Here is a 108,407-nt window from a genome sequence, read left to right on the forward strand (position 1 = left end):
CTACTGAGATCTATCTTTTTGTGAAGAAATGGTCATTCCTGAGATTTTGGATAAGGTCCACAATTGAAGTCATGGGCTCAACGTTGCACACTGTCGCCTTATTCAATTTTCGATAGTCAACACAGACTCGGTTAGTGCCATCATTCTTCCTCACGACAATGACAGATGACGAATATGGGAATGAGATTCCCGTATTATCTTCAGCTGTAGCATTTTGCTGATGTCTCCCTTGAGTGATTCTCTAATGCTATGTGACACCGCATATGGCTTGGTCCTGATTGGCTCAGTAGTAGTCAAACTTATCCGATACTGGATAACGTCAGTTTCCCCTGGTAGTCGGTAAAGACCTGCTGGAACTCTGTCAATATGTCTCGGACCTGACCCTTTTGTTCTTTGGTTAAGTTCTCCCCAATGATGACATCCTCCCATGATTCATCAGCCTGGCAATCACCGAGATCTAGTAGCTCGCTGTCGTCAATCGCATCGTCGGAACCACATGACTCGTCATCCTCAATGATGGCTGAGAGCAGACCCTCTCCAAAACAGCACCATCTACCATCATTGGGTTTCTGTTGACAGCCTCAACTACCTCTCCGTCCTTGGCTCTCTCCTAATACTTCTTGAGCAAATTAATGTGATAAGTTTTGCTCTTCCCTCTGACGTTGATTCGATAATCGTTGACACGACGCTTCGCCTCGACTTGGTATGGACCCTTCCACTGCATGATCAGCTTGTTACTGTCAGTAAGGCGTAGCAGTAGCACCTTGTCCCCTACCTCAAGACTCCTTTCCTTGGCCTTGCGGTCATATTAATGCTTCTGTCTAACTTGAGCCTTGCCTAACTCTTCTCTTGCAATACGTAACGTCTCCTCAAGCGCCTCCCTCAACTCGAATAAGTATTGGTAGCTCCTGTAGTCCTCACTTTCGGTGCGTCATCCTCCATAGTCCAAAAGTGTCATAGGATTCTCATGGGTCCTCGAACTGTTCTCCCGTAAAGTAGTTCAAACGGAGAAAACCCTGTCGACTCCTGGGGCACCTCCCTGTACGCGAAAAGCAGTGAGTTGACATACCTGTGCCACTGCCTTGGCTGCTCGCTACATAATCTTCTCAGCATCGTCTTGAGCGTCCCATTAAATTTCTCCACCAACCCATTGCACATTGGATGATACGGTGTTGTACTTAGTTGGCGTATACTCAGCAGTCTTGAGACCTCCTGCACGCACTCCAACACAAATTGCGTGTCCATGTCGCTAAGGACTTCGTCAGGTACCCCAAGACGGCTGTACATATTCACCAGAGCCTCGGCAACTGTCTCGCTGCTCACCCTTTTCAGGGGTATAGCCTCAGGGTACCTCGTGGCATAGTCGACTAACGTCAGAATGTAGCGATGCCCCTCTTCACTGGGTGGATGTATCGGACCAATTAAGTCGACTGCGACTCTCTTAAATGGCTGATCAACGAGAGGCATGTCCTGCAGAGGAGCCCTTGAAACCGATCCCTTCCATATTGTTCTCTGACAAATGTCACAAGCCCAACAAAATCTCGACACATCAGCGTGTATGGCTGGCCAATAAAAGTTGTTGAGTATCCTGTCAACTGTCTTCCGGATGCCCAAGTGTCTCCCCATTGTTGAGTCGTGCGCAAGCTCCATCACCTGCTTTCGTAATTGCTCCTGTACCACCACCTGCCGAACTGGCTTGCCATTGTTGGCATAGGGATGTTTGAACACTCGACACAGGACTCGATCTTTGACTTCGAACTTAACTTCTTGTAGACCCTCCTTCGTGATATCGGTCTTCTTGTAATACTTCTGTAACGAGACATCCTCGCCTTGCATTTCCACAATCTTGTCTCGGTTGATCTTGAGCCAATTTTCCACTGGTCGTACGTTGAGAGGGGTCGCAGCACCTACTTTTTTCGCGCTGGATCTTGTCGTCACCACGTTTGCATATGCCACTCAGGATCACCAGCCGTTTCACTATGACACATCGAAGTGGATCTGGTGCCAGACCCTGGTTAAGTTTTTCGAAATGACATTTGACTATGGCATATGCAACTCGCTGATTGCCTAGTAAGAAATCAGGATTATAGTGTCTCAGGTCAACGTTCTGATCAGCTACACCGTGTTCAGATTTATTACGAGCAATAAATGTTATGGCTTCCTGGGTATCAGGAAAATTCACAGCAGATGCTGTCCAATCGGTATTACTATTAGAACCCTGTTCGTTCTTTGGAGGTTCTGAAGAGTCAGCATCTAACTGACATAATACCATTCAGTCTTCTACTGTGTGCCATCTATTATTGCAAGTACCATTTCATTGACATTGCAGGGTGCTAGATTGTCACCATCGATTTCTATTTTGTCGCGATCAGTTGTCCTTTCAACGTCCTGGGCAAACAAATCCAATGAATCAGGTCGTCTGAACAATAGCCCTGCAATTCTTCCCACGAAGCAACTGCACTACCACCAAAATCAGCTGTCAACCATGGTTCTCCTCAGAATCGCTAAGGTTTATATTTTAATTACCAGTTGCCTATATTGAGCAGTAAATTTCATACTTTTCCAAATCATTTGGCAGTGCAGCCTAGAACTTAACGAATGACAGCCTTCTGTTGTGTTTGACAAGACATCAAAGCAGACATTTTCAAATTCGTTATTTTTTGGCCTGGTTACATAGTGGTCCATGGCACTTGAAATTGTGGCCTGTTTATTTTGTGCCACATCTCTTCCCATTGACCATCGACGTTTACACGTAAAACTGTTCTACTGCATACGGCTTTCTTTGGATGATCATTGTCCTTCGATCAAGTCCTCTACTATAACTTTGAAAGTCTCTTTTAGAGGTTCAGACATGCCTTCACTCTTGCTTGAATATTTGGTCATGTATTAATTTAGACACCATTTCTGCATTGACTCACACCTGCATGTCAACGTTAGCCCGCCAGCCTGTCAATTGAGCCCATGGTTATGCCCATTAACGCGAGAATCATTTCGCCGCGCAATAAGCTCTGGCTGCTTGTCTTGTAGTTCAAAATGTGTTCTACTTGATCAGACTTTGGGAAACTTAAACCGGCACTGTAGTTTGTTCGCACTGCCATGATCATTGTCCCCTGCTAGCTATAGGGCAGAGGGCCTCTTACGTTTAGCATGTCGAAGACAGTAAGCCTTTGAGCATTTTGTATGCCTCTACATATTGGCTATTAGTTCAGCATAGTCCTTCTCTTCGTGGTCACATCTCTATGTCGTTTGTGACGCTTAAGGGTGCATTGAGGCAGGTGACCCTTCCCCGTTTCACTCAACGTGGGATTCCGTGTAGTCAGCAAAGCATCAGCAAAGTCATACACTTCCTGTTCAATGTCCTTTGCCCTTCTGTTTTGTTCGCTAGTGGCTTCGGCTTTGCCCGACTCAGATGCTCCCTGCATGCATGCCCACTCTGAACTTATCTTATCGGAATGTGGTGCATCGGCCAGCCGTGCCACACTATGCAAATGAGAACTCCCTCTGTGCTGATACTCACTGCGTGCCCAGCCTCCAAAGGGTTATTGATTGCATGGCCTTGTCAGAGTTATAAGAATTGGACGTACGTGACGGTTTTGCACTTCGAATGTTGCCATCAGAGCTTTCTACAGTTTGTTAATTCTTTCTCGTTTTCACATTTCTCTTTTTAGCTGTTGGTCACGATTGAATGACAGCAACATCTCGAATTCTTGTCTGTAGCTGAGACTATAATTCCTTATGACTTTTCCCAAATGGTTCTCTAAGGTTCAGTAAATATTCATCATGCCATGTTTTTTGGTATCTAAGATTTTGTGATCTTGTTTCCAATCTGCCGAGTCATGTATAGGTCGATCTTTGTAATCTTTATCTGAATTAAAATCAGATTCAAGCATGTAAATATCGAAACATACCAGCCCATGTGTGGATCTTGATACTCTCTCCTTACTATAGGCAAGGTGGCATTTCTGGTAAAGAAAATGATGCTTTTTATGTAGAACTAGATACGTGTACATGACCCATCCTTTGTACGGGCAGAGTACTGTAGTGTTATGATGGAAGAAGACTCAGTTTGAGCATGTACAGACACGTCATCTGCAATGTTTTGGTAGAAATCGACACTCTTGTGTGGATTCAGTTGAAATGAATGGTGTGGGCGTCTGTTCGAATTAACTGGAATGTGCTAATTAGTTAATATCCCATTTAAGACAAATAAAAACTTAACCGAGTGTCATATTTCTAGAAGTTTGCAGCGACTTTCCCGTTCAGGGATACATACATACATACATACATACATATATATATATATATATATATATCGGGGCAACAGAAACTTGAAAGTCACGTGCAGTTTCTTACTCACCCATAGGATACATGCAGTAGCTTGACATGCAGGCATGCATCACTGTAAGTGTTTGCTTTCCGTTTTCGATGTTTTCACACTCCCCGTGTAGCGCTCGGTGCAGGAAACGTGTAGGTTGGATTCAGTGCAAATGCAGTCACACGTATCTTCAAGTGAGTCTTTGTGAAGCAATTTCAACTGTCCCATTGGATGTTATCACTTCGAAGACGTTGCTGCCGTTGCAGGAAACAGGTTTATCGAATGTGGCAGGTATTAGGCGAGCGTACTCGGAAAAACCGAAGGTAGGCATATTTCTAGATACCCAGATATCCTACACAAAAATATCTTGTGGTTTTTGACGACGCCCGTAATAAACGACACGCTCTGTGCATACCGTCCGAGGTCAGCTTATTTGGTGGAGGTCCGATGAGCAAAGACGTAGAGGTCCACCTTAGTAATGGTCAGGGCTTATAGATTGGAAACGTGCTGAGTATATTTTAAAAATATCCCAGGAGGACCCACCTCCATTCGCAAGCGAATTACTCTGCAACGGCTTACATACTCCTGAGATATTTTTAAAATATACTCAGCACGTTTCCAATCTATAAGCACTGACCATTACTAAAGTGGACCTCTACGTCTTTGCTCTGGACGTAGTTTGATGTTATCTGATGCGCGTGAGTAGAGGCGGGTCCTCTTGGGATATTATAGAATATACTCAGCACGTTTCCAACCTACCTACGCACTGAACAATATTTCTTTTCGGAACTCTTATCTCTTTGCTCTAGATGTAGTTTGATGTTTAAAAGAAACAAATCAACTACAGCTTGCTCAGATAATGCATTCTGATGGGACTGCTAGATAGTTATAGCATTGTGACGTAACAATGGCACGTGAACAGAAATGGATATTGAAAGTGAGCATTGCACTCTTAGTTATGAGAAAACAAAGCTACCCTATGAGATTGAGTTCAAGTAACAGAACTTCCTTCTAATTGAGTCTATCAGGGGCAATGATGAACAGCATTATATCGTTCTACGATGCACCCCAAGAGGGAACCCGACTGAAAAAGCAGGAAGACGACGCCACCCTGCCCATGTTCTTACCCATGCCGAGTTACGCCTGTACCAAATTTTAGCCTTGTGGGTGATCTGGTCTAGCTGGCTATCAAACTTACACAGACACACACACAGACACACACACACACACACACACACACACACACACACACACACACACAACACACACACACACACACACACACACACACACACACACACACACACACCACACGACACACCACACGACACACGACACACACACACACACACACACACACACACACACACACACACCACACGACACACACACCACATACAAATACCGTCAATTTTATATAGTAGTATAGATAGATGAATAACTACTCAACGAACTTCAGCTCTTTCCTGTAGAATGTTGTCTGCACGCATGATTTGAGAGAGTGTATATGATCGAGACACTCGATCCTGTGTGAAAAATGTGTTATGTGCATTTAATTTTTAAATAACAAGTTCTGTAAAATGTAGTCTTCTTGGGAGTAGAATAGAAGACTTTGCATTTCACGGTAATGTTAATATAACTACGTCTCTAAAGAGACTAGATTTACTCATGCCTAATCTAAGATAAATGCAAGATATAGACCAGATTTACTCATGCCTAATCTAAGATAAACGCAAGATATGCTCACATTCTGAATGTGATGTAAATCTGAGTCATATCTGATATTCGAATCATTTAAGCAGGGGGTACATGTATGGTAAACGCCATGTATGATATTGCGCAAATATGGCTAAATATGGGTAAATGTGGTATTCAGACAATATTGACCCAATATTTACCACTATGTAAATGTGTTAATCTGTCCAGTGTATGCCAGTCGGGATGGGATTCAGGTGTTTTCTATTTCGTCGGACTTGACCTAATGGAGTTTGTACCATGTAAGATCTGACATAACTAATTGCACTCAGCTGTGGCACTTGACTTAGTAGTATGCAGGAAATTGAAAAGGAGTTAAATTAAGAGGTTTTGCTGTAGTTGTTGATAGTTGCTTTAGAGTAAATTACATGGCACATCTGTTTGCTTTTTCATTAGTTTAATTTAAGTTGATTTAAACATTCATGCTTCTTGAGCACACTCACAGCAGTATCTTTCAGAAGTGTCATCAGGGGTTGCATTTATAAGTTAAAGAGGCCAAAAGGCCAGCAGCACTTTGCTTATTAATTAATGCCATTTGCAAATATTTTCTATTTACATTTTTCATCTTTCCTCCTTTTGTAGAAAATCCATTTTGTCTATGTGCGATCTACCAATTTCCATTCCATGTGTGAGAAATAATATGCATATATTTAAAGTTAAGAGAGGACATGTGAACAGTCAAGCCAATTAAACCACTTTGAAATTAGCACCCATGGTAAATCAGTTATAATGAAATTAGCACCCATGGTAGGTCAGCTATAATGAAATTTGCACCCATGGTAGGTCAGGTATAATTGTGACTGAACTGCATTACTGTAAATAATGTTACAAGTAAATACACACTACGAAAGTCTGTTGATCTGATATCTTTATTAAAAGCTACATCCTAATATACTATAACAAGCTTTGGCTTGGCAGGCAGTCACTTCATTGATTATTACTAATTAATTACAGTTTAGAATACCTTGAAGGTAATAAAAACTGATAACAAAAACTGCGCAATTTGCCTTGAAAAAAATTCTCCTGTCAATCCGTAGATTTGCGTTGAATATGCCATCCAAGCCAGCATTAAATTAGGAAACTTAGTTCGTGCAGTTATAGAGACGGAGCAGCCAGTCGATTGTGCTTGGAACGTGCACTGCAGAGAGCAGAATGCAGTCAATGCCCTCTGCTGGTGACTAGTGCATGACGTGCACGTACACGTCAACTAGGTCGGGTGGTCTAGCCTTCACGCAACTGCTCATTCCTAGTTTTCGTCAGAGAACATGAAGAGGGACTCGCCTACTAGAGCGGTACGTAGTCTAGCAGCTCGCTTGACCGACTACCTGGTGATGCGCGCAGTAGCTACAAGTCTAGAGAAAGTGATACATGTACAAAGAGCTTGCGACGTGTCCAGTAAAGGTAGACAACATCAGTCTTGCATACGTACCCGAGGAAACAGGTTGAGATCCTCATCTTCAAACAGCGTACTGTACATGCGGTTCAGCACCGAATCAGCAACCAGGCCTTCTTGCGCGCCCGAAGACCTCGCAGTTCGGTCCAATAGCATTATGTTAGTGCTGCGTATTAGTGTTGCATATTAGTGCTGCGTATTAGTGCTGTGATAATGCCTCGCGTTTCGGACCATTATGTTAGTGCTGCGTACTAGTGCTGCGTACTAGTGCTGTGTATTAGTGCTGCGTATTCGTGCAGCATTATTCACTAGGCATTTTATATAAAAAGCATTATACAAAAAGCATTATACTCAATGCATTATGCATAATGCATTATACACAATGTTTTTTCTCATTATATTAGTGCTGAGTATTAGTGCTGCAGCAATTGTTTTGGCATTGGTAGCACGCCATAGTTTCACCATAAACAAGAATGTCATCCATGTGGCACACATGTCCTGGTACACCGTTCAGTATACCTGTCATCTCATTCTGGAAATACTCAGGGGCAGAACTGATACCAAATAGTAGGCGGTTAAAGTGATATCGCCCAAAAGGTGTTATAAAGGTTGTTAACACTGCGCTCTCCTTTCTAAGAGGTACCTGCCAAAAGCCAGAATTGGAATCCAGTTTGGTAAAAAATTTGGCTCTGTAATTTAGCTAAAGTCTCCTCCACAGCTGGAAGGATATGACGGCTTCTCTTCACGCTCTCATTCAGCTTCGTGAGATCTACGCATATCCCGACGCGTCCGGTGTGTTTGGGGACTTTCACCATTCCTGCACACCAGGTAGTTTGGGTGTCAATGCGAGAGATCACTTGCATTCTCTCCATGCGGTTGAGGTCTTCCTTTATCCTCGGTAAGAGAGGAATGGCTATTCTTTGAGGAGTTGATAGAGCGTAAGGCTTCGCGTCGTCCTTCAACTCGATGTGATACTCTGTTTACAGTTATCCCAATCCGTTGATATGTCTGGGTATTGGTCCATAATGTGAGATCCAAGGCTTGAAACTGCATCAACCCTGGTCAGAAGGTTTAGTTTCTCAATAGCTGGTCTTCCTCATAAGGGCTGTATGAGATCCTTGATGACGTAAGTTGTTTCTTGTACGCCTTTGTCTCCTCTCTGCAATGTGCAGGAGTACATACCAACGACATCTAGAAATCTGCCATTAGGTCCTTGTAAGCGCTTCTGAGATGGAGACAGATCATGTTTCAATTTGGTGATCAAATTTTCCGGTAAGACTGTCACGTCTGCGCCAGTGTCTACTTTGAAGTTGACTGGGTTACCAATTTACAAGTAGCTTAACCATCCAGGTTTTACTACGCCCTTCACTCGTGAGTGTATCGAGAAACAATAGGTCATCCGTTTCTTGGTCCTCTCCAGAGTAACGGTACTGATCTCCTTGCTCCTACAGACGGTGCCGAAGTGTCCAATCTTTTGGCATTTATAACATTTAGCTTCCTTAGCTGGGAAATTCTGTCTGTTAGGTGATTTTCCACACCGGTGGCACGATCCCTTGACCTGGTTTCTTGATACACTCACTTGTGTCTTGAAGTGTGGTGCTTCCCTTCTCATTTGTGATGCCAAACTACTAAGAGAAAACTTTGCTATGTCATCCTCAGTAGTTGGGCCTTGGATAAAAGTTGGGTCCTTTGCCCGAATCAGGGGCTCAATCTCAGAAACAAGACACAAGGTCACTGCTTCCCAGTTAATGTCTTCCAATGGACAGGAAAGGTAACATAAGAAATGATGCAATTCCTATTTTTTTACAAATTCATTAACTTGGTGTTCTAGGGACGTTAGTTGATACTTCTGTGGGTGCCAGCTGTTGTTGAACAAAGTGCTGGTGAATCGTTCGCCCAGCAATGGCCTGTCGAGCTTGGCTTGATAAAACTACACTCTCCTGCAGCGTCTTTTGTACTGAAGTCATCTGCAGGTTTGAAACCAACATAGTAGTATTCCCTAGATTGACCTTCTTCTTGCGTCTAGTACAGTGGGGAAATGCTGTGAGAACTCTCAGCCCTATTTCTTTGTCACTCAACGTTTCACCAAAGCGGTGGCGTACACCTTGTTGAACTTTCCAGACGAGAACTGAGTCCACATCAGATGGAGTGTATTGCTCACGCAGCCTGACAGTTGAGGACTGATTGAAATGGACGTATATGATTCATGTGGTACTTTCAACTTACCAAGCAGCTCGTTCTGTTACTGGCTCTTTCCACGGTGAACTGGAAACATAGTAGCAAAGACGTCTAGCTGCCTCTCCAGAGCAAGCACTTTCCACACATGCAACCTCCAATCTTCTACAGCAGTGACTGATCTATCTATCTATAGAGTTCTCTTGCTCTAGTTCTTTATTACACCATGCATATAGTGGCTATTGCCAATGACACAACGTGTGTACTACTAAATTTTTTAGTAACATGTGTGAACAAGACAAAGGTCAAAGATATCTAGCTAGACGCCTTTCTACATCTGTTTACATGAAGCCATAGCCATCTCGTTTATTAGATCTAGGCTAGAACAAATTGTAGGCTTGCTACAAGTCTATAGACCTAACTCAGTACATAGTAGGTGCATGTCTTGTGCACGACGTACTATACGCATGCACGACGTGTTGCAAATGCACGGACTCTGCGTGCTGCTTCAACTCTGAGTGCTACGTAATTACAGTAACCGCGTAGGCATAAAGGAGTTCCGTTCCTCAAACTACTGCGCTGCTGATTGATAGGCCTACTTGGCCTAAATGCTGGACCTGCAGTGAAGTCGTGACACAGACACCGTCATTTAGCTCTGTAAGAGCCATAAAAATTAACTTATCTATGTTATGGAACCGGATCCGGGGTCCCACGTCACTATGACGTTCTCAAAAGCGACCAGGCTCTTCTCTCGCTGGACCAATTCCGGTAAAAGCTCCTCCTCCTCGTGTGATTCACGTGCGCTTAGCTCAGCGACTGTGCGAAAGAGCCTGGCTTGCGAAGCTAATTATACGGCATGATTTTATTATATTTATGTTTTACCGCGGGTTGCTACTTTTGTAATTTTTAACACCGGTAGCGTAAATAAAAAGACTTGCTAAGAGAATGAGAGCAATAACCACACATATAGAGACAGGCCACCTTCTTGATATCTTTAATGTAGAAGGCATGCTGGGCCGTTTGTCGTGTCAGGTGCCGTGCTTGCTCGGTCGGCTGGTACACACGAATACCCTACTTGAAATGTTTTTCGATTTTATCGAGATTGTCTAGATTGGTCTTGGGTACATCGAGGCACTGCTCATAGTAGAAGGATGTGGCGAGCTCTCGGGCTTTGGTGGTGCTGCGATCTGCTCGCACCCCTTGGTGTATAGCAAGACAGCGAAACAGACTAGCCTCGTACCAGACCCTCTTGCACCATCGTGCTCGGTTCCCGTATAACATAACAACGCCAGAGAGGGTCTGATATCATCCCGCCTACCGTTTATGTTATTAGATAATCAAATTAGATCGTATGTCACAAAGCCTTGGGCTACTAATACGATTAGTTTAAGTGCTAGTCTCATGTGTGACACAGAAGTCTTTTGGACATGGACGCATTTCTCGTATGGTTGCGATCGCTAATATTTCTTTTACGTGAAAAACCTGCAGGATGTTTTTCAGAAGGCGTAGAAGACACGGTAAGCTGGGAGGTGGAAATCCTTTGAGTAGGCCGTTACGGATGGTAGAATATTTTTATTAGAACCAGTAGTGGTAGGTCTCAGATATTAGCCTCGACACTAGGCCTCCCTTTGCTTTCGGTGGTCCGACCGCGCGAGGATAGCAACTAGACTGTATCACGTGATGTTCTCTCCGAAAAGCAAAGAGAGGCCTAGTAACTCATTGTGTCACGTGACAAGCTAGCTTGTCACCTGATCTATTTTGCAAATGATGATTGGTTGACTCTAAATCACATTGAGTTACTTCCTGATTATTTCCTTTGATATGCAAAGCTCTTTAAGCATTTAGGTAATTAAGAAAACAAATGTCTAGATGTCCAAGGTGTCAATTAGTTCTAACAAAGGTGCTATTATCACACAATCGCCTACTAGTAGCGCTGCAGGTGTCGTTTGGCCTCTCACGCGCTATCATCTCTGTTCCGTCAAGATCGTTCTTGTTTGTTTCTTCGATCGCGATGGAGCCAAAGTATCACAGTGCCGGTATTCTTCTACAGAAAGATCACCGAGAGGAGAGCACAGTGGTAAGACAGGCTCGCGTACAACAGCTTCTTGTGCACTACGTCTAGCGACAAACGAATCGTTTGGATGCGTGTGTTCGTCTACGCAGGTTGCAAACAGTGTTCCAGTATTCTCCCAACATCGCTGCGAGTGAAGGTACCTCTGTCAATCGCATGCAGCGGTTGCTTCTGGGGGAATTCCAAGCAGACATCAGTCACGTAGAAATTTCACGCATTGTGGCAGTGACTTTCCCGACAGCGCGACGAAAGTTTAATTATAAGACTAAAGCGTATGTGTACAGTGGTTTAGTACCTATTGCGTCTTCTTCTTCTACTCAACCACAGCAGACAGAGCAATTGCACTCTGCCTGCGCGTCTTTACACCCTCTTGTTCCACTGCCTTCGATGACAGACGATCAACTCAGCAGGAGTGCGCCAGCGATGCAGTGGAACCCATCAGCAGGAACTGGCCTTCAGTCACTGGACTCAACCATCGACTGGAGTCAGGTAGAAGAGGTATTGGTGGCCGAATTGGAAGCTCTAGGTCATAGCGAATGTCAGTCTCTTTTGCATGGTCCTCTGTCCCAGTCAGACTTGTCGACGTATTCTGTGCGTGAGATTCACAGCACAATTGAGCACTGTAGTCCACGCTTATGGAAGCTTTTAGGGAGATTATCCACACTACATGCGTCCGCTGAAACCAGCATAAGTGCAACTATAGCAACTTCTCTGCTATTGAAATCCAGGCAACCTGGGAGTAGTGGTCTACAGCTGCTGACAACATTCCTACTTATAGCGAAAGGCACCCAAAAACAGGTCATTACCACGCTGGACCACCTTGGCGTGTGCCTTTCCTACCAGCATGATTGGCGGCGGTTGAAGCAGATCGCTGAAGACGAGGGACAAGTGCAGCGATTAGTGCAACAACCCATTCTTGGGGTTTATGATAATTTGAACATTCCTGCAGTGCTTCGTCATGAGAGAAGTGGTGAGTGAAATGCATCCGTGCACGGCTCGTAGAATAGAATTCGAAGAATCTCCTTGTTCAACTTGATAGGGTTGAAAGCCAACATGTGCAACATGACTACCCGTCTACTTGTTAAATTGAGATGCCTCCCTGAAGTATGGGATAACAAGCCACAGGTTAATTAATTCTCTGATTTAATCGTTGATTGATTTATTAATTTTCTATGTACATTTGTGTTGACTGTAGATGAGAAGAGCTGACTTGAACCCTGCTGACATACTGCCCAGTGATGGTGATGGTCAGCAGCTATGGGACAGTGCTACGAAATTCATAGAGAATTTCATGGTTGAAAATTTTCAGTGTCTTCGTCACTTGAAATCATCAGGCATCTCTCACCAAAAGTCAATAACAAAGTCAGAGGTCATTGCCTTGGACATTCTTAACATTGATGAATCATCAACCGACAACAACATTGCGATCTTGGAAACGTTTTGCAGGGATGATCACAAATCTCAACCTTCACTACAGGTATAGCTATACAATGTGGTTAACACATCAATAAACTATTCTGTAAGATTGGATGTATGTAGGCAGTAGTTGGAGACCAGAAAACCTGCAGCAATATCAGAGGAGCCAAGAAACTGAGAACCTATGAAAAGGAATTTATGCATCAACTGCAGTGGACTTGTGAGTCTCTAGGTATGGAACTTCATTTGCTTGATATGATGCCACATTAAATTAATTCTTTCTCACTTTATATACAATATCATTTATTAGTAATTAAACTAATAAATTGAATTAAATTAATTGTTGTTCTAGTAAAGTGTCCTTTTAGCATACTGCTGTTTGTCTTCAGCTTTTACCTGCTTGTATCCCTTGAGTAATCAATGATTAATGTCTCTATTTTCTCCCTTTGTGCACCATGCATATATATATATATATATATAGTTATGTTTCAATTTAATGAATTTGTTACTTTTCTAAGTAAGACATGTTGTTCCATGATTTTTCAGATAATTGTGTTTTTGTGTAGGGGATTTTCATTTTATGTGGGAATATCTTCGAGTGACATTCTGGTCTCTTTGGAGCTCTGAGAGGGATAAGGGCTCTTTAAGTCATTCGAAAGACATTGGCAATAGGAGGCACGCTGACAGGGGAGTGAAGACTTTCAATGTCTGCGATGAACATCTCAGACATGCCTTTCAAGCTCATTTGCTTGCCGCAGTTACCAGCCATTTCAATGTGGCTACTCCCTCTAAACCTATTGCTTGTCATCATGAGCTAACCAACAGTTGGCTTAGAGATGTTGCTGAACGCATTGCAACTTCCACAGTTTTACCAAAAGAACCTGACATTCATTCAAAGAAAGATGATCAAGTGTACTTGATGCATCGTAGAGTACTTCACTTAGGATTTCTATATGAACTCTTAAGAGATTCCGTAAGGAAAGAAAATGGACCACTGGTGATCATTCTATGGAGGTTATGGCTATCTATGTTCTTGGGATCTGGTAGAAAGAACTACTCAGTGGAAGCAGCCAACTTGTTGGCTAACCTGAAAGCTGACTGATCATCTTCCATGGCATTTATTCATACTACAAGAGGTCTGTAAATATATCTGGGAAAGAAAACGGTGGCAAACCTGTGGATCACTTGATAGAGCACTGTGTAAAGTTGACTAGGATTTATGAAATTAATCTGCTTGCTCTACTGTTGTGTTTGTTTTTTGGGCATCGAGAGTCAGTTGGGGAGTTGCATGATGTGCTGTTGGGCTATATATATCCAGAGAGTATTGTATTGTATGTTAGTTGTCTGTACATGTATGGTTATTGTGGTTGGTACATATGTTTGTGCGTGATACAGGATCATCAAAATGCCATGTCTGCTGCATCAAGTTATTCGTTTGACCACGTTAGAGTCATCTCTAGAACTGCTCTCTTTCTTTCACAAGCAGCACACACTGCTGAAGAACAGTTGGGGTCTGTTCATGAACAAACTTCCCACACTACTCGATCTGCTGACACAGACATTAAAGCAATGTGGGAAGCCATCACCAACAATCAACTTCATCTTGAAATGCCTGGGAGGCAAACCCACACTCTTATGATCGATGTAAGAGAAAAGGGGTTAGAAAAAATTGAAGCAGGTTGGCTGGTTAACTTCTTAAAACGAACTGATGCTGTGACCGGGGTACAGAACAGTGAGGAATGTGACTCAACAGACGAGCCTCAGCTACAGTTGGAGGATTTGGACATACAGTGTTGTTGGTAGATTTATTTTTGCAGCACAAAAATTTGGTTGTAAGTGTGTCTGTGTGTGTGTCTGTGTGTCTGTGTGTGTGTGTGTGTGTGTGTGTGTGTGTGTGTGTGTGTGTGTGTGTGTGTGTGTGTGTGTGTCTGTGTGTGTACATATGCAGGTAACTACATGTATAGATAGTAGATTTGTATTTTTCTCTATTGCAACTTTCTAGACTGTCAGAGATGACCAAGAAACCATGGGGTATATGGTATATTATTTTAAGTTGAGCATGCGCATTACATTTAGTTCAATGTCGTAAGCGTTCGCTTCTTTTTTGCCCGAGTCTGAGGAGGGTGCTGTGATGGTTGCTTTCTGTTCATTTGGTTTACCGTGGAAGACAATTCTCTTGCTCGGTAACTGGAGACAGCTCGAACTGAGCCATGCAGGACACTAGGAGGCTGTGGACGTCAGAATGATAACAAGGGTGGAGACCTTGGATGGAGAGTAAGCATTCCGTATCAGCTAGTAGCTCGCTGCACTTGATGACAATTTGTCTGATTGTCCTGTTGGTACAGATGGATTGAGGACCCAGAAATTTACAGCGCTACCCCTCTTGTTGAAATCGTTGTTCTCCAAGTTTCCAGTGTTTGAGACAGTCTCAGCTTCAAATCTTCTGTCACCTACAAGGAGGATCATGCGCTGCATCAGTCATAAAGAAATGACTGAATCCAGTAGTATATATACTAATTACACGTTAGAATTAGCTCACTACTCACAATTATTCGCTTCTGTTTTTTTTGCTCCTTTGTTTTGGCTTGGTTTCTGTGAAGGCCCTTTATTGAAAAAGCCATTAATGTCTTCTGTTCTGCCAGTGCACCAAGTGCAACAGTAGGCTCGATCTGCAGTTGGATTTGTCGAGTCTAGTGTCTCTAGAATACTCCTCCTTAGACAGCTGCCTTGACCAACAATAGCCAGCAACTTTTTGTTTGTGATCTTCTTCCGTTCATGGACATGGTAAATGATGACTGAAGTGGATTTTTCACCATCTCGACCTGCTCTTCCCGTCATCTTTTAGTTTCAAAGTTAACTTGAGGTATATGTAGCAATGGAGATGAAACCATGCTTACTTGAAATAACTCTTCAATGGAGTTTGGGAGGCCAACATTATGACAAGGCGGACATCTCTAATGTCTATCCCCTAGAAAAATAATATGACTAATTTTCTATGACAGGATATAGAGAGCACAGTCTACTGAAGCTGAAAGAAAGTTGACTTGTTCATTGTTCTATAGACCTTACCATACCAAATCCTATGGTTGCTATGACAATGGAAAGTCTTCCCTCTTTAAATTCCATTTTCTACTTGTCGTCTTGTCTCCTCTCGTAGGCTTGAATGATGTACTCCAACTTGATGGTGTTTGTCTACAGGAGACAGGAATCGGTATGGCTTTACTGCCTTTGCCTTTCGCTGAATAAAAATTATTGTCTTTGGTGGACTTGTCGATTGTAAGCCACTACTGATGGATGACAAAAGGCTCTGCAACATAGAATCGATGCAGGGTAATGGTCAGTTTGCAGTGGTAATGTCTCGATTACCTGACAAGATGTATAGGTGCTCATGTAAATGAATATGTTGGGTCTATCTAACGGCAGACATATGTGAACTGTTCTTGACATTCTTAGGGATTTCGATATGTGCTCAACAAATTGTGTCGGTGCAGTGGCAGTCATGGCTATAACAGGACAACTGAAAAAAATCCGAAGGCAGCTCAAGTTAGCAAACTGTTTTCGAAGTCTTCTCCCCTACACAAATGACTTCTGATGATGAAAAAATTCATGAGGATACATTTTCATGACTTTTACCACTGGCAGATACAATGGGCTTTGTCAATAGCCAACAGTCCAATTCTGTCTTGAACGGAGTGTGTGTGTGATCATAAGCCCGCTGATTTCATTGATGCATGATCAGGTAGGTAGAGTTGCTTGAAGCAGCCAGTTTGCTTTAGTTATTCGCCTGCTGATGATTCAAGGTCGCCAAACTGGCAAAAAAGGGAGTGTCTGTCACGAATTGAGTCCTTGTCGTCAGACGAGAAGCTGTTGAAAGACATTTCTTCCGGCAAGTACAAACTAAGTGAGTAGTGTTGGACAATCTTTTGGTCAGGCAATGGTGGGTAACAGTGGTTTGTTTAGTTTATACGTCTCCACAAGAGATCACATCAAGTTTTTGGCGAAACGCATTGTCTAGGCAATTGAAGACAGTAATCTCCTTCATTACTATTGATGATATACATCTGATCGAAGAGTGGCGTCTATATTTAGACCTTCTTACAAGGAACTAAGATTTATTCGTTTTTACCTGCCTAATGTCCCAATTCTGGCTTTCTCAGCAACAGCTCCACTTTTCCTTATTACTTCTGTAACCCAACATCTGAATATGCCTGAATATGTTCTAGTACCTGGATCTCTAAATCGTCCAAACTTATATTTTTCTTTGAATTCTTCGACCTCTATTTCGTCAGTCTTCCACTTGTTAACTTCTATGTTGTCCTCTGTAAAGTATTCTAAAGATATTCCAAAATCCTGTATATTTTGCAGATCAAAGGATGTTTTGTATAAAGTGTATATTCATCTTGTGTACAGTTGCAGTAGTACGTATAACCAGGAGTACAGTCGGACAATACCATGTCACAATGACACTTGAGGGGCGATCTCAACACTATGGAGAATTCAAGTGTGGCAAGCAGCGAGTCATGGTAGCTACTAGTGCGTTTAGCCTTGGTGAGGACATTGATGACATCAGTGAAGTTATTCTATTCGGTTTGCCAGACAGTGGATCTGAGCTTGTGCAACTTGCTGGACGTGGAGGGAGAGATCCACTAAGGTTGTGCCTTGTTCGGTGTGTAGCACACTGTCAGGACCGTAGACAGTCAGTGTGAGTCAACGCAAATTGTGACTCTTGCTTCAATTAAGGTCTGTTTGCGAAGAGTTCTTGTTTACAAGATTTGCAGGCAGATGAGCCACTACCTGATAGTGATTTGTGCTGTTATTTCTGCAATGCATCTGATGAGCGACCTCATATTTTTCAGCCAGAGGTGGATTGCACCTTACCACTTCTTCCTATTCCATGCAGATCTGCAATCTTGAGATCACCTCGTGTTGTTGCTGGTCAGAGAGTTGCTTTGAAGAAAGCACTACTTGAACTTAAAGGACGGCAGGTGGCACAAGATACAGAATGAGAGGACTAGAGAGGTGTTGACCATGTTAGTGATTGATAAACTAGTAAAAATGTAATAAGATTCGATCGGAAAATGATGTTAGGTCAATAGGAGTTGCAAGGGACTTCAGTTTAGCAGTTTTTAAATTTATTGAGTTTCACATTCCTTGCACTGTAGTCAATATTAGTAGTGATAGTACTAAGAGCACTTCAGCTTGTAGACATGTTTTAGGAGAGCTTACAAATCACTAGTAACTCACTTTAGGTTATGTTTTTCAATACAAGTAGTTACGATATTATGTACATGTGTCTATTTCTGTGATAGCTGTATGTTATCAAGAGAATCAATTTCTTCATGGTGTTCAGTGGACTGATTGTCCTCAAGTCTCACGTCTGTCTTACTTCGGAACTTTGCAATCCATTGCTTGGATAAGGCAACTTCATATCCTTTTTCCCTGGTGTTGTGAAATGTCTGTTAGATGGCAACTTTCTTTTGGGAATCCGACAAGTGACGTGACCGTCCAATAGACTGGATATCATCATTTGGATGTCTTTTTCAGCACTTATACTTGTATGCCTTTACCTACATGAGGGGCATGAACTTGCTGATCGCAGAACAGTGCAGCATCATGTAACAACTGAGATGCTACGCTTATTACTCTTAGAAAAATGTTGGAGGGTGATACTGCCACCAGAAGATCGTAAAGCTGTTTTGATGACAAGATTGTGCTGTTCTACTGCCATGACTATTGCTTCCCCATGACCAGGTTTGCCCAGAGAGATAACAGCTCTGTTGTGAGTTACTATGTAAGCAAGCCTTTAGGAAAAGTCAGCCTTCAGATTGTCTAAGAGATTTGCTGCTTCATTGCTATTGCTGCTTCTCTTTGTTGTGAGGAAGTACAGTTACCACGTTCACCAATGTTGGATAACTCTTGGCCCATCTTCGTACTTGATGGCTTCCCTCAAGTCTTCAGAAAGGAGGGCCATAAGCAGAAAGAACGATGGAAATTTTAACGGTTGTCTGCATCATGGTCATCTTCATCTGTTCCTATAACTAGCACTTCATTGGCGAACCTCTCTGCTGTTTCGTTTAGCCATGAGTTCGTTATAATGCTTGCATCTTGTACAATTAAATCTGAGGTAGCAGATATGTTGAGAAAGGTGATGAGGGATGCAGTCAGATGTGCTTCTAATGCATGTTTGAGGAATTCATCGGATTGTTGAAATTTTTTGCAGCAGCAGTGACTCCTATTCGGTTGATCAGTTTGCTGAGATGAGCCAATGAGCCCGGATAATCATGGGACTCCCAAAATATGAGGAAGATGACTTTTAGGCACTCCCATGCGAAGTGGAAATCACCAGGATTCTCTTTCGTCCATGGGAGGAGTGCTGAAGGAATATCCGCTACCCTTCAACGCCGAGCTGCACGAATTGCCCTGCAAGTCGCTTGGTCACCGAGAATCATTGTTGAATAATATCATTTATCGCCAGCATTTTTGAAATTCTTGAAGAATAGTAACATTATTGTGTAACTGTCGTCTATGTCTATCACTATAAATAAGGTGGATAATAGATTGTGTTGTTGGTTGGTCATGGTTGTCATATTGATGTCTTGCTTTAAGGTGATTGCAGCATTTGAACCTGTGTATGAGTACCTTCTGAACTATTGTCTGAGCAGATTCGTGAAATGTTTTGTCGTCATCATCATTCGGTAGGGATGTCTTCTACGCTAAATCTCCTCGAGTGCATTGTGGTAATTCTGTTGTGTTGTAATAAGGTGGGATAAGTCTGGCTACTTGACAGCCAAACGGCTCGTGAAGTTCCATGCCTCTGTATGTCTGGCATGTCTATCATGGGTGACACGTTTCTCAATATTTATGTTGTCATAGGCAACAGTCCAGCCTCCATGTTGAAGCTCACTGTTCTGCTCTATTGCTCTTGCAGCATTTTCCACATTCCTAAAAGTCTGACTATATGACAGGCAGACACCCATATGGTTAAGAGTGGTGATGACTTGTTTACTAGTTGCCTTGGCAACAAACATCAGGCTAACCAGAAGCTGAAAATCTTTGACCTTGTCTCTTGTCTTCTTTGCTAGTAAGCAGACTGCTGCCAAGCTGTAGATATCATTTGGTCCTGTAGTGGTGTCAGCTTGGCCTATCGATAAAAGCAGTAATGTGATTTTAGGAGCGTGTATAAGTAAATGGCTGTGTAGATTATGTAAACTGAAGTCTGTAGTCAGTGAACATGCATCTGCTGCATCAACTGGACCTGTTGACATGATTCTTCCATCTCTCTGTAGCGCACTCAGCTCTGCATTAATTTCTGTACCTACTTGATGCACTGGATAGATTGACTCTGAATAATTGATTGTTGCAGTTCAGCCTCCAAGTTTTGTCCGCGCTTCTTTTCACGTTTGAGCTCAGCTTCTAATTGTGTAATTCGTACTAGATGGTCAGAGGTCGGTGATGTAATATCCTTTGATGACTCTTGTATGCAAGGACGTTTGGGTGGACTTGCCTCATGATCGCTCTTTTTCCGGATACCGCAGTAAACGCATGAGCGGCAGCCTTGAACTCTGGCGCTTTTCCTCTCTACAGTTGATCCAAAGGCAAGGCGCACTAACCTGCTAACATCCACAGAAGACAGCGTTGCCTTTCCGGAGGCCAACAAGTTACAGTTGACGCTGTTCATTACCACTGTCGTTGGAACTTTATCTGATGAGCTTCCCGACTCATATTGTTCTTGTAGCCTAGCACAGTCATAGAGCAGCGCTTGTGCATGCATATACTCCAGGCTACTGGTGATCAAATCACATTGGATCTTACAGCTTCAGATAACGTGAATCGAACTCAGGAGATCGCTCTGTGAATGAATCCGTCCATGCGCATAGACGAACGAAAAACAAATAGTGAATGTATGCAATTATGGGATATCACAGATGGCCTCGTAGCTTGATCTCCAACTACACATTGTTGTTTGTCTCCTGTTGGACCCATGTCTTTAGCAAACTGCAGCATTATGTGAATGTTATTATCAATTAGACTTTCATGTATGTCCGCAAGAGCCAGTTGGCTGGATTTCACTTTTTTGTGTTTGGTAGTTGGTTCTCTTATCTGGGACAAATGATTGTAGATGGTGAAAGCAATTGAAGTCGGTAGTCAAAACTTTCATTACTGCATGGTGGGCATATTTTCTGAACAGTTGCTCATCTGCATCATTCGGAGGTAGGTTTTCTCTTGGGCGTGTTTGTGCTGAGTCTTCACCAGGACAGCTGAGAGTTGACATAATGCCAAGATGGGGTGAAGGCTTTGAAAACTGATCACTGAGCATAAATAGGCTAAATTCAGACAGCATTTTACGTGTGCTGGGACCATCAGTAAGAGCACCTCCACCTTGACACAGTCCATCAATCTCTTGTTTGAGAATTTCACCCACTTGTGCCACTAGAATGAGACTAAAACTAGATTTCTTCAAGTTACTTCTGAGCTTTTTTCTCTGTTGCCAATTGTGCTTCTAGTTCCTTCATTTTATTGAGTTTAGTTGAGGTTTCTGTTCTGAGTTGTTTTAGCTCAATGATTTGGTGTTTTAGCTGTTCATGAGTCATCTCATCTGATTGTGAGTGCTGAAATTTTCTTGGTGGCTCAAGAGTGGCATCACCTATGTCTTTAACGCCAAAGTAAGCATAGAGCCTGGTCTATTAACCTGAACTAGACAGTCTAAACCTGTGTTTCTCTTTAAAGGCATCTCCAAACGTTGATTTTACCAGAATACCCCAATAATATGATGAAATTTGCGTCTCATCATGTCGTCTAAGATGGTCATTGAGACGTGCGAGGATATCTTGAGGCAGAACAAAGTCATCTACGGAAGATGAGGAATAATTGGACTGTAACCTGTGTAAACGGGAACAGAAAGTATTTGATTAGATGATTAGGTGGTACTTCCAGCACTGACTGCTTGTTGATCTTATACGACTGACCATTGTGAAAAGGAAAGATGGAATTCTGTGGATCGGACAACGTGAGTTACAGAAGCCATGCGTACTTCTAGGACCATGTATAGATAGAAGTAAAGAACTCAGGTGGAAAGAGCGTGCACATATGATCCGTATAGTATATATAAGTTTCTGTTGTAGAGGCGGGCGTAGTTAGCGTTCATGCACGTCATGTTCTTTTGTATGGGATAACCATAACGGAAGCGTATTTGTGGGTTACTAGTAGACGGTATTGTACACATAAAGGATCCGTACAGACTGTACACTAGTACTGCATCCCACGTTTTAATTAATATGCCGATATGTCGTGTAGCTTACACGTTAACACATCAATCAACCCGAACCAGCAGTGGAGTACAGTGCGTTGGTACAGGTACAAGGAGGTGCGGAAAGCTAGATGTCGAAGCATAACGCTTGGTAGCTATAGAACAAACGACTTGGCGATTAGGTGTCATTGCTGCCGTACGTCGACAGGCGCAGAATACAAACCACCACGTCTAACTAGGAACGTACGTACGTGTGTTGCGTGAAGAGCGCACTACAATTCGTCGTGTGTGTACAGTGTTCCCTCATACACAGCAGATTACCCCACGCCATCATTCGCCGTCTTTGCTGTTCTTATATTACAGCCGTAATTGAAAGGTATGCAATTATGAAACTTAACACCAATGCTGGTCCTAGGACCAACCGCTATCTATTGAGAAGAGTCGGTACCATCCCAGACCCGTGGAGGACGATTTTGAATCGACGCTACACGGGTCTAGGCCACCTACAAGATTGAGCACAGGGTATCAGACAGCACTGTAACTGCGACGGTTTATCTCGTCTACCGGTACCCGGAAGTCATCACGAGGAGTCAGATGAGGAGACACTACTCTATGAGATATTGTGCAAGGTCAAACACAGATACAGAAGTAAGCCGCTCTTCGCGTCAAGATCCAATACTGTCCACTGTTATAGAAGCACGCAGACAGGCTGGGAGAAGCCCCCACAGTCGTTTGGACTGCAAGCATTGTACGTGCGGAGAAATGAATTGACCATCTACCACGGAATACTACTGTGAGTACTCGATTCGTTATACCTACCAAATTACGGCCACAAGTCCTGGACGGTTTGCATGAGAGACATATTAGAATGACGAAGATGAAGGCGTTGACTCGTACGTACGTTTAGTGGCCTAAGATGGATCAAAGCATTGAGGAAATGGTGGAAAGATGTCAAGGTTGCCAGGAAACCAGTTGTGCCCCGGAGAAGGCTCCCTTACATAGATGGGAGTACCCCGCACTACCCCGGCAGCGCCAACATGTAGACTTCGTTGGCCCCATTGACAGCTGGATGTACATGGGAATTGCTGATGCCCACACAAAATGGCCGGAAATCATAGAAATGGGAAATACTACAGCGAAGGAAACAGTCAAAAGCTGCGGACGGTCATATCTAGAATGGGTATCACGAAGCAACTAGTGACCGACAATGGGCCCCATTACTTCGGAAGTATTTCGATCATTTATGAAAGGCAACGGCATACGGCACATCACAGAAGCTCCGTATCATCCGGCAACCAACGGTCTTGCAGAACGTTCGGTGCGCAGTTTCAAACGGGCACTGAAGGCAAACTAAAGCTTGTATTTGTTTTTAGTTTGTGCTGTCTGTAGCTGGTGTATTTTGTAGTCTGTTAGCTGTCTTATGTCTTAGTTGTTTTTATGTTTGCCCCAAGAGCGAACTGTACCTTTTACTTACTCTTTCAATCGTTCATTCAAAAGGAACGAGCCAGCGGAACACAAATTGGACGAGTTCTTACTATCGTACCGCGTGTCTCCACAGGCCACCACAGACCAAAGCCTCTCGCAGCTTATGTTCAGGCGCAACGTTCGAACAAAATTAGATCTCTTGAAACATGATGTTTGTAGGACGGTAAATCGTAAGCTGTTTAGTTATGAAAACAAAACTTGTCGGTCTTTTGACGAGGGACAGCAAGTGTTGACCCGGAATTATCTGCCAGGACGGAAATGGGTACAGGGAGAGATTGCGGTACAAACGAGGCCTGTGTCATACCGAGTCCGTGCAAACGAGACAGTTTGGAGACGGCATGCCGATCAGCTGCGTTCGGGACCTCGTCCCATCCATGACCCTGGATTTGAAGCCAAAGCCCCATGTGAAGAAACTACCAACGTTACATCTACAAAGAACTCACTTAGACGCCATACAGATGACTCACAGGATGAATTTGCGATAGCTTAGGTCAGGACGAGTAGTAAAGTCGGCCAAGCTACCCGACTGTAATATACGGGACTTGGGTAAATAGTTTGACTGATATATCCCGGGTTGGTAAGAATACCGGCAGCAGGAGAGCAGACGTAGCGTTGTATTTCTAGGTCGTTGTTACGCGTTATTTACATTTTGTGTTGTGTTCTATTGCTTTTCTCACTTATAATACATGATACCAGGAAATGGAGCGCCTGAATCCTCCAGAGCATCATCTATCGTTGACGGGAAATAGAAACTTGGCCATAGTGTGGAAGAAGTGGAAGCAGCGGTTCGAAATTTATCTAGTAGCTTTCGGGATTGAAATCTCAAGCGGGTCCTTTGCAAACGTCGGTGTTTCTACCAAGGGCGTCACATGGGTCCCAAAAGTGGGGGGGCGCAAATTTGAAGCTGAGATATGTGACGTAATTCATGGCGTCATATATATTAAATTCTTCTGTAGTACTACAGTCTATGCTGAATCAGCTAATTTAGCTAAAGACAAGCTACACTTCTGTTTAATTAACGTTGAAAATAGAATTGACTCAAAATATAGCAAGCCACGCCCTAAAAAAGTGGGGGGGCTAGCGCCCTCTCTAGCCCCTAAGACGTGACGCCCTTGTTTCTACACTCAATAGGTCCGGAGGCTGTAGATGTTTACAATACTTTCGTTCTTGGCACTGAGGAAAGTAAAGACAAGCTTGAAGACGTTATGAAAAAGTTTTAAGAACATTTCATTTCAAAACGTAACGTAACGTACGAAAAACATTGTTTCTTTATAAGAAATCAAATGCAAGGTGAGACAATTGACTAGTACTTCACTGAGACGTGTGAATTCGGAGCTATCAGTGAGTCATTGGGCGTATTCGTTTGTGACCTTTCTAGAAACAGATAGACTGGAAAGGCCCGCTAGCGTGTTCGATTGGCCACCTTTCTTTTTCTGGATAGCATGAACAGTTTGCCAAACCTTTCCGTAAAAGGGCAGACTGGAAAGGTATTTACGCTGTTCGATTGGTAACTTTTCTGTTTCCGAAAAAGGATAGAGCGGATAGACTTTCTGACCTATCTTACCATCAGTACAGATAGAAAGGATAGAAAACGCACCTATAGACATGTAAAACTTGCGTCCAATGCTTCAACCTTCCAAATCAACGCAGTCGCTTAGCCTAGCATTTCCAGACCAGTATTTGCGCATATTATGGATTGCCAAAGTTTCAAAGAATGGCAGATGATTTCTCATGCTCGGCAGAACAACTCCTGAATAGCTAGTAGACATTCTAACAGGTGGAAAAGTGGATGCTATGACAAAGAACACACACACACACACACACACACACACACACACACACACACACACACACACACACACACACACAGACACACACACACACACACACACACACACACACACACACACACACACACACACACACACACACACATGGGGTGATTCTGATACAAAGGCACTGATTCTCCTATACGCCGAATTTGCCGAAAAATTCAGAAATCCTTCCTTCAAAAAGAAGAAAATATGGGAGACAGTTGCAACTAGAATGCACGAGATGTCATTTCCTGTTACTGCTCTTCAATGTGAGGGACGGTAGAAATATCTCACAAAAACTTACCGGGAAGTAGAAGACCACAACTACCAAACTGGCATGTCCATACGTTTGTCATTAGTTGATGTTTGTAGCATTGTGGCTTTTATAGGGAGAGATCGAAATGAATGGAGGTATACCAGACAAATAGCTGAAATTTACAGTCATAGGCCAAGTTCCGACCAGTGGCTACTATGAGTAGTTCAGGAGGAGACCACGCTAGATCACCTTCTCCATTAGAAATTTCTGATACAGAAAGCACAGCTCTGACGGAAGATTGCACTGAAGATTGTACACCAACTCCATCAAGGAAGGCAAGGCGATCAAGCGCAAAGTGGTAGAGAGACTACAAAGGAAAGTTTTATGAAGACTATGATGAGCTGTAGAGAGGGACGTGAGAGGCAACACCAAGAGAAAATGAAGATGCTGGCAAAGATGCATGGGCACAAGATGGCTCTAGTTTCCGGCTTGCTTGATACAATAAAGGGTAGTAATACATGTACGTCGTAGTATACAGCTTCAGATATCATAGTTCGTACTATAACTTACAGTATGCGTACTTTAATTGCTTACAGTATCCGTGTAAAGGTATACATATTTAGTACATAAAACGCGTGCATGAGTGTTAATGTACTGCTTGATTTGATCACGTTTGCCTACAGCTCCAAAGTCCCCACCACTTAGATATTTAATTTCTAAGTCATTTACCTCTGTGTCTGCACTATCATCATCACCAAGAAATTCTGCGATATCATTGTCATGAGACAAACAGATATTGTGCAAAACACAAGAGGCAATAATGATCGTCGGAATCTCTTTAACCATTGTGACGTCAACGAATTTCATCCTCCTCCATCTTCCTTTTAGCAACGAAACGCTCTTTCGATTACCATTCTAGTTACGGAGTGACAGTAATTGTAATTTTGTATCTTCCTGTTGCACGTGGCCGAAGTCTTTGTATGGTGTCAAAAGCCACGTGTTGAGAGGGTATGCTGCGTCACCTAGTATGTGGGTTCCTTGCATGGGAAAGATGTCTCCTGGATTGGATTTTATCCCAACAAATAGATCGGAATTTCTCGAAACTCGTGCATCACACAACACACACACACACACACACACACACACACACACACACACACACACACACACACACACACACACACTGTAGTAGATTTATTGTCTAGAAAATTTGACTGAGGATACCCGTACAACTTCTCTATCTGCCAAGGATCTTGATGCAGCAATTGGGGAAATGGTCCAGCTGAAGCCAAGACACCTACCAGCTTGTCAAGCAAAGAACCCAACATTTCTTAGGCAATGTTTACGGAAAGACAAAGCTTATAGGTTCATGAAGAATGTAAGGGGCTCACAACCATACTATCAGCGTATGTTCCATGACATGTTAGCAATGATTCGCCAATTAGGTACTCCCACATGGTTTTTTACACTATCTGCTGCTACTTTAAAATGGCCTGACATTATACAAACAATAGGTAGACAATATGGTGTTACATTTACCGACGAGGAAGTAGTTAATCTTTCTTCTGAGGAAGTGTAGTTGTAAATTTTGTTTAGAATGAGGCTACTTATGATCAAGTTTTTGCTGCTACAAACTTTGGGATTTACACTTTCAAACTCAAAGTCAAAGTTGACAGTTACAATGTATATATATGTATAACTTTGATAACAACGAAATACAAATTCTATTCTTATTATTCTTTGCTCTTTGTAGGAAGAAGAAAAGGTGAAATGTACTTGCATTTCTGTTAGGCATATGTAGAAACTGTGACAGTTATTACTCCAAATAAATCAATTTTTTGCTGATAGATAACATTCTGCCAGCTGTTTTTGCCTTACACACATTTATTAACTTGTTAACATGCATTTAGAAACAACACCTAATCTAGCTGCATTTGTAACGTTCCCACATCTAATTTTGTTTTGGCTCTGGTACCTATGCCTCGCCTAAAACCGCCCATAGTTACGACCTCAAAAGCTGCACAAACGACCTCAAAAGCTGCACAAACGACCTCAAAAGCTGCACAAACAACAATCACCTGCACAAAGAACCGACGAGCGAAGTTTGTAAAAAATAGAAGCGAGGTCCTACGGGACGTTGGCTGACGGACTGCGTAGCTACCCGTTGTACACGGTAGCAGCCAGTCACATGACTTACCTCAAGCTCGACCTGTGACCATTTCAATAATGCTTCTTATTTATATAATACCCACATCATACCATTCCGTCATACGACTTTGTCATAGCGCGACTAATTTACCTTCAAGGTGCATACCGGCCGAGGGTTTGCATTTTAAGTGGTTCTTCATTATTTTTGGTAATATTGGCAAGTATTTTACTAGTATACATAGGTATATATAACCAACCTTGAATGTGATAGCAATGTGTCCACGTTACAAGAAGAGTTTTCATCAGCGTGAGAGCACTTAGAATGTACAGTACTTTCGACAGTACTACACAATAATGCAATTGCAATTTAATTAAATATAATGCAAGGCTAGATGTACATCATCAGCTAATTATGTCACTGCGTAAGCATTAGTGATAAATTGCTTGCCGCAAGTGTATACTAGTACAGCAATACATGTACACCTTTGTTCTCCAAATACTGACGATTTTCCCAATGGCTCAATTCTGTTGCCGTTGAAACTGCCTCATACACCGGCGTAGCGTGGTCCTCAAGTTTGGGGTGATTAATTAGGCTGAAACCACGCCCATTTTCTACTCTTCTAACTCGTAGTTTGTAGATATCTAAGTAAATTAGTATTAATTTTAGGTTACAAATAAACTGTACATGTGGGACACTGTTATTGTCCTTCTCAAAAAGTTTTCATGGCTCGCTGCGATCGTCAAAACTAAATGGCATCTCGATGACAATAGAATCTAGAAGACCAATTCAGTGCAAACGACGTTGACCAATTTTAGCATTTCGTAATCTAGTGTGGAATATAGGTCTAGCTATAGTTTTCTAATTAATAAATAGAATAAACCTGTGGAGAAAGTACCGTGGAATGCAAGCAAATCACTAGGTAGCGGAGCCGCAGGAAATTCTATTCTCCTTAATTTAATTAAGTGTCCACGACTTCTCGACACTGGTTTTATCATATTGTAATGATGATGTGTATTGTCAGAGAGATATAGTTAGCGTCATCGTTGATCGTCAACATACTACTCTGAGATTATGAGGATTGTCACTGTTTAGTAACTTAAAATGATAGTTTTGCTTGAAGCGAAGTGACACGCCCAAAATGTTTGGGGCTATAGCCTTCCCCAGCCCCCCCCCCCTCCCCGACGCTATGCCGGTGCCTCATAGTTGCCTGTATCACATGGGCAATGCACGTGACCATACTTTTTGTCTGGGCAAAAACAACATACAACATCTTCTCGCCTCCAGGTCCGTCTTACAATTTCACGCTTCCGCTTGGGTCGACTACTGCTACTAGTAGTTTCTAGCTCGTGTTCCGATGATGACATCAGTAAGAAATTGAAGAAGATCCGATTAATCTGAGCACACTGTGTACTGACTGATGCCAGAATTATTATGTACACTTGCAACTGATGTCAAACACCACATGCGCATGCGCATTGTCTATATACGGGAAATCCAATTGCATATTTGCGCGGGAGATTATGGCGAGTCCACTACGTTTTGATTGTGATCCTCCCGTTCTTGAATGCAGTCAGACGCAGACAGCGGCATGGGCTAAAGAAAACTTTTCTTTGGACGTTGCAGATGCGTTTACAGGTAATATGAGAAGCATGAACGTGCGCGGATGGCGCGGCGCGGCGCGTGCATGTAAATTTACGAAACCCAACACGCTCGTAGCCAGGGCAAATGATATTTGATGCATAGTAACTCAATGCCATCTAATACGTGTTTAGAACAAGCGATAGCAGGTGAGGATCTTCTGGAACTGGCTCGATCTCACTATACTACAGTAGAGCAACTGAGAGAATGTGGGTTGAAGACTGTTAGTCAACAACTTAAGTTACGCAGGCTTCTCTCACAGCACGATGCTCTACCAGCAGCTGCATCGCCGGACACTTCTCTAAGCACGTCTGTTTCCGCGGCCGGAACAGGAAGTCGACCGGATATACAAATTAACGCCGGCACTGGCTCTGTAGACAAAAAAAGCTGACTGTGAAAGAACTTGGTACCCTTAATCATAGTGCCAGAAAAACATATATTGCAATGTAATATGTTTTCAACATTAGCTGAAACTTCTTATCGTAAAGCACATGCAATCTTACGTTCAGAAGAAGTTCTGTAACTCAGGAAGTCCTGAAAGCTTGGCCAGGAAACACTCTTCCCAACTTTAAGAAATCTTCTGAATCATTGCAAAAACTGAAAAAGCTTACAGATACGTTGGTGCCTATGTATTCGTATCCTCACGCTGGGTTTGGGCCAAATGCAATTAGACATCATATTATCGACACGCTCAACGAGAGGAGGAGAGTGAGAAAAGGCATTGACTTCACCAATCCAGTATATTTTACCGTTGATTTAGATTGTAAAACATACGTCTATTAAATGCAGTATGGGTTGTAGGATGGGCGTAAGGTGAAACGGTCTTCGAATTCTGCCACTGGAGAAGCCAATGATAAGTCTTTGCAGCTGTCAGACAAACAGACGCTACCTGAACCTTCACAAGAACCACAACAGTCTATGCAGCATCAACCTCAAGAGCAAGATGCACAATCCATATTATGCATTGCCACAAGACAACGAAATGAAGAGACCGTTTCACCTTCTGTTGGAGGTAAATCATCACCTTAAATTATTTTGGTCAGGTTAGAGACTTGTCTTTTCTGCATGTGTATCTATAGCCAATGCTCACCTTTTCTATTCCAATCTGGTAAACATTGGTTTGGGATCAATTTGTGGACAAGCAGGAAACATGTGCCATGGGAGAATTGTCCTTCAGGACATTTGAAAGTTCACGTAAAGTCTCTTTGTGGGAGTGAACCAACAGTGCCGTACCCATGGAGAGACCATCTACTGGTTCACTGAACCAGTGACGGCACATTCTTATTAAATATGGCCTCTAAAGCTTGTAAAAGAAGCAGAGGACATCACTTCAGGTATATGTTTATGTATGTCTGTACATACAAGCAGAGTACCATGTACAACCTGTCTTTACATCTATATATCAATTGTGTGCTATGACGTGTCGTAATTGCACTTGCAACTGGTCTTTCTTATCAAATAGTCGTAGCAAAAATTAGCATGAGAATGTGGTGTGTATGTGTGTGTGTGTGTGTGTGTGTGTGTGTGTGTGTGTGTGTGTGTGTGTGTGTGTGTGTGTGTGTGTGTGTGTGTGTGTGTGTGTTGATCAGAATAAAGCTGCATGCTTGAAAATCAAGAAGTCTTAATTAAATAGGTCTTGAATGTGAAGAATTCCAAGATATAGTATTTTATGTGTGACTACATAATGTATATTCTTTTGATTGGCAGATTTTGGTAGAGACAACCATGATGAACCTACAGCTGTCAATTCCGGCCCTGGATTTAAAGAACTTGTTGTCATGGTTGGGTTCCAGGTTACCAGGATAAAGATATCAACAGAAGCCAGCTTGTAAGTGCCTGCAGAAGTCTCAACCTGCACATGGGAGTCGACAAGTCAAAGTCAAAACCGATTCTTCTTGTTGCTGATGCCATGCTCAAAGATGGAATTGTGATCATATCAAATGGCAAGACTGACTTTAGTTCTGTAACAAGGAATGACCTGGTAAAAGCAAAAACGTTTTAGATTGGTAGTTAAATTGTTCAAGTGACACGTGTTTCTATAATTTGATCTGTATGGTACAGGTGTGATGTATTTAGGATTATTAGCGTGTGTCTGCAGCTAGTACGTATACTATACAGTGTGTGTGTGTGTGTGTGTGTGTGTGTGTGTGTGTGTGTGTGTGTGTGTGTGTGTGTGTGTGTGTGTGTGTGGTGTGTGGTAGTGTGTGGTGGTGTGTGGTGGTGGTGTGTGGTGGTGGTGTGTGGTGTGTGGTGGTGTGTGTTGTGGTGTGTGCGGTGGTGGTGTGTGGTGATGTGTGGTGGTGTGTGTGTGGTGGTGGTGGTGGTGGTGGTGGTGGTGGTGGTGTGTGTGTGTGTGTGTGTGTGTGTGTGTGTGTGTGTGTGTGTGTGTGTGTGTGAAAACAAATGTTTCCATAAACATACTACAAACACTGTTCATGGAAAATGCAGACTCCATTCATAAACAAGCTATAGGATTTAATAATGGAATTTCATTTTCCATCCATAGGAAAACAAATATTTCCATAAACGTAAGTCTCTCAATTATTAATGTAATTCATACAAATACTGTTAGTGAAAAATGCATATACCATTCATAGACAAGCTATGCTTCAATAATAGAATTTCATTTTCCATCCATGGAAACAAATATTTCCATAAAATACGTCTCTCAACCATTAATGTAATTCATACAAATACTGTTACTGGAAAATGCATATACCATTCATAGACAAGCTATGTTTCAATAATGAAATTTCATTTCAATCCATGGAAATTAGGTAATGGAAAAAGCATATTCCATTTTATAGAATTCACGAATAGAAAACCGTTATGGTGATTCCATTTTCCATGAATGATATGTGTTTAGAGATTCATTGATGGCATTTATCCATGGAATATGCTGTACTTTCCATTAATATTCCCATGAATGGAATTTTGACATCTTTTCCCTGTGGCCTCGTGATTCATAACTGCGAAACTTCCTGGGTCTGATGAGTCTGGTCGTTTAGTACAGGGTCACGTACCTTTTAGCCTGTGAGTCATACCTGCGCTAACCGTAACAACTTCATTGGTCTAGGAACTATGGAACGCTAAAGTAGGGTCAATTCTTACCGCCAATACAACATACGTCACCTTGATGTGGTACACACGGCGATTGCAGGTAAAAAGACTTATGTCTTATAAGTAAGCGATGTGTTATATAATCAATGATATGCTAACGTGCGCTAAGACGTAAAACTATTATATTACTACATTACCTCACTCCCCCTCAGACGAAGGGCTAAAGTCCGATTCTACAATACAATCATTCAGATATTGTGGGCGAGATCTTTGACGTTGAGATCTTCTAAGTACTTGCGGAGCTTCAGTACTTGAGTTAGAATCTGCTTCAACGAGATCAGGTAACTCTTCCGGAAAATCCTTGGAGTCTGTGGAAATATCTGAGAGAATCTCTTTGTTGGTTTACATTTGTTTTAGTATCCAAAAGATCCCTTGTTGGTTTACATCTGTTCTAATATTTTTAAAACGCAAGTTACGATGTACATATGGTTTTATTCTATCATGATGGAGAGTCACATCCTTCCTCCCATATGGTCGACGAACCTTGTATACTACGTCGGATATCTTTTTAACAACTTTATAAGGTCCCATCCCTCGTGGACAGAAAGAACGAGATACTTGTTTTCCTCCACTAGGACGTGTAATCCACACTAGATCTCCAACACTGTATGGGGTAAAGTGCAACTTTGATTTGCTCTGTTCTCCAACTAACATAGATGTCAAAGGTGCTACAAATGTAGCATACCGTGGAATAAATCGATGATAAAAACCAGTGATGCCCAAGAAAATCTTCACCTCCTTGACAGTAGTGGGTGTAGGTATTCTTTCAATAGCAGTAACCTTCTCCAGATCAGGATTAATTCCTTCTGCACTAATATGAAATCCACAGAATATTGCCTGAGTTGTAACAAATTGACGTTTCTTCGCATTAAGTCGAAGTACGTGTTTGTGAAGAGTTGTAAATGCTTGTTCCAACCGATCCAAATGTAATCGAAATGTATCTGAAACTATACAGAGATTATCCATATAGAGGACTAGCTGAATTGGTGTTAGGTGTCCCAGACCTAGTGACATCATTCGACAAAACGTTGCTGGAGCTCCCTCCAACCCAAAGGGCATTCTGTTGAATACATACAATCCTGAAGGTGTCCGGAACGCTCTCTTTTTCTTATCCTTTTCCACGATTGGCACTTGAAAATATCCTCTTGCCAAGTGCAAGATGTTAAAAAATTTCGCTCCTGATAGTGACTCAATCACCTCTTGAAGATTCCCAGTTGGTATTGCGGTGTCTTTAGTTTTACCATTTAACTGTCTGTAGTCTACGCATAAACGAAGACTCCCATCACTCTTTCTAACTGGACATATAGGTGCCGCATATCCAGAAGTAGATGGTCGAATTATCCCATCTCGCCGTAATCGTCTCACCTCATCTTCAACCTAAGCTTTCCATCTTGTAGGTAGACGACGAGGGCGGCAAGCTATTGGAGTTTTGGTAGTAAACGGAATCGTATGTTCAACATCCACATCCACTGAATACCCTTCATTGCCTGGATAAGCGAACACGTCTCGATGACGTTTTAGAAGATTCTCAAATTGTTGTTTCTCATCAGAGCTCAATGACTCACCCAGATCTATGTCAACCATTGGGTTGTAAATATCAGTACTCTTTCCAACTGGTCTTCGATCCACCCATCCAACGCAGTTGCTTCAGTAAATTCCGCCAAACTCTGTGCTTTATCTATTACTACAGGTTCTGTGCAGACGTTCATAACTCTCACCGGCACATCTCCCCTTTTCCTCCAACACAATAGGTAGCACATCCCAAAAGTCCTGAACGTTCACATAACTCATCCACTACTTCCACAACTCCTGTCCATTCACTAGTAACATTGGAGTGTATATTTCCCCAAATGGTGGTTTCTTGGCCAGGCCCGAATAGTACACTGCTTGGCGAATACACCCGACCAAACTTCAATAAATGCACTTCAGACCTTGTTGGTTCTGATTTGACTGGTTGTTGGAATGTTGTCACTTCTTCCCCTTTCAAGAACAACTTTCTATTAGCGACATCTATCTGAACCTCAAGGGTCGACAGAACATCAGTGCCCAAAACCATACAATCAATTCCTTTCACAACGTAAAATGAACTGTATGCCTTTCGAGATCCCAACTGAAACGACGTAACTACAGTTCCCTCACACTGTAAGGTAGTACCGTCAACCATTATTAGTTGGCGAACAATATTCCTTCTAACTGTCATGTTGTTCATCTGTACAACATCAAGTGGTATCAAGCTGATGTCTGCTTCTGTATCCACCAAAAAAGAAAGAGGTTGCTGGTCAATATTAGCGGTAACCATAATTAGACCGTGAAGAGCCGTGGCTAAATTAGTGATCTGACCTCCTCTCTTTGATGCAGGAGATGTAGCAGTACAGTTTCGGGCAACATGCCCCAGTCTCAAACATCGATGACAATCGTGAAAATGAGGATAACATCAAAATCTTGCTTTTTCTCAATGTCCAGACGTCGGTAGTTCTCAAAGGCCGCCCCTTCTAATCGGAATGTTAGCGCGAGTGCCTTCCTCTCTCCCTCAAAACCTTTAAGTGCTGTCCAGACGGTGATACGGCCTAGAAGGGAAAGTAAATTTCCAGTTCCATCGAAAACCTGAGGCGAATCACGTTGCATTCTAAAATCCCACTCCTGCCACCAAAGTGGTACACACGGCGATTGCAGGTAAAAAGACTGATGTATTATAAGTAAGCGATGTGTTATATAACCACTGTTATGCTAACGTGCGCTAAGACGTAAAACTATTATATTACTACACTACATTGACCATTTGAACGGCATTCGCATCCGCGCTAGCTTGCCATCTGAATCTCAGGCTCCTAGTACCCTTGTATGAGGGAATGACCTACTGTTACTTTTCAATTTCCTCAGTCTCTCTACTGTACCCTTCTAGTAGCGAACTACATGATCTGCTACACTCTACGGTGAAACAATGCGCATGCACCACGTATGACGTCTCAGCTTCACGGCGTGTCGAGTGACATAATAGCTAGTCATCACCCGAGGCAGGCGCGTGCTACGCGTGCTAAAGAGACGACGTCAGGCGTTAGTCACTCCTTTTCCGTTCTCAATTATCTGCCGGATTTGAACAGACCCTCTTTCGCGTGCGGGCACCGCCCCTCTTCGCTCCTCGCGCACGGGTTAAGAGGGGCTGTGCAAGAGACTAGGGTATAACGTATTCGCATACAATTCCTTCCTGTACACGAAACTGGTTACGTATGGACAAAAGCCACTGGATCACACATGGAAATGGAAGAAGGTATTTTGCTTGGAATTGAGTGTAACATGACGAGCAGATAACGGAATAATTGGATGGCACATTTTATATCTCTAATGAACCTTTCTTTTTTTCTAGAATGTCAATCTATTTCAATATCACACAGTGGTAATACCTATCCATCTTCCAGGCCATTGGACTGTAATGGTAGCCGTGTTCCTGACTGCAACAATGCAATCAAATGTAACTGTATATTTCTTTTCTTCGGAAGGGATTCGGACACAGTTCACAAGGAAATAAGATACCTAGATTCTCTGAATCCAAGTGGAAGGGATATATGTGTTGTAGCTCATATTCAGCAAAATATTGTCAATTTTAAAATAATAATTGCTATCACTGACAAGCCTATTGATTTACAGAAAATTTATCAAAATGAAAGGTCAGAGATGTTGTGTGACAGCGACAGAAAACTGGCCTTGTATTGTTGGAAGTGACATATTGGTATGGTGACTTATTTAGAAAATGAATTTGTAACAATTGCTGATTTTATTTGTGCCTTTTGACAGAGTTTTCCTCGACAAACTAATGGGTCAGGCTGTGGAGTGTTTATTTGCTTGGTATGACATCATGGTAGCTATTGGTGCTTTTCATCATCGTTCTGTTACTGCAGCACGCTCTATATGAAATGCTAACATTACCGCACAACTACACCCAAGTTCTCATGGCAAGCTTAACTAATTTGCTCCTTATAGTCACAGATGGCATTAGCCAGAGCATGCATTGACTTGACACTTTGCAAGAACAAGAAAATGTAAGATAAGAGCCTGATCGAAAATTTTCAAGTACATTGTAATACAGCTAACATTGGATCAATTCTAGGCCACAGAAACATCTAGTCACTGCAACTGATGACAGTAATTATACCTGTGCTAATGACAGCAAGTGTAACGATGATGTGCAGGAAGATGTACGTATAATGCACTAAATACTTTACATAGATGTTATTTGTACTTATACGGGGCAGAAATGAAATGACATCCAAATCAGATATAAAACATTTTGGATGTCATTAAATTAATGCATTTTGTACTTTAGATGATTTAGAAATAGTTGAGGAACGTACAAGTGCTCTCTAACATACTGATACCAATAGCCGAGGGTGCAACATCATTTATAAAGTAGAAGTGATCGAACTGCTAACTGTATTATTTGCTCTGCCAATATAGTCGTGAAATACATACTGCCATACAAACTAACAGTAAGGAGGAAGAAGAGCAACAATCGGAAAAGGAATTATATAGTAAGTTGAGCAGAGGCACTGTGTGTTCATGTGTGGATGTTCGAATATTGTTGTCGCAAAGTGATCTAAGGTGTACACTCTTTATTTGTAAACACAAATCTCAATAGTGTTCTTGCAGCTATTAATTGCACTACCAAGGAAATAGACACAACACTAAAAAATTGGAGTCAACAGGTCTCATCCAGACATTGTTGGACGTGTGCTCCACCCAACAACCACCCAACATATCTCGAAAAGTGACCATCGAGGAGAGCACAAGGCAGTGGTGGCACTTCACTATTGGAGCAAAGTTTCCATGGCCTATTATTAAATACTAAAATTATTTTTAAAAAAGGTACTTTCAAACCCCAGTAATGAAAGGTATATGGACCCGAAAGACATTGACAATTTCGATGAATTTATGGGGGAACCAGCAGACTGGATTTATTGTGTCAAATCAAGACATGCTGTCTTCCAAGTCTTGGCCTACCATCATTTAGGCACTTGGGCGACAGATGACATTGCAGCCAAGTTGAAACCGAGTCATCCCTAAAATCAATAATGACAGACAATGCTTTGTGTGGTAGACTGGCAAGTGTGTGAGTCAATGTAGCTATGGTGGTGACGTAGATACTGTAATGAAAAGATGTGACATGTGACACATGCAACCTTTCTACACAACATGTACATATCCTGGGTAAAAGTAAAACTTGTTCTAGCAGGGTAGACCTACCACTACCCTATGCTTGCCTTGATACTACATGTACATAAACGTGATAGTTGCACTCTAATTAATTCACTTGCATCAGCTATCCGTTCAGCCATTTACCTTTAAGCGTGTACAGTACACCTACTGGTAGTAAACTGGTTTTGGACAAGAAACGGCAACATTGGAGAGTTCAAGACTTGATCTTTGACAACCATTACAAATCTGTGCATCAGCTTGTTGATTAACTCCACTCTTGCCTGAGACTTTCGCCCTAAAATATCATATTCGACACTATCTGCACAGACAAACAGACGAGCAGACTAAAACTACGCTCGCGTTTTAGTCTGTTGAACAATAAGAGAGCGCGCTAGTGCGCGGACCAAATATCGCCGACGGACCTAATCCGCTGCTGCGCTAGGACCTAATCCGCGAAGAGAAATGATTCCAGAGATCCGAGGTAGACGCGGTGCGCTAGCGCTGAATGTCTTCCGGTACAAGTGCGTTAGCAAGCGGACATATTACAAGAAAGATAACACTATTCTAATACGCTTCTCAACCTTTGAGCAGCCTTTTGATGATTCGTCTCATGATGGTCGACATCTTGATTTTACGTTGTGGGGTCGTCCACCCTAATCTGGGTCTTGATACTAAAGTTGCCGCGTGTGCCCGGACCAAAAGTGTAGATTTCGATGTTTTGCCAGTGGATGAACGTTCAAAACGACAGGAAAATTTGTACATCTAAAACCTGCATCCAATCTGCAAAACTGTCCTATTTATCATGAATATTAATACCTGAGTCGAAGAACACGTGTGTCAGGATAAAGCTCAGTGACCTGCAACTGATGAAATGCTTGGTCATCTAGCAATTGTAAAATCGAAATCACGATTGGGCAAGCAAATCATGACTTTATTACGAAAATATATACACTGAAATTTGATATTTGTGGTCTGAAATGTGCGTGCATATTTAAATAGAGTTTAAGGTAACTAAACGCAGTCGAATTCTCCTTGCGCACACGGAGCGCGAAAAGTGTCAACAGGGATGGCAGTCCGAGGAAACTTTTCCACGCTTTGAGAGGAACAATGTGTGCTGTCTACAGCACTCCTTATATAGACAGACAAGTGCGCGGCATTCATGCTTGATCGTGCAATTGCTCTTTCTCGAATTTCCCACCCAGACCCTCCCTTAAGACTCCTTGTCAAACGGGTCTCCTTCATTTTCTTCTACACTTCATGTGAAAGGTTGAGTGCATGGGCCGGACTCCGACGATGTCCCGGGTCCTCGCCATTCACCTCACTCTGATGATCTCTGTCCGGATTCCAACCACGTTTACGTGGCCAGGCGTTTCACGGAAGACCGGTTGTGTTACAGAAACAATACGATAAGACTGCAAAATATTGAGAAGGGTAAGAATTCAGGTACTGGAAACGCGCGCATATTTATGCACCCGAAACGCGTACATATTCATACACTAAAAACCTGCACATAGTTAGGCACCGGAAACGTGTACATCTTCGTTTAGTACTTCAGGAATGTATCAAATTAGATCTATTCTTAGGACCTCCTTCATGCAAGTCACTGTCTTTGAACGGAGATGTATTCACAAAACCTTTTTTTTTTTTTTTTTTTTTTTTTTTTTTTTTTTTTTTTTTTCTGATGAGGTAAACTGGTTGATATTAAATTATATATATATATATATAACTAACTACCAAATTCTACACTACGCTACGGTGGGTATATCCCAACTATCAATGTCCTGTACTTCAAGTTGAATTCTTCTGAACAACATCCTTGCATTGTATTTCCACAACTGTACCGAAAGTTGTTGCGTCAAATTCTGGAAAGCTTGATGGAATCGAATTCCGCTGACAGCTGAAGTTTTAGATGCAATAGCTTTTAACGTTTTAATGCTGAACGGAGACCAGAAACCCAATGTTTCCAATACCAAGGGGTAAAAAAGACCACCTGTTGCCAGAACGTTTGCTTCGTGACGTGTGTCCTTCTGTTCTTCACCTGCTTCAGCTGCTGCCCCAGCCCTTACTGCTGCTTTTGTCACGTACAATGGCTGCAATGAGTTTCTGACTGTTATGTCGAAATAAGCTGGTTTGCCCTCTAAAAAGTCAGGATGAAAAACATCACCTGGACGACTTTTGTCATTACCACTGCATCTCACTTCCTTTACCACGTCTTTATTCTCAACTAATTTTGTAACTGGTGAAATTACTGATTGCCAATTAATTGTTATTGCTGAGTGGTTATGTAGTGTTTGTAGTTAGGTCGTTTAATGGCTATGTCAGTTATGCAGGGCAGCCCAGCTCCCACATTCTTAGCACCTTCTATTGCTCACTAAATGGCAAAGATCGCAAGAACCTCAATCCATCGGTCATTGAAGTGCCAGATGTTTCTCAGTAACAGTTGTGGGAAAAGGTAATGTAATGCTCTTGATCATGACGACTGTTGGGTATGCTGACGCTGTCAAGCATACGTGATAATGATGTCAAAACGTACATACCATCTAGATGCACTGTGCAGTCCACCAATATTGATCAAACACAAAATCATAAATGTAATTGAAAAAGAGAATATAATGAGTGAGTGAATGGGTAAATGCATAAGGAAATTGATAAAGGAATATATCTTACGTTTGCGGAAGGGTATACTGTATTTGTGGATCAATACCCATCTCTTATATGTTTACTGCTTTGTTCTCTCATGACATACTGTATTTCTTTCAACAACTTCTTGACGCTCCTAGCATTGAGGAAGCCTGGGTACTCTTGGAACAAGAAGATTACGATATGAGATTCGAATTTGGCATTGCAAAATCGGCTGCTTCTTTTACGAAGCAAAAAGACTGTTCCATGAACTCAGACCTATTTGTGTAAAAGTAGTAATAGCTTCAATTCTGTTCAATTTTTTGTTTTGACTCTTGCTGTCTGTTGCTGTTTAGTTTAGTGTTTGGTGACCTTTAATCTTGCTCCGCACTAGTTGTCCGTAGGCAGAGGTCTCAGACACGCCCCTTGGAATGAATAAACCATGTATATACATAGGCAACACTGATCCTTGTAAATTCTGTGCGATTCTTTTACAGACAGTTATGGTGCAGCAAACAATTACTGAGAGATCATCGATATCAGGCATAACTCCCATCGACGAAGGTAAGAAGGCAGTGAAATGCAATAGAGAATGTAGCAGGTAAAAGGGCGACATTGGTCATGATCATAAAGACACTAGGTGTTAGATACTGTACATCTAGGGTACAGTATATGAGGAGTTACCCAGATTATATTCATTCACTATGAAGTAATTGTGAAGTCACTAAACGAAGCCCACTTCATGATTGGTCTGATAACGCGCCCGTGTTTGTGTATTATATATATATATATATATATATATATATATATATACACAGACCGTCACAAAAGAATAAGCCACTCCCCGTACGTGACTATACCGGAAGTTTGAATGACCACAACATTATGATAACAGCCTCTACGGCTATAATTGAAACAGCTCTTTACTGCAAAATTTCTACTGTAAATTTGAAGGAAAAATTCGCCCATAGGAACTATTTAGTTACAAAATAAATCTATAGTTTGAAGCGCGCGATATTGTGACAAGACACGGAAACGTCATGAATTTCTCAATAGCAGAGTTACGTGACGGCGTCTTCGTATTTTATGAGGAAAGTTTAGCTAGTTTTAGCGTTACGCTACCCCAAGTAATGTGTACTTTTTCTTTACTCTCAAAAAATCAAAAACCACTGTGACGTCACCGATCGATTATATTTGTCATGTTTATGAACGAAAACACAGAAAGAAATAAACACTGACCGGAGACATTGAGTTAATAGTGTGTAGCAAACACGATTATTTAGCTAAATTCTCAATGCTGTACTCAAAATTTGCAAATTGACCTCCGGTTTGAAACAGCTGTGAGTAGAATGTTGCAAAATGAGGTTGATGGCGCGAAATCTTTGAGTATCCATTCGTTGCTATGGCTCGTAGTGCTTCCAAAGTCCGGGTTCATGCAGCTCAGTCATGAGTCTGTAGGTTTTCGAAAACTAGAGAGAATCTGCCAGCAACTGCGAATTTAGATATGCTTCGGCAGCTCAGTCCACGGTGATATGGCAAAATAGAAGCGATGAGAGAACACGGTCTGAGCGAACGAAGGACCGCTGAAGACGTTGTTGTTGCACGCGGCGCGGTGAACAATTGTCTGAGAAGACTAGCGGCGGGAAAGACCGGTTACGACAAAGATCTGGCCGGCCTAAGAAAACATCTGCCAGAGCTGACCGATTTCTCGAAGTGGCCGCCATGAGAAATCGACGTTCATCTTCACGCCAGCTGAAGAGAGACTTTGAACAGGCAACAGATCAACAAGTTTCTAGATCTATTATCTGTCGCCGACTGCCTGAGAGAAAAATTCACGCTTGTCGCCCTCACAAGAAGCCGCTACTGACGGCTAGATATTGGCGTCTTCGAAGTAACTGGGTAGCCGTGTACAGAACGCGGACACTTGACGACAGGAAGAGAGTACTGTTCAGCAATGAGAGTAAGATTAGCCTGGAAAATGACGGTTGTCTGTATGCGTGGCGTCTGAGTAGATTGATGTTAATGATATAGACGATCATGAAAACAATGGTGCTGAGTTCAATGTAGATCATGAAAACACTACTGAAAACCCTAAAACGCTGACACCACTATACAAACACTCCCGGCCACAGTTACAATGACGATACCGACGATACCAACGACGACAACAGCGACAAGAGCCAGCAAATACATCCTCAACAGAAGCACACGAAAACTGTCGCACTTTCAAGAGTGGTTTGAAACTGTTCCTATCTGCAGACAAAGACCTGGCCAAATCTGGTCCAGTAGTTCTATTTGTTGATTGGCACAATTTCCATACTGCAATAACTCATTTGCAGAGTCAGATCACGCAATGTCACAATTGATTGCTTGCCTCATAACACGACACTTCTGCTTGAGCCTCTTCATATGGTTGTACTTGGCCATCGAAGGCTGCTGAAAGAAGAGCGTACGTACAGACCACAAAGTGATACTAATGCCAAGCATACAGTGGTACGCAAAAGTAAGTGAACCCCTTGTAAAATCAAGGTTTTTCTAAATTCCTAACCGTTAAAAGATATTAGAGCCCCGTAATGTAGCCTGTGCATATTACTGACAACTATGCCTTTGCTAAAAGTTGGAATAACTGTTTTCGTAAAGGAGAAACCAAGTTAATCACAACGTGTGCATGGCAAAAGTATATGAACCCTTGGCAAAACTCTTCTCAGCGCTTCAAATACCGGCAGTTCTAAGCTGTTTTAGTGAGGTTTCTCCCACATTTTTAGTGCCGAGTTTGCACTACATAAATGCTTGATGCTAGAAGAGCGTAAGTTGCAACTCTGAAGCATTCTTGAGTCTCGTTAATGGCGCGCAAGAAAGAGCTTTCCGAAGATCTGCGAAAACGAGTCGTCGAGTTTCACAAGCTTGGAGAAGGTTACAAGAAAATCGGAAGACGCCTTTCAATTCACCAGTCGACGGTGCGGCAAATAGTGTACAAATGGACAGCTTTGAATATGACAAAATCACTTCCTCGGTCCGGACGTCCGAGAAAGCTGTCGGGTCGTACCTTACGAAAAGTCCTCCGATATGTCACAAACAATCCACGAACGTCAGCAGATTATGTGCAAAAGTCTTTGAAGGACGCAGGAGTCGAAGTGCATCAAAGCACAGTCCGTCGCGCACTGAACAGGGAAGGATTGCATGGCCGAGTAGCAAGAAGAAAGCCACTGCTGTCACCAAAACATCGCAAAATGCGTTTGACTTTTGCCAAAGCTCGTGTCGACAAAGAGAATGCATTTTGGAAGAAAGTTCTTTGGACAGATGAAACAAAAATTGAGCTGTTCAGCCACAACGACGTTCGTTACGTGTGGCGAAAAAAGAATACGGCCTTTGACGAAAAGAACGCTGTCCCCACTGTCAAGCACGGTGGAGGAAGCGTTATTCTTTGGGGTTGCCTTGCAGCGTCTGGCACAGGAAAAGTAGAATTCGTTCAAGGCCGCATGAATTCTACTCAATATCAAAAGATTTTGGCCGACAATGTTGCTCCATCCGTCCGTCATCTTGGTCTAGAGCCAAACTGGATATTCCAGCAAGACAATGATCCAAAACATACCAGTCGTTCAACCCGTTCGTGGTTTCAAGAACACTCGTACACTGTTTTAGAGTGGCCTAGTCAGAGTCCAGACTTAAATCCAATAGAAACGCTTTGGCGAGATCTGAAGAAAGCAGTCCACAAGCGCTCTCCAAAGAATTTGAAAGAGTTGAAGTCGTATATTGTTGAAGAGTGGGGAAAATTTCACCAGAGAGGTGTCAACGCCTTGTTGAAGCATACCAACACCGTTTGCTTGCTGTTATTGAAGCAAAAGGTGGAATAACTAAGTACTAATGAAAGGGTTCACATACTTTTGCAAAGAACTACTTTTGATGAATTTGAGTTTTCTTCTACAAACTAATTATGAGAGTTCAGTTCTACCATCAGCAAAGGCATAGATGTCAGCAATTTGCACAGGCTACATTACGGGGCTCTAATATCTTTTAACTGTCAGGAATTTAGAAAAAGCTTGATTTTACGAGGGGTTCGCTTACTTTTGCGTACCACTGTATTACTGAGAATCTCACTTCCCACAGAATTTAGGAGTGAGATTTCCAACATATTTTGAAGGAGTGGCGGTAATTCTAGCTATGGGGAACGAGTACGTAAAGAACGGTCACGTCAAAGAGCAACGGCTTCCGCGAAGTTAGCGGCATCATAGAAATAAAGCTTGTAGATGTATTGTCAGCCAATACGAGTGGTCTGAAATGGAGAAGAATGCTACGAAGAAATCGAAGTAAGAAGAATGCTAGGGACTGTGACCATCAATTGTAGTCAGAGCGTACGTATCCGTTCTAGGCCTACTGTACAGCTGTGTAATGGCATGCGTCGTACTTGTGCACTAGAGATGTAATAAATGCGTCAAAAATCGCGAACGGCATTGTCAAATTTGTACGAGTACTCGCCAACAGAGCTAGAAAATGATGTCGGGTTTTTAGTAGAGACTTCACAACCGACGGAGGTTGCAGCTGCAAACAAGAAGCAGAGCGATCAACCAGAACCAGACGTTCGTGATCGTTAGTACAGTCCCGACCTCGGACAACCGCCCGCGCAAACGAGTTCGTCAGCACTCCGACAACTCATATGAAAACGACGACGCTATTGTAAGATCGGTTGTTTATTATGCGCTGCATAAGTTTCTCGCATGCTTCTATGGTAGTGTGCAGTGATGGCCGGAAAGCTTGGAGGGATGGTAGACTGGAAAGACTGCAACTATCGTGGCGTCAAGCCTCTGCTTTAGTGTACTGTGCGATGAGCGGATGTCTTCAGAAAACGACTGTCGCACAGCACCTGGACTCTGAAGAGACGGCCACCGCTGTGGACTGCTTAATCGGATCAGGAAGGTAACAGTCACAGAGATATTTAAGCTGGAAAAAAACCAGTAGACTGTATGTAAGTGTAGTTGTTGTGTTGTAATGTAAGGTTGTATTATGATCCGGGTAGTTAGAGAGAGCGGGGGTTCCCGGTTGTGTGTTGGCGGTCGTGCAGTAGTCGCGTGTGTGTTGGCCAATAGACGGGAAACGTGAGTGCGAGTGGTGCAGTTAGCCTTGTGTGGCGCGAACAGCATTACATTTGGGGGCCTGTGTCCGGGAGAGTGACGTCGTACACGAGCGGCAGAAGAGTGCTGTCAGCAGACTCAAGCGGAGCAGCTGAAATCGTCAAGCGTAGCAGTACGTAAGTGTGGAACGAAACAGTGAGCGAGACAGACTGTTTCGTCGGGTGCACTAGGAATCACGCGCAGTTCACGCGGGAGTCACGTGCTGTTCTAGAACGTTCGTGGGCGTGGTAACAGACACACCTTGATCGCGTTGTGAAGGGAGAAACCGTCCTGGAGAGTGACTTCGGGAGGCGTTACAACTTGAGATCGAGGCAGACCATGGCGAGTGAGGGAGAAGTCGAGTCACTTCGCCGCCAGGTAGAAGAACAGAAGATTCAGCTAGAGGAAGCGCTGCAGAGGGTCTCTCAGCTGGAGAAAGAGCTCGAAGAAGAACGGAAATCCGTTCGACTGCAAGTGCTCGAAGCCAAGGAAGAGGTGAGAGATAGAACAGAAAAGACGTTGGATGACGTGAGAGCGCACCAGGAGCGTATGCGCAATGAGTATACGGAAATGCTGGCAAAACGGGATTCACAAATTGAGGAGCTCGTCCAGAAATTGGAGGATGCCAGAGAGATAGCCCCACCCTTGGAGGAGGACGAATTACGCACAGAGGATGTTGCTGAGAGGGCAGAGAGCGCTAGCAGCCAATCGTTGGGAACTACTAACCAGACAGGTAGGCAAATGGAGGAGCATCAAAGTCATGAGTCGAGTGTTGCCAGTGCAATGAGGGCCTGGAGTCTTCCTCGGTTGCAAAAGTTTACAGGGGAGAGGGTCAATGACGAAGATGGCTTCAAACAGTTTGTGAAAGAGTTCGAGAGATACTCTCTGCTGGCTGGTTGGTCTGGTGAGATTAGGCGGTTGCAGTTTGAAGTCCACTTGGGAGGCAGGGCACTGAGGATGTACGAGTCATTGAAAGATGACCAACGCAGGACGTATGAAGAAGCCCGAGATGCGTTGATAAAGGTGTTGCAACCTGTCAGACTGGAATCCTACAGGCGTAACCAATTTAACAGCAGACGTCAGAGAGAAGGAGAGTCAGTTAGTGACTTCGCAGAAGCATTACAGCGATTGATGATGCAAGCTTTTGAAAGGCACAGCATGGACAACGAACTGCGAGACAAGATACTACTCGGTCAGTTTGAACAGGGACTGTTGACCAAGTGGAAGACACACTTGAAGTACCCCTTGGATACGTTTGAAGATGGTGTAAGCCAGGCGCGAATGGCAGAAGCGGTAGAGGAACAGTTGCTTGGAGTGTCTGCTAGGGGAAATCCCAGAGGAAAGGCTGTCAAGCAGCATACTGCACAAGTAACAACTGAGTCCACTCTAACCCGTATACCAGGTGAAACTGAGCAGGACAAGGAAGCTGAGCAAGGGATCGCTACCTCAGCTAAGCTTGGAGGTCCAACCAGGAAGCCATGGATAAGGTGTTTCAAATGCCAACGGAAGGGACACTATGCATCTGACTGTCCTGACTTAGGAGGAGATAAGGGACCAGTCAAGACCAAGCCACAGCAAGGAAGTAAACCTAGCCAGGTATCAGTGGTACAACAGTCACCAGAGTCAGTGAGCCTGGAAGAGAGAATCGAAAGGGCTAAAAAGGAATACGAGGAATTGCAGCTCCGACGGCTACGACTATCGGTTGCAGCAACACAGGAAGAGGAGCAGGTAGCGGTTGTCACTGAAGCGGTAGGACCACGTCCTTACTCCCGAATCCTAGTTGGGGGCTGTGAAGTAGAAGCAATGCTAGATACGGGCTCTCCTGTCTGCATCGTTTCGGAAGCTGTACTTTTGCAGGTGGCCAGGAAGGGTAAAGTGCGGAGTAGTGATCTGAAACGACCAGGAGTAAGGCTAACGGACTACAATCACCAGGAGATCCCGGTATTGGCTCAAGTCGAACTTGAGTTATCTGTGAAAGACGGATTGACTGCCACAGTACCTGTGTTTGTGTCAGAGAAGGCTAAGCCACCTTGTCTGCTGGGACTAGAGGCCAGTTTGAAGCTAGGACTAGTATCCTTAGCCCCTAGCGTAGAAGTCCGCCGTGCAACAGGAGGGTCGAGTGTAAACGCAGCCCGGACCAATGTCCGACTGGTTGGAGCATGTCGAGTTCCCCCAAACCACGCTACGTTTGTGAAGGTTCGGGTGGAAGGAGATTGGAAACCTGGTGAACCGGTTATTTTTTAGCCCAACCGTGACTGGCAGAGGAAGAGAGAGCTACTCACTGAGGATACTATCTTAGTACTGGATCAGGATGGCGCGGCTCAAATTTTGGTGACCAATGGGGAGGCCACACTGTCTAAGGCCGCCAAAGGAGAAGTTGTAGGTACAGTGGAAGACTGTGATCTGGTCGATGCTGCCCGTCTGTCCCGAGAGAATACAGACATGCTTGGCGCAGCTGTGCCCCCAGATGAGGAGAGAGAACACACTGTGAATACGGTATCTGGACAGAGAGTGGATATGAGTGAGGGTGACGCAGAGAAAGTTAAGGAGAGGAAGGAAACGTTGTTGTCCCAATTAGACTTCTCTGCCAGTGAGTTGCCCGAGGAGGTCCTAAAACAAGTGAAAGAATGGCTTCTGCAACACGCAGATGTCTTTGCCGTCCTGGAAGGAGAGCTGGGACGAACAGATCTAGTCGAACACGAGATTGAGACGGGAGACCACCAGCCCATTATGCAAAGGCCAAGAAGAGAACCGTTTTCCCTGAGGCCTCAGATAGTGCAGATGGTGGAGGACATGCTTTCACAAGGAATAATTCGTCCGTCGTCAAGTCCGCGGTCGAGCCCTGTGGTCCTCGTCAAGAAAAAGGACAACAGTTACTAGCATTGTCAGGAGAGGAGATGAAGAGCTATAGCGAGGTAAAAGTGAAGTTCGAGAGCCACTTCGTAAAGAAGAGAAACATTATCTACGAACGAGCTCGTTTCAATCAGAGATCCCAAGGAGAGGGTGAGCCAGTAGACGCGTTTATAACATCGCTGTATACTCTAGCTGAGCACTGTCAGTTTGGCGTATTGCACGATGATCTCATTCGAGATCGTATCGTAGTTGGTTTGAGAGACTTGAAACTGTCAGAAAGATTACAGCTAGACCATGAACTTACGCTGGAGAAAGCAGTAGTGTCAGCTAGGCAGTCAGAAGCAGTGAAACATCAACAGAGCAGTCTCAAGACGTAACAAAAGAAAGCCAAGTACTACCTTGTGAAGATCAACCAGTGTCACGGAGTAGTGTACCTGTTCAGCAAGGGGCAGAGACTTCAGAAAAACCAGACTGTAGTGTACGGGTGCATGAACCTAGAACGTCTATTATGGACAGTCCAGTAATTACGAGTTCGGGTAGAGTAAGTCGCCCCCCTCAAAGGTTGGACTTATAAAAGGGGGAGATGTAGTGGGCGTTCCCCAATACGGGATACAAAACTACGCATTATTCTCGAACAGGAACAGAAAGATGGAAAGTTACATCCAGTGGCGTACGCCAGCAGGAGCCTTACCCCAACGGAAAGCCGGTATGGTGTGACGGAACTGGAAGCCTTAGCGGTCGTGTGGGCATTGAAGCACTTCAGAGCATATCTACTTGGACATCGTACAGTAGTATATACTGACCACGCCGCGCTAAAGTCGTTATGGAACACTCCGAACCCTTCTAGTAAGTTAGCTCGCTGGGGCATGGCAATTCAGGAGATCGGTCCGGAAATACGGTATCGACCGGGCCGCAGAAATGGCAATGCTGACGCGTTGTCTAGAGCACCAGTGCAAGATATGACGGTAGGTGAGGGTGATTTGGGCTCTGAATGCAGCGGTACATCGTCGACAACTTCACAGTCAGTTGCTGTGGTGGACATGGCCGATAGCGAGGAGGAGACCCCGGAAGGGATCGCAACGCCTGCTGGAGGAGACGATAGTCTGCCGGAAATAGGCAGAGAGCAACGTACCGACCCTTACTACGCTGACGTCATAAAGTACTTGGAGGAAGGTATCCTACCGACAGACGAGACGAAAGCGCGCAGGATTGCTATGGCAAGCCCACGATTTGATCTGATTGACGGAGTATTGTGTTTGGTGGAGACAAGACCACCCCACAGGGTACGAGTAGCGGTGCCTGAGAAGTTGAGACCAATATTGCTAGCTGAATCGCATAGCGGGCGGTTCTCAGGACATTTTGCGGAGAAGGGACTGTACGGAATGTTAGCTCGAAGATATTGGTGGGATGGCATGCGAAATGATGTACGTCGACAATGCCGATCATGTATGACGTGTGTGTCAAGGGCCGGGGCCGGTAGGAAGAGCCGACCTCCGCTCAAACCTATACCAGTGGGAGGACCTTTCCATCGCGTTGGAGTAGACGTGCTAACGTTGCCCCAGACAGCTCAAGGTAGCCGATATGCTGTGGTATTCCTAGACTACCTAACGAAGTGGCCGGAGGTTTTCGCCGTATCCAACCATAGAGCAGAGACAATAGCCAAGCTGTTAGTTGAACACGTCATATGCAGACATGGAGTGCCCAATGAACTTTTGTCAGATCGAGGAGCAGACTTCTTATCCGAACTGATGACTGAGATATGTAGAGTGACAGGAATGAAAAAGATCAACACTTCGGCCTATCACCCACAAACCGATGGTATGGTCGAAAGGCTGAATCGAACACTGACGGACATGATCGCGAAACATGCTTCGTTCTATGGATCGGAATGGGACAAGTATCTACCGTATATTCTTTTCGCCTACCGTGTCAAGCCGCATAGTTCCAGCGGAGAATCGCCATTCTATTTGGTTTATGGCCGTGACGCGCGCCTACCGACCGAGACGGTCCTGGAAGAGCAGCCTGGCCTGGGTCAACTGGACGTTGATGACTACAAAACGGACATGTTGCTAGGTTTTTCTGTTGCTTGGGAGAATGCACAGATGAGGATCAAGGATGCGCAAGAGCGGTACAAGCAGCAATATGACCGATTCCGGAAACCTCACACCTTTCGGATAGGCGATCGAGTTTTCATAGAAGAGGAGGTTGGAAAGAAAAAGAAAATTGGACTGCCATTTCGAGGTCCATACCGGGTAATCAAAACAACGGAGAACAACGTTGAAGTGAGACCAGTAGGCCGACCAGAAGAGCCTTCCAAGTGGTTGAATGTGGAGAGAGTACGCCCGTGTCCCCAAGAGATTGCTGAAGTGCCTTGTCCTGCAAGGAAAGGAAGAAGACGTCGGCAAAAACAGTCATAACGACGACGGGACTGAACGTGAATAGTGGGTAGTTCTGACTGGATATTTGGGAGTTGACGGCACGAGGGCGTGCCTTTTAGTGAACCGGGGGGTAATGTAAGGTTGTATTATGATCCGGGTAGTTAGAGAGAGTGGGGGTTCCCGGTTGTGTGTTGGCGGTCGTGCAGTAGTCGCGTGTGTGTTGGCCAATAGACGGGAAACGTGAGTGCGAGTGGTGCAGTTAGCCTTGTGTGGCGCGAACAGCATTACAGTAAGATAGTTAGCAACGTCTGTAATACGAACATTTTCTTTCATGTGGTATCGGTATATAATCTTTAGACGTGTAATCGTCGATCATTATATGCAAACCTATAGCCTCGTCCACTGAGTGGGTTTTGTGGTTATAGTTTGCGGTTTCAGTCCTAGCTAACGACCCACTTTCTACTATCCTATTAATATTGTACGTCACCGTTGTCTAAGCTCTCAGTTTTACCTGCGTTGCTTTCAACGATCCTGAAAACGACATTGGCATTGTAAACATTGGACAAACATCGTATGATGTCATGCATCCCTGCCAATCACTCTTGGAGGTCTAGGATTACGTGAAGCACAGAGTGTCTCTTCTCTTGCATTTATTGGTAGTTGTAATTCTAGTCGAGATCTAGTCAAACGCCTCCTTTCTACTTCTGCTATTAAAGAATCTTCGGTACTTCTTTCGGATTGCGAGACGAGTTCCAAAGCAGCCTTTCTTCAGGAATTTGGGAGTCTTACATCAGACACTAATATTGACTCGGTATCTCAACGTTCATAGCAAAAGCAAGTTGATACACGGGAGTTTGATTCATTGAAACAGTCTTCAACTATTCGTGACCAAGCTAGACTAAACGCAATATCTGAACCACATGCAGGGGCATGGCTCACAGCCATTCCCAACCCAAATCTCGGGCTTGCTATGTCCAGGCATGAGTTCACTGTTGCTCTACGACTTCGGCTGGGTACTCCTCTTTTTCCGTCTCATCCAAACGCTGTACGCTGCCCATGTGGTCAATGATTGACAAGTTTGGTGATCATCTTCTCGGCTGTCGTAAGAACTCGTTGAGATCAAACGTCACGATGCTTTGAGGGACACCGTCTATAAAGCGCTGTTGATAGATGACAAAGGGACTTTACTAGAACAGAGATTTTCCTCACAGAATAACAATGGCCCTGGTGATGTTTACCAACGCAACTTTCTGTTTGGACGTCCTGCCTACTTTGAACTTACCATCCGTAACATAGTCCAATTGAAATTTGTTGCCAACAGTGCAAATTCTACCGGTTCAGCAGCAGCAGTCTGGATACTATTAGTGCTCCATACTAAACACGTGCGCTTATTAAATTACTACAGATTGACTAGCAAGTTCACTATGGCTTCTATAAGGCAAAGCGAGCTCGCGCAGTCTGTACTTGTTTCAGCTGTCAGGGCAAAAAATTTCCCGTAGGACACGAGCCTACCACGACCATCGTCGCCGCTATGATCAACTAGCAGCTGGAGTCTAAGTATTGGAAGATGACAGTCGATGAAGTTCCAGAAGACGTGGATTCGAGCTACAACTGCAACAGCGAGATGGGCTCGAACCTCAGTGCACAGGAACACGATGACTGTGACGACATGCTGGTACGTGATGCAGTCTCTCATTGATGATCACGATATTGATGAAGAACCTGACACTGTTGTTGATGAACAACCTGATCAGTTTGATGTCGAAGTGCAACCACTGTGTCAAGTAAGTCTCTGTGTCAGTTAATCAAGAGACAGCTACTGATCCAGTCCTTACCAGTTCTCCTACATCGAAATGTCAACTGCTGAAACTGCCACTACAGACAGTTCAATGTCTGAATGTGATGAAAACGACCCTTCACCAATAACGCCTTCACCAATAACGGACAGCAAATATATAGTCTTAGGACAGTGTCTTCAAAGGCTATTCAAGTGGTGTATACAATGCCGAAAACTGGTTACTGATTTTCATCAGTACCAGTCTGGTTCATGCTTGTCACAACTGTTTCACACCATACCTGCAACTGGCAATCTCAGCCACTAGTAAATAATATGGCAGCAGAGAATCTAGTTTTACCAGCAGCTGCCTTGTTTTCTGGCACTACTGTCATAAATTCTCAAAGTTATCCTCTATAGCAAACCTTCATGTATTTTTCCATAGTGAATTCTACCTTATCCAAGATCGGCATTGTTGCCTGCTGTGACTGACACATGGGAGCTCATCAAAAAGCGGCTCTGGTATGTGCTGAAGAACAGACTTTGCGACTGTCAGGTGATAAAAGATGTGACAGTCCAGGTCACGCTGCAAAGTACTGTACATACTCATTGATGAACCAAAACTCTGGTAATATTCTGGATTTTCAACTTGTTCAAGTTTCAGAAGTTGAAATCACTGGAAGAATGGAGAAGGTGGGGTTTGAAAGAGCCATATCAAAGTTGGAAAAGTCGAATTTACAATGTAAAGTCTTAGCTACTGACCGACACCATCAGATAGTGTCGCTTATGAAAAATGTCTAGCCACACATTGATCATCAGTTTGATGTTTGGCACTTGGTAAAAAACAGATCAAAGAAACTAACGGCAAAAGCTACGGAGAAAACTTGCAGTGAACTAATGGGGTGGATAAAGTCTGTCACGAACTATCTCTGGTGGTCAGCTGCTACATGTGACAAAAATCTTGAGCTTCTTCGAGAAAAGTGGACATCCATAGTACACCACATAGTAAATGAGCACACATGGGATGATGCTAGTCACTTCACTACATGTGCTCATCTACCACTTCTTCGTCAGATAAGAGAAATAAGAAATGGCTGAGGAAGGGTCACCTGCCCAGAAAGTATTGACACAACTGGTGCTAGACAAGCGATTGCTCAACGGTGTAGGGAGTTTCAACCTGTTTTGCCACATTGGTAGTTAGAGGTCTACCATTCTTCTATGACAAAATATCAAAACGTGAGCACTTCGCTTTTAAAGGTATGTGGGCACGTCCTTGCATGGCACCACTTGAGCACAACATGAAGACAAACAGCAAACAAGCTACCACATCAAAAGAACAGAAAAGGTACAAGCTTGAGCATTGATAACAAAGGACAACAGCTATGTGATAGATATGCTTCATAATGTGATTGAGAAGAGAAAATCTGAAAGTAACCCTCTAAGAAATCTAAGAGCTTTAAAAGCCCCAGTCAACATAGCTCCAAACATAGCAACAACTAAAAAGCCGACAAAAACTAATGTTATCGAACAGCACCAAAGTCGAATGCAGATTAGTGACTATACTTAAGCCTTTATGTATCCACTTATGTGTCATCTGCTCATCTTGCTAATTAACTTAATTAACCTGGCCAATTTGAACCAGTTACCTTTCTTAAATCCACTATACATTCCGTTCTCTTCCGGGAATCTGCTACGAACTGTCATAACACAAGCTGGAATTACTACCTAGCCACGTGACATTATATGTTTGATTATACGTACATTTGATATTATACTTACTACTTAAGCATAGTAGTAGATATACTCACTTTAGTAAACTACCTGAGCATAATTAAGCTATATCATGCCTGTGATTCTCTGATTTATTAGAATGAGTGCATACATCCTAATACATCTATCTTATTTTTTGAACCCTGACCTTCTCTTTATATATAGGCACGAAACCAGTGGCTATGAAAGTACACCATCTGCAGCATTTGCCGGATGTTGTAGAGAAGTGGGGTGCTTTGTGGGGTCGTGCGACGTCCCCTTGTCAGTGACGGGAAAATGTATGTGTAAGGTGGAGCTCGACGGTAACCGGTCTAGAGACTCGCTGATCTATGCTCTCTCTTCGTCGGTGGAGGCGGAGCTCCTTTTAGGGTTACAAGCTTGCGATCAACTGAACCTCCTACGCAGAGTAGCTGTTACCACAGCGTCCCCACCTGGGTCGGAATCGATCCAGGAGGACTCTGTCGCTAGTTAGTATAAGGACTTGTTTCAGGGTGTGGGCTGCATAAGCGAATATTCATATCCGATCCGGTTGCAGCAAGGAGTGCAACCTTACTGTCAAGCAACTGCCCGCAAGGTGCCATACAATCTGTATGACAAAACGAAAGCAGAACTTCAACGCATGCTACAGCTAAATGTCATCAAAGAAGTCGTGGAACCAACCGCTTGGGTAAGCCCAATGGTGGTGATACCAAAAAAGACGGCTCTGTCAGAATCTGCGTTGACTACACGAAGCTTAATCGAGCCGTGAAGAGAGAGCGTTTTCAACTCCCATTGTCGGAGGAAATATTTGCAAAACTACGTGGCGCAAAATTCTTTACAGTCCTCGATGCTGCATCGGGATTTTGGCAAATACCCATTACCCAACGTTCCGAGTTTACAACATTCATCATCCCATTTGGCCGATACCAATTGACGAGACTACCATTCGGTATCTCGCCGGGGCTCGAAATTTTTCACCGTGCGATGCAGCATGTCTTGCAGGATCTGGACGACGTGGACTGCTTCATAGACGACGTTCTCATATGGGGAGTAATAGCAGAGGAACACGATAAGCGTTTACGCTAAGTTCTCGATCGGTTTCGGAGCAAGGGGGTACGCCTGCAGCCGGCCAAATGTAAGATTCGTCGCAGTGAAGTTCATTATTATGGTCATGTGTTGAATGGGTCAGGTGTCCCTGCGGATGAAAACAGAGTCAAAGCTATCCTGGAGATGAAACAGCCTGAAAACCCTGAAGAACTCCGTCGGTTTCTGGGATTGGTAGCATGCGTGTCAATCTTTATTCCAGGACAATCCCAGACCACAGCCCCTTTGCGGGACCTGCTACACAATGAGGCGGTGTGGACTTGGACACCAGCTCAGGCTCAAGCGTTTTTGCAGCGGAAACAACTAGTTGCAACGACCCCGGTAATTGCTTATTATTCTCAGAGAGGTCCTACTATTGTGTCCGCGGACGCTTCGTCTCATGGTGTAGGTGCCGTACTGTTGCAGATACAGGAAGAAGGTCGACGAGTTCCGATTATGTATTCCTCTCGTGCCTTGACGGCAACGGAACAAAAGTATTCTCAAATCGAGAAAAACGCCCTGGCCATGGCCTGGGCCTGCGAAAAGTTCCATTGTTATTTGTTTGAATCTGAAATGCCGTTCGTAGTCGAAACTGACCACAAGCCCCTGCTGGCAATAATGAATACGCAGAGTATGGTTGAATGTCCTCCACGTCTGATGCGCTTGAAGCTCCGGATGCTACGATACTGTTTCACGGTCGAATACGTGCCCGGCAAGAAATTAGTCGTTGCAGATGCTCTATCTTGGGCCCCCGTCCTCGCCACCGAGAGTCAGGACGAGATGATGCTATCGGAACTGCTAGACAAACATATATTTGTTATTACGGCATTATTCCCTGCATCGGACGCCCAACGCCAACAGAAGTAGTTAATGATTTTGGGAGAACCAGGTCTGGAAGGAAGATCCAGCAGCCAGTCTGGAGAAAGGACTATGACACGTAGGACACTTGCAGTTGTGTTGGGTTGAGTTGTGCAGTAGATTGCCTTAGTAGCAAGAGTCTACGTACTATGTTCTATGTACTTGAAGAACAGGGGAGGTGTAGTGTTGTAGCGTAGCTAGCGTACGTTAGCTGGTTTAATAGCAATAGAGACGTACATGACAGTGTGCACATTCAACACTGTTATTTTCCTTGCAAGAACTTAACCATTGGTGTACAGTTAGACCTCGTTATTCTGACACTCGATAATCCGACACCCGCACTTTCTGAAACTGATGTAAGTGAAACCAATTACATGGATCACTTTGTATTGGATTTGGTCTCATTTGTCGGACACTCGGATTCCGACTATGACACAAAAATATCGCTAGGTAATCCGACATAAGCATGCGCAATGTCATATTTGCTTCATATATAGTCATATATAGTGATGCTTCAGGGGAGGAAGAAGAAACCGACACAGATGTTGAGAAGCTCAGCCAGTTAATTTCTCTGCTGGACGTTCCTACAGACGATCAGATGTCAGCCAGTGACTTCGTCAGTGTTGACTCAGATGCTGAAACAGGCCACTCCCTGACTGATGAGGAAATTTGTCTATTCAGCAGGGATCTCATGAAACTGTGTCTGCCTAGTGTTAGCGATTTCGACGCACATTATAACAGTTGCAAAGCTGTCAAGATTGTGCTCTGCCCGATTTAACCATCGTCACTTGGTTTCAGGAAGTTCTACGCCCAGAGTTGCAAATGGAGTTAGAGAGTAATCAGCCGACAAAGTTTGTAGATGCAGTGCATAGCGCTGAGAAAGCCGAACGCATTTCTCAACGAAACCGTAGTCCTGTTGATCATTTGTCTACCACCCCATACAACACACATCCTTCAACCACTAGATGTCTCTGTTTGCAAATCTGTAAAGCATGTGTGGGCACGACTTTTGAAAGAATTCAAAAGTGAAAAGTTTGAGGCTGTGGTTTCTAAACGTAGTTTTCCATCCTTGTCAAGTCAGCTGAGGAAAGAGAGCTTTCTTCCTGAGCACTCAGTGAGTGGATTTCGTGCGAATGGCATCCACCCCCTTAACAGAAGCATAATTAGAGAAGATAAGCTAAAGCCATCTGAAGCCTATTCAGGTACATCTACTAATAGAACAACCCCTGTCAGCTACTCCTGTAACAGAACGCGTCACAGCAATTTTTAGAAAACACTTCCAAACAATTCAAGAGACAAAAGCTAATGTGAAAGGAAGTAGATTACAACCAGGCTACTATGGTGAAGGGCTAACAAGCGAAGCAGCTATTGAAAGACTAAAGCAGCGAGAAATGCAAAAGTCAAAGCCTAAGTTAAGTCTAAACAGAAAGTAAAGAAAACAGTAGCAAAAAGTCCTCACATTGATCAGTCTGAGAGCACATGTCAAGGCTGGTGAACACTATGACAAGGACACCAGAGGAGCAAAAAATTTGGATTGGCTGCTCCAAGTGCTGGCGGTGGTACCATTACCATTGTGCAAACTTGTCAACGTACCCAGACCTTGAACAGCTAGGGATGTGTCCAGAATGTAGTCATTGAATTTAACAAGTAGATTACAAGACAGCATGTTGTAGCAGCGGTTCCACATGATAGTAGTAGTGTAGCGAGTTTTGCTACTGCAATGTTGGATGATAGTAAAGCTGTTAGTTTTTGTTCACGCCAGTGTATATGTGAAATCCAGGAGCATGTGGGAATACCTTCAACAATTCATAGCCACGGTTCCTTCCAACTAGTCCGTTTGCGACGTTTCGCAAGTTGTACTTGAATATCAATGCAAATACCATCATGTTAGGCCCTTCAGAGTCTTGACTCTCCCTTTCTCTCTCTATCACATGCCAATCCAGCCCCTAGGGTCCTATGCGCTTGGAGTATAGATCTACCGTATTGCCTCACATAAAGGCGCGTGCGCTTATAAGTGAACTGAATAAGCGCATGCGCCTATACCTCGAGTACAAGCGCATGCGCTTTTAGGCGAGGGATAATCGTGTTCGGACAGCATCTGTACACGCGACATGCATCGCAAGTCCTATTCCCTTGAATTTAAGCGTCAGCTTCTCGACTCTCTGAAAGTAAACGGCGGAAATGTTTCAAAACAGCAAAGCAGTACGGAGTCCATCGAAAAGTCGTGCAGAGGTGGCGACAGCAAGAGAGCAGGCTTGATGAAGCATCCGAGAGGCGAGACGTCCCTACACGCAAAAGATGTTAAGGAAGCGATGTTGTGCTGCACAGTCGACTGGCTGCAATGTTGGGTGGAGAAGATGTTAGCGAAGAATTATCGCAGTCTAGCGACTCGGAGTCGGACACTAGCACGTGCACTGATAGCGATGAAGAGACACTTTTAGAAACTGATGAAGACGACTAGGACCTGTTCTCACTGTATGTTTACTGATGCATTAGCAAATACAAAAATTAAACAAAAAATTTTATACAAGCGCATGCGCTTATAAATGAGTTTTAAAAAGCGTTTTCTTCGGCAAGAAAAATGCGCTTTCTCACTTATAAGCGCATGCGCCTTTATGTGAGGGAATACGGTATTGGTAGGAGGTGCAACTAATAGACAAGTTACGTTACTGTATGAGCTGTAGTCATAAATTATTGTACGTATAGGCGTTTGCAAAGCTGGACTACACGTCGGACAATCATTTACACAAGAGGATGCCATTCTAGGACGGAATTGACCACATTCACTCACATGGATATGCCGTTTCTGTAAGAAATTGCAATTGATTTGCCACAATTATGTAAAAGTAAGACCCTTTCCTGCGACCCTTTCACGTCAAGCCCAATTGGTGACAGTCATTTCTCTTCCTTTGACCTACTCTATGCACGCGCTGGACAAGATCGTAGTAGAGAAGACCAAAAGTTTCCAATGCCCCGAAAAATTCTGATGACACAGAAGATATTAGACTACTGGATCATAGGTCAACGACGACCTGTTTCCGATTAGGACACGCCTCGTAGTTATCAGTAATGTGAACCTCCCACTCGTTAGCAGCACTTGCGTCAACACAGTAGATCGCTAGCGTGCCGGCTGCCTAGAGTATTTAGAGTAAATATCAAGCTTCAACGATATGGTTCGTTAGCAGTAGCGGATCCAGATGGGGGGTTGCTGGGGTTGCAACCCCCCCTTTTCTGGCGCTGTTGTAGGAAGACAACGTGTGGTAATAATTACACCAGTGAAGTCACTTGCTTCTCAGTCTGTCAGAAAGTATACATAAACTAAGTACTTAGCACTAGCTAGTGACAGAAATAAAATAAAAATTGGGCAAACGCAGTACGTCTACTAGTAGTCAGAGTATCCTTCACTAAACAGACGTCCGGAGATCGAGGCTGCGTAACTCGCGTTACCTGTTTGGCGGTGTTCGTGTTTCTTCCGTGCGTTTTACTGAAAGACGTAAACATGTCCTCTGCTTTGAAAAGGTAGGCATGAATAGAAAATTAGGTTTCGTGTTGTAAGCATTCTGAACAGATTCTCCACTGCGTAACAGATTCGCATCAGATAAAGCAGCAGCCGCTAGACAACCTCCAGCAAAAAAGCAACGTCTGATTACCGCTTGTCTTGGACAACCGTCACAGTCAGCAACAGCGGCTTGCGAAGAAAGCAGTTCTGTTTTACCTGTGCCTCTAGACTGTCTGAGTCTCCCGGATTCAGGTCCTCGGAGTCGCGATTTCGGGTCAGTGAGTACTAGCTCCAAGGCTGTCGACAGGCCAGTTCATTTGTCAGGGGTGGAAGAAATAATAGATCTGGGCAACCTCGTACTAGCTGCAAATAGATCTTTTGATTGCCTTAGACAATTAATTCATGAAATGTCAGATGCCGAAAAAATGCAGCACCTTACATTTCACGTCAAACCTGCTCCATCAGATGTCCTCCACTTTCATGAGGTGACGAAGAGTGGCAAACGCTGGAAGGTGTCTTTTCAGAGAAAATGGATGGAAGACTACGAGTGGCTTTCGTACAGCAATGTTCTGCAAGGTGGCATTTGTCGGTATTGCATCCTATTTCCCGAACACCCGCAGAGGGGAGGTTCAAAGGGAGGGAATCCAGGCATACTCGTGACGGTGCCGTACCAGAAACCATTCACAAAGGCTCTTGGCAAAGATGGCGTACTGGTCATTCATGAAGGGACGGTCGTGCATCGACACGCAATGGTTCAAGCCGACTTGTTCAAACTTAGCTTTGAGAAGGCAGATTCAAGAGTAGACACGATGCTACTGAAACACAAAGATCAGCAATCCTTGGAGAACAAAGAAATACTTCGTCAAATTATACTAGCTGTAGAATTTCTGGCAAAACAAGGCTTGCCTCTTCGTGGTCATAGAGATGACAAGGTTGATTTTGCAACTGAAGGATCTAACAGGGGCAACTTCATTGCTGCACTACAGCTCTTGGCCAAAGGAAACAGCACTCTTCAAAAGCACCTTCTCTTTGCAAAACGAAATCAGAAGTACACAAGTAAAACCATACAAAATGAAATTGTTCACGTTTATGCCAATAAGACCAGAGAGCGACTAACTGCACATCTGAGAGAAGAGCAGTTACCATTTGCAATCATTGCTGACGAAGCTACAGACCCTCATGCAAACCAAGAGGTCCTTTCACTGTGTTTGAGGTTTGTTGATTTACACTCAGCTTGTAGTCCAGTCATCAAGGAGTGCCTGATTGATTTCATCTATCTGGAAAGAGCAAATGCCTTGACAATATCCGAGGAAATATTGAAGTCTCTGTCCAAACCACCAGTCTCTTTAGATCCCAACAATATCAGGGGGCAGGCATATGACGGCGCTGCGGTTATGTCGTCTAACATAGCCGGGGTTCAAGCCAGAATCAAGGAAACGGCGCCATTGGCCATTTTCACCCACTGCTATTCTCATTGCCTCAATCTTTCTGTTGCGGCAACAAGCAAAGTCCAAGAAGTTAGAAATCTCATTGGTACAATCAATGAAGCGTACTTGTTTTTGTCTAACAGCCCAAAGAGACAGCAAATGTTCCAGCTAACGTTAGAGACGTATCTGCCTCAGTCTTCTCGCACTAAGCTTCCAGGGCTCTGCAAGACACGCTGGGTAGAACGCCATACATGCTTTGAAGTTTTTCTTGAACTGTACGAAGCCCTAGTGACCTTCCTTGACGCTATTGTGTCTCCACACGAGTACCCTGATCTCATGTCGGCTGACAAGGAATGGAAATGGGACAGAGAGACAGTGTCGAAAGCTCAGGGGCTAAAAGCAGCCCTCTCGTCATTTCAGACAATATCTGTTTTCATAACGACTAAAAACGTCCTTGATTCAGTTAAGGAACTGGCAGGAAAATTGCAAGAGCGGAACCAGGATATACTTGACGCCTACGCAATGGTTGATGAATCGATTGAAGAGATCAAAAGTGTGAGAAAAGATATCGATGCAACATTTGTTTCCTGGTATAGAGATATAACTGAGCTTGCAGCGAACATCGGCGTAGCGGAATCAATTCCTAGGAAAACCAGCCTGCAGAGGAACAGAAGTAACACACCTAGTCAAAGTCCGATGGAGTTTTATAAGCGGTCACTTGCAATTCCACTACTGGATTCTCTGACAGCGCAAATGGAAGACCGTTTCCTACGTGATGGAAGGCATGTTGGTGCGTTGCTGAATCTTGTACCATCAATATTTCTAACTTCGAGAGTAGAGTTGGGCACACTCAGAGAAGGCGTTATGTTTTGGGAAAAAGACCTACCTTTCCCTAAGTCTCTAGAGAATGAACTCAGGAGATGGGAAACCCTGTGGAAGAGAAGAAAAGACCGAGAATCCGTGCAAGAAGAAATGGTCAGGCAACGTGAGGCAAGAATTCCTGACAATCTGCTGCTGTCACTTGGAAATTGCGATGTACATTCGTTTCCGAACATTCACCGCCTACTTCTGATTGCCTGCACTCTCCCAATAACGAGTGCAGAAGCGGAGCGATCCTTTTCCCTCATGAGGCGGATCAAGACTTATGCAAGATCGGCGATGTGCGAAGAGCGTTTCACAGACCTTGGAGTTCTTGCCATGCATTACAGTGACCGTATCCCTGCCGAGGAGATCGCAAAAGCGTTTGTGCAAGAACATCCAAGGAGGATGTTTCAAGCGTCGTTATTTAGCGAAACATGAACAGCATTAAAAACCTAGCGAGCGTTTTCATAGAGAGAGAGGTGATTAGGAAACTCTTAAAGGTGATTAATTGAGCTGATTACTGGCAAGACTTGGTGTCTGTGTACGTAACTAGTTAGAGTTGAGAGACCCTATGAGCGACAACGTGCATGGAAGCGACGAGAAATTGAATGGAATGACGAAGTCACATGTCAGTACAACATGGGGCATGGGGCGTGGCAAGTTGTAACTTTCAACCCCCCCTTTCTAAAAATCCTAGATCCGCGGCTGGTTACAGGGATGTCGTTGCTATGGAGATGGGGCCACATGTGGCCCCAGCCAACAAAAATGTGGCCCCAGGAGCAAAGCAACTGCTAATAATTAATATTTCTAATTATACAGTACTTTGAATTTTGTAAGTTATTAAACCATAGTTTTGTGCAGTACAGTACCCCTTCCACGTGCTTCAAGTAGCGTGCGTTATTACATTGCGTAACACGGAAATGGCCTCCAGGGAATCCTGGGATCTCCGCTTTTTCTTCCGTTCTACGGCTCCTGCACCTTCCGAAGTTTCGCCTACCCACCATCCTGAAGTTCCCCAACCTTCTTCTCTCTCCGAGTGTCCCGGAGACGCCCCTGAGACGCCGGACGTCACTGGAACGGCAGAGAGTGCCGTTGAACATCGTACAGGTAATTTGTCGTTTCTATTATAGTATCCCACAAACTACAGTACAAACATCTTGTTATTCAGATATCGATTTCAGTGACGGTGGCCCTGGAGAACATGATGATATGGCCACGTCTTCAGCAGAAATATCTGAAATTGAATTTGGCAAAACGACAGCAGGTACCAGAAACAGTAGCAGCCTTGGGAAGATTAGAAAATTGAAACGTGCATTACGAACATTTCACAAAGAGGAGTGGGAAGATAAATACCTGGTGACGGTAGAGCACTCAGAGAGTGCAGGCCGTGAAACTCCAATCTGCATTCTGTGCGAACAAACATTTCAGGATATGAAGGTGTACTCCTTTCAGCGTCACCTTGACAGGAAGCATAAAACGCAAATGGCTGCAATGCGGAAGTGGTCTGCTGAGCAGAGAAAACGCATTGTCGAGAATTTCCACCAGAAACGGGAATTTCAAAGAAAAAGAATGGAAAAAGCAACAACTCCAGAGAAGCTTCAGCGTCTTGCTCCACTGAAACTTGCTTACACTCTTGCGAAACACAACATTCCTTTGTCAAAGTCCTCATGCATTGTCGAGTTTTCCCGAGCTGCCGATCCAACATCAAAGGTGCTTGAAAAAATGGCTGCAGGAAGAACAACAATTACTAACGGGGTAATCGATATACGCGAGAAAGTACTGATTTCAGAAACAAAAAGTACGATCTGTGCTTCTCCTTTCTGGTCAGTAGTTATTGACGAGTCACTTGACGTTACAACTAAGGAACAGATGATAGTGTATGCTCGATGCATTGACCTTCAAACATGCGAAGTGGCTACCAATTTCTTGTGCCTTCATCGTCTGTCTGGCCACCCGGATGCCGAAAATATCGCTTCGTCGCTTCTTGATGTGCTAGGCGAATCAGGATTCAATTTGCCTCTTGATCGTCTTGTCTGTCTATCAACGGATGGGGCCTCAGTTTTACGATCCCCGATTAACGGCGTTATTGCCAAGCTAAGAGAACGTCTAGACAATCCGTTGCTGCTTTCACAGCACTGTTGCACTCATCGACTTGTACTCTGTGCTAAAGATGCTAGAAAAGAACTGCCAAAGTTTGTTGAAAAAACAATTGAATCAATCATGAACTACTTTCAAGGAAGTGCCGTACGAAGAGACAAGTTTGGAGAGCATCGAGTCAAATCATTGGAAGATTTGACTGATCCCGAGGGAGCGTACATGACGCTAGTTACGTACCATAAGGTTCGCTGGTTGTCATTAAGCGACTGCGTGCAACGACTTTGGGATTTGCTTCAGCCACTTGTAACTTTCTTCGAAGAAGAAACAGGCGACCAGCGAAATCAACCCAAAGTCAGAAAGTTAGCTGCGGATCTTCACGAGCAAATTTCAAAGCCGGAGTTCCATCTATATTTGAGCTTTCTGGAGAAACCTCTTCGCGATTTGGCTGCTGTGAATCGCCATCTTCAAACACGAAATCAAACACTTTACACAACGTGCTGTGGAATTCTCGCTCTACAACGTACATTGAGCTACTACGTGAAGTCCAACGATGCTGACGGCCAAGAGAAAGAGAGGTCTGTGAGAGAAGCAGTGTCACTTGCTGGAGGAGAAGGTTTCCGCAAACTGCTGAAGGAAACAGAAGACAACGCATTGCTAAATACGCGTGAAATTCAGGCAGCTTTAAAGTCTATGCACAATTTTCTTCTGCAGACAGTGGAAAGCATCTCAAGGCGCTTTTCAGAACTGGATTTCTTTGTACAAAAATGTCAGATGCTGGATCCGGTAAATAGACGACGAGTTCAGGCGAAAGATCTTCAGGCAATTGCAGTAAAATTCAAGCATTCTGCGATCGACGAAGAGCTAGTGTCACGTCAGGCAGTGACCTATTCATTTGACGAAAGTTTGGACTTACTCTATACAGAACAGTGTGGGATGTCAGCAGTGAAGTTTTTCATCAGTCTTCTTCACAACGAGAACTACTGTGAAATAGGCAAGTTGGCCCTTCTCCTGTATTCCTTAGCGCCGGATAGCGTTGAAGCTGAACGTGGATTTAGCTTGATGAATATAACAAAGAATTGTTCTCGCAATAGGCTTGGTCAACGTACGATAAACGCGATTATGGCGATAGCTTCAGACAGTAGAGGAATGGACACATTTCCTTTTGATAAGGTGCTGAATAATAATGTCCTTTAGTGATGCTTATTGTTGAAATAGAAAACTGATTACATTGCCATTGATATTAATTTGAATTGTCTTTAATATTGATATTAACAGTGGCACCGAAAACGCTATTGGGGCCACATTTTTGGCACCGGGCAAAAATTGGACCGGCATCCCTGGGTTAGGTGCAGTGAGATTCGTTTTTCAGTAAAGAACTCGAGACAGGGGCGGAAGTACGTGTAGGCGTTCCTAATTTTAGGCGCCCTTACCCTACATTGCACTCGGTCTGGTAACATTCTAGGTTTCATAACAAATTTAACATAACAAGTTTCCTCCATTCTACTGCTTTCTAGCCTATTTTAGTAACTGCTTTCTAGTCTATTTTAGTAGCCTACAAACTCAACCTAAACGCAAAAAACAATTACAGTACTCTCCGAGAGAGACTCTAGCGAACACAGGGCGCAGCCATTTCAGCTACAGATACAAAGCCCGGATTAGGTCAAATATCCCGTATATAAATCAGTAGCATAGTTCTCAGATACCGGCAAAAATAAAGCTTTTCTGCCGTTTACACACCTTAAAAGCACCTCATATTTATATGAAACGCATGGTTGATGTTACAATACAACGTATAATATATCAATAGCTCAAAGTACAGTACAACCAGTTAGGCTAACATCGAGTGAGTGATAAGTGATGGTCTACCTTTATATAGCCTACTAATCTAATTATCTAAAACCACTTCTTACATCCCTCTTCCTTTAGAGTTTCAAAAAGAACCATGAATTATCTAGTATTTAAAAATTAAGTAGTCTAATCCTTGAGATAACTCGGTCTTTTGATTGTTCTTCCACTTCTTGTCTGGTATGACTTCTGTTGTTGTTGTTGTTGTTGTTGTTGTTGTTGTTTATTTGTAGAGTCCTTTTCAGGTGCTGCAACTGTTTTTAGAGCTGGTTCCTTGGTTGGCTTTAAGTGTATCCTATTCCTTCGGTATGTTGTACCAGACGATGTTTTCACTTCGTAAGACATGTTTGATATCTGTTTGGTTACCGTTGCTCTCTGCCACTCTTTTGCTTTCGTGAAGGGTTGTATTCTTACTGTTTGATTTTCTTTCAGTTCTGGTAAGTCTCTGGCTTGTTGGTCATAATACCTCTTTTTGTCTGTTCTTTGCTTGTTGTATTGTTTTGTATTTTTGGTAACTTTGTGTTGTAGCGACGACGTTGCTATTGGCAACAAGGTCTTAGTCCTTCGGTTTATAAGCCTTTGAACTGGGCTTGATGTCATCCCTTGAGTCGGTGTATTTCTGTTAATATAAAACTGCTAGCCAAGGGTCTGTTTGTGCTTCCCTTGCTTTCTTCATCAGTTGTTTGCACGTCTTTACAGCATTTTCGGCTTTCCCATTTGACTGGCTGTGGCCTGGGCTGCTTGTTCGATAAGTAAAGTTCCAGGTTTTGCAGAATTTCTGAAACGTGTTCGACGGAAATTGAGGTCTGTTGTCAGTTATCAATAAATCTGGGATTCCATGCCTGGCAAAATGTTTCTTCAGCTGATAAATTACTTCCTCTATTATTATTGTGTCTAGTCAATCTTCTTCAAAGAAGTTACTATAACAGTCCACTGTGATGAGGTATTCATTGTCTTGAAAGGTGAAAAGATCTGTTCATAGTTTGGCCCATGGTCTAATTGAAACGTCGCGGCTTTGTAGTGTTTCCTTCTCCTGGGTTGTTTCAAACGTACGGCAAATTGAGCATTTTTCCACACACTCTTTCACTGCATTATTCATTCCTGGCCAATATACGCAGTCTCTTGCCCTTCGAATACAACTATTTATGCCAATGTGTGAGCTGTGTATTCTTTCCAGCACTTTCCGTCCGTAGGACTGCGGTATCACGATCCTTTGTCCACGAAAGATCAGTCCATCTTGTACTACCAAGTCCTCTCTGCCATTGTAGTATTGTCGTATTTCATAGCTTGTGACTTCACGCCTAGCTACTGGTCATCCTGTCACAATGGTTGTAATACTCTCTGTTCGCGCTGACTTTGCGCTTTGAAAGTCTGTAATAACTTCTGCGCAATAGGGCGGACAGTGACGATCTTGGTATCGTTGGAAACCGCAAGCTCCCGGATTTCTATAGTTAGGATACCGACAACGTATCTATTACACAGGCTGTTTGATAAGACTTTTGCATATCAATAGTTGTTAGGCTTCTTAACTCATTAACAAGGTATGACTTTACAACAAGAATGGTGCTAATAGAAGAAGTAGTCAATTAATTAACAAGGTAACTAAACGGTCCGCCACGGTGACATCAACTCACAATGGGCTATTTGTTCCCGGCCAGTTGGTCGGTATTCCTGGCTCTTCTTCTCGTTCTGCTTCGTCTTGATAGCCTTCGACGTCCTCTACCGATACGTAACATTCTTCTCATGAGGTGTGATTGTGCGAAAGCGGATGTGCCCAATTCTTGCGGTCATCTTCCAGTAGGCGTCTGTCGAGTACGTCCGTTTCAGGAACATCTTCATCTTCTTCTTCTGGAATGTTAGACAAGCCTTCTTCTAACTCCACGATGTCATTGTCGTCACTCTCATCTATGTCAACGCTGATGATGAATTCCTCTACCAAGTCTTCTTGGAAGCCATCGTTTTGCCAGAAGCGATGTTCTTCTTAAACTGCAAGCTTGCAGTGCTGTTTCCAGATATCAGGGGTGACGGGCTCGAAGGCAGCTGAAACTAAAGCTTCCAACTCGGCAAGGCAAAATTTTTTGTTTCTGTTCTTCATGAAGGTAGCCCTTCACGTTCGACCAAACAAGGTCTATCGGATTTAGTTTGCAGTGAGCCGCCGGAAAGCGAAGTACTGTTTGTCCGTGTTCTTTTTTGCTAGGTGGTCAGTCCTCTAGATTTTCCTGTTGGGAGCAGCTGCTTGTATTTTTTCCCACAAGTCTCGCCGGAGGTCTGAGTGGTCAAAATCGATGTTCTTTCGTGTAAGCCACTCTTTCATCGTTGTCTTCGTGCTTGAATTCGTTGGTACTTTGTCCACCATAACGTTGTGGTATGGCGCGGCGTTGTCAAGGACGATGACTTAGTTTGCTGGAAAGTTCTGGAGTAGCTTCTTCTCGAACCAGTCGAGAAAATGATTACCATTCATCTCGTCATGGTAGTCGCCAGTGTTTTTCTTAAAGTGAATCGAAGACCAGGGCACAGTTAGGTATCCAACCGTCTTCACAGCCAGCAGTGTCAGTTGCATAAGCGAAAGAAATTCCCTGGCAGAGCTCCATTACGGAATACCGATATTCCAGGACGCCCTTTGGACAAGGTTCAAATAGACTTCTGCGGCCCTTTTCATAAGTCAATTCCAGATGGCATGAAGTACATATTGGCTATCCAAGACGTATTCAGCAGATATTGTATTTTGATACCAACAAGAGATTGTAAAGCGGAGACTGCTGCACAAGTATTTCGAGTGAGGTGGGTGTGCCAGTTTGGAATTCCTCTCATGGTACAATCAGATAGAGGTACACATTTCAAGGCATTGGTTTTCCAAGAGACTTGTAAAGCTTTAGGGATTCAACACATATTGAGTTCAGCAAATCACCCACAATCTCACGGCCAGGTTGAGCGTCAGAATCAGTTGGTGAATAAAATTCGTTTTGTAATAGAGGAGGAGCCATATTCTTGGCCTAGAGCAGTTGCAGTAGTACAGTTTGCACATAATACCACAGCGAATGCTACCACTGGATATACACCTCATGAGTTATTGTTTGGTTAGGCTTCACGACGTCCAGAGACACTGTTACCTAGACAGCTATCACTATCAGGAAGATTGTCAGACGAGGATTGGGAAAATGAAGAGACACACAAAGAAATGGCTAGGAGGCGAGTGGTAAATACGATTCAGAAAATGGACAAAATATTTAGAAGTGTAAGAAGGCGGATTGCACAGTGTCAAGAAAAACGGAAGGTACGAGCTATTCAACGAGGTGTTCCATATGAAGTGGGCCAAGTGGTACGAAGAAAGTTGTCACCAGCTGAAAGGAGATTAGGGAAACTTGCACCATACAAGAGTTCTAGATATGTGATAATCGAAAAACAAGGAGACACATATTGGTGTCGTAAAATTGACGGGACAAACCCACGAACCATTCAAAGGCATTACAACAACTTAGAACTAGCTCAGGCAGGAACATTATCGTGGGAAAAGAACATCATGGATCAGAAGAGGACGGACAGTGAATTGGATACAGAAGATGACTTTTGTGGACCGGTATCACAAGACCAGAGAGAGCAGCCTGAAGAATATAGAAGACGGTATCCAATGAGACAAAGAAATTGTGTGAGATATCTCACACCATACCCATACGCTAACAGATATGAAGAGGTCGAAAATCGGTACACGGATGAGGACGACGAAGATTTTTAATGGGAGGGTGAACCTAATTTTGTACGGGGAGGAGTGTCATGAGTAGTGTTGCGCAAGCGCGTAGGATGTATATATAAGTTGGGTTTCCTAAATACAGATTCAGTCTTGTGTTGTGTTACCGAAGCCTACGCTTAGTCATCAAAATAGGATCTAAAGCCACCATGTGGAACATGACGAGTCAACTAGTCATCAAATTAAAACACATCCCGGAAGTGTGGGATAATACTCCTCAGGTACTACCAGAATCGGAAGAAATGATCATTATAGAGAGTATCACTTTCTCTGCTTTGAGTGTAGATGAAGCGCGCTAATTTGCCATCAGAAAGACTTCTTCCAGACGTGGCTCACAATAATCATCTTTTTTTATGCCGCTGTCACTTATGTGATGAATTTCATGATGTCCAAGCTAGGTTGTTTTGCAGCACTTCAAACCATGCATTGCTTGCAAAAGAGCTAGTGGTTCAATGGCAAAGACTGAAGTTGTTCCTCTTGAGATGCTGGATATTGATGAAGCATTAACAGACAACAATATCCGTACCTTGGAGAGATTTTGCAGAGATACGCACAAGGAGCAACCTATACCATAGGTACTTCTGAGCAACCTATACCATAGGTACTTCTACGTATAAATTATCTCAGGTAAACACAGAAAGGCAGCTCACATATTTTTGGTGTACTTGTAGGCCGTTGTAGGTGACCAAAAGACCTGCAGCAACATTCGTGGAGCAAAACCTCTTCGATCGTTTGAGAAAGATGGTATGCATAGTCTTGAAAGGGCCTGTGAATCTCCAGGTATGATATTACCCTTCAGCATGATTGCTATCAAGTAGTCCAACGATATACTTACTATCAATATATATGCATGATGACCCACAGACAGGTTTACATTCAGAGTAATCAAGTAGGTTCATCTGTGTATTGAGTTAAGTAAACAGATGAGTTTTTGAAATGATGGCACTGAAAGTATTGACTATGTCCTATAACATATCGAATAGCTCTCAGTCACGCCTTTCCGTATCATGCAATGTTGCAAGCAGTGAATTAACATTGAGTTTGAATTAATTGTTATCTGTTGGGTATATAATAGCGGAACACGTTACTGGTATCTTGATCACTATACACTTAGCTATAGTTAATTAAGCATACTGTAGTTCTTTGTATAGGAGATTTTCAGTTCATGTGGGAATGCCTAAAGAGTATCATTTGGCAGCTTATGGGGCTTTGAAAGAGACAAAGGTTCCTTGAGCCATTTAAAAGATATTGGGAGTGGAAAGCATGCTCATAAAGGAGTCAAGACTTCCAACGTGTGTAACGAGCTGTTCAAGCATGCATTTGAAGCTCACCTTCTAGCAGCCATCACGACTTTCCTTGGGCGGTCATCTTCCAAGGATGAAATCCAAGGTGCTGTAGAGAAAAATCTGAGTTGGGTTAGGACCACAGCTGCAAATATTGTGCGAGTTACTATTCTTGCAAAAGATACACCAATTAATCCTGAAAAGACAGATCATGTTTATGAGCTACACCGATGGATGCTGTATACTTGGGCTTCTTGTACTTTCATCTAAGGGATGCAGTCAGACAGGAAGACGGACAAGCTATCATTAGACATGAAAGTTTTGGTTGGATATTTCCTTGGATCTAGAAAAAACAACTATGCTGTTGAAGCAGCTAAACTTGCTGGCCAACCTTCAGGTAGACTGGTCTCGATCTATGGCTCTTGTGCAATCCAACAATTGGACAGTCAATATGGAGGAGCGGATCTATAAAGAGTTTCAGGCGCGTACCGTGGCATGGGCTAAATGGGCTATAGCCCCCCAATTTTTGTGGGCGTTTCCCATTTTGTCAGGTGAAAACTAGCGTTACGTAGCTTTCTGTAAGAGTTCTGTGCAAGAGGAAACCGCAGGATGATTTTTCAGTAAATAGATGCTTGTTTAGTCTGCTCCATACTGTACATATGTATACGAGTAAACGTAATACTTTGTGGTCTGCATTGTTGCTACTAATACAATTTTTGTCAAAGGGGCGTGTCAGTGTTCGGGTATTTCAGCCCCCCCAATTCCAATGGCCACGGTACGCCCCTGAGAGTTTCGTCAGCAAAGGCTACGAGAGGAGAGGGTGAAGAGGTGGCAGTTTACAGCTCGTGTAGAGGTCTTGATGAAACAACTGTATCCTGACGTGTCGAACTTAAATTCTCGGAGCACTGGTTCAGAAGCCTTCGTGTTCGTTTCAACTTGAGCTTCAAAAAGAAGAACCATGCTTCTCAAATTCACAAGAGCCTGTAGTCAACTGTATAGGTTCTACATACTGTACGCATGTTGCATGTTAGCTGCATGATTGATAACTATTGGGAAACGCCAGATTCCTTTAGTAGTAACACGTTGAGTTCTGGACGTCATGTTGTCCTGTCTATCACGACGTCTCTCTCGGCCGCTTGTTCATCATCCTCGCGTCTGCTAACGATATAGGCACACGACATTTGGTGACCCTGACGTGATACATGGCCGACGCAGACGCAAACGCAGCTGCAACTGCTCTCACCACTACTGCTGCTACAACTCTTGCCGCTGTGAGCGTGAAACTTCCTCGTTTTTGGCCTACCGACCCAGAAGTATGGTTTGCACAGGTGGAAGCACAATTTACCACCCGGAACATTACAGCTCAACGGACTAAATTCGACTATGTCATCACGTCTTTGAGCCCGGAGTTCGCAATGGAGGTGAGAGACCTTCTTCTGAAGCCGCCTACTGAGAATCCTTACGACATTCTCAAGGCCGAACTCATCAATCGTACTACTGCGTCAGAGCAACGGAAACTCCAGCAGCTAATCAGCGGGGAAGAACTCGGCGACCGGAAACCTACACAGCTACTCCGCCGCATGCAACAGCTGCTAGGTGACAAGCTCGGATTGTCGGCTGACACTGCCGGCTCCTTCCTTCGTGAGCTCTTGCTCCAACGGCTCCCCGCCAACGTCAGAGTTGTTCTTGCATCTGCAGACACTACAATGGACATCAACAAACTCGCAGACATGGCAGACAAAATTATGGAGGTAGCCCCGCCCACTGTCTCAGCCCTGTCTAGCACCTGTTCTGATCATGATTCGGCATCTGAAGTCAAACAACTCCGCGAGGAGGTAACGCGTCTAGCTGACCTGGTCGCCTCTCTCACTGCACGATCCCGTCAACGGAATCCTTCTTGAGCCGGCCGTTCTCGCAGTCCAGCTCTCACACATTCTCGTACTTGTGACGCGCTCTGTTGGTATCATGCCAAATTTGGTGAAGCTGCCAAGAAGTGTAAGGATCCTTGCAGTTGAGGAAACTCCACAGCCAGCCACTAATGGCGACGGGCGTTGCTGGCTCACCTCATAGTCGCCTCTTTTACGTCAGTGACAGTAACTCACACACACACCTTTTCTTGTAGATACAGGGTCCGAAGTTAGCGTCATACCTCCCTCTACTGCTGAGCGCAGGCGCACAACAGACAAACTCACACTCATGGCAGTGAACAACACTCCCATTCGCACATACGGCAAACGCTCCCTCACTCTTAATCTTGGCCTCAGACGATCTCTACCTTGGATTTTCATCATCGCTGATGTACAGAAGCCAATCATCGGTGCTGACTTTCTTCGACACTTTGGATTGCTGGTCGACATGAAGCAACAGCAGCTGACTGATTCAACAACCCACTTACATGTGCAAGGCATCAGCTGTTCTGACACCTCTCCCAGCACTTCGGTCTATCAAAAGGACATCAACACCCCCTATCTTGCTCTGCTACGCGAGTTCTCAGTTCTCACACTGATCAGTTCTCCAACCGGTCCTGCTGTCCATGATGTCACCCACCACATCGAAACCACAGGACCTCCCGTCTCTGCTCGCCCTCGACGGTTGGCACAGGAGCGTCTTCGAGCAGCCAAGCATGAATTCGAGCACATGTTACAACTCGGGATCATACGCCCTTCGTCCAGTGCATGGTCCTCTCCCGTACACATGGTACCCAAGAAGACCGCCGGCGACTGGCGACCTTGTGGCGACTACCGGGCCCTGAATCGGACCACCGTTCCCGACCGTTATCCGGTCCCTCACATCCACGATTTTTCTTCTACACTGCAGGGCGCCACAACATTCTCCAAATTGGATCTTGTCAGGGCATACCATCAGATTCCCGTCGCCCCCGGCGATGTGCACAAAACTGCGGTCACCACTCCGTTCGGTTTATTCGAGTTTGTGCGAATGCCCTTCGGCCTACGGAATGCAGCACAGACTTTTCAACGCTTTATGGATCAAGTTCTTGGCGGTCTCTCATTTGCGTATGCGTACGTCGATGATGTCCTCGTCGCAAGTACCACCGCTGATGAACACCTCCACCTCTTACGGATCGTTTTCGAGCGACTCGCCACTCATGGGATCGTCATCAACCCCAGCAAGTGCCTCTTTGGTGTCAGCGAGCTCACTTTTCTCGGCCACCACATCGATCGACACGGTATCCGTCGTTTGCCCGACAAAGTTCAGACTGTTCGTAACTTCCCTCAACCACAATCTCCACGTCAATTGCGTCGATTCATTGGCTTAGTGACCTTTTATCACCGCTTTATCCCTCACTGTGCTACGTTGATGCAACCTCTTCATGTCCTTCTCACTTCATCTAGCACAAAGGCTCAGACACTAACCTGGAGTGACGCAGCTCTCACTGCCTTCAACGACACAAAAGAGGCATTGGCCAATGCTACCCTCCTCTCATACCCCACCGCCGATGCCCCGACCTGTCTCATGACTGATGCGTCTGATACTGCAGTGGGAGCGGTCTTACAACAGTATAAGGACCACACGTGGCACCCCATTTCTTTCTTCTCTAGGAAGATGACACCTACTGAGCAACGCTATAGTGCCTTCGACCGGGAATTGTTAGCCGTCTACCTAGCCATCCGACACTTCCGGCATTTCCTTGAGGGCCGACAGTTTCATGTGCTCACCGATCACAAACCTCTAACCTACACTTTAGGCACTCGCCTCGACAAGCTCGTCAGCTTGATTATATCTCTGAATTCACCTCCAGCGTTCGTCACGTCCACGGACACGACAATGTTGCTGCTGACGCACTTTCCCGCATCGAATCTAATTCCTTGCTCTCAGGTCAACCGCCAGTCGTGGACTTTACTGCTATGGCTCAAGCACAATCTACTGATTCCCAGATTCGAGCACTCCAGTCGTCCCCGTCTTCTTCACTGGTCGTTGAAACGATCCCCCTGCCTGACTCCCCGTGCCCACGCTACTGCGACACGTCTACCGGACTTCAGCGCCCTCTGGTGCCCCGGGAATGGCGACGTACTGTGTTTCATTCTCTGCACGGACTTTCTCATCCTGGCATCCGAGCAACTCAGAAGCTTATTACATTTCGGTTTGCATGGCCTGGCATCAATGCTGATGTTCGCCGATGGACTCGCTGTTGTGTCCAGTGTCAACGTGCCAAGGTTCAGCGCCACTTCCGCTCTCCACCTTCTTCCTTTCCCGTCCCTGACACTCGTTTTGACATCGTGCACATCGACCTGGTCGGACCACCCGCCATCACGAGGATTCACGTATCTTCTCACTTGTGTTGATCGCTTCACCCGATGGCCAGAAGTTATTCCCCTTACCACCTCGACGACCGACGTCGTTGCTCGCGATTTCCTCAGTGGATGGATATCTCACTTTGGTGTCCCGTCCACTATTGTTACAGACCGTGGTCGGCAATTTGAATCACACTTGTGGAGCAACTTGATGACTCTACTCGGCTCTAAACGAGCTCGCACCACTGCTTACCACCCCCAAGCCAACGGTCTTGTTGAACGATTCCACCGCCAGCTGAAAGCCTCCTTGAAGGCTTACCATAACCCTACTGCCTGTATGGATGCTCTGCCACTGGTCCTCCTCGGTGTCCGCACCGAACTGAAAGCAGATATCTCGTCTACGGCAGCTGAGATGGTGTACGGCAGAACTCTTCGACTACCTGGAGAATTCTTTACTACCGCGCGCCCAACTCCTGTTGCTGACCCCACTGACTATATATCTCAACTCAAAGCCCACATGCAGGTCATCCGTCCCACCCCACCTCGTCCTACGTCCGCTCTACCACATAGTCCACTGAGTGATGACTTTGCGACTACCACTCACGTCTTCATCCGCCACGATGCTGTACACAAACCCCTCCAAGCTCCGTATGATGGACCTTACCCAATCGTCGACCGCACTGACAAACATTTCACCGTGGATAAGAGCGGTCGCAAAGACACTGTGTCCATTGATCGCTTGAAGCCTGCTCATCTAGATTGTGACACCGTGACCTCCCCCAGCGAGTCTCCTGACCCACCTTCTACATCAGAATGCCGGCATACTCGCTCGGGACGACGAGTTCACTTTTCACGACGTCTTTCTTCATACGTGTCGTCGAACACTGGCGGGGGAGTAGTGTAGTGAACTGTACAGGTTCTACATACTGTACGCATGTTGCATGTTAGCTGCATGATTGATAACTATTGGGGAACGCCAGATTCCTTTAGTAGTAACACGTTGAGTTCTGGACGTCATGTTGTCCTGTCTATCACGACGTCTCTCTCGGCCGCTTGTTCATCATCCTCGCGTCTGCTAACGATAAAGCCACACGACAAGCCCTTGCTCAAACCATTTCCAATTTTCATCAGAAAAATTCGTGCTGTTCGAAGAAGTGGTACTGCTATTGCTATGTCACACACAGGAATACCTGTGTTTGTTTCCTGTAAGCCATTGATTTGGAAAACATAATCAAACCACGTTGCCCTTCCTCCTAGCTGACGGAAATATGTACAAAGACACCCGCGCAAAGGAAGAGTGTGCCAGTGCACCATAAGGGCTCAAAAAAGCAGTGTTTGACTGTGTCTAAAGATGGACTCAGTCGCCTGCGTCCTTTCATCGTGTTCCGGGGCCAGGGCAAACGCCTTATAAACAAGAAGGATGGCTGGAATCCATATTTCCGTGATATGTTTTAGGTGAATGCGTGGAGTGATATAAAATGTGGATCGAGTCCGAATGGCCAATGTCTTCACTAACTCACATTCTTCTTCGTCCAATGCGTAGATTTTGGTACCTGATATTCATCGCGCACAACAGACAGACGAGGTGATTAAGCTGCTGCGTCATCACAAAACAATCATGATATCCAAACCTTCAGGCTGCACAACTCGCATAAATCAATCGACGTGTGTGCATAAATAAACCGTTAAAAGATGCAGTTCGGGCAAAGCACGAAAGATACCAGCAGAAAAACAAAAACCTGTACGCGGAAATAAAGAAATCGACTTCGGAGCAACGTATCCTCATCGCAAAATGAGTTGCGAATCCCTGGAAGGTGTGCTCGGACAAAGACATGGTCATCCGCTCTTTCAAGAAGTGCGGCATATCTGTGAACCTAGATGGCAGTGAAAAAAAAGTGATCCGTCATTTGCGAATGCTGTCGATGGTCAGCTTCCTCCAAGGGAGCGCTTCTATTCCGGAGATGAAGTCAGGGTGAGTTGATATCTGCATGATGTACGTTTCTTTGTTCAATATCAACTATATTACAATGATTTTTCTATAATTATTCCATATGTTGTAAGAACTATTAAAAGTATAAAGAACACAATTTAACTACACCTCAACGCTATATCTAAAGGTTTAGTGTTTTGGTATAATTGTGTGTTGTGGTGGTGGTGATGATGATGATCACAGTGAGTGTGTGCCGGTTCCCATCATGCAATCAATACCGCAACCAGATTCTTGCAAATGTACGGTAAACTCATATTTGGTCTCACCGCAACCCAAACATAGTTGTTGATTTAAATGGTAGAGTTGCGATATGGCCCGTTGCATTACTGGAGACAGATGTCATGTTAGCGTACAAAGAGCACTGCCATTTAGTTACGCATACAAAGTCAGGTCTAGAGCAAATATCCCATACATCAAGGTAAGCTCAATGCAAATTCGCTAACAATCAAGACATTACAAGTTTGCTAAGGTTCGTTGGTCGATAATTTACAGATTTCTTTCCTGGAGAATCTTTCGACAATGTAAGGTAAGAAACTAAAGAAGGACACCACGTGGTCTCAGCATTTATGTCACGGTGTTGTTACCGAGAAAACAGTGCCATATCGCTGGTAATATGATAACCTAAAGTACAAATTCGACATATTCTATCGCCGTAAATTTAAGACAGAAATGAAAGCGCGGCGACCAGCAATTGCACGGAAACTAGATTTCTATAGCTACGGTACAAACTCATTTACGAAAGAGTTAAACTGTAAAACAGAACGAAAACGCAAGCAACTGTAGGAAAGTAGAAAGTACTCCAGAAAGACAACACTACGACGTATTATAACAAACGTCTGGACACACGCATGCGTAAAGCGTTACCAAACCTCCCCTTAAAAATAACTCTTGCTATCTAAAAGCAGCAACGTCCACGAAGAACAATGTAACCATCATAATAGCCGTTACATGACGATAAACACAACTGAATTAGGCGACCAAACAACTATAAGTCTCTCTGGTTGTCGAGACACTCTAGTAGATCGACGTAGCGACGTAGGTGATGCACCCGAGCAGGTCCGATTATTCGTGAAAGTTCATTGTGTTTCTGCAAATGAATGACTGTCTGCAGTTGAAACTAACTGTTAGAACAAATTTGCTACAGTTACATCATTCACCGCCATAGTGAGTTGCTTGCCAAGTGTTGAAGAGAACGCGTCGTGTCTAGACTTCGTGTGTTTGTGAATGTATAATACAATTGACAGAATCGCTAGTGAGAAATCGTACTGACAAGATTCCCAGTGTACTGTGTGCGATGCAGGCATATAAAATAAAATACAATATAGGTTCTCGTCAATAAGTTTTACGCAATGGTAAGAAGCTTTCCACCTCGATATCGTTCTACAAGTTTACTCCATGAGGTGTAGCAATAGCACTCTACAGTTCGCGTCAAAAGTATTGACACATTTCCAGTTTATTTGTACTATTTTTGGAAAGTTGTCTTTTCTTGCTATTTATTAAGAAACCGCGCCCAATTCTTCTCAAACAGCTCAAAAGCATTCACAAAGCTATTCCGTAGTCTGCGCATACGCGTAGAGAACTTTTCAATCATCAAATGAGTCGTGAAAGACAACGCCGTGATATTCTGTTCTTATAATATAATATATACCGCTCCGGTACCAAGAAGAAATCTATAGGATCTGCCAACATCTACGTGTTTCTCGCTCTACTGTCTAAAACTCTCAAAAGACTGGAAACTGGATATGACGCAACATGGATCAACGAAACAAACTTACCCATCAGCTGACAGCGCAGGAAGGAGCCGTCGTCAGTTCTTCCATGCAAAAGCAGAAGAGAACTTCATGACGCAAGCTATCGCTACACAATGCATAAGAAAATTCCGCTGCTAGTAAAGCTAAGAAAACCTAACTCTCCAGATCTTGCACCAATACAAAACCTCTGGGCAGTCATCAAGCGGCGTGTTGAGCTTCGTATGCTTCAAAACGTTCATGAACTTGAAGACGCAATCCATGCAGACAGAGTGGCAGTTGCTCACGCCTTGTGATCTATAGCCGTACATCGAATGCACGACTGGTCGAAAGCGCCTTAATTTGAGTGTTTAGACGTAGCTAGCAAAAGAAATATTATCAAAATATGAAAGGAAGACACAAGCTACTGATGCGCACTTGTGTGTTTCCAAAAGTCTAGAAACCCATAATAGTTCTCTCCTATCTAGAAAACGTACATGACGTACGAAACTGATGCGTTTCTGTTCACGTTACAAATGGCCACGCCTCCAAGAGTAAATCTGTCAATAGCCTTGACGCGGACTGGTGTGTATCAAGCACGGTTCACAGTACGACGCTGGCACGAGCGTCGTGCGAGCGTCCTGGATGTTGACGATGAGTGAGCGTCAGCGTCGCACTGTGAACATGTCAGCGTCCGCGACGCTCGTACGACGCTCGCACGACGCTAGGCGAGCGTCCATGACGCTAGGATAGAGGAAAGTTCTAATCGAGCGTCCTAGCCCTTTTTACTGACCTGAAACTTAGTCTGCAGTATAGTCAGTCGATCATTGCCATGATGAATGGTCAAACTTTATTTTCTGCAACTACCACGTATCCTTGGCAACGAAAACGAAGAAATTCCAATAGAACTGACCAGAATGTTGTTGCGTTGACAACCAGAATTTAGGAAATTTGTAGAAACGCAAAAGACTGATAACTAGTCAGTCGGGTATCTTTCCAGATTACACAACAACGCTAGAAATGCAAAAAACGGCAAAACGCCCCAAATCGTAGAAAAGGGGACCTCTCTGACTTCTGTTTGACAATACGGGATTCTGCTTCTACAGTTGAATTCAACAACCGGAAATAAGCGCAAATGCCGATTTTCTTGCTTGTGCAGTTCCATCGTCACGAATTTGAGTTTAGAAGAAGCGACGTTGACGACAACGGCCATATTGAGAACAAGAGAAGTGAAAGTTTTCCTACAGAGGGAGAGTTCTCTCGTAGCTGAGAGAAAGGAAATCGTAATTTTTCGTACAAGAAAACCATCAGAGAAACGTGTAAGAACGTCTCCCATGGTTGACGGCAACCTTTATAATACATTGATAACTTGACGGCGATAGTGAAGGTCAGCCATCAGCAAGTTGGATCTCATACGCAGTCATTCTGAGTGATTTGCTCGTTGCAACGTAGCTGACTGTTGAAGATGACAACTGCCCTGCTACAGAAGTCACGCCGAAGACAATAAACTGTGAATCTGGGCTTAAAAAGAAGAGCCCCATCAGAAAGACCCCATCAGAAGGACCGACCTTGCCGTGAACCTTCATTAGCGTTAGAATCGTGAGAGATTATGTGTAACTACTGTTGCGTGCACAAACAAACTATGTGTACAATTTATGTGTACAATACAATACTAATGTGCATTCTGTTAGCCGAAATCATTCTAGAGTGTAAAATGGTAAACTATGAATTCCAGATTTTGGTGCGGTTTTTTGACGTTTCAATTTGATCGGGTTCCGCCCATACAGTCAGTATACAATCGCGTTGATAGGCGTTGAGCTGTCATTATATACGCTTTCTGCCAGGAATCAATGGATAGACCGCCTGAGCTGGTGAAAGGCTCTAAAGAACGGTTAAGATACAGGGTAAGCAAGACTTCAACTATCTAATTAGGTATGTGCACGATTGACAAAAATCGATGTACGTGAACTGATCAAATATCTGCATCGTGCATACTAATAGCTAGTTTCTCTAGGCAGAAATTAGATTAGCTGCGGATAGCCTTGGCAAGACCTGCTCTAGAGGGGACTTACAAAAGGCTTCTAAGGAGGTAAGCTTCGATTCAAAAGATGTCAGTATGATCTCTTCGCGTGATCGCGATCGGTGATCTAGCTAATACGCATGTATGCAGAAACAGGTTGTCAAAGTCTACTCTAGAGTAGGTCTTGCGCAGGTTATTGTCAAGGCTATCCATTGTGTGTGTATTGTATTAGTCAAAGGTACATCAGACTATACACTGCTGTTTGTGGTGAGTGTCTCACTTATCCAAACTAGGTCGTGTGATTCACCTGACCGAAGCAGTGTCCAAGTTTGTTTGCCTCTAGAATAGTAAGTCGTATGTATTGTATTAGTCAAAAATACATCAGACTATACACTGCTGTTTGTGGCGAGAAATTGTTTTAGTGAATGGTCCATCAGTCTGTACTCAGCTGTTGTGGTGTATCACTTGCCATAATTAATACTTGTCCATATGGCAATAATGTGTGGGTTGCATGTCTGTTTAACTAATTTGGTGAGCAATACCTAAAAGATATATAAGTAAATTTTTTGAGCATGTTCTCAGTTGGACATGTGCACTTGAGGCAATCTCAAGTGAGGTAGGTTTTACATTGCATCTGTGCACGTAACATTTTATGTTCTCTGTCAAGGAAATCAACTTCAATCGCCAGTAAGCCTTTTTTAGTGAGGTTTATTGATTGGGCATGCGCAAAGGTCTATGGACAAAACTGCAGAAAGTCTGTCTATTTAGTTGTTGATTGACATGTACAGCCATTGTTGCTTTAGAAAAGCCATGACTAATTAGAGTAGATTCTAGGTGCTAGTTTTCCAATGAGACATGCTCTTTCAGGTCACATGCACAGAGCAATAAACTCTGATCTGGCTTGAAGTGCAATGTACTTGTGGAGTAAGGCTGCATTGTAGCAACCTCAATTTTGTACAACTTGAAACTTCAGCCAGAAAAACTCTGACTCTGCGGTCTGTGCAATGCATCTACACACGCAACGTTTTGATTATTTTAATTCAGACGCTAGGAATACTTCAGTCAGCTTTGCATTCAGTGCAAATTAGAGCTTTGAAGTTATTGCAATTACTACTGTTTGAAAAAGTCTTCTTTTTCTAAGTGTATGAAACGCACATGAGCTAGTGGGACTGTGCTTTTTAAGCTTACAATATTAGCTAGTTGTTGAAAAGTCTGCAATTGTGTGTAGCCGTATTAGACTGTGCACTTTTATTAGTAGTTAGAATAGAGATGTTTAGTAAATATCTGTAGTGCATTGGGTGATATATGTAACCTAAAGTTTTAGATTTAGTAATGCCACAATATATTTTAGTAATTATTGTCATATTTGATTGTTCTTTGTACAAGCAGTCACTGTTACATATCGACAACGTTCTGGAGCAGCTCCATCTGCAGTGAATCGCGAAAGTTTTCCATCACCTGATGATTTACTTCTGGAGTCTTCAATGAATTCTGCAGCCACCACAGGACATTCTAGCAGTGGTAGTGCTAGAACTTCTACACCTGAATCACCATCTCCAGCATCAATGCTCAATAGTTCCTTTTTGGCAGCTCCTGTCGCAAGTGACCTATGTAAGTCATTTGTTCTTCCAAGTAACTTCTCGCCGGAAGTAGAAGCTGCTCTCAAAGAACAAGCAATGACTGTTCGAACAACTGCAGCATTGATCACTGCAATTGCTAGGGCTATGTTTGCTCTGAAGAAGTACCCAACGTCAGAAGAATATACTTACGTTGCATGCTGCATCGTGGCCAAGTATCCTTTTCTGAAGTCTCCACTTGGAAATGGTTATGTAAGGTTATCTAGTTTACTAATCTTTTACTAGCTGTAAGAGAATGTTTTGAATATAGAGTCAAATTGTGATGCGGTTGAAAGAGACTTAAAATTTTCGCCGGCCTGCAGCATCTGCTGAAGTTGTTAGTCCTGCTACTGTTTGCTCTTCAGCTTCTGAGCCAATGAAGAAAAGACGCAAGCAAAGTTGTCGATGGGACACTCTTCCTCAGGTGCGGAATGGAGAGGATGAGTGATCGTATAAACGGCATGTGAAGTCCTTGAAAGCGGAATGGTTGAAGAGAAACCCAAACAGTGCGTTTGTGGAACAACTGATGAAGTTAACGTATCCGCAACGAAGAAGGTGGATACTGTCTGAGTCACACATTGCCGCAACAATACTGGATCAATGTCCATTTTTGGCCAATGTTGAACATGTAATTTTTTTCTGGCGTTTGTGATTCTTGTTGTGTGTGTGTGTGTGTGTGTGTGTGTGTGTGTGTGTGTGTGCACGTGTGTGTGTGTGTGTGTGCACGGGTGTGTGTGTGTGCGTTTGTGTATTCTGCATGTGTGTCACATCATGCACAAATAAATATTTCGATGTGTTTTTCTAGCTTGGATGTGAATTTAGTCGTATTATGGCAGATGAAAAGGACCAGTCAAATTTCTTGATGGCACTTTCTGCGAAGTGGTGTGAATCATGTTATAGAATACTCAATCAAGGACAACTAGAGGTGAAGGCAGGTAGGAAGTGTAGTATGTAAATAGATATCCGGGACGGTGAGATTAATATAAAAGTCAGTCAGTCGTTTACCGGTATTAAAGCAGGTTGCAACTTCCTTGAGTTGTTACAGTTGGCGCTGCGAGAAAGCATATGGCAGAAGAAAGGAAAGTTTCATTGGGCTACAAAGAATTTGACAGGTTATGTAAGTCTATTGGATTGTTTAAAGAGTTTGAAGGTGATGATTCCCTTCGTCGATTTGAAAGTTGGACAAAGAACGCATTTCATTTCTTTATAAATTTGGCTAAGCATGACTACATCGTATCTGCGGAGACTGAGAGGAATTTGCTTATCAGGTGTCTCAGTGAAGAAATGACGCTGATGACAATATAGCAGCTGCTGCACTACAAAATCCCAAGACGCTGATCGATGAATCAGACATCGAAGTTCAGCAAGAAAACATCTCTAATGCAGTCCTTGATGACAATGTTGACTTGCATATAATTCGAAAGTTTTCACCGATGATGCCTGGCTACTACTTACAGATGTTGTCAAGCAGAAACGTAAACATTGCAGTTATGTTTGCCAAGTTTGCTTTCACAACTTGGATGAGGAAGCATCAATTTTGTGTGACCATTGCCTCTTGTGGTCCGACATGAGTTGTATTGGTCTTAAAGAAGACCCAAATCAAAGTGGTGGTTTTGCCGAAGCTGTCACAAGACTAGCAAATAAGATAAACTGGCTGTAGAGGCAACCGTTGCTATGTAAATTGGACACGTGTGTATATTATGTGCAAGCTATGCAGTGTTGTTTGACTATATATCAAGAGCAAGATCTGGCAGAGCAGATGACAGAATCATGTAATGCTATTTTACCAGTATCTTTTTACTCTCTTCAAACCACAGTGACATAAGAACTAAAATGATAATCTACCTACCTATGTATGCACCTGTTTACCTACCTACCTAACTATATACCATATAACCGGTTATTACTGCAATTTGAGAATCTAGACAAAAGTTTTAGCTGCGAATTAAATTTCTGCATTCCAACCAGGAAGACAGTTACTGGTACACATATGTACACATGCATGTACATGTGTCGCAAAATGACTCCTGGGACTCGAAGATAAACATAAATATTTGCGAATCTTATTTGTGCACTCCATGAATCTGATTTCTTCGCAGAATTCGCAGGAATATCATGATCACAGAAATAACCGGTTATACAGCACATGCATATAGGATACCTAACTAACTACAAATCTCTAAAGTAAAGTTAAACAACTACATAGCAATCAATTATTAACTACGTAATAAAGCCAATATATTTAGCTTAGACAGTCAACACAGTCACTGATTAATTAATTGATTAATTAGTACATTTATTACCACAATCACAGTCATACAACACAGCTTCCAACTCTGTCGCACCATGTGAAATACATTCCAAAACTTGTTCTTTGTATCCAAATTACGTGAGACTCGGCTTCGGTAGTCACGCAATGAACACTTCAAAACTACGTGCTCCTTCTATTGAAAACGACTAGACTAGCTATGTATGTTCAAGAACGCGTGCACGTACACTCCATCATCGCATCCATAACATAATACGATAATGTGACAATGAACTCAGTACGCACGTTAGCAGGAATCCGGGAGTATGGGTCACGTGCAAATTACCGGCACTCCAAGTCCTCCGCTTCCGGGACCGGTACCGGCTCTCTAGCCACTTCGTTAGGATAACCCTGCCATAAATTGGAGATGTGTTAGATGTAATTTAGTATGAGTTTAGTAGAAGATAGGATACAAAATACATGGTAGACTGGTGCACTGTACCATCAAAGAACTGCAGTAACGAATACAAGGATGATTTTACACGTGGTATTAGAAAGTCCCTAGTACAAGTTATCCACAGTATAGGATAGGGCTTTTCGCGCCAAGGGATAAAGTACAGTATAAAACTAAGTTAGAGCATATCAACCGGAAAGATAAAACTCCCTAGTGTAAGTTATCAGGAGAAGGACAAAACTCCCTAGTGTGTGTTATCCGTAAAAGGATAAAACTTTTCGAATCAGGTGTAAAGTACACTAGTGCAAAATAACCGCGGGATACAACACCCTAGGGCATTTTAACAGGGCGGACAAAATACACGGCAGATAGAATAAACTGTGACACCGACCCTTACCTAGTGGTCCACCGCAAGTTGAAGGCCAACTATGCTTTGCGCCGTCCTGGTGCCCATCGTGCATTACAACTGCCTTTGACCTTACTATGATTGTGCACCTCATTTGGTCTCTCATCCACCTGACGACCGATGCGTGCCTTCCACCTTCGTGATACCTTCTCATACCTTTCGCCGTCTCTCACAAAAACCGACGTGCACTCGGACACCGACTAGCCGTCTACATCCAACCGCGCCCGCGGCGACTTCACCGTCTTCCAAACTGTTTTAAAGACTGTACTGCACATTTTCGACGCCCAATCGTCCGGGACGGGTTCTTCGTGAAAAGGAGTAGTGTTAGAGCTTAATGATAATGTAGCACAGGCACGCATACTAGGTTTATAGCGCGCTGGTTGGTGTTGAGTTGCGTTGAGTTCAAAATTCATGATATGTTAGCAGCGTTGCGTTGCGTTGGAACTAGTCATTCTGATATTACACTAATTTGGGCGTTTACACTTATTAGCTAAGCGAAAACGCAAAAATGAACTCCCGCCAGTCGTCCATCCATCTCAGACTCCACTTCCGCAAAGAACACGCACCTTCCGTGACACACGAACGGACGGACGCGCGCACGCAAAATTAGAACAGCGTACTGTACTGTAGGGCGACACACGTCACATCCGCATACTTGCTTAATTAAACAAACGAACTCCGGCGCATCTCATTTCAGAACGACAAAGTCTCATTTCCGGCAGTCGGAGGCAGTCCAGGCAAAATCCGACCCAACCGTTCGTCTCGGACGGTCGAACTCATCCCGGCCGCCGCGTTTCGCGACGATCCGAGACCGGCGTCTGGTCGATCGGTGCGTTACAGACATCCATCCATCCATCCAAACGGAAGTGGGAGTTGACGTATTATAGCATTGAGCACAGCAAGCACGTAGGCTGGGGGTGCATTGGGAGCACGTGCACCCTCCCGTTCACGGAAGAAGACTGGGCTAGAGTAGGTCAATGATACTCCGAGGAATGTGGTAAAACTCCGAAGTACGTGCTAGATATTTGGCTATCATGTCTGGTACCTGGTAACGTGGACAACAGTGTGCTCGTCACAGTGACACTAGATGGGACGGTCTCAGGAAAAGACAGAAAAGGAAGGCAAGCAGCTGCTACGTGTCAACGGCTGGACGATTCTCTATTTCCGAAAAGGGCACGTGATCAACTTGTGACTCCAGATTGTACATAGCCAGTTGCAGAAGACGATCAAATAACACCGACTTCCTGTGAGTGCTGTAGTGGTAGTGTAGAAAGAGTAGGTGTCACTGTGACGAGCACACTGTTGTCCACGTGTGCTCCACCGCCACGTATGTCGAGCCTTTGCGCAGCACATGCTGTGAAGTTCACGACGCGAGGCTCAGCGTGTTTTGACTGCAGGCGTTGCAGGCGGCAATCAGCAATGCCATCATGCTAATACTTCTGACCATGATTTAGTGGATGATATCGGCAAATTGTTTTCAAAGCCAAGTCTCCTGTCGAATTCTGCAAGTCCATGCAAGCTCTGAGAGCTGCGGAGAAGTACCACCTACTGACAAATCACAAAACACAAAAAGCCTCGAGCCGACCAAGTTTCTCCTCCGACATGTACTGGTGGCTGCAACTGAGCTTTCCATTCTGTTTGGCTATCAGAACACCCGTGGATAGTTTACAGCGAGCAAGTAGATGATGTCTTTGCATTGCTTGTGAAATTTTCGGTGCTAAAGTGTCCAAGGGAAGTTTGTATACAAGCTTTTAATTATTGGAACAAGAAAGGAGAAAAAGTAAAGGAGCACGAGCAGTGCTTATACCATCATCAAGCCATTGAGCAAGTTGATAACTCCAACCGAACCTTGGAGAATCCAGATACTACCATTACTGCACAGTTGGACACCCGCAGGGCGGCTAATATCGCGCGTAATCGTGCAGTCCTAAAGTTCATTGCTTCTGCTGTGTTGTACTGCGCCAGACAGTGCAATGTTTTACGTGGAGATGCAGAGAGCGTGGAATCACTTGGAAATCCAAGTAATTTTCTTTCTTTGCTGAGGCTTCTGCCAGTGCACAATGAACAGTTAAGAAGGCACATGGAAATTCCTGCAATGCGATGTGCAACTTATCTTTCTCCTCAAACACAAAATGAGCTAATTAAATTCAAGGAAAAGCACATCCTCTTACAGAGAATAATAGGTGATTTGGCAGCTGCCCCTTTACGCCATCCTTGCTGACGAGGTAACTTCGTACAACGTCGAGCATCTTGCCATCTGCGTCAGGCTTGTTGACAGAAGACTAGAGGTCAGAGAAAGAGTTTTTAACGTTTTTACAGTTGGACAGAATAACTGGGGAGCGGATTGCAAATGGTATCTTTTTGGCTTTCTGAAAGAGAACAACATACCACTTGCTAAAGTAGGAAAGTAATAGCTGGCAGAGTGGGAAAAATCTTGAATCTCGCTAACTATACATCGCAAACAGATAATTCTAACATCATTAGGAAGTTAGTGATGACGAGAAGACAAATATATAGAGCTTGTTTCTGACCAGTATTGTACAACTACAGAATTGGCTACTTCCTGTATAGCACGCGATGTCATTACGCCCTCATGACCAATTAGAACGACCACCTGTGACTTCACACGCGCCGCCAGGTCAATTGTGGCATTCTAATCACTACAGGGATCATCTGTTCCAGAAACAAAGGCTTCTTCGCTTTCCGAAGTCTCTTCTTCTTCACGCCTTACTTCAATGAGAACACGGTCGACCGCTTCTTCAACTATCCCGTCGGTCTCTCGATAGTGCTTTTCTACTTTTTGAATGACGTGCTTGACAGTTGGCCCATTTCTCAGCTGTAACCTGTGTAATGCCTTCTCTCGCAAGCTGCTCAATTTCCGCCATGGTGAAATCCTTGTTGATGAGATGCCGCATAGCCCTTGACGTGTGCCCAGACCAGCTCGATCGGGTTCAACTCGCAGTGACCGACAGGCAATCTCAGAACGGCATGACTGTGCTGATTAGCGAAGACGTCAGTCAGGTACTGCGAAGCCGGGTTTCTTGCTTTTATTAGCATGAACATCTCTGCTTTTAACAGTTTCTTGTCGTATGAGATGTAATGCGAGTCCAGATACTGGATCATGTCCTTTTTTGTGCTGCTTTTTGTCGGGATTTTCTCAACAACGCTATTATGATACTTGGCATTGTCAAGAACAATAACAGAAGTTGCTGGAAGGTTTGGAATCGACCTCTCTCTGAACCACTCCATAAAGTGGGCCGTGTTCATTTCCGGATGGTAGTCACCGGTGCTTTCGTTCCTCTAAAAACGAGGTCAGCCTTAGAAATCCAACCCTCTTTCCACCCTGCATGGAGAATATAATGAGTCTTCCACCCTTTCCTGATGGGACTCTCAAACCTCCTTCGCCGTCGTAGTCAGTCCAGCATCGTTCCAAGGTATGGTGCGCGTTGAGCCATGTCTCGTCTAGATACACTCTTGGTCTTCCCTCATCTCTGTACTTCTCTATTTGTCTGAGATAGTGATGACGAGCAGCAATAATTCTTTGTTGTTCGTACAACGCTGTTTTCTTGCTGCGTGTTGTATATTTGAAGCCCATTTTCTTGACTGTTTTGAGAAGTGTTTGTTTGCTGTATGAGTAATCTATGTTGTAGAGCTAAAATCAGTTTATCCTTTTTCTAGAGCTCCTTCCTTGAATTGTATCTGAGCTATCTGTAGGAATAGCTACGGTTTTTGCAATAACAGTTAAAGACATTATAGCAAATGGGCAAGAAAACACCAAAATTGAGATACTGAATAGATTGAGTGTACTACAGTACTGGACAAAAGTTTTGAGCCACCCTTCAACAATCCTTTTCTTTGGCCTTAAAATCATTTACTTATGAGTAAAGTAGACAATACCACTATCAATAGAGTCAAAAACACAAAACTGTATCATTTCAGTGTGTTTAATAGAACAGATTACGCCTAATAATTAGTATGGCGTAATACACACGAAAATAGACTAATTTGCAGGGTGGCTCAAAACTTTTGTCCAGTACTGTATATAGCTAAATGTACGCGTACATGGAATTTATGGATGTTACATATGACATAGAGAATGAATGATTCATTACTGCAATATGTGCCATTATGAAATCAGGAATATATTTACAGATGAACTCGCTTCCGTTTTGATGTGTAATGTAATCTGTATACCTTCTGTGATGCCCCTCCTACGCTCCTATATCTACATAAACGTTTGCCGCAATTCCCACACTGCCAGCTATTGCTTTTCCTACTTTACTATGCGTGGTCAGGGGTAAAATGGCGCAACATGTCTTCAGATCGAGTGGGTGTCCAAGCTAGAATTAGACATAAAGCTCCTTTAGCCACCTACGTACACTGCAGTGGCCACTGCCTTAACCTTGTGATAAACAAGTCATGTGCTCTTCCTGAGGTACGTAATGTGATTGATTGCGTTAAAAAACGCAGCCGTTTCTTTCTCAATAGTCCAAAGAGAAGTGGTGTAGAGATGATCATCACCCACAATGTAGTCAATGCAGAGAGGAGGAAACCACTGATCGATCTGTGGAAGACGCAATGGGCTGAGCGGCATTCGGCTTATCAGCACTTCTACCAAGGGTACGTATTTGTGGTTGAAGCTCTAGAGATAATAGCTTTCCGCTATCACTTGGAGAAATATGAAGCTACGTATGCTGACTGGGACTACGCAGGCCGCAATAAAGCACAGCAGATTCTGGCCACTGTTACATCCTTTCAGTTTGTTGTTGTGTTTGTGACGATATATTAGTACTTATCACACCTTTCGGGCATTACGGTGAAGCTGCAGACCAAAGCTGTTGATCGTGAAAGCGCATAACATGATATCTGAAATCGTGAGGACCTACAACAGCGAGTGCGCAAACGATGAAAGCAGCTTTTCTCAAATCTACAAAGTTAGTTCAGACATGGCAAAAAAGGTTGGAAGTACAATTGCAATGCCTCGCATTGCAGCAACGCAACAAAATCGAAGCAATATTCCAGCTGATTCTGTTCATGAGTATTTCCAGAAAAATGTTGCAATTCCATTTCTTGATCATATTATTATTAGCATCAACCGACAGTTCTCAAAGTCGGCAGTCACAGCCATTTCCCTACTTGGTCTTTTACCGAGTATCATCATATGTTCACAAGATGTCAACCTGAAGGAGGCGCTGATCAAGTACAAAGATGATCTGCCATCGCCTGAATTAATGGACGCGAAACTCAGGCGCTGGAAGAACAGGTATATGGCGATGTTCACCAGCAAAAGCCATCAAAGAATGTGACACCACTGACTTCCCAAACATCTCAGTTCTTTTGACCATCGCCTGTGCCATTCCTGTCACCTCGTGTGAATGTGAGAGAAGCGCCAGTGCTTTACGGCGCCTAAACAACTATATGCGCGCATCCATGGGTAAGGACAGATTGTCTCACCTTACCTTTACAGATTTACCTTTTCTTCAGTTTGTCTCCAAAACAAGAACAAGAGCTTCAGGTACATATAAAAGAGCTACATGTAGATTAAGGTCGAAGAATAAAAAATGGGGATAAAACATGTAAAACTCGTTGGGTTGCAAGAATGGAATCTTTCTAAGTTTTTATGGAACTATTGCCATCGATAGTCACTGCACTGGAAGTTGACAGCACTGGTTAAGATTGGAATGCAGAGTCATCTACTAAAGCTGCAACTCTTCTGACTTCAATCACGCAGTTCGAGTTTATAATGGTGTTAGTAGTAGCACATGCCTACTTTGGTTTTGTGAAGGGTTTGACAGTTTCCTTGCAGGTAGATCCCAAGACGTCTGCTCCGCCTATGTTGAAGTTGATAGCATCAAGACTGCTCTGTATTAAGTAAGAGAAGACATCGATACTTTCTACAAAAAATTGTACGCCACTGCAGTTGCTTGGAGAAGGCGATCAATGCTTCATTACCTTCAATTCCACACCGTTGTGCTCGACAGACTCTTAGAAGTAATGTGCCCACCATAAAGCCGGAAGATTACTATAGAAGGAATTTAAAAGTTCCATTTCTGGATGAAATGATAGCACATATTAATAGCCGCTTCTCTGAAATTCAGAAGAAGGCGATGGTGACTCGTTCCCTCTGTCCTAATGAGTCCAGAGAATGAGCAAAGCACGACAGACCTTGCACACCAGATTGCCGAGTTCTACGCGGACGACCAGCCCAATCCACAAACACTTCAGCAGGAGCTACACGTATGGAAGTGTAAGAGAAAGAGCTTCTCAGCTGAGCGACCTTCGTCGCTTTCAAAGTCTCTTTTCCATGCTAATGAGACTATGTTTCCAAACATCTGCCAGTTGTTGCGAATTGTCTCTACCTTGCCAGTCACCAGCTGTGAATGCGAGAGGAGCATCAGCGTTCTAAGGAGGCCTAAGACGTACCTGCGTACAACACTGGCTGAGGAGAGACTGACTGGGTTGGCACTCGTGCACGTTAACTATGGCATGGATCTGAATTTAGATAAAATTATTAACATATTTTCCACACAACATCCTAGTAGAATGCTTCTGCAGGCAGTGGCGGATTTAGGGTAGGGGTTGTGGGGGTTGCAACCCCCTTTGTTGGCCTCGGAGTTAAAGCACAAGGTCTTGAAGCTGCATTGTGCTCATTTCCAGTATTTAATTAAAAATATCTAAGCAGATTCTTGAGACATCTGGCAGCGAAACTCCAGACTCGTGACCAGGATATCTTTGTTGCGTATGGAATGGTTCACTCAGTACGTAACTAAAAGAATTGAGGCAACAAGGCAGGATATATACAACCTGTTTGACTTTTGGTATCAAGATATTCTGCGACTCGCAGACAGGATTGGATCCGTTGAATCTTTTCCGAGAAAAGCGAACTTACAGCAAAACCGGAGCAATACACCTACTCGTAGTAGTCGGAGTCCGATTGAGCACTACAAACAATCCGTTGCGATACCCCTCCTAGACTCCCTGCTTCTTCAGATGCGCGAACGATCTAATGGTGGGCAAGATAATGTCCGAGCATTGTTGTGTCCATTGCTTACCCTTCTTGTTCGTTCTGACGTTGACCCAATGGAAAGCGTAGATGGAATGTTGCACTGGCAAGCCGATCTTCCATTCCCGAAGTCTCTAAGAGGTGAAGTAGGAAGGTGGCAGTCAGTATGGCAAAGCAAATACCAGGAATTCAAGAAGCAAGGAAAAGAGAGCAAGCGTGCAAGAAGGCCATACCCAACAACTAACCTTCTCCTGGACTTGGGAGCCTGTGACTCTCGGTTGTATCCGAATGTTCATCGTCTGCTATTGATAGCATGTAGACTGCCTATCACAAGTGCCAAAGCAGAGAGGTCATTTTTTTCTACTGAGGAGACTGAAGACTGATACAAGGTCTACCATGGCAGAAGAGCGTCTTGCACACCTATCAGTTATTGCCATGCATTACAAAGACCGGGTACCAGCAGACGAAGTTTGTACAAAATCATCCCCGGAGATTTTTATACGGTCTTTGTTTGAAAGAGACATAACTGCACCGTAGTTTACTTAACATTTATTAGCAATAGTATAGGCATGATGCAGTTAGATTCTGCTAAACGGTTTTGATGATTTAGGGAGTATTTAGCATGACACATTGCTAGAGATATGTTGCCATAGTTGTTGCCATTTACTTTAGCTAAGCTGTAAGAAGGCTAGACCATTTGCACCTCTAACAATACAAATGCGTTGACTGAAGTAGGCGTGGTCTGTCGAAATTTGCAACCCCTCCTTTCAAAAATCCTGGTTCCGCGCCTGTGCAGGATGCTTTAGTTAGTGACAAAGAAGATTCAGAGTAATAGATTATCTTCGGACCAGTTCCTTATAGTGCAAATACGTATGACATTGTTGGAGTTTGCTTAAGCACAATCGCGACCTACTATTTAAGTTAGAGGTCAAATCATTAGGTAAAGCTAAATTTACTGGCGATCCACCCATTGCAGGTGTGGTTTTGGGGCGTGGCTATTGCCGTATCAAATCCGGAAACCCCTTTCCCATATTTTGGGTCATTCCTGGCTACGCCCCTGAAGGGGTAATGTAATGTAAGGAACAGCATGATAATGCGCATGGGTGGGTAAAAGATGTATGCGTGCATGTATTGGTACAAATGAGTAATACAGTACGCTAGCATAAGCTTTCGACTGATCAGGCACCCAGAGGAAATTTATGCAGCCACGAGAAGTTAATCCACCAGGAGAGTTCTGCTGAAACGGATGTTTCTTTCTGGGGAACTACGGTTACCTGGGAGCAGTGGCGTAGCCAGGCATCTATTTTACCGGGCATATGCCCGGGCAACTTTTTGCTTTGCCCGCGTATTTTAGGTGACATAAATTCAAGTTCAACGCATTTCTATAAACAGTCGGGAACACCGTGATAGAGGAGTCCCGCCCACGGAACTGTCCCGGATGCCGACTAATATCAATTCTCAGCGTCTGATTCGTTGAATTCGCTCAATGCAGGAGAAGATGGATGCGTCAGAGTCTAACGCTAAGCGTAGAAAGCGAAAGCGACATACTGTGACTCTGAATGACTTTTGGGGACCCAAAAGGTATCATTTCTCGTAGATACCAGTGTAATGATTTGGTGTACTTGTAGAAAATGTTTGTGGTTAATTAGAATTGAAAACGGTGACAAAACGGGCGATTCAGACGATATGCCTAACAAAATTCAGCAAGCCATACCTGAAAGCGCTGAGTCTGCCTACGAAGCCCCGGATGATTCTGGTTCTGGAGAAGACATGGCAAATACCGAGCCTGGTAATGCTAGGAGTACTGTGTGTTCAACATCTTTGGAGATCATATCAAGTACATATGTACATATTCTTTCCAGGCATTCATGATTGATTTATGTTGTGTTCTCTACAGAGTTGGACATTTCCACGAGGTTTCAGAGCGGCCCTTCCCAACCGGTCTGTCAGTTTCCTTCTAAAAATTTTGGAAAGGGAAAACACTCATGTAGAAGATCGTTTGTTGCCACCTGGTACACAACATATCCATGGTTGGAATACTCGATAAAATTTGACCGAGCCTACTGCTTTGCCTGTCGTCATTACTGCCTTGGCAGTGCAAGCGGCCGTGCCGACACAGCGTTTACCAGTATAGGTTTCGGCGACTGGAAGCATGGTACTGGTAATAAAGGAGCATTTCTGATCCATGCCAGTTCGGCACATCACAGGAATGCTATGGCAGAATGGCATGAGCGGCGACTGGATGACTGTAACAGCCAGCGTCGACGAGTTGAAGACCTCTTTGCAGAAGAAGATGAACGCAGGGGCGTACGCAGAGGGGGTTCGAGGGGGTTCGGACGAACCCCCTCTAGGCGCTAGGTAATGGCGGAATTCGAATTAGGCAATGCCGCATGAGCGCAACTACACAGCACCATTACATATGGGGACAGCAGAAGACACAACGAGACTCCCGATTTTGGATACATTGAAATTATCTGTAAAAAATAATATAAATCTATAAAGTAGTACAGCACTTAACTTTTCGGCGCGCCTATTACTGGATCTACAAGGCCGAGATGAAGTTTATGTAACTCATGCGCTTGCACGGTGTTGATTACGGTTCTCCGAGGACAAGCTAAAATGGCGCATCAACAGAGCATTGCAGCGTTCTTCCGTGCGGCTCATAAAAGGCCATCAAGCGAAGCTGGTCGACTCGATGCGGGCGGTGAGCAACATAATGATCGTGAGGACTGCCAGCCACCGAACCGACGGCCACGGCTTTGCTCTGTGTTGACTGAGGAAAGCAACAGCCACCCGACGTCAAATCTAGACACTCAGGTCCAAGACACGGTGAGGGAGAATGCCACGACGTGCACGGATTTCGTTGGTCGCCCATTTGACGTAGGTCTCACTATCAAGATTGGAATGTCAGTCAAAGAAGTGTCCACAGCCGTTTCAGCGCTTTCCGGAGGTGAGAAGTACAAATTACTCTTTAGGCATACTTCGCCGCCTACCGTACTGCCTTCTACTCGTTCGTATGGCTGTAACCGCAAGTTTAACACGGATTGGCTTACTAAATACTCGTGGCTAGTCTACAGCCCAGCCAATGATGCTGTGTATTGTGCACCATGCGCTCTGTTGTGTTCAGAGAAGACTCGTGCTGACAAAGGCCTCTTTGTAAACGTGCCTTTTCGCAACTGGGTGAAGCTGAGCGAGTCGCTGGCAGCTCATGCAAAACACACGTATCATGCTCACTGCATGGACGAAGCAGATACATTCAGAGCAGTTGTAGATAACCCTGATTCTAGACTTGATGTTATGGTACGCACGGTACTGCAAGATCGCTTGACCACAAATAAGCATATTTTGCAACAGATAGTTCGTGCCATACTGTATTTGACGAAACAAGGATTAGCACTGCGTGGACACCGAGAAGGGATTTCATCCAGCAGTAATCCTGGAAATTTCTTGGCATTGCTTAAGAACCAAGCTGCTAATGATGCAGTCTTGAAGAAGCACCTGGAACAGCCCTTGGCACGGAATGGTACATACCTGTCACCAAGGTCACAGAATGATATAATGGGTATTATCGGTTTTGACATTATTCGCGCAAAAATTGTTGAGGAAGTGAAAGAGGCCAAGTTTTATGCTGTGTTGGCAGATGAAATTTCCAGTCACAATGTGGAACACTTGGCTGTTTGCCTGAGGTTTGTAGATGCGTCTGGTGAGATACGAGAAGAATTTGTTTCATTCGTAAAAATGGTACGAGTTCGTGCTGTTGATATTGAACAGGCTATCACTGGACTTCTGACAAACCTTGGTCTTTCACTTGAGGATCTCCGTGGACAGGGTTATGATGGAGCGTCAACAATGAGTGGAGAGAAGTCAGGTGTTCAGAGAAGAATTCTAGACAAGCAGCCAAAGGCAGTATACACTCACTGTTCCGGTCATTCCCTCAACCTTGTAATAGCACAAGCCTGTGCAGAGCCATGCGTCCGAAATTGTATTTCTGTCATCAAGGCCATCACTCTTTGGATTAGAGCATCACCAAAGAGGGAAGGTCTACTAAAGCAAGTATGTGAAAGGCAACAGCAAGCTGGAGCAGCACATGGCTCTCCTCTGCTTAATGTTTGTATAACCAGATGGGTGGAGAATATTGATGGGTGGCAGCGCTTCATGCAGTGTCATCCATACCTAGTAGAGCTGTGCGAAGTAATAATTTATGGGAGTAGACACTACGCCATGTTTAGTGACGGATTCTCTGCTGATGACAAGAAGGATGCGGTTGCGCATTTAAAGTCCTTGGAATCCTTCTCTTTTATTTATGCAATGGTTGTTTTGCACCGTACGCTCTCGTACGTTCGAGAACCCATTAAAAGGTTGCAGGGAGTTTCTCAAGATCTCTACTCTGGCTTGATGATGATAGAAGATTGTCAGAAAGAGCTTCTTAGCATACGTTTCAACGCAGATGAACTGACTGCATTTTCAGACAGAATTTACAACCACAGTTGCTGCCTTGCTGCTAAGTCTGATATTGCTCCAGTTGTGCCCAGAACTTGCCAACGGCAGCAGCATCGTTCTAATTATCAATGCTCTGATCCCAAGCAGTACTTTAAAGTTACAGTTCTCCTGCCCTTTTTAGATCATTTGCTTGCAGACTTGAAAGCCCGATTTGCAAAGCATGTGCAGAAAGTTGCTAGACTACAATCACTCCTGCCGTCTTCTATCAGTGAAACATCATCTTTTCAGGACATTGAAGAGGCTGTAATATTCTACAGTGCTGACTTGCCGAACCCTGACATTGTTGATGAGGAATTTGTTCGTTGGAAGAGAAAATGGCTCAACATTCCTCCGCAGTCTCGTTCCCAATCTCTGAAAGACTGCCTGGCTCCTGGTGTCTGCACAATGCCAAACCTGCGTGTCCTTATGCAGCTTTTTGCAACACTGCCTCTGAGCACTTGTTCCTGTGAGCGATCCGGTTCTGCTCTGCGACGGCTCAACACCTACCTGCGCAGCACTCAGAGTGAAGACCGTCTTGCTGCTGCAGCTCTCATCCACGTCAACTACGCTACACCTGTTGATATTAACCACGTCTGCAAACTGTTTATGCAGAAACATCCACGTAGAATTGAAGCACCTAGTATGCTGTTTGATAACTCTTGATGTTGAGCAAGTTATTTGCTTTCTAATAGTTTCATTTACCCAAGTAACAGCTAGTCTCACAGCACGTATTGCTAAGATTAAAGAAGGTCATGGTGTGTTTGACTGCCAAAAATAGAACAGTTGTAATCAAGTTGTGAACCCCCCTTGGATAATTCCTGCGTACGCCCCTGTAAGTTACGAACCCCCTCTAGAGAAATCCTGCGTACGCCCCTGGAACGCGTTGTTCTTTCTAACAGACACTATTTAAAATGTCTGGCGGAGGTTATCCTCTTGTGTGCTAAACAGAATCTTGCACTTCGTGGGCACGATGAATCGGAGGAGTCATCGAATCCAGGCAATTTTTTGGCTGTATTTGAGCTTCTTGCAAGGCATGATCACGAATTGTTCAAACGAATTGAAACGCTCCCCGGTAACGTAAGTTATAAGTCTCCAGAGATTCAAAACGCTTTGATCCAGTTGATGGCTGATATGGTACGAGAGAAAATATGCAGTGAAGTACAAAGGAGTGGCTATTTTTGTCTTATTTGCGACGAAAGTAAAGATGTAGCAAAGAATGAACAGCTTGCAGTTGTTCTGCGCTATGTTCTAGACGGGACTGTTCATGAGCGGTTTATATCTTTCACACCTCTTGGCAACCTTGCAGCAGACGGGATAGCAGAGGAGATCTGTCAAGTGTTGACAAGGAACAAACTTACCTTGCAGAACTGCATTGCTCAAACCTACGATGGTGCTAGTGTCATGAGCGGAAAGCACACCGGCGTTCAGAAGAGAATCAGAGACATTGCTCCGAAAGCCGTCTACACGCATTGCTACGCACATAGGCTGAACCTTGTTGTCGTTGATTCTGTAAAGTCCGTCTCCTCGGCGAGTGTGTTCTTTGACGTCCTTCAGAGGCTGTACGTCTTTGTTTCATCTTCTGCTGTTCACCCAATTTTCTTAGAAGCTCAAAAACGTCACTATCCGCAACGTTGTGAGAGCGTCACGCTGAAGAGACTTTCAGACACACGATGGACCTGTCGAATAGACTCTATACGAGCAATGCTTAAATCCTTTACAGCAGTAGTCGATGCCTTATCCTCTTTGACAAATGCTAGCAACAGCGAAAGAGCCATTTTAGCTGCAGGTCTATTGTCACGAGTGAAATCGTTAGAGTTTACCTCAAACTTGGTTATTTTCGAAAAGCTGCTGACTATTACAAAAAATCTGTCCGATCAGTTGCAAGCTGAAGATTTAGATCTGTCTGGAGCCGTTGATTTGTTAGAGACTGTGATAGAGCAATTGGTGGAGACCAGGGAATCCGGGTGGGACGATACATGGCAGCAAATTCTTCACTTGGCACAAACCTGCAGCGTTAATATGGATGTTTCTGATGGATCACGCAGTCGTGGTGATCCTGGACTTGTTACCGGTCGTCGCACTCGGAAACAAAAGGAAATTACTGATTGCGTTTTAACAGAGACTACTGGGCAGCGATTAACTGATTATTTCACCAACGATCAAGATCCCCTGGATGACGTGGCAAGAACGAAAATTCATTTACGACGAAAGCTTTTCTTACCGGTGATAGACCAAATGCTGCAGGAACTGGAATCAAGATTCAGCAACGATGGACGATCCCTTATGAAGTCAATTCAGGCTTGTAGTCCACAGTCCCGAAACTTCCTTCAAGCAGACGCCATTAATGCCTTAGTGGTACATTACGACATAAACCGTGAGGAAATTGGTTATGAAACTCATCAGGCAAGAAAATTTCTTAATGCATCTATGTGTGAAATGAAGTCTATCGCCGACGTCATTAGAGTTCTTACGCCGGTCAAAGCAGCTTTTCCGCATCTTATATCTGCCTTGCAGATAGCGTTGACTGTTGGGGTGACATCTGCCTCATGTGAGAGAACTTTCTCTAGTTTGAAGAGGCTGAAGACTTACACGAGACAATCGATGCTGCAAAGCCGAATGAACAGTCTAGCGATTTTGACCATAGAGAAAGATGTAGTTGAAACGTTAGATTTAGAGAGGGTAGTTACGAAATTTGCAAGTTTAGAATTTGGAAGATGCCGAAGATTAAGTCTAGTTAGCAAAAGCACAAAATTTTAGTGCTCTATAGAACAGCTTGTATTCTAACTGAGCTAATTATGAGTACATGATTAGGTTTTGTTCGATTGGTTTGTGAAATTGATGGATATGGGCAATGCCCGGTCAGTCCCTAAGGGCATGGCTACGCCACTGCTGGGAGGGTTAGCGAAAAAACCACCAAACCGTAGACCTAGTAATAGTTGGCCGTAGTTCTAAGCGAAAGAGGCAGTGACGTACAGTTTGTTGAGTCCAGAGCACAGTTCGCGCTCACAGTTTACACATGTACACCAATCCTAGCTAGCTAGCGACCAACTCTACACAACTACCCATCTTTCTTGCTACGCTTATGCTGCTTCGGTGCCTCAGTGTTGTAATGAAAAGGCACAACGGGCGATAACAGAAGAAGCGTAACAGGCGATAACAGAAGAAGCATACCGAACGATGTGCGCAGCCATTTTAGATGTGAGCAGCATCCCGGATAATAGCACGCCTAGATTCATACCCGTATAAAGAGTCGTGGACGTTTGAAAATGAAAATTCTTTCTAGACTACTGCAGTTACCGAAAATTGCAGTCTAAATTCTAAAGTGATATCTACCCTTAGTGACAGGGAAACAAGTTTCTAGTGCATCCGGGGCGTTGATTGCCAGGGCAAACTGTACGCCCACGTACGTCTGACATGGCAAGCAAGCAGTACCGGTCTAAACAAAGCCATGAGACACCAGTTGAAAGAAGTGTGACAGAAGTTTCAAGAATAAAATGTCACGGGTCTCGTCCATCAGACAAATTGAATCCTAAAACGATAGATCCTGTACGTAAGTCTGATTCTTTCTGCATGAGACGCGTTTTATTAATTGTTTATTGGCGCTAACCTGACTTCTAGTTTGACAGCAAAGCGAAGTTCAAAACGTCATTTTCTCATGTCTACGGAAATGGAGGAATTCCCTGCCGGTAAGCTTAGTGGACATGCATAGTTCTTTACTACAACTGTACATGTCACGCCTTAGACTGTTATTGTGTTTATATTGAAATACGAGTACTGTAGAGACCTGATGATTTCACTAATTGATCATGAGACTGATGTTTAACTAGATAATGGCATGAACCTATTGTGATATGAGCAGTTTAATGGTAGGCAAAGAGAATTAATTGTGTACCAGAAAGTGAGGTTCGACAAGAACAAATTTACTGTAAAAGTGTCTCCAGCTTACAGCTGCTGCAAAACACGTACAGCTCTGGTAGATTTAAAATTGCAAGGAGATTGCTTCTCTTATGCAAATTAACTTTTATGCGAATTAACTAACAGCATGCACCCATAGTTATTCTTTGAAATGAGAAGATATTGAAAGGAACATAAATTGGTTTTGGCCCAGAACTAATGTAATTGTCATTAACATAGAATGCTAGTAATAACATCAGACCTCTCAACTCTCACAATTTCGTGAGGGAGTCACGATGTATGGGGCGTGTCTCACGATCTCATGATTTGCACCCAATTCTCATGATTGCCAATCCTTTCTCGTTACAAGTCTATTGTGATTGAGACACTCTGATAATCGCTTTGTGCAGACCCGTTAGCTCATCTTTCTGCACATCTCGGATTTTTTAAACTAGACTGTCTGTATACAGTTTGCTTGCTTGTATCTGGGGTACCAAGGTATCTTATCTACCTGCAGTATAAGTAACTTTTGGAAGTTTGAGGCAAAGCCTAGCTTGGCGCACAGAAACATAAAGCAGGGCCAACAGTAAGCTGTGAACTACGCCTACTTTTGAACAGTTGAATAGGTGTGGTCATTTACAAAGGACAGTCTCACGATTTGGTGCAAAGAAAAGTTGAGAGGTCTGTAACATGGGTACAGCTATGATCTTGTTGCAATTAATTAAATCAGATAATGTTGTGTAAACAGTCTGTTTTCATTACTCTATGAAATTCGTTTATAGAAATATCTTGCAGTGACTTTTCTGGTGTCTTTGAAGTCTTAAAAGTTACAAGTGTAAACAGCTATTGTGAAAGCATCATACATGAATTGCCATTAATTTATGTAGTGCTGTATGAACTGATCTCACATTTCATACATTAATTACATGCAATGTCCACTTATCGTTTAATCTAAAAAAAGGTAAATATTCCAATTTGGAAGAGGAAGGCATTCATTTCACGCCTGTCCACTCCAACAAGAAATATAAAGACATTTCATATACACAGTTACACTGCAGTTATATTAAGTTACAATCAAATCATAGTGTTATTGCCAGAAAAGTAAGCATGTATTCAGCATATATTACTTGCTTCCAACGTTCTGGTTCTAGCTAGAGTGTAACTAAACAATTGTTCGTTGTTCACTGATTGAGCTGTGCTTGTTTTGGTAAGTGTTCAGCTAGGCATTTGATGCAATGTTGTTGCAATCGCTACTGAAAAGCTTAGGCAGGCACACCAAATTTATTGTCGCACTTTTCTGACAAGTTTCGATGCTAAGGAGGTATAGGTACTACAAGCTGTCAAAATATGTTTTGATACTTGAAAAGACCCAAAACTAATAACTGAAAATTTATTAAATTACTTAATACTATAGAATATAGTTGTTTAAGTGGTTTGCATAGCTTCACATGTAACAATATTTTGGACTGCCGCCCAGGTCCATGTTTTGCAGCCAACACTTTGACCCTGCTTGATTCGGCCACAACTGGACCAGGTTGTCCAAAATTAAACCTAACCCTAACCCTGACGCTAACATTAACCCTAACTCTGGTTCATTCATGGCTGCCACTAATTACATAATGAACTAGGGGATCCAGTTATTGCCCGGCCCATTGTTGACCATGACAAGCAGTGTTGTAAGGTTTTATGTTGCTTGTCATGGCAAAACAACAACTGCATTGGTTAGTTAACTTGTCGTTGCTGTCATGTTGTTGTTAGATTGATTCATGGATCAGTGAAACACAAACTACAATGGGACGTTGACTTGGAAGAAGTATTATTTGATCCTGTTTTGATCACACTAGCTGAAGGACTACGTGAAACAGAACATCCATACACATTTGTGGCTCGAGAAGCTTTTAGGCAACTCCTGCAATTGGAAGGAGCTGGAGAAAAAGCAGTGCCGGTCCTACCAAGACTAATCATTTCTCTCAGATTGTGTTTGGTATGCATTTCTAATGACAAGGGTGTTGTGGATGTGGACTTGTGTGTAAGATTAGATTCCAATACCCAGAATTTCTTTTGAAATAATGATAAAACCGAATCGACGAATATGCCACTAAATTGCTACATATTAACAGGTGTTAGCTATGCCACTTCAATGCAATGGAACTGTCCAGCATAAGATCAAGCTGAGGTTTGCATTGACTATAGAAAGCCTCTGCAATGCAGCAAGAAATATACTACCCATTGCTGTAGAACCATTACTTGCACGTTCTAAGGAAGCTAGGACTCCTGGAGGCACTTGGGTAGGATGAGGTTATTATTCATGTCAATAAAATTTCAAGATTGCACAACCTCGAGCAACACAATATCGAATCATTAAGAATATTGCTGGTTAATTAGAACTGTATTTATGTAACCATGGGATATCTCTGCATATGCCCAATACATCGTATTGCCTCCTATAGTAACTCTTACCAGAGAGCATGTCAATTATATGTTTGTGCTAGGTTCAAATTATGGCTTTTTAGACACCAATGTGTACATCTAATTAAGATAAGTCAGTGCATTGCAGTAATTCTGCCGCTGCGATGGTCTGTAATTGTGTATGATACAAACTGTAATTACGATTTGATTCTTGTCCTCCTCAAGCTTGTTTGAATTCTTGTTGCAGTCTGTGATATGCATCTGCTGTTTGTTCCAAACTATGCAAATTTTGGTAGTAGCTTTCATTTGATCAGCAGTAGAACTGCTTGTAATAGATTAGAAACGTGTAGAAGATCATGCAGGTATTGTCCAATGACAACAGGAACAGCAACCATGAGAACATGCAGTTTATTAGTTCACACTAATTTCAACAACACTCTAGAAGTAATGTGATTGAGTAAAATTTTCTCTCCAATAAAGTACAGAATCTGGCTGACTAGCTTGCTGTCTGTGTTTGTATGTTACATTAATTAAAGCACTTTTCACACTATGAAAGTGAATGCCCAATAACAAAGCAGGATTTGCATCAAAATCACGGGTTACTGGGCTGATGTATAACATCGGAAAATGAGGGTAGCTGACAACTTCACATTGTAGGAAGGGTTTGGCCTTGAGAAGCTAGGCTATTATTGACCTGGCCTAATCACACCATGCAGTTGAAAAGCCAGAATGCCACAGGTCATTTACGGTCATATAATGGACTTGAAGTCTGACTAGATCCTGTGACGAGCAACAGCAGCTGTAGTTACTTTTCTGAATGGAGTGTTAAGCCGCACAGCATCAAATATGTGTACATGATGCTTTCGAAGTGTGCTAATGGTGGTTCACAGTTGTACTAGTGAAGCAAACTAAAGTATCTATTCATGGCAGAAACCTCATGAGCATAGCACACGAGTATGAACTGCAGTACATGTGATAGCAGTTTGTATACATACATACATACACACACACACCACTCGTGCGCGCGCGCGCACGTGCACACACACACACACACACACACACACACACACACACACACCACTTTGTCTCTATACAATGTTCTCTTGTTTTAGTCTTCTGAGGATGCCAGTGTCTTTAGTGCTGGTCTATCAGCTCTCAGTTGTTTGAGTCAAGCTGTCAGACAACACCTTAACCCATACCTCAAGTCTCTTTTGGCACCAGTTAGTTCTCCAACAGTGAAATTTGCTAGATGACTAATTGAAGTATTGTTCTAGCTGTCAAAGAGATTGCAACAGAGAGCACATCGAGACGAGGTTACATCGACACTGCAGCAGCTCGAGATAGGGGGCGGAAAGGTGAGTGTTCTTTACAGAATGATAACCATTTTTTTGTAAAAAAAACCTCAGTTAGTTGCTACTTGCTAGACCCTCTTCATGTCTCTTTAATTAGAAGTGAGGGTGGGTACTGTACAAAACTGTCTACCTAACAAACCAAGTTTGAATATTGAGGGTTGACAGTTCAGAATGTGTTACTGATGCAGTAAACTAATATAAGTATGAACTAATTAATAAACTAATATAAGTATGAGTACACTCTTGTGGTGAAAAATCCAAGCTTGTGATTAGGCTGCATAATTTATAATAATGTAGTTTATGATTGGGTTACATCAAATCAGTACATATGCTTTGTTGTACAGGATGCTTTAGCCGTCATCAAATCCAAGATACCCACATATTCTTCAGTATTGCAATGAGTAAATGAAATAGTCAAGGACTGTGTAGCTAACTGAAACATTAGATACTAGGATATTCTATTTTCACACATAAATAGTAATACAGTACTATATTAAAGATAAATGTGTCATAACCAAAAATTGATAGACAGTCAACAGCCGCATTATGCACAACACTACACGTTTACTTCCCACAAACAAATGCACAACAATTCCATATTTCTTCTGCAGTCAACAGCCGCATTATGCATGACATTACACATTTACTTCCCACAAACAAATGCACAACAATTCCGTATTTCTTCTGCATTAACACACTGCATTACAAAGGTCACAATTATGAACCATGATCAATGTTCTCTACACAGAATAGTACCTTTAGCTATAGCGTGGACAGTATTGCGGAGCTGGTTCACACTTGCCGAACCACTGGCACTGAATGATACAAGTGGAGTTCAGAGACAGTCGAGGGCCTATGAGTGGCTTGTACTGTGCCAGAAATTGCAGGAACCAACTGAAACATGGGCAATAATCACAATAAGTACTGTACAACAACAATATGACTTAGCCACTACAGTGTACACTGCTGGGGAGATTTAATGCTTTCTACGGTTATTCCTAATCCTATATGCCATTTTCTTTTAGTTTCGTCTAACTACAGTCTGGTAGTCTTGTTTGAATTTGCCAATTAGTGGCAAATGCAATCATTATTGGTTTCTTCTCCTACCTGGACTTAATTTTAAACAGAGGCACCAAGAAAAAATCATACGCTACAAATCACACTCAAGCACCCTTCAAGGAAGTCACATAGACAGCACATGCTAGTCTGACACATGCAATCCCAGCATTGCCTAATGTAACTTGCCCCTTTCATGTCAAGAAGTATTACGTAAGTGAATTACAATCCTAACCAGCACAAAAAAGTACGGGGCATCTCCAATTACCGGACATTTTCTCCAATCCGAACAATGATCAGATTGGCAGTGACCACCCCACCCCTTTAATTCAAACAACGGCGTGTTTGATTGGGCTCTTTCAGAAGTGGCTCCATGTGCACGCCCCTCTTACAACTTCTACAGCTCTGCCTCTATAGTCTTAAGAGCCAACTCCAGCAACTCTGCTGCTGGTGGTTGCAGGAGCATGCCTCTCTTCCAGATTTGCATTGGAAGAAGTTGGAAGAGGGGCGTTCTCTTCCAGACTCTTCAGTGAGAGGCTGAAAGAGCCCAATCGAATGTGCACCGAATATCACTTTTAGACTTTGGAAGTTCTTGATTCACAAATAGCACTCATGCCAAAAAGCATGTTGAACTACAGACTGTACCAGCCAACAGAACAAGATTTTATAAAATATTGATATGAAATAGTAATGGTTTGGTTAATGAGTTCACACTGCAAAGTCACTTGATAATTGCCAAAGAGCCTCCACCACAGAATAATAGCTGTTGCTTCTGATGTTCCTAAAATTGGTTCTGTCAGCCTCACTTTCTCAAATAGCGTAGCTTGCATTGTGATGAGTAAAACTAGCCGTCTACCCGTGCATGGGAAACAGTCGGCATGAACAACTTAGCTTGTGAATATTGACAAGCAGCTCAGTGCTTAGAGCTCTAGAGGTGACGCTATCGGTTGGCTAGGCTATAGTGTAAGCTCTAACTATAATATCTAGTGTCAGACATTTTCAATCTGGGCCCACACACCAACTTTCAACATTGGGACTGGAGAAAATGTCCAGTAATTGGAGATGCCTCCTACTGAAGACGTCTAAAATTACATCAAGATAATTACCGAGACCCTTGTCAAGATAACATGCACCAAAACAAAGCAGATAAACAGAAAGCATCATTAGTGCTAGCACAACCATGCTGATGGTGCAACTAACAGAATGATACATCACACTAATGACAAGTGAATCCCACATAACTGAATCCATCTACCACCCCCTGCATTTGACTTCACAAAAATGAACTTAACTTGCATGAGTAGATCTTATAAAGACAATAAATCGGTATACGTTACTCCGTTAACTTCGCTTTCGTAAGTGTGAACGAGCGATGTCTTCTGTGATGTGCAACGCCCACATGCCTGCTCTTCGTTTCCTGGTCCATTAAGCTCCGCCCACTGCAAATGAATCAATGTGTTTACAGAAAAATGCTACAGATTTATCAAGAATGCTGAATGTACTGTACATGTGAAGATATTATGAAGATCTGCCTTCTTGCCATCGGTGATTCCTCTCTCTAAAGTAAAATGGTGTCGGTAAAGCTTTTTCCATCAGACTTTCTAGCAGAATTCCTCTTTACTACAGCTTACCTAGACACGCTTTGCTTGAGTGTTTGTTTACACTTGTTCTTTTAATACCTGAAGAGACACGTTCAGCATGCCATCTTGCGTGTGCAACAGAGGACGTTCCTGTTTTCACATCTGGGATTGTGACCTTCTACCAATCGGCAGCAAAAGAAAGTGAGCAGATCGGACGTGAAAATAGCAACTTCCTCTGTAGCACACACTAGATGACGCTGAACATTTCTCTTCAAATATTAAAACAGCAAGGATAAAGAAATACTCAAGCAAAAGTGTGTTCCCGCGGTACACCGTAGTAGTGAGGAATTCTGCTAGAAAGTCTGATGGAAAACAGCTCTACCGACACCATTTTACATTAGAGAGGAACCACTGACAGCATGAAGGCAGATCATCATAATATTTTCGCATTCACATTTGGCATTCTCGCTATTATATCTGTAGCAGTCGTCCGTAAATGCGTTGATTCGCTCACAGTGGACAGAGCTAAAAATCGACCAGGAAGGGGAGAGTAGGCACATGCATGTTGCACATCACAGAAACATCGCTCATCCTCGTTTACAAAAGCGAAAATAATGGAGTAACTTATACCCATCAATTTGTCTTTGTAAGATCTACTCATACTTGGACTTCCCTTTAATGCTCACACTACAATTTCGGAACTAGAAGTAAAAGAGT

General features: G+C 43.6%; 9 protein-coding genes and 1 long non-coding RNA gene across 10 annotated transcripts; all 10 read left to right on the forward strand.

Annotated features, from left to right (window-relative positions):
- Positions 1 to 46,045: 46,045 nt before the first annotated feature.
- LOC134196960 (uncharacterized) lies at positions 46,046 to 48,631 on the forward strand. The gene is made up of 2 exons (XM_062666223.1): positions 46,046 to 47,947; positions 47,996 to 48,631. The coding sequence occupies exons 1-2, from the start codon at positions 46,091 to 46,093 to the stop codon at positions 48,629 to 48,631; spliced, it is 2,493 nt and encodes an 830-aa protein (XP_062522207.1). The 5' UTR covers positions 46,046 to 46,090.
- Positions 48,632 to 59,968: 11,337 nt separating this feature from the next.
- LOC134187498 (52 kDa repressor of the inhibitor of the protein kinase-like) lies at positions 59,969 to 62,942 on the forward strand. The gene has a single exon (XM_062655639.1). It carries the CDS (start codon positions 60,353 to 60,355, stop codon positions 62,669 to 62,671), a length of 2,319 nt encoding a protein of 772 aa, XP_062511623.1. The 5' UTR covers positions 59,969 to 60,352; the 3' UTR covers positions 62,672 to 62,942.
- A 211-nt stretch (positions 62,943 to 63,153) lies between these two features.
- LOC134197054 (uncharacterized) lies at positions 63,154 to 65,649 on the forward strand. Its single transcript, XM_062666326.1, has 2 exons — positions 63,154 to 63,340; positions 63,402 to 65,649. Exons 1-2 carry the CDS (start codon positions 63,154 to 63,156, stop codon positions 65,522 to 65,524), a joined length of 2,310 nt encoding a protein of 769 aa, XP_062522310.1. The 3' UTR covers positions 65,525 to 65,649.
- Positions 65,650 to 68,852: 3,203 nt separating this feature from the next.
- Positions 68,853 to 69,908, forward strand: LOC134197140 (uncharacterized). Its single transcript, XM_062666444.1, has 2 exons — positions 68,853 to 69,182; positions 69,258 to 69,908. The coding sequence occupies exons 1-2, from the start codon at positions 68,853 to 68,855 to the stop codon at positions 69,906 to 69,908; spliced, it is 981 nt and encodes a 326-aa protein (XP_062522428.1).
- Positions 69,909 to 72,405: 2,497 nt separating this feature from the next.
- LOC134197235 (uncharacterized) lies at positions 72,406 to 73,104 on the forward strand. The gene has a single exon (XM_062666553.1). The coding sequence runs from the start codon at positions 72,406 to 72,408 to the stop codon at positions 73,102 to 73,104; it is 699 nt and encodes a 232-aa protein (XP_062522537.1).
- Positions 73,105 to 81,494: 8,390 nt separating this feature from the next.
- LOC134191640 (uncharacterized) lies at positions 81,495 to 83,746 on the forward strand. Its single transcript, XR_009971821.1, has 3 exons — positions 81,495 to 83,022; positions 83,081 to 83,437; positions 83,615 to 83,746. It is a non-coding gene; the product is annotated as an uncharacterized LOC134191640 (long non-coding RNA).
- Positions 83,747 to 94,206: 10,460 nt separating this feature from the next.
- LOC134197417 (uncharacterized) lies at positions 94,207 to 95,490 on the forward strand. Its single transcript, XM_062666778.1, has 4 exons — positions 94,207 to 94,501; positions 94,570 to 94,757; positions 94,818 to 95,240; positions 95,426 to 95,490. The coding sequence occupies exons 1-4, from the start codon at positions 94,407 to 94,409 to the stop codon at positions 95,488 to 95,490; spliced, it is 771 nt and encodes a 256-aa protein (XP_062522762.1). The 5' UTR covers positions 94,207 to 94,406.
- LOC134197511 (52 kDa repressor of the inhibitor of the protein kinase-like) lies at positions 95,272 to 98,192 on the forward strand. Its single transcript, XM_062666887.1, has one exon. It carries the CDS (start codon positions 95,540 to 95,542, stop codon positions 98,060 to 98,062), a length of 2,523 nt encoding a protein of 840 aa, XP_062522871.1. The 5' UTR covers positions 95,272 to 95,539; the 3' UTR covers positions 98,063 to 98,192.
- Positions 98,193 to 98,303: 111 nt separating this feature from the next.
- Positions 98,304 to 100,221, forward strand: LOC134184028 (zinc finger MYM-type protein 1-like). The gene has a single exon (XM_062651634.1). The coding sequence runs from the start codon at positions 98,522 to 98,524 to the stop codon at positions 100,154 to 100,156; it is 1,635 nt and encodes a 544-aa protein (XP_062507618.1). The 5' UTR covers positions 98,304 to 98,521; the 3' UTR covers positions 100,157 to 100,221.
- Positions 100,222 to 100,703: 482 nt separating this feature from the next.
- LOC134178196 (PACRG-like protein) lies at positions 100,704 to 105,750 on the forward strand. The gene is made up of 6 exons (XM_062645020.1): positions 100,704 to 100,945; positions 101,018 to 101,085; positions 103,052 to 103,277; positions 104,815 to 104,922; positions 104,977 to 105,057; positions 105,399 to 105,750. Exons 1-6 carry the CDS (start codon positions 100,814 to 100,816, stop codon positions 105,453 to 105,455), a joined length of 672 nt encoding a protein of 223 aa, XP_062501004.1. The 5' UTR covers positions 100,704 to 100,813; the 3' UTR covers positions 105,456 to 105,750.
- The last annotated feature ends 2,657 nt before the right edge of the window (positions 105,751 to 108,407 follow it).

This window comes from Corticium candelabrum, chromosome 1 (assembly GCF_963422355.1).
Source record: "Corticium candelabrum chromosome 1, ooCorCand1.1, whole genome shotgun sequence".
In the NCBI taxonomy this organism is placed as follows: Eukaryota; Metazoa; Porifera; class Homoscleromorpha; order Homosclerophorida; family Plakinidae; genus Corticium; species Corticium candelabrum.

Bases quoted from the DNA above. Each gene is read 5' to 3' on its own strand.
- LOC134197235 (XM_062666553.1), top strand. From the start codon at position 72,406: ATGGCCGACGCAGACGCAAACGCAGCTGCAACTGCTCTCACCACTACT.
- LOC134196960 (XM_062666223.1), top strand. From the start codon at position 46,091: ATGGCGAGTGAGGGAGAAGTCGAGTCACTTCGCCGCCAGGTAGAAGAA. The intron at 47,948-47,995 runs GTTCGGGTGGAA...GTTATTTTTTAG, and splicing joins ACCACGCTACGTTTGTGAAG to CCCAACCGTGACTGGCAGAG.
- LOC134197417 (XM_062666778.1), top strand. From the start codon at position 94,407: ATGCAGGAGAAGATGGATGCGTCAGAGTCTAACGCTAAGCGTAGAAAG. The intron at 94,502-94,569 runs GTATCATTTCTC...GTGGTTAATTAG, and splicing joins GACTTTTGGGGACCCAAAAG to AATTGAAAACGGTGACAAAA. The intron at 95,241-95,425 runs GTTCGAGGGGGT...TCTATAAAGTAG, and splicing joins CAGGGGCGTACGCAGAGGGG to TACAGCACTTAACTTTTCGG.
- LOC134184028 (XM_062651634.1), top strand. From the start codon at position 98,522: ATGGCTGATATGGTACGAGAGAAAATATGCAGTGAAGTACAAAGGAGT.
- LOC134187498 (XM_062655639.1), top strand. From the start codon at position 60,353: ATGTCAGATGCCGAAAAAATGCAGCACCTTACATTTCACGTCAAACCT.
- LOC134197054 (XM_062666326.1), top strand. From the start codon at position 63,154: ATGGCCTCCAGGGAATCCTGGGATCTCCGCTTTTTCTTCCGTTCTACG. The intron at 63,341-63,401 runs GTAATTTGTCGT...CTTGTTATTCAG, and splicing joins TGCCGTTGAACATCGTACAG to ATATCGATTTCAGTGACGGT.
- LOC134178196 (XM_062645020.1), top strand. From the start codon at position 100,814: ATGGCAAGCAAGCAGTACCGGTCTAAACAAAGCCATGAGACACCAGTT. The intron at 100,946-101,017 runs GTACGTAAGTCT...CCTGACTTCTAG, and splicing joins ATCCTAAAACGATAGATCCT to TTTGACAGCAAAGCGAAGTT. The intron at 103,278-104,814 runs GTATGCATTTCT...CTCTTGTTTTAG, and splicing joins TTTCTCTCAGATTGTGTTTG to TCTTCTGAGGATGCCAGTGT.
- LOC134197140 (XM_062666444.1), top strand. From the start codon at position 68,853: ATGAAGTACATATTGGCTATCCAAGACGTATTCAGCAGATATTGTATT. The intron at 69,183-69,257 runs GTAGTACAGTTT...TTGTTTGGTTAG, and splicing joins CTTGGCCTAGAGCAGTTGCA to GCTTCACGACGTCCAGAGAC.
- LOC134197511 (XM_062666887.1), top strand. From the start codon at position 95,540: ATGGCGCATCAACAGAGCATTGCAGCGTTCTTCCGTGCGGCTCATAAA.